The sequence below is a fragment of the Cetorhinus maximus genome, chromosome 20 (assembly GCF_964194155.1).
Source record: "Cetorhinus maximus chromosome 20, sCetMax3.hap1.1, whole genome shotgun sequence".
NCBI lineage: Eukaryota > Metazoa > Chordata > Chondrichthyes > Lamniformes > Cetorhinidae > Cetorhinus > Cetorhinus maximus.
The window spans coordinates 15,305,820-15,449,998 of NC_135898.1; the positions used below are offsets into that span (position 1 = coordinate 15,305,820).

General features: G+C 43.7%; 2 protein-coding genes across 3 annotated transcripts; both read left to right on the forward strand.

The window, feature by feature from the left end:
* Nucleotides 1-17,525: 17,525 nt before the first annotated feature.
* On the forward strand, nucleotides 17,526-108,172 carry tacc1 (transforming, acidic coiled-coil containing protein 1). Of its 2 annotated transcripts, XM_078565619.1 has the most exons (14): nucleotides 17,780-18,070; nucleotides 18,272-18,393; nucleotides 50,378-51,566; nucleotides 55,865-55,900; nucleotides 62,262-62,322; nucleotides 75,210-75,423; nucleotides 83,693-83,748; nucleotides 87,066-87,209; nucleotides 89,162-89,238; nucleotides 95,865-95,908; nucleotides 97,522-97,682; nucleotides 97,826-97,932; nucleotides 105,190-105,310; nucleotides 106,001-108,172. In XM_078565619.1, exons 1-14 carry the CDS (start codon nucleotides 17,946-17,948, stop codon nucleotides 106,067-106,069), a joined length of 2,526 nt encoding a protein of 841 aa, XP_078421745.1. In that variant the 5' UTR covers nucleotides 17,780-17,945; the 3' UTR covers nucleotides 106,070-108,172. The 2 variants fall into 2 exon arrangements, with proteins under 2 accessions (XP_078421746.1, XP_078421745.1); XM_078565620.1 differs by lacking the exon at nucleotides 55,865-55,900 and having other exon boundaries at nucleotides 17,526-18,082.
* A 1,484-nt stretch (nucleotides 108,173-109,656) lies between these two features.
* On the forward strand, nucleotides 109,657-116,319 carry LOC144694749 (uncharacterized). Its single transcript, XM_078565322.1, has 4 exons — nucleotides 109,657-109,705; nucleotides 112,817-112,939; nucleotides 115,179-115,322; nucleotides 116,288-116,319. Exons 1-4 carry the CDS (start codon nucleotides 109,657-109,659, stop codon nucleotides 116,317-116,319), a joined length of 348 nt encoding a protein of 115 aa, XP_078421448.1.
* Nucleotides 116,320-144,179: the final 27,860 nt, after the last annotated feature.

Consider the following 144,179-nt stretch of genomic DNA (forward strand, 5'->3'; position numbering starts at 1 on the left):
AACACTCAGCTCACTGTGATCCCTTTGATCTAGAATGATTCGAATCACTTTTCCCTGTGTCCCTAACGCTGTCTTGTAAAACTTTTACTGGCATTCCTGGAACATTGGAGCTCCTCGAGAAAGTATGTGTGAAGTCTTCATTTATATTGTATAGTATTAGTGTCTTGGCAGTGCTTTCAAACTGTTTCTAATACCTCATGAATCTGAACTCTGTATATGAAAGGGAGGAAACTCTCTCTGCTTCAGAATGATATACCGTTGGGAGAATATATAATTTCATTCTGTTCTGTCTTAACACAAGATCTGTGCTCCAACTGTGCCCCACCAGTGACAGATGCCCCATTGAGGGAGACTAGTGGGAGCCTGTTGGATGTGTTTATAAACCTGCCACAGTGCACTCACTCCCGATGAACGTGTGGCTGAATTTCCATATTAGGGCAAATGGTTCATCATTAAATGGGTGCCAACTGTCAGATCTTAGCCTGTACCCTTTACTGTATATTTGTAAACAGTTCTAAGAGTCAAGAAAGACTTACAGTTAATGTACATATGACTACAAAGACTTCTTCAGACCTATTCAGACTTATTCATCAGAACTGTAACCAACACCCTACAACATAAAGGATTAATGGTTATGTTGACTAGACAATGTTGTTAATGATGATGTAAACATGACATCAGGGTCAGATGATCAAGAGATTCCAAGGGAGCAAGACACAGAACGATGTGTGTCCAGAGAACCATGTACTTACCATGAGGTCTTGGATATAAATAGTTGTAATTAAATAGTTTCAAGAAAAACTAAATACTGACTATCTCCAATTACACACAGAGTTAGTGAAACCTCATTGAGCCACAAGAGCATACAAAAGGCAACAAGCCAAAACATGTTGGTGGCCCAAAACACTGCCCCATATATCTGAGATTATAGGGCTGATTCTGTGACACTGACCCTATCCCTGAGATTATAGGGCTGATTCTGTGACACTGCCCCCTATACCTGAGATTATAGGGCTGATTCTGTGACACTGCCCCCTATACCTGAGATTATAGGGCTGATTCTGTGACACTGACCCTATACCTGAAATTATAGGGCTGATTCTGTGACACTGCCCCCTATACCTGAGATTATAGGGCTGGTTCTGTGACACTGCCCCCTATATCTGAGATTATAAGGCTGGTTCTGTGACATTGCCCCCTGTACCTGAGATTATAGGGCTGGTTCTGTGATACTGACCCTATACCTGAGATTATAGGTCTGCTCCTGTGACACTGACCCTATATCTGAGATTATAGGGCTGGTTCTGTGACATTGCTCCCTACACCTGAGATTATAGGGCTGATTCTGTGACACTGACCCTACACCTGAGATTATAGGGCTGATTCTGTGACACTGCCCCCTACACCTGAGATTATAGGGCTGATTCTGTGACACTGACCCTATACCTGCGATTATAGGGCTGATTCTGTGACACTGCCCCCTATACCTGAGATTATAGGGCTAGTTCTGTGACACTGCCCCCTATACCTGAGATTATAGGGCTAGTTCTGTGATACTGCCCCTATACCTGAGATTATAGGGCTGGTTCTGTGACACTGCCCCCTATAACTGAGATTATAGGGCTGGTTCTGCGATACTGCTCCCTATACCAGTTTATACCACCAATTATGTGACATTATCCCCTATACCAGAGCTTCTCAGACTGATTCTGTGTCCCTTATGTAAGGGTTTCAGATTGGGCTTCTGAACTCACAGTCATATCCGTGATTCTTGTGTGTTGTTTTTGGTAACAATTATCAAAATATTATTTACCTATTGTCAAGGCATGCACATTCTGCATTGTGTGGACACGGTGTATCATCTGAATCCTGGCTCATGGTCTTATTTTCATCAGGATGGCCACCATGGATGCACTGTGCAGCCCTTCAAAATGGACTTGCACTCACTTTGGCAACTTTTGAGGTCTCTGTTGCACTGTGGTTTTGGGGTTGGGGGTGGGGCAGGAGTTAATGGCCGAATAAATATCTTGCTGATCTCAACAGACCAGGGAATTTAGAGAGAGGTGTTCCCCCTGCCTGCTGTGGCACAGCTCCCAGGGGTCCTGACTGACCAGTGCAGCTTTTAACCCCAGTGGGCAGCATTAAGTGCCCATTTTACTGCATCGAAACGCCAGCTAGCTCCTTTGTGAGAGAGGAGGGGGAGAAAATAAATCCTGGTTGGGTGGGTGGGTGGGGGGAGGGTGGGATAGGCGATAAATATGCACAAGCTGGTTTTAGTCCACTTGGTGAAGTAGCCATGTAGTTGGGGTCTCAACAACTGGACGTGTTTTATTGCAGGAGAAGATGATCTCACAGAAAAGCAGGCGATTTACATGAATGGATTGAATAAATAAAAGCAGTGCACACATCCTGGTTCATCGCCACCTTTAAACAAATAAAGCTAACAGATGTACTACACAAAAAAAGATTAGGTCTGATTAGGTTATTGAACCAGTTTTTTCTTGGTATTTGAAAGCGATGAGACCAAAGTGTGCAGGAATATCTAACGTTTATTAATCTTTAGTTTGTCCAAATGAGCAGCTCTTTGAAAGGGGCCATGGGATGATGATCAAGCATTTCTCTGGAAACATTTATGTCCACAAAGAGGAGTTGAGGCAAATAGCAACACTGCTTTGGGGGGAATCTAAATTAAAAAAAACACGAGGGAGAAAAGAATAGAGGACAAGCTGATGGGGTTAGATAAAGTAGGGAGACAGGAAGCTCGTGTGAAGTATTCATATTAGCATAGACCATTTGGGCCAAATGGACTGTTACTGTGCTGTAATTTCTCTGTGTACAAAGCAGGAGGCTTTCCTGACACAATCTGTATGTCACAGGTTGGAACTGAAGCTTTAGGTTTGTTCTTAAAATTGTGATAAAAGTAGACAAAAGTTTGCAAAGTCTGTGCTGTCATGATGAAAGGAAACTGTGACTGAGTTAAAACTACCTAAAACTTCACCAGATAACCACGGACATATTGAACTGTTTAAAGAAGACCTGTTTTTTAAAAAATACAAGAGATCAAAAATGGCTGCCACGAGTCACCTGATGTCTGATATTGTAGGCTGACCACTTCTCTGGAAAGTTTCCTCATGAAATGCATTGCACACCTGTTGCATGGAATTTCACACCTATAGGGTGTCAAGATCCACTTCAAACAGGGACTATCTTGAAAGGAAGGCATTAAAAATGCAACTGTCAAAAGTTGATTAAAGTCCAATGGAAACTGCTAACCAGCAAGATACTCATCAGACATTCAAAACCCCCTATGTAGAACAACATAACCCCATCTCCTGTTATTTTTATCTTGAAATGTGTCAAAGTTTCAGAGATGAAAAGGTCAAAATGGGATTACTTGGTTTGCAACAATGACTGCAAGACATGTTAATCAAATTCCTTTCTGGGAATATACAGACAGGTGTTTTAAAAACTGGTTCTGCCTAGCAGAATCAGAAGGAGGAGGAGAAAGAAACATCACAGTCATCTAAAACGCTGCTGAAAGAGCTTTCTCTCTTGCTCTCTCTCTGAAGCTAAAGGATCGTCTTTAACAAAGTGCAGACCTGAACCAAGCCAGAGTGTCTTCAACTAAGTGAAGAACTGAACCAAGTCAACTCCAGAATTCTACAGGAAACTAAGTAGCTTCAAACGGCTGCAACATTCAACAAACTACACCTCAAAGACAAACAAAGAACAAAGAACAAAGAACAAAGAAAAGTACAGCACAGGAACAGGCCCTTCGGCCCTCCAAGCCTGCGCCGATCATATTGCCCGTCAACTAAAACGTTTTGGACTTCCGGGGACCGTATCCCTCTATTCTCATCCTATTCATGTATTTGTCAAGCTGCCTCTTAAACACCACTATCGTACCTGCTTCCACCACCTTCTCTGGCAGCGAATTTCAGACATTCACTACCCTCTGCGTAAAAAACTTGCCCCGCACATCTCCTGTATAGTTTTCTCCTCTCACCTTAAATCTATGTCCCCTAGTAATTGATTCTTCCACCCTGGGAAAAAGCTTCTGAGTATCTACTCTGTCCATGCCACTCATAATGTAAACTTCTATCAAGTCGCCTCTCAAGCTCCGTCGCTCTAGTGAGAACAATCCGAGTTTCTCCAACCTCTCCTCATAGCTAATAACCTCCAGGCCAGGCAGCATCCTGGTAAACCTCCTCTGCACCCTCTCCAACGCCTCCATATTATTCTGGTAATGTGGCGACCAGAATTGCACGCAATATTCCAAGTGTGGCCTAACCAAGGTTCTATACAGCTGCAGCATGACTTCCCAACTTTTATACTCAGTACCCCTGCTAATGAAGGCAAGCATGCCATATGCCTTCCTGACTACCTTATCCACCTGCATTGCCACTTTCAGTGACCTGTGGACCTGTACACCCAGATCCCTCTGCCTGTCGATGCACTGCAAAGAACATAATCGTATATTCTTTTAACTTTTTATTGGACTCTAACTTTCCTACTTCTGACATCTCTGTGTGTGTGTGTGTGTGTGTGTGTGTGTGTGTGTTGTCATGTCTTTACAATTTTTTTCTTGGGCTTAGCAACTAATAAACTTACCCTTTCTTTGACTCAAGAATTGTTTGATTGGCTCCTTAGCAACAAATAAATATATTTGGATTGGGAAAGACATTTATGGGGTAAAGAAATTTTAAAACCTTTACTGTGACCAACCAAGGGGGCTGAATAGAAGGGGAGCCAGCTCATAACAATGTGGCTGCATCAATTGCAATGCAAATCTTGCCATAGTAACTCTTTGGCAAAGACTTTTGTGGCAGACAGACCTTGGCTGGCACTTGGATTGTCAAATCAGTATGGCGCATTGCCACTTTCAAATCACAGGCATGTGAATTTTTAGCTTCTCAAGAGCTTGAAAGGATATCCCAATTCTACGAAGCTGTGGCTGAATGTATATTATGCAGGAACAATGATCCCAGGGACAGAATATATATCATGGAAGCAGATTTGTATGCAGCAATTTTACTGTACTGCTGGAGCACTTGGATTCCAAAACCATCATAAAAAAGACAAAGGAAACAGTTGAAATAATAATCTTCCTGCCCACGTTTAGTATTCACTCCAGTCCTTGTGGTGCTTTCTGGTCAAGGCCTCGGGCATACCGATGAACATTGCCTTGTTCCTTCCCCAGAACATGTTCCTTCTCCAGGCCACCCAGGCCCAGAGAAGAGCATAGAAGAGAGGTAGCTGGAGTGACCGTCTACAACAACAACCTGCATTCACAAAGCACTTTTAGCAGAGAAGTACACCCCAATAGGCTTCATGGGGTGTAAGGACAGCCTGAGAAAAAAGAGGCTAGGGACTGAGGTGACCAAAATCATTGTTAGAGAAATGGCTTTTAAGAAGGGCCTTAAAGAGGGAGATGGAAATGGAGAGGTGGAGAGGTTTAGGTCAGCTATTCCTGAGACTGGGACATAGCAGCTGAAAGTACGACTGCCAATTGTCACCCAAGAGATGGATCCTCCTTAACCTCGGCATGAACAAAAAGCTGGAGTCAATGGTACAGAGAATTGGGAAGGGGTTGCAGAGCTAGAGGAGGCTATATGGATAGGGTCTGGCAAGGCAATGGAGGATTTAAATTTAAGACATTGATAGCATCTTGGTCAATTAGGTAAAAAGACTTGGCATGGACAGGATTCATTCATACATGTTCATAGTGCCATTTTGATTTCAGCCTTTGGATTTCCTGTTCTACAAGTCCACTGATTATTAAACAAATAACAGGCAGTGTTCTTAACAAACCTCCTGCTTTGATCAGTCTCCTGATTTGACCAGAAAAACATCTCACTCAAATCCAGCCAGGAGTGCAAGAATGAAAATGTGATGAGTGTGTTTGCTGGAGGGATCCAATATGAAATGAATGCTGGACAGTCTTACTGCTATTTCTGGGCCAGAACAAAACACGTCCCCAAATCGGCATGAAATTGGTCATTTCATATGAGAGACACCAGGAAATGCAAATGTAGCAAGAGGAAATAAATTCCATCTCGATGGAGTTGAGGGTGTTCTCCTGGTAGAGAGGAGGAAAGCCACTTCTGCTGAAATTCCCACGTGCTCCATGTTTAGCGGGCTTGTACCAAGCTGCCACATTATAAAAAATGTAACTCAAGAATTTAACCCTTTTGTTTCCATCACCTGAAGGGGCTGCTCCTCAGGCTTTGGCTCCAGTTCAGTTCCACACTCCTGATGCTAAGCCACCTGTTGTAGCGTAGAGGCAGAAAAGACAGGAATTCCTCGAGGGTCTGACCAAGGTGGCTATCTAGAGGACAAGATCAGACGCAGCTCAAGGGAGCTGTCACTCCGGCTACCTCTATTTTATGCTCTGGCCTGGGTGGCCTGGAGAAGGAACAAGGCAATGCCTGAAGCCTTGACCAGAAAGCACCACAAGGACTGGAGTGAATACTGAACGTGAGCAGGAAGATTATTATTTCAACTGTTTCCTTTGCCTTTTTTATGATTTGGGCTTTAGTTATGGTCCTCTAAAAGGGGGGCGCTTTTACGAGATCCTTTGATACTGGGGAACCCTGAAGCTGTACTCTTTAGATGGTGATAGACCTTCTGTGCATTTCTACCATTTCCTGCCTTTATTTCGTTGCACAGAAATTACTGTGGCATTTTTCAGACTGAAGGGGATGGGTGAGGCCAACAGCGGTAGAGCCAGAGCTATAAACATGCCTCTTTTTTTCCCTTAAATAAAAAATGACTTTATTGTACAACTGCCAATTTAGAATCTCAATGATTTCATCAAAGCTCCTGGCCAGTCTGCTCTCAAGCCGGTTAGGTTTGACTGCTGCATTTCGTCATTCCCGTGTATAGGAGCTTCATCAAATCATACTCAGGAAACTCTTGTTTACTTCGATTGTCAGAATTTAACAAAAATGATAAATTTACATCAACAACTTGCAGTTATATAGCACCTTTAATGGAGTAAAGCACCTCAAGGTGCATCACTGAAGCCTTATTGAACATAATTTGACATTGAGCCACATAAGGAGATATTGGGACAGGTGATTAAAAATTTAAAACATACATAAAAATGTTTTAAATTGTGTCTTTAAAGGAGAAGAGCGAGGGAGAGGTTTAGGGAGGGAGTTCCAGAGCTTACAGCCCAGGCAGCTGAAAGCACGGCTGCCACTGGTCAAGCGATTGAAATCAGGGATGCACAAGGGTCCAGAATTGGAGGAGCACTGAGATTTTGGAGGGTGCTGGGAGAGGTTACAGAGATAGAGAGGGGGGGTGGGGGGGTGGGGGGGGGGGGGGGGGGGGGGAGGAGGAGGTGAGGCTATGGAGGGATTTGAAAACAAGGAGAAGAATTTTAACATTATGGCATTGTTTGGCCAGAAATTCGTGCATGCCAGGAAGCAAAGGGGCGATGGGTGCATGGGACTTTGTGCACGTTGGGATGCGAGTAACGGAGTCTTGGATCAGTTCCAGTTTATGCATAAAATCAAAATGATACTTCTCAGTAAAAGAAATAGCAATATTGTTCCCAAGTCGGTCAATCCACACTCCAAAAATGAAATATCACACAGTTTCCTCCAAAAATACACAATAATGTAATTGCACTAACATTTTGTACTACATCTAAAATAAGCAGCAACATTTTGGGTGGAATTTTACTGTCTGTCGGGGCAGGGTGGTAAAATGCGGTGAGCCATTCAAAACTCCACTGACTTCAACGTGACCATAAAATCCCACCGGTGCAAAATTCCACCCTAAGTGTGCGCAATCAGGAAAACTAAAAGTGAATATCTGAAATGCAAACAGAAAATGTTGGCAATAGGTGAAAAGTTGATCAGCATTTAGAAAGAAAACAGAAAATACAAGTGGTGTAGCACAAGTATGTGTTATACGTGGGATTTCTGATATATTATTTGTAAATTGTGTGGCATTGCCTAGTCATTTGATGAATATAATTTATATGCACACACAGAAAATGGCACACCCAGCCCTATTGACCCTACAAAGTGCTCCTTACTTGTGCTAAAATTGGAAGAACTGTCCTACAGACTAATCAAGCAACAGCCTGTCATAGCTATACTCATGGAATGATACCTTACAGACAATGTCCCAAACACCACCAACACCATCCCTGGGTATGTCCTGTCCCACCAGCAAGACAGGACCCAGCAGAGGCAATGGCACAGTGGTATACAGTAGAGGAGGGAGGGAGTTGCCCTGGGAGTCCTCAACATCCACTCTGGGCCCCATGAAGTCTTATGGCTTCAGGCCAAACATGGGCAAGGAAACCTCCTGCTAATTGCCACATACCGTTCACCCACAGCTGATGAATCAGTGCTCCTCCATGTTGAACACCACTTGGAGGAAGCACTGAGGGTGGCTAGGATATAGGGTGGGGGACTTCAATATCCATCACCACGAGTGGCTCAGTAGCACCATCACTGACCCAGCTGACCGAACCCCAAAGGATATAATTGCTGGACTGGGCTTGTGGCAGGTGGCGAGGGAACCAACAAGAGGAAAAAACCTAGTTGACCTCATCCTCAGCAATCTACCTGTCACAGATGCATCTGTCCATAACACTATTGGTAGGAGTGAACACCGCACAGTCCTTGTGGAGACCAAGTCCCAACTTCACACTAAGGATACCTTCCACTGAGTTGTGTGGCACTACCATTGTGCTAAATGGGATAGGTTTCAAACAGATCTAGCAACTCAAAACTGGGAATCCAAAATGTGCTGTGGGCCATCAGCAGCAGCAGAATTGTACTCAACCACAATCTGTAACCTCATGGCCTGGCATATCCCCTACTCAACCATTACCACCAAGCCAAGGAGATCAACCTTGGTTCAATGAAGAGTGTAGGAGGGCATGCCAGGAGCAGCACCGGGCAAACCTAAAAATGCGGTTAAGCAATCCCACAACCAACAGATCAGGACTGCAGTACTGCTTCATCCAGTTGTGAATGGTGGTGGACAATTAAACAGCTAACTGGAGGAGATGGGGACTCCACAAATATCCACAACCTCAATGATAGGGGAGCCCAGCACATAAGTGCAAAAGGTAAGGCTGAAGCATTTGCAGCCATCTTCAACCAGAAGTGCCGAGTGGATGATCCATCTCAGCCTCCCCCTGAGCTCCCCAGCATCACAGATGTCATTATTCAGCCAATTCGGTTCACTCCACATGATATCAAGAAACGGCTGACGGCACTGAATACTGCAAAGGCTATGGGCCCTGACAACATTCCGGCATAGTACTGAAGACTTGTGCTCCAGGACTTACTGCACCCCTAGCCAAGCTATTTCAGTACAGCTACAACATGGCATCTACCCTGCAATGTGGAAAATTGCCCAGGTATGTCCTGTCCATATAAAGCAGGACAAATCCAACCTGGCCAATTACTGCCCCATCAGTCTACTCTCGATCATCAGTAAAGTGATGCAAGGTGTTGTCAACAGTGCTATCAAGCGGCACTTACTCAGCAATAACCTGCTCACTGATGCTCAGTTTGGGTTTCACCAGGGCCACTCAGCTCCTGACCTCATCACAGTCTTGGCCAAAATCTGGGACATCACTGCAGGAGTTCCTCAGGTTAGTGTCCTATTCACCTTTAGCAGCTTCATCTATGACCTTCCTTCCGTCATAAGGTCAGAAGTGGGGATGTTCGCTGATGATTGCACAATGTTCAGCACCTTCCGCGACTCCTCAGATGCTGAAGCAGTCCATGTCCAAATGCAGCAAGACCTTGACAATATTCAGGTTTGGGCTGATAACTGGCAAGTAATATTCACACCACACAAGTGCCAGGCAATGACCATCTCCAACAAGACAGAATCTAACCATCGCCCCTTGATGTTCAATGGCATTACCATCACTGAATCCCCCACTATCAACATCCTGGGGGTTACCATTGACCAGAAACTGAACTGGACTAGCCATGTAAATACTGTGGCTACAAGAGCAGGTCAGAGGCTAGGAATCCTGTGACAAGTAACTCACCTCCTGACTCCCCAAAGCCTGTCCCCCATCTACAAGGCACAAGTCAGGAATGTGATGGAATACTCTCCATTTGCCTGGATGAGTGCACCTCAGCAACACTCAAGAAGCTCGACACCATTCAGGGCAAAGCAGTCAGCTCGATTGACACCCCGCCCACAAATATTCACTCCCTCCACCATCAACGGACAGTGGTAGCAGTGTGTACCTTCTACAAGATGCACTGCAGCAACTCACCGAGGCTCCTTCAACTGCACCTTCCAATCCCACGACCTCTACCATCTGGATGGACGAGAGCAGCAGATGCATGGGAACACCACCACCTGCAAGTTCCCCTCCAAATCACACTTGTGCTCTATCCTGATTTGAAAATATATAGCTGCTCCTTGACAGTTGCTGAGTCAAAATCCTGGAACTCCCTTTCTAACAGCACTATGGGTGTACCTACACCACATGGACTGTGGCTCGAGAAGGCGGCTCACCACCATCTTCTCAAGGGTAATTAGGAATGGCAATAAATGCTGGCCCAGCCAGCAATGTGCACATCCCATGAACGACTATTTAAAAACAAACATATAAAAATAAAATGGTGGCAAAATTGGAGGAGAGATTTCAGAAGCCTGTTCCACAGAGCCACCTAATGGCAAGATTCTGCATCAATAACATGATACTTGACATGGAAAGTAGAATGGGAAATGTTGACATGGCAATTTACAGTGGGAAAAGTTGACGTAAAAATCATGCCAACAGGAAGTAATGTTTTGTGGACAGGAAGTCTCCATGTGTGCATGCTATGAAAGGAAGGAAGTTAACAAATTGGCTAAAGGTGAAGAAGGTGAAAGTGTACACGCTTATTCTGTGTTATTGATGCTATCTGGTGTCATTTTCGGGAGTTTCATGTTATTACATCTGTGTGGACTGACTGTGGATTGTGGACTGACTGTGGATTGTGTCAATATCACATCAGTGTTTGGTAATGATGAATGAATGATAGCCATTTGAGGAATGAGGATGGGTCATGTTTACCTTCCATCATAGTATTGCTTGAGATCTGAAGCGCTGATGAAACACTGTTAGCTGTACTTCGACATTGTGTACTTAATGTTGTTGCCTGACTAGAATTCCACTTAACGTGAGTGAGGCGCACAAATTCCAACCTGATCAAGGTCAGACAAGATGCCAGATGAGAGAAACCAATTCAATGGAGAGGGACAGGACTGAGATCGGGCATAGGTCAGATTGCATTTCCAATTTCCCACAGGGTGAGCCTTCTAATCTCAAATGTGCCTTCTTGGGAGTGTCAACAATGGATTGAGATCATTTGTGCAAAGAGACTTGCATTTATATAGTGCCTTTCATGAACACAGGACATCACATGATGCTTCACAGACAAAGTAGTCTTTTCAAAGTGGAATGTAGGACTCATGGCAGCCAATTTGCACACAATGCAAGCAGTGAGGTAACAAAAAGATATCTGGTTTTAATAATGTTGGCTGAGGGATAAATGTTAACCAGGGGAAAATGCCTCTTGCTCTTCACCAAAATCATGCCAAGGATCTTTTACGTTCAAGGTTTAATGTCTCATCCAAAAGATGGTACCTCCGTCAGTGCAGAACTTCCTCAGAACTGCACTGGAGTATCAGCCTAGAATTCTGTGCTCACCCTCTGGAGTGAGACTTGGAGCCATGCAGGACCTTCTGACTTAGAGACACAAGTGTTATGCTGAGTCACAAAAATAAAAGCAAAGAACTGCAGATGCTGGAAATCCAAAATAAAAACAAAAACAAAAATACCTGGAAAAACTCAGCAGGTCTGGCAGCATCGGTGGAGAGGAGCACAGTTGACATTTTGAGTCCTCATGACCCTTCAACAGAACTAAGTAAAAATAGAAAAGGGGTGAAATATAAGCTGGTTTAAGGGGGGGGGGTTGGGACAAGAAGAGCTAGGTAGAGGGCCAGTGATAGGTGGAGATAACCAAAAGATGTCACAGACAAAAGGACAAAGAGATGTTGAAGGTGGTGATATTATCTAAAGGAATGTGCTAATTAAGGGTAGAAAGCAGGACAAGCAAGGTACAGATAGCCCTAGTGGGGGTGGGATGGGGTGAAGGAATCTAAAAAGGCTAAAAGGTAGAGATAAAACAATGGATGGAAATACATTTAAAAATAATGGAAATAGGTAGGAAAAGAAAAATCTATCTGAGTTATTGGGAAAAACAAAAAGGAGGGGGAAAAATGGAAAGGGGGTGGGGATGGAGGAGAGAGTTCATGATCTAAAATTGTTGAACTCAATATTCAGTCCGGAAGGCTGTAAAGTGCCTAGTCGGAAGATGAGGTGCTGTTCCTCCAGTTTGCGTTGAGCTTCACTGGAACAATGCAGCAAGCCAAGGACAGACATGTGGGCATGAGAGCAGGGTGGAGTGTTGAAATGGCAAGCGACAGGGAGGTCTGCGTAATGCTTGCAGACAGACCGAAGGTGTTCTGCAAAGCGGTCACCCAGTCTGCGTTTGGTGTCTCCAATGTAGAGGAAACCGCATTGGGAGCAACGAATGCAGTAGACTAAGTTGAGGGAAGTGCAAGTGAAATGCTGCTTCACTTGAAAAGAGTGTTTGGGCCCTTGGACGGTGAGGAGAGGGGAAGTGAAGGGGCAGGTGTTGCATCTTCTGCGGTTGCATGGGAATGTGCCGTGGGATGGGGTTGAGGAGTAGGGGGTGATGGAGGAGTGGACCAGGGTGTCACGGAGGGAACGATCCCGATGGAATGCCGCCGGGGGGGGTGAAGGGAAGATGTGTTTGGTGGTGGCATCATGCTGGAGTTGGCGGAAATGGCGGAGGATGATCCTTTGAATGCGGAGGCTGGTGGGGTGATAAGTGAGGACAAGGGGGATCCTATCATGTTTCTGGGAGGGAGAGGAAGGTGTGAGGGTGGATGTGCGGGAGATGGGCCGGACACGGTTGGGGCCCTGTCAACCACCGTGGGTGGAAAACCTCGGTTAAGGAAGAAGGAGGATATGTCAGAGCAACTGTTTTTGAAAGTGGCATCATCAGAACAGATGCAACGGAGGCGAAGGAACTGAGAGAATGGGATGGAGTCCTTACAGGAAGGTCTAGTCGAGGTAGCTGTGGGAGTCGGTAGGCTTGTAATGGATATTGGTGGACAGTCTATCACCAGAAATTGAGACAGAGAGGTCAAGGAAAGGAAGGGAAGTGTCAGAGATGGACCATGTGAAAATGATGGAGGGGTGGAAATTGGAAGCAAAATTAATAAATTTTTCCAGGTCCCGACGAGAGCATGAAGCAGCACCGAAGTAATCATCGATGTACCGGAGAAAGAGTTGTGGGAGGGGGCCGGAGTAGGACTGGAACAAAGAATGTTCCACATACCCCATAAAGAGACAGGCATAGCTGGGGCCCATGCGGGTAAGGCCCAAACACTCCTTTCAAGTGAAGCAGCATTTCACTTGCACTTCCCTCAACTTAGTCTACTGCATTCGTTGCTCCCAATGCGGTTTCCTCTACATTGGAGAGACCAAACACAGACTGGGTGACCGCTTTGCAGAACACCTTCGGTCTGTCCGCAAGCATTACGCAGACCTCCCTGTCGCATGCCATTTCAACACTCCACCCTGCTCTCATGCCCACATGTCCGTCCTTGGCTTGCTGCATTGTTCCAGTGAAGCTCAACGCAAACTGGAGGAACAGCACCTCATCTTCCGATTAGGCACTTTACAGCCTTCCGGACTGAATATTGAGTTCAAAAATTTTAGATCATGAACTCTCTCCTCCATCCCCACCCCCTTTCCGTTTTTCCCCCCTCCTTTTTGTTTTTTCCAATAATTTATATAGACTTTTCTTTTCCTACCTATTTCCATTATTTTTAAATGTATTTCCATCCATTGTTTTATCTCTACCTTTTAGCCTTTTTAGATTCTTTCACCCCACCCCACTCCCACTAGGGCTATCTGTACCTTGCTTGTCCTGCTTTCTACCCTTAATTAGCACATTCCTTAGATAATATCACCACCTTCAACATCTCTTTGTCCTTTTGTCTGTGACATCTTTTGGTTATCTCCACCTATCACTGGCCCTCTACCTAGCTCTTCTTGTCCCAACCCCCCCACCCCCTCCACCTTAAACCAGCTTATATTTCACCCCTTTTCTATTTTTACTTAGTTCTGTTGAAGGGTCATGAGGACTCAAAACGTCAACTGTGCTCCTCTCCACCGATGCTGCCAGACCTGCTGAGTTTTTCCAGGTTTTTTTTTGTTTTTGTGTTGTACACTGAGTCACGACTGGCGCAACTCTGACATTTAAATAATATCAGAAGTAGAAGCAGGAGTTGGCCAAACAACACCTTTGTGTGAAATTCCTCTTGTCTGCCACATCGTGAAGATACTAATGGGTTAAGAAGTCTCCAAGCTTTATATCTTCCTGAATAATTAAGAGTGTGTACCATAGAACCTCAGGGCAATAGATAATAGTGTAAATTCCATTCATTTCTCAAGATCTCAGGTTGCGGATGCTGACAGATCTCGGTGTTCTGAGCTGGGTTTTACGTATCACTGAGGCCAATGGGGTTAAAAACAGCCTACTTCAAGCCCCTGGACCCGTATCCTTCAAACGGGACAATTAATTTATTGACAAATTTGTGACCAAATAGAATTGGAATGCCTGAGTTTCTTGGGACAGACTGGCAGCTTTCAAAGGCTATGATGGCCCAACAATCATACTTAGGTGCACGCTGGGTGAGATAGCAAAGGAACTTCCTGCAAATGTTTCAATGTGCTGCTCAGAAACTATGCATGGGACATTTTCAACTGACAGGTGCCTTGTCTAGGGAGAACAATTAAGATTCTCTCCTGAGCCCCTGGCTCCTGTTATTACTTCAGTGTACAGCGACACTGGCAATGGCCTGGGGACAGATCTCCAGTGAACATAGGACACAGTGGGGCGGGGAGGTGGAGTTTGGCAGGCGGTGGCTGGATGGAGAAAGATTGACAGTAAACCCATAACATTAGGTGCAATGAATTAAGCAGTTGATCGTAACCAGATCTGATTTTTAGAAAAGAAAGGCTTGCATTTATATAATGCTTTTCACAACCACCGAATGTCTCAAAGTGCTTTACAGCCACCTTGCAGTAAGACTGTCATCTGTTTAGACTGAGCTGCATTGATCGCTGGAGGTTTTGGAATAATCTCTAGAATTTTGTGAGGAAAATAGTTCTGGGGCCTGTTAAAGGCTTCTAAATATACTCCTGTCTGTCATTTTTGAATGCAAAATCAGGACTTGGTGAAGCTATTGCCAATCAGAACGTATTAATCCGTGAGTTCGGCTGTATGTCCACTGCAGCTTTGCTGGGGAGCGTAACTCTGGGGAAATGAGATAGAGAATTTCTGGGGAGCCACTACACTGCACTCTGCTGCTTCCCTTACTAATGTATTCAAATCTATGCAAATGACAGAAGGAGCTTATCTGATAGATTTCCTGCTATTTGCACCATAGTGACATTGGATGCAAGTGACATCTGATTGCTCGAGGGGGCCTTTAATGGCTAATTGGCCAAAATATCTGCGCATTCCACCTCAGGGTGGTTAGCTGTGTGTGTCCCCTTACTATCTTTCTCTCCTCCTTTTCAGAGCCAACCTCTTTAACCAGACAGTTGGTCATCTGACCTAATATATCATTATCTGGCTCTGTGTCAAATTTTGTTTGATAAAATTCCAGTGAAGTACCTTGGTAATGTTTTTGCAGTTAAAATGGCAGCCATGAGGCTGCAGCCAGTTTCCACCCACCTCTGGCAGGGGCTGAGGAGATTTTCCGGAGAATTGGTCAGGGTCAGGAGATTGAGGTCAGGGATGCAAGCCCAGTGTGTTGTCCTTTTGCCAGTGCCAATGGTCAAGCTTGAAGACCTAGATCTCAATGTCTCCAATACACAAACGTCAGATACTGAACCACTTGCCATCCCAGAAAGTGTTTGTTGTAGCGTCATTCAAGGAATGAAAGCTGCAGGGGTTTAGGAGCATCTGCTGAAACCAGAGGCAGAGAAATGATTCCTATTGTACCACGCAAACCAGATGGAGGCCCTGACCCGCATTGTGCCCGCAGACCCAGTCTCTACCTTCCTCCAGCCACGAGTCCTACAAGATCTCGGCACTGCTCCAGTTCTCGCATTACCCTATTTTAATTTCTCCTCCATTGGCGGCCCTGCCTTCAGCTGCTTGGGCCCTGAACCTCTCCTTCTCTCTACCTCTCTTTCCTCCTTAAAGACATTCCTTAAAGCCTACTTCTTTGACCAAGCTTTTAGTCATCTGTCCTAATATGTACTTATGTGGCTCAGTGTCAAATTTTCTTTGATAATGTTCCTGCGAAGTGTCCAAATTAGTACCAGGGATGATCTCACAACCTCAGAAGTTAGTGTGCTGAGTTATACTTTCCATCACGCTTCAGAGCATATCTCAACCTGTCGCTAATGCCAGTATACTTTGGAATCTGCAGTCTACGGTTGATTTCATTTGCAAGAGTACTACCTGGCTTTCAGTCTAAACTGTACAACTGGCAATTCAGAGGATCATAATTAGCAGTTAAATATATATGGCCTGATGTGACTGATAGTTAGTTGAGGATCTGTCTGGCTAAAAATAAATACACTGATTTAATCGATTTGATAGAGGTATTAGATTTGACAGAGCATTCAAAATCATGAGGGGCCTGGACAGAATAGATAGGGAGAAACTATTCCCACTGCCTGAGGGATCGCGAACCACAGGGCACAGATTTAAAGTCTTCGGCAAAAGAGGCAATGGCAACATGCGGAGAAACCTGTCCTTGCAGAGAGTGTTTGGGATCTGGAATGCACTGCCTGAAAGTGAGGTGGAAGCATGTTCAACCAAGGCATTCAAAAGGGAATTAGATTATTATCCAAAAAGGAAAAAATGTGCAGGGAGCTGGTGGAGCGGGGCTCAGTAAATTGCTCCTTCAGGGGGCCAGCACAGACACGATAGGCCGAATGGCCTCCTTCTGTGCTGTCACCATTCTATGATTCACGAATCTACTAAATAATTTATAAAGGACATTGATGTCAAGTTTAGAACCTATCCTAGGAGTAATGTGTATGTGTATCATCCTGGGTGTTTGGCTTTAAGTTTTCCTTGCCATCACAGTACAGGACCAGCCGTCTTTGAAGCAGCTTCCTTGCTGTCATGGATGTGAAGTTATTTTTACATTCGGAGCTGCTGTTGAGCTTTAATGAACTCGCTTTGCTGGAAGTCTCAGTAGCAGTGAGTTCTGCAGGTTGGATTTAACCATCATCCTGACAGAAAAAAAAACACAGGGGGGACTGGCTCACAGGATAACAAACACGCTGACAGATCTCTCTCTCTCTCTCTCTCTCACCACCAAACCCCCCCGCCCCCCATCCTCAAATCGGGTTAGTACAATCTGAGGGGCGGATCTTGAGAGAATGCTTCTGCTATCTGCCACCCAGCTGATTCTTGTTTGGCATTTAGATGCTGGCGGAGGGAGAGCGCTGGATGAGAGCGGACTTGTGCGCTATTTTTTTTTTTTCCTTTCCCCCATTCTCTCCCTCCACACCCTCTCTCCCTCCCTCCCTCCCAAGTGGGCCGCAGAATGGGAGCAAAAATAACTCCGGTCTGTTGGAAAGTTGCTGGAACCCAGTGAGAGAAAGTACTGAGACTGTCATGCAATTGCAAGCAAAACGCCAGGCTGCAGGCAGCGGAAGAAACTGACTTGATGTTTCACATGTAACCACATCCGTGATTTTAGCAGAAGCCCACATTCAGTTAGTCACACACACACACACACACACACGCCAGTAATTTTTTTTTTAAGTTTCCCTCCATTTTGTGAGAAGCAGCAGCAGCAGCAGCAGCCCCTCTGAGCAGGCTATTTTGTTTCCAATGGCTTTCAGTCCATGGCAGATCTTGTCTCCCATTCAGTGGGCGAAGTGGACGTGGTCTGTGGTTCGAGCAGGAGCGGGAGCTGAGGACAATGAAGATGAAGATTCAAAACCCGAAGAGAAAAGGTTAAGCTTCAGGCGAGTTGCTGTCTTGATGGAAATAAAAGACTGGGGTGGGAGGTGGGGGTAAAGAGGTTGTTGTGTGAGGGAGGTAGGCACGGTTGAGAAAGGAAGGTGTCGGTGCAATAAGAGAGAATCAATGAAAGTTGATCTCCGAAGGGAAAAATTCTTCATTTTCTCCTTTCTCCTCCTCCTGCTCCCCTACAGTTCTGACTCCGAAGCGAATTTCGAGACACCTGAGGCTGATACACCTGTACAGGGGCCAGCAGAGATTGTTGCCGGTGAGCTGGCTCGGAAACACAGAGGGAAACCAGGCACAGATAATGCAGGTAAGGCCATTAACCACAGTCGCCTGTCCTATTTATGGAGCTAAGGCACCAAAATAAAAAAAGGGGGGAGAAATTGATGTAACTTGACAGGATGCCAGCTGCTTTTCGCTGCAGTGGCCCTTGTGGTTTAACCGTTTTGAGATCAGTGCCGATTAGCATGCCGAATCCAACGTGGATGTTTGAGTAATCGGCCCTCTGCTGCTATTTCTCGCGTGAATGTACAGCAGAAATGACCATATCCCTTTTCGTCCCCAGCTCCGCATTAATGGCACAGTTTCACAGCTGCTTAAGCAGTTATTTTTCCAAATGGAAAGGCCTTTTGATCGCTTCTGTATTGTCATAATCTACCAGCATGGTTTTCCTGGGGATCATTGTTGAATAGACCGAGCTGGAAGTCACTGGAATATTCAAGATTAATGCTGTACACATACTGGGAAAAGTGCAGTCTTTTCAAAATCACCTTCAAAACCCTGTCTGTCTGTCTCTCTCTCCCTCTCTCTTCCCCTCCCTCCCCCTCCCTCCCCCCCCGAAAAAATAGGACATGGATCTTTTCACGCTGCAGACAGTTTATTGGACTGTGATGGTTTAAACATATCAATCAGCACGTTATACGTCTGTCCTTATCACGCTTGTATTAGCCAAAGACAAATGTTACCTTCAGTTGCTGAATAGCATGTTTTCAGCCATGGCAACCCGTTTGAAATATTCAGATCATATTTAAATATTTATATACTACATTCAGTGGTTGGATATATTTGGATTTTCACAAAGCATTTGATAAACTGTCTCGCAAGAGGTAATCACGCAAAGTTAGGGCTGAGATTAGGGTAATAGATTGCCATAGATTGAGGATTGGTTAACCGATCGAAAACAGAATAGGCATAAATGTGTCATTTTCAGGAGAACAGGATGTAACTGATGGGGGGGTGCTTAGGCCTAAGCTGTTAACCATCTATATCAATGATTTAGATGAGCACCTAGTGATATATATTCAAGTTTGTTAATGATACAAACTTAGGTGGGAAAGTAAACAGTGAGTAGGATGCAAAGAGTCTTCAAAGGAATATAAATATATTAAGTCAGTGGGCCAGAATATGGGAGCTGGAATATAATGTGAAGACGTATGATGTTATCCACTTTGGTCGGAAAGGCGGAAAAGCAGAATCCTTTTAAATGATGAGAGACTGGGTATTCAGAGGAACCTTGTACATGGCACGGAAAGTTAACACTCAGCTATTGCAAGCAATTAAGAAGGCAATGGTGTGTTGGCCTTTAGTACGAAGGGATTGGAATACAAGAGTGTAGCAATTGTACAGGACTTTGGTGAGACCACACTTCGAATACTGTGTACAGTTTTGGCCTCTTTACCTAAGGAAGGACACATTTGACTTTGAGGGACTGTAACTAAGGTTGACTAGACTGATTCCTGGTATGAGGAAATTGTCCTATGAGGACAGATAAGTATATTTCCTCCAATTTAGAAGAGTGAGAGTTGATTTCACTGAAATGTATAAATTCTCAAGGGGCCAGACTGACAGGGTAAATACTGGAAAGATGTTTTGCCTGACTAGGAAGTCTAGAACGTGGGACATGGGGTGGGATTTCCTGGACTTGCCCACCACCAGGGTCGCCCAGTCCCGCTGAAAGTCGGTGGGCTTTTGGCTGGGCTGCTGAATTCCCCATGGCGGCTCCCACCACAAAGGGGCTGGAAAATCCTGGCTATAGTCTCAGATGCTGCTGAGGACTGACACGAGGAGAAATTTCTTCACTGAGGCTTGCGAACTTCTGGAATTCTCAACCCCAGAAGGTAGTGGATGCTCCATTTTTGGGCAGATGGATAGATCCGAAGGGTATCGGATGATATGGGAATAGTGCAGCCGAGTAGATGATCAGCCTTGTGTTACTGAATGGTGGAGCAGGCTTGAGGGACCGAATGGCCTACTGCTATTTATGTTCTTATTTTGAAATGAATAATTTCTTTTTGCACTACTCCCAGTGGTTTGGAGGGACATCAGCCAGTGGTGATTTCAATGTCTTGGATGAGTTAAAGCCTTTGGGTTTGATGTTACAATTTGAGAGATTTTATTATCTGAAGGATGGCTGGTGGGTCAGAGCTTGATTAAAACGCTTAAGCCTGTTGCTGTACTGAATCCAAATCCTAACTTCAGCTCAATCACATCCCATGGATTCTTGAGACAGGGCACAGCCCCAATCTGGCTGTCAACAGCCTTGACCTAAGATCCAGAACTGCACTTGAGAGTAGGAAAACCCTGAATTTGAATAGTTGTGATAGTGGAGAGGTGAGCTGCTGATGTATGTTCATGTTCATGGACCACACAAGATCCCAAACCCCTTTCCCATCCCTGACCAATGCATTGGTCCTAGATCATGAGCACAAGGTGCCTTACACTCTTTGCCCCTTTACCCATTTTCTGATTTGAAGGGATGACAGTCATTCTGAAGGCACATCTATCAATAATTCTAGATGTTCTCAATATGACACATTGCTGCACCTCACATTGTATACTTCCAATATAGGCTCAATGGGTAAATTGGTCCTCTTCTGTGCTGCATCATTCTATGATTCCACGTGTTAGAGATCAGGCTGGAAGCTGTTATCTCCAGACTTGTTCCAGCCTGAATTTTGAAAAGGAGACCAGATGGAGGTCAGATATTACTTTGGCAGGTAGAAAGGGCCAATCCAAGTTACAGCTAACTTTCTCAGAGCAGCATTGTCAGGAATTACCCACCTGCTCCCTCATCCTAGGGATGATGCTCAACATAGGGGCATCCAAAATCTGTGTGTTTGCTCTTTGTTTTTGAAAAAAAAAACCTTTCCACTCCACTTTTTCTTCCCACTCCTTCCTCTCTTGAAGGATCTGAAGGATTATGAACTTTTTAATACTAGTTTTTAAGTAACTTTAAAAAGAAACCCTGAAATCTTCAAAGAACAGAATTTGGTGCAGTGTGTCTCTTGGGTACAATTCTACAGGCACTGGTCAGGAATTTGGCTAAGTGGCAATTATTTAATTGAGGAATAATGATTGACCAAGACACTAGAGGGAACTCTCCTGTCCTTTGAATCCTCACATGAGATCCTTTACATCTTTAATATCTTGATATTAAAGGTTTAATATCTTGATCTCTTTAATATCTGTCCGGTGCTGCACAGAAGTGTCAGCTTTAATCATGTGCTGAAGTCTCTGGAGTGGGGCTTGAACAAGGAACATTCTGACTCGGACAGGTATGGCCAATGCAGGTACCAGCTTCTGACCGTAAAGTGACAGTCAGCTCGCAGATCTGACTAATACTCGTGGCTGTGCATTCGTGCTTTTATATAGGTACAGAATGTCACTGAATCGCCAGCTACATTTTCATGTTTGGAGGCAGCAGACAGAACATTTTTTCTTTGCTAATATTTAAAATGAAGTGGCCAACCAATTGGATAGAACCCTTCCATATATAAAATGCCAGTGAGGCACAGGCAGGAGGTTTTGAGTTAGTGCCTTGTCGGGTGGGGAGGGATAGTCTCACAACTCTGTCCGTGTTGATTGGATTGATATCCTCCAATTAAATCACTCATTTCATGGTGTTGCAAGAATTGAAACATGAACTGTGCAGGAAAACAATTCTAATAACATCTCAGTTGTTCCTGAGTAAGATGATCTCATTTGGGGGTCATGGTAACCTGATGAAGGAGTGCAGTCACAATCCTGCTGGGTAATGGGTTCAGACACTATTAGGCACATCCCACCAATGATCTGGTGGATTGCTGACACTCACCAACACTCACTACATAAAGAATGACCATGAGTGGCCATCGACACCCATTTAGCTGGACCTCAGCTTTAAGACCATAATATAATGGAAGCAGGAGTAGGCCATTCAGCTCCTCGAGCTGCTCTGCCTTTCGGTCAGGTCATGATGAATTGCTACCTCAGATACAGACTCCCACACTATCTCCATATCCTCCAAATCCTTTATGTTGATCTCTGACTTGAATGTACTCAATGACTGAACATCCAGAGCTCTTTATAATAAAGAATTTCAAAGATTCACAGCCCTATTGGTCAAGAAATTTCTCAGTTCTAAATGGCTGACCCCTTATTCCAAGATCCCCAAGTCTAGACTCTCCAGCCAGGGAAAACCTACTCCCATCAACCACCCTGTAAGAACTTTGTTTCAATGAGGTCACCTCACGTTTTTCTAAACTCCAGGGAATAAAGACCTTTTCTACTCAATTTCTCCTCATTGGACATCTCAGGAACGATTTTCATGAACCTTTATTGCACTCCCTCTAAGCCAAGTATATCTTTCTTTTGCTAAGGAGACTAATTGTGTACACAGTACACTAGCTATGGTCTTACTAATGCCCTATACAATTGTGGTAAGACTTGTTTATATGGCAATCCCTTTGTAGTAAAGGCTAACATAATATTTGAAACGTAAACAGAAAATGCTGGAAAAACTCAGCAGGTCTGGCAGCATCTGTGGAGAGAGAAAACAGTCAAATGGACTCAATGTTAATTGTTTCTCACCATAGATGCTGCCAGACCTGCTGAACTTTTCCAGCATTTTCTGTTTTCATTTCAGATTTCCAGTGTCGCCAGTATTTTGCTTTCCTTATTAAATTTTCCTCACTTCTAGACGAGTGGAGAACGTAGGGAGAGCTTGGAATCTGAAGTCGTTGGTAACCACTGTAAAGGTTTCAAATATGAGATATTCCAGATACATCCTCTGCTCCTTTGACATCTGAGTACACTCATTTCCCCTATGTTTCTTGTTCCTGTTTTGATGAACACACAGCCAGCTGTTTTTGGTACATTGTTACTCCCCACAGCTCTAGGGCCTATTTTAGATTGTTAACTGACTGATCAGTATAATTAAAGGGGCAGTGTCACCTCTTGCAGAAGCACTTTTTTTTTTAGGGGAAGGCACTATCCCAACAACACTACCGTTCATGATCTGAATTTAATGTAAATTGAGGCCAAAAAGTAAAATGGGAGTGAAAAACTTCAAAATGCTGCTGGCAGTGAAGGTAGTGCAGGGAGAGAGCTTTTGGATCATGTGCCCTGGTTAATACAGGATTTGTGACTGCCCCGGCCCCTCATTTTGCAGTGATAAAAGTTCCTTTGAAGATATTAGAAAATGCAGTGACAGAACGGTACAGTAAATGGAAGATTTAAATTATCCAAACAGGAGCTCACGATCTATGAAATTATGGGTGGGGTCAATGAAAGACAAATTCAGCCTCCAGCGAAAGAGCCTTTCATTGCAGTCTGCACCAGTCTATTCAAGAGAGGAAGGGAATGGCTGGGGGCAGTGGAGGTAGCGTTAGAAGAGGTGGGTTTTTTTTTAATCCTGTGCCAGCTCCTGAGAACTTGCTTGAATACTTCCCCTGTCAACATTGCTGTTTGAGGGAATGTGCACGTGGATGAGGGAAGAATGGGGCCAATTTAAGTCCAAAATATAATCCTTTCAAATTACAAATAGAAAATTCGGATTCCAAAACCGTTAGTATTTTTAAAAAATATGCTCTGGAGCGGATATCCTTAAACTATCAATAACAGGCTTTTGGAGAGCATTTTTGATCTGACTGTGCTTTTTGATGTGTAATTTTTGTTTCCAATTTGAAATATATTTGGATTTTGCAGATGGTTTTAGTTAGTTCAAGCTGAGTCATAGCTGGGCTGTCATGAGATTGCTGGGTTCAGTTGCTGGGCTGTCATGAGATTGCTAACCTTATCAAGGGCAGTAGGAATGGTGGGATCATTGACCTGATGGCTCAAAGGTTCGTTTATGAGCTGGCAGGGAAGGGAAAAACAAATTAACTGGGGTTTCTATTATTGTTGGAAATGTCAGAATGAGGATTGGGACCAGGATTAGCCCATTTTGTACTGAGCTGTGGCCTGCAGGGAGTTGACACCTTCAGGACAGCTACAGTACTAGTAGCAGGAAATGAAGCAGCAAAACTTTTGAGGCGGAATATGATCATTTCACAAGTGATAGCAGTGAAGTGGTTAATCAGCTCTGTGCTCCAAACAAAGGTATTATACAGGATGCAGCATTCTACTGGGATTGTGACAAAGGTCAACTGGGTGGGAGACTGTAAACCACAACACAATGCTATAATTTTCTTGCCATACACCATGTTCAAAATATGGATAAAAATAGTTGATCCAACAACGCACTGTGAACTCCAAAAGGAACAAAATGTTTATTATGGTGCTCTGCATTCCACTTGAAGGGACATAATCTTCATAAAACATTTTGTGTGGCCATTAGTTTTTATGGGGGTGGCAGAAATGTCACGTGTCCTTTTTCTGCTGTTGGCATGGAGTGTTTATTACAAAGTGAAGCATTTCAGTATGATTCACTTAACTGCATCATGGCTTTGTGAACAAATACTTCTCCATTCTCTAACCAGCCTGATTTTGAGAAGTGTACATGAACTGAGAGACCTTGGTGTCCATATACACAAATCCTTAAAGGTGACAGGGCGATTTGGTGAGGTGGTTAAAAATAACATGGGTTTCTTGGGTTTATAAATAGAGGAGTAGGATATAAAAGTAAAGAAATTTATGCTAGAAATTTATCAATCGCTTGTTCAGCCTCAGCTGGAGAATTGTGACAAGTCTGGACATCACATTTCAGTAATGATGTAAAGCCCACAGAAAGGGTGCAGAGGAGGTTTACCAGGATGTTACGAGGCAAGAGGGACTTCATTTGTCTAAAGAAGTTGGAAATATTAGGGTTGTTTTCCTTCAAATAGGGAAAGGAAAAAGATGACCTAATTGAGGTTTTCAAGATAATGAAACATTCCATCTGGCAAGTAGCTCATTAACCAGAGGGCACGGATTCAAAATCAGGGGAAAATGATCGAAGGGGGGGTATAAGAGTATTTTCCATTTAGTTCTTGAGATCTAGAATGGTGTAGCTGAAAAGCTGATTCCATGAAGAATTTTAAGAGGGTTGGGCAGAGAATGAGGAACTTGCAGGGTATGGAACAAAAAATGGGCACGTGGGACTCAGCACGACTACTCCTTCAAAGAGTTATCACAGATATGATGGGCTGAATGGTCTCCTTCACTGTGTAAATTTCTGGGATTCTGTGGAGTGGATTTTTTTTGATGAAAAAAAGAATATATTTTCCTCTCACTTCAGTATTATATTACTCCTGTGTTCTGCAAAGTTGGGTAAGAGAAAAACGCCTGTTTTGGGTGCACCTTAATTTTTTGTTTCCCATATGTGCTTTCCTAAAAAGTGCCCATTGGGTTGTTGGTGTAGCTGGATCTGTGGATTTCTGAGACAGGGATCTAGTTCCTGATCCACCATCTGCTTTTGACTTTCAAGTTTTCGAGTTGTTGTGATCTTCTGGGCTGTGTCCTGATGGGAGAGGAGGTGAAGGCAGTTCGGCAGATGATGAAAAGGCTTTTTGGTGATACATGTGACTTAGTACAGGATGCAAACTCCTATCTATTTTAGAAGCCAATGAGAGTCTTCTAGGATCTCATTCTTCAAATGGGAGCACAAGTCTGTCATTCTGTAATCACTGTGATAAAAGTCACCCAGTGCCAATTGTTTATGTCAGTTTGTTAAGGAGTTAGTTCATCATGTGACTATAGAACATTTGTAGAAATTTTTAATGTGCTATGTTTCAAACTATTTTGACATTTTTATTGCAATGTCAGGATCAGTATTACAAGAGTTCATTCCCCACAGGACACGCGCACTGGTAGATAACCATTGTTTCCTCGAATTCCATTCCACTCGGGACTACACTAAACCTTACAATTTGGAGAGGGCACCTCTCTCATTCACAGCTTGTCCATATAAATCAGGTGCAGCAAAGTCTGTATGGCCTGGTGGCAAGAGTTTACATCCTAAAGAGGAATTGCACCTTTATATGCATCAATGACAGAATGAGATTTATGAAGAACAATACGCCACACTACAAATCGACACATTGCCCTCTGACCCCCTGGCCCAGCCCAGTGTCCCACACTGCCCCGTGTCCCCTGATCCAGCCCATGTCACCCCTCCCAGCTCCAGCCCCCTATTTCTCCCCCTGCCCCCCACCTCCTCAGCTCCAGCCGGATGTCCTGCCAGAGCAGGTCACTGTCCCCCTTCACTATAACACGGTGAACAGTGACACACACTGTCAGATGCCATATTGGTTTACAGCAATAAGTAACACTGTGACGTGTCAAACCACAGAGAGTCGTACCTGCATCAGGAACAAGTAGGTCAAGGCAATGTAGAGGGAAAAAACTGAACACAAGGAATTAATGATTCAGCAGACAAAGTCCCAAGTTCTTTCGTGTAGCCTGACAAGTTGCATTAAACTACACAGAATTTAGTTATAAATTCTTGATTCAGCCTAATTTATTTCCTTATCTTGTCATTATCAAAATTCTGAAAATGATCCTGGGCTTCATATTTTATGGTTTAATTGTGGAAAGATGGATGAAGTCCTCCCTGATCAGATGGTGGTTTTATAACCTGCTGTCTGGAAAGTAGTTGCAGGATTTTAATATTTGTTCATTAATATTCCTGAAACCAAGAACTCTTTATCATAATATCATTATCCTTCACTTACAATTAGTTACAGCTTTGAATTCTGCACTAACATCCAACGAGACCTAAATCACTTTGCATTAATGAATATACTCACGCATAAAACACGAATGTGGCTCCTCACTGGAACTAATCCATCCTTGGCCTTTGAAAGTCAATTCTCGTTCATCTGATACCCATAGCAATCGATCATCCAGTGCATTTGCTCAGTTCAGCCATGAGTATTGGAGGACAGGGCAAACTCAGAAGGTTCACGGAGACGATGCCCTTGTGGAAGGAGCATTGATTCAGTGACATTGAGAGAGGTTGGAAAACAGGTTCCCTTTCTTGATGGGGGGTATGGGGTGCGATTTCTGATGGTATCAGGATGAGGGCAGGGGAAGGACACAAGGAGTGTGGGCAATGGGGGCCCAGGGTGTGTAGGTCGTTGGGGAAAGGGGCACCACATGATGTGTGTGATGAGGAGAGAGATGGCTACAGTGTGTGTGGCTTAATGGGCAGAGAGAGAGGGTCACGGTGTTTAGGTGACGGGGCGGAGGGAGGGGCACAGGGTGTGGCTGAGAGGGTGGCGGGGGGCACAGGGTGTGCTGATGGGGCGGGAGGAGGGGCACAACGTGAGTGGGTGACGGGGCTGAGAGGGGGGCACAGTGTGAGCGGGAGATGGAGCGGAGGGAGGGGCACAACGTGAGTGAGTGATGGGGCGGAGAGAGGGGCACAGTGTGTGTAGGTGACAGGGCGGAGAGAGGGGCACAGTGTGAGTGGGTGACGTGGCGGAGAGAGGGGCACAGTGTGAGTGGGTGATGGGGCTGAGAGAGGGGCACAGTGTGAGTGGGTGACGTGGCGGAGAGAGGGGCACAGTGTGAGTGGGTGACGGGGCTGAGAGAGGGGCACAGCGTGAGTGGGTGACGGGGCTGAGAGGGGCACAGTGTGAGTGGGTGACGGGGCTGAGAGAGGGGCACAGTGTGAGTGGGTGATGGGGCTGAGAGAGGGGCACAGTGTGAGTGGGTGATGGGGCTGAGAGAGGGGCACAGTGTGAGTGGGTGATGGGGCTGAGAGAGGGGCACAGTGTGAGTGGGTGATGGGGCTGAGAGAGGGGCACAGTGTGAGTGGGTGACGGGGCGGAGAGAGGGGCACAGTGTGAGTGGGTGACGGGGCTGAGAGAGGGGCACAGCGTGAGTGGGTGACGGGGCTGAGAGGGGCACAGTGTGAGTGGGTGACGGGGCTGAGAGAGGGGCACAGTGTGAGTGGGTGATGGGGCTGAGAGAGGGGCACAGTGTGAGTGGGTGATGGGGCTGAGAGAGGGGCACAGTGTGAGTGGGTGATGGGGCTGAGAGAGGGGCACAGTGTGAGTGGGTGATGGGGCTGAGAGAGGGGCACAGTGTGAGTGGGTGACGGGGCGGAGAGAGGGGCACAGTGTGAGTGGGTGACGGGGCTGAGAGAGGGGCACAGCGTGAGTGGGTGACGGGGCTGAGAGGGGCACAGTGTGAGTGGGTGACGGGGCTGAGAGAGGGGCACAGTGTGAGTGGGTGATGGGGCTGAGAGAGGGGCACAGTGTGAGTGGGTGATGGGGCTGAGAGAGGGGCACAGTGTGAGTGGGTGATGGGGCTGAGAGAGGGGCACAGTGTGAGTGGGTGATGGGGCTGAGAGAGGGGCACAGTGTGAGTGGGTGACGGGGCTGAGAGAGGGGCACAGTGTGAGTGGGTGACAGGGCTGAGAGAGGGACACAGTGTGAGTGGGTGATGGGGCGGAGAGAGGGGCACAGTGTGAGTGTGTGACGGGGCTGAGAGAGGGGCACAGTGTGTGATGGGGTTGAGAGAGGGGCACAGTGTGAGTGGGTGACGGGGCTGAGAGAGGGGCACAGTGTGAGTGGGTGACGGGGCGGAGAGAGGGGCACAGCGTGAGTGGGTGACGGGGCTGAGAGAGGGGCACAGCGTGTGATGGGGTTGAGAGAGGGGCACAGTGTGAGTGGGTGACGGGGCTGAGAGAGGGACACAGCGTGAGTGGGTGACGGGGCTGAGAGAGGGGCACAGTGTGTGATGGGGTTGGGAGAGGGGCACAGTGTGAGTGGGTGACGGGGCTGAGAGAGGGGCAGAGTGTGAGTGGGTGACGGGGCTGAGAGGGGCATAGTATGAGTGGGTGATGGGGCTGAGGGGCACAGTGTGAGTGGGTGACGGGGCTGAGAGAGGGGCACAGTGTGAGTGGGTGACGGGGCTGAGAGAGGGGCACAGTGTGAGTGGGTGATGGGGCTGAGAGAGGGGCACAGTGTGAGTGGGTGATGGGGCTGAGAGAGGGGCACAGTGTGAGTGGGTGACGGGGCTGAGAGAGGGGCACGGTGTGAGTGGGTGAAGGGGCTGAGAGAGGGGCACAGTGTGGTGGGTGACGGGGCTGAGAGAGGGGCACAGTGTGAGTGGGTGACGGGGCTGAGAGAGGGGCACAGTGTGCGTGGGTGACGGGGCTGAGAGAGGGGCACAGTGTGAGTGGGTGACGGGGCTGAGAGAGGGGCACAGTGTGCAGTCCGTGGGTGAGATGAGGAGAAATTCAGAAAATAACAATGGAAGCTGCAGTTTTTCAAAAAAGAATAATTTGGAAATAAATCCTGGCTATAGCTTGCTGTAGGAACACCTACATTCGCATTTTGCGCTCACTCGTGGCACTGCTTTGAATTGGGGTTCATCCCAGTTTTTCGCTGCAGCAGGATGAGCAGAGGGGAAGATGGGAACTTAAGGAATTGCAGGATTAAAAAGATTTTCTGATTGTACTACCAATATACTATCCTCGATTGCAATATTATTTTCTGCCTCTGTGGTTTAATAGCTTTGGCAAGGGGAAAGATGTATTGCCAGTTTTATTTATGGAAGAGTTTATCGACAATTACGGGACCCTCTGAGTCACATTTGTCTGTAATGAGCAATATGATGAAGAATTGAGTAGTAAGATTGATTTATGTCTGTTCTGCAATGACTGTGTTTCAGACCCTTTTTCCACAAGGTTGAATCTGGGAGAAACCTTCACTCCAAAATAGTGCTTTTACTGGGGCTTGGCGCCTGCAGCTATCATTTATTGCTGTCTCCAATGCGAGAATCTGATGACGAGAATCAATTAGGCTACTCAAACATGAGATTAAATTGAAATTCCCTGAACCGGTTTTACCCTTTGAATGTGTTTACAGTCACAGCAAAATGGAGGGATGCACTGAGTGCAGCACATAGCATTCGTGTGCAGACAGTGATTAATAACGAATGCACCATTGTTAGGGAGCAGGAGAATAGCAACTGGAGCAGGCCTTTGCCAGGGGGAGAGATTATCCCTTCTTGTTCTAACTGGCTTGCTCTTAATACTGTTGGTTATCTCATTTAATAATTAGGTAGATAACCATAAAACAGAGGCAATTTAATGTATATTCAAATGAAATATTCTGACACTTTGATTAATTTACACGCTTTCTTGCCTCCTGTAGTAAGGAGATAGTGTTTTAGCTTCAAGGTAAAAGGTTGCAGCATTTTGCACATTTAATTGTTCTCCGCTAAAGCAGGGCTGCATTCATTGCAGAGTGAGTGGTGCTGAGTCCTCTTAGTGAATGCCTGTATGACTGAGTGGTTTGCTAGCCCATTTCAATGGGCATAGTTTGATTCGAGTCCCAGGTGGGCCAGACTGGCGAGGACTCGAGGGGTTCCTTACCGACAAGACAGGAGTAGACCATTAACTTTTCACAACTTGGTTGGTTTTGTATCGAGCCTTACACAGCCTCATGACATCTCAAAGTGCTTTGCAACCAATGCAGTACTTTTGAAAAGTCATCACTGTTGTTGAATTGTAGGAAACATGGCAGCTAATTCGTGCAGTGCAAGTTCCCACAAACAACAATGTGATCATTGTCGTCTAAGAGTCTGGCATAGAAAGGTTTAATGTGGGACTGGGTACAGTACTGCCCACACTACGATATAAAGGAACACGTGACCTGAGGCTTGAGGACAGTCTTTTACTGGACAGAGACATGTGTACAGGCAAGCATGGAGATAGCTCTTAGCTTTGTACAAATAAACAGTATAAGGTCTTAGCTATGAGTAGCTGATAAACACTTAACTGTTAAACTATACAAGACTCAGAACCTCTTTGTGAGACCTACACACAACACCTTACAATAACAATGACTGAATAATCTATTTTAGCGATGCTGATTATTTTAGCGATGCTGATTGAGGGATAAGTGTTGTCCAGGACACAGGGGAAACCTCAATCTAGTGCCATGGGATCCTTTACATCTACCTTTTGTAGGCGGACGGGGCTTTGATTTAACATCTCATCTGAAAAACGGCACCTCCGACAATGCACTACTCCTTCAGTACAGTAAGTAAAATGAATGCAGATGTAACTATTTTTTAAAAAAAAAACCCACTTGGGGGAGGAAAATAGCAAGCAATGAAGTTTTCACTGAGCTGTGTTCCATGGTGAACTAATCCAAAATTACCTTTGCAGCCTTTCACTGAATCTCCAGAGCTTTCAAACATCACTTTTCCAAGTTGCAAAGTGTGTTTATTTACTCACGGATTTTAAATGTGATTCCATCCAAAATGCTGAGCTGTCTCGTGTAATATGCCTTGTTCAAGTTGAAGAGTAGCACGGCAGAGTGTGAATGTGAGTCGATGCAAATTGATAACAGCGCTGCCCAGTACAACGTGCTTTAATTACTAGATGCACAGATCTAATAGGTCAAAAGCAGGCTCCAGCTTACAGCTCCCTGGCATAATGTGATGTAGTATCACCATTTATTTTGCCTACCATTTTACATTTGGAACAGACCTCAAACATGGATGCATGTTACAGGCAAGCACAGAGTAAATTTGTAGAGATAAGCCTGTTTTATATGCGACTTGGCATTACATAGAGTCCAAATGAAAATTACTCGCAGTCCGCACCACCCTACCCGCACCCCCCCCGCCACACCCCACCCCACCCCAACCTTCGCTCCAATTATTTGAGTGTTGTAGCTGCTTATTCACATTATTTACCCTGCCTGGAAAAGTTTTAGCAGACAATTCGGCTTTAAATTATCCGGAACAGATTGTCTCCTGCGCTCTTCCTGTTCCTTTGTCAACGTTCAGCCTGATGGCCAGACGATATGTGGCTGGCTGGGTAGCAGGTGCTATTGTAACTGTGATGTACCAACTCAGGCTGCATTTGCCACGACGGACCACGTGTGAAACACAAGAGGTGGGACAGGGCGAACTCAAACGGAGCGAGCATCAAAACAACCTCCAAGCACAACCTTGCTCAAGGTTTTAAAATTTCACAAAGTCAGGTGTGCAGCTTTCCGATTTTGCCTGTAATGTGTGTGCTTGAAGGATGGATGAATATGTAAACAGGAAGTGTTGAGAAGGGTATTTTCAGTTAAGTACTCTCTAGTTCAGCAGCTGGCTTTTTCAGTAGACTTAAGAAGCACCTGGTGGAAAGTACAGCTCACCAACTGGTTCTAACCAGACGTTAGAAAGCTTTAATACCTGGATAGAGGGAGGTTAGGGAGGAACATCTGCTGTTCCTGCCATGTATTTTTACTTGACTTCAATGCAGCTGTGACGGTTTGGACTTCCCAGGTGTTTTGGTGACAGTCTGAGCTTTGCACCTGGCTGCTGGGTTTGGCTGGCCCCTCCCCCTCGCTACCTGGCTGCTGGGTTTGGCTGGCCCCTCCCCCTCGCTTCCTGGCTGCTGGGTTTGGCTGGCCCCTCCCCCTCGCTTCCTGGCTGCTGGGTTTGGCTGGCCCCTCCCCCTCGCTTCCTGGCTGCTGGGTTTGGCTGGCCCCTCCCCCTCGCTTCCTGGCTGCTGGGTTTGGCTGGCCCCTCCTCCTCGCTTCCTGGCTGCTGGGTTTGGCTGGCCCCTCCCCCTCGCTTCCTGGCTGCTGGGTCACTGTCTTGTCCTCTGTTAAAACAGCTAAAAGGGACAAAGATGTTACAACTGTGAGTGAAGGAAACCAGCAGGTGTGGGGGAAAATGTGGCCGTCAGCAAAAAGCCCAGATGAAAATTGACATCATCATGTTGGAAACATTTCTCCCCATCTCGTGTACACAAAATCTTAGCATTGTGGAGTATGGTGGTAATGGAAGCTGGAAATGAAACAGCCAAGGGTGAACAGTAAACTCATCAATAATAAGCATTGTTTCATATTAAGAAGGTAACGTGAGGAAATTCAATGCTAAAAGTGCATTAATGGGCGAGATAATAGACAACTCCAAAGCTTTGACCAAGTTTATGACATGATTGCCACTTCCAACAGTGCCTTATATCTTTGCATCTTTTGTCCTCTCAGTATTGTGGAAGTGTTGCTATGGTTAACACCTGGCGTGCCTGAATTTATTACCTGAAGGATTTTGCAGGGTGTTTCAGCAAACAGTTCCAACCTGTCAGCTACATGTTACATACTAAGGGTCGTCTTGTATCATCACCAACTGACATCTGGTGGTCAGGAAATCCTGTGCAGCGATTGCCTGATTTTCCAAAATGACTTCAAAATGGGATCAGTCTCCTTTCTGACTTGTTAACACTGGCAGTGTGGTCACTGCTATTTTAAAGAAAGGTGCCTCTGTCCCTGATGCTTGGGACAGTACACCTGATGGTCAAAAATCAAGCTTATTGTCCCATTTTTCACCTGGCATTTGCAACCACAGAATGGAGCCGTGACCTTCACACTCCATTAAAACTGGCAATGAAACTGCAGCCAATTTGAAAGGGACCTAGTTTGGGGTGTCAGAAGCACCTGCCTATGCCAGGCGATAGGACCTTGATTTCCATATTAAAAAGTATGGCACAAACCGGACCCCAGCTTGTCATTTTAGGTAGTAGCTGGTTAGGGCCTGCACACTGCAGTTTCTCTCACTCTCGCTCGGTAAGAAAGACCTCCAGCACTAGCTACAGGGATGACCAAATCTAGCTTTCCCTGCTGGGGTGGCCTGCTTAGCACTTTCCAGCTCTCCTGGTGAATGCAAGTGAGTCCGAAGCACGGTGGTGGCGGACCCCCGCCATGGGAATAGTGACCAGTGTGAGCCACCGACCAGACCCCGAAAGCCAAAAATAGACCCCAGAATGCATAAGTTGGAAAATTAGTCTTCCAAGTTGAGTAAAATGCTTGTATGTACTGAGGAAGGTTAGTCGTGTAATCTGTTCAAAGTACCTGCAACAGCAGTAGAAGGTGCTCAGGGTGGAGAGCTGAGAAGCAAAAAAAAAAAGGATCCAAGGAAGGTGAAAATTTGAAATAAAATCAGCAAGTGTTGCCAACAGCCAGCAGGTCAGCCCCTCCCATTTGTGAAGAGAGAAATGGAGTTCATGTTTCAAGTCTGTGACCTTTTGCCAGATGTTGGAGCATCCATTTGTTCCTGCCTTCAAGGCCATCATTCAACATGTGGCAGAAGGCCGCAGATCTGTTTCTCCCTCCATTCACAGTGCTTGAGAATTTCCACCAGTTTCTACATATAAATAGGCTCGGGTGCTCATTTTAATGTTGAAGCATCATTGAACACTGGCCTCTGAGAGGACCAAAGGGACAGAGTAGTTGAATCACTTTGGTTGTATTGAAATTCTCTCGCTCCCCCTGACACTCTTGCCAAGGGGAGGCAGTACAAGATTGACCAGGCTTCCTGCTCCCGAGCACCAGTCACCCCTTGGAAAGTGGATGTGTTAGGACAGGATTAAGGCCTCCTTTTGCTCCCAGGGTTAAATTGGCAGCTGGTAGTCATTGCCCAAGTTGCTATGGAAAGAATGGCCAGCACTGAAGGAACCAAAGTGATGATATCTTCAGGAAAGGGATGGAAGAACATTGAAGGGCAATTGAAGAGTTAGTGTAGTCATTCCCACTGAATGCAAAATGCCATGTTGAACAATGCAACTTGGGCTGTTTAAAACAAGTGGTGACCTCCACAATGAACCTGCAGCAGAAACAGCTGAAGTTAATCTAGGGTAAGGATTTTGTGTGAAATGAAATAAAATATAAGACTCTGCATCAGGCAAATGTCAAATGATTGGAAATCTTCTGGGCTTACAAACTATTTTGTTTTATGATTCCTGCTCTGACCCCCATGAGTGTTGGATCCTTGTAACACTTTCAGATTTTATGTTTGCTGAACAGAAAGTGCTGGAAATAGTAGGCCTGGCTTCATCTGCCGAGAGACTAACCGAGTTGTCGTTTCAGTTAGATGACCTTGCTTCAGAACTTTTGAGGGTTCATTTGCAAAATGACCCATCTATTGCCCTCGATCAAATTAAATATTTCAACTTCTGAGCTACCTCCCAATAGGGGAGGTCAAACCATGGCTCATAGGCCCCTAATGGCTGGCAAATTCTATCCTATTTGTGATTATGTTTCTCTACTTCCTGCTCTCTCTCATAGACAAAGGCTGTGCTATTTCTATTTAAAATGCTGCAAAATAGAAGTTGTTTCATCTCCATTCAACTCGTGGTGCCATAATATGAAACCCATGATAATGTTACGGATGCTTAAAATGTAGCAGACAAAGAATATCCTGGCAATTGAGCTTCAGTTCTATTTGGGTTAATATCAGAAAGCTTCCTGCGCGAAGTTTCATTATATCTAGAACAAACTTGTATCTGTCTGTCATGACCTCAGGATATCCCAAAGCACTTATGTTCTTTGTGGCTCTCTTCCTGGCAAGGCACTGAAGGTGAGCATCAGTGTGTGTTGGCATGCCAACTGACTTCTCAGCTCATTAAGTCTCTCCCTCTCTCTGAAGTGAAGGCAGTATTTCCACAGGCTCATTCTATAAATGGACCAAAAAAAGCTGGTCATGGCTTCAATCCATTCAAGACACATCTGTTCACCCTGCGAGATGCACATTTCACTGTAAATATGTTGAGAAGTGTCTTGAGTAGTGATGATGGAAAGAGGTGGCTGACAGTGTCTCTGTCTGGCTGCTGGTTAGTTCACTAGCCTGTTTGATGATGCTTTCATAGGTTAAAAGGTTTTATTTATAAAAGAAAAATCCTTTAATCTGCCAAAGCTGTGAGGAAGGATCCAAACTGGTTCCAGAGGGTGAGGATGAGTGTGATCATATTGCAGATCCTGCTGTGTGATGGTGGGAGCTGAGTATCTTTTTTTTCTCCCTGCCTTTCCGTAACTGAGATATGATAACAGTACACGTACACACACACACACCTCTCTACCTCTTCTACCTTCTAGCTTCAAGAGTGAATGGCAGGTATTCAGAAATGTGATGTGGCAGCTAATTGAAAAATAGTCCTTAAAACGTAATCTGGGTGCCTGGGCATTCGTTATCTCCGAGGGGGAGCCTAAACTCATTCCTTTCGCTGCGCTCTATTCACTGGAGTAGCATATATCAGGATCAAGAAGGGAGTTTTGGACCCTCAGCAACATACCAATGAACAAATAATCTGCACAATATCATAGGCCTATACTTGGAATTGCTCTTCACAAGTATGTTCAATCGTTCCAAACCTAGTGCCTACCCACTGCAATAACACGTGTATTAGGATGTATAAATGCCTTGATGTAGTCAATGCATTATTTATGCTTAATAAGTGACATTTCAGTTTGATTAATAAATATACATTTCTCCATGCTTGTAGTCATTAACCAAATTCACTTTCCATCCCAATGCAGTTTACATGGCAGTCAAGATGAGAGATGATGACACTCACTTGTACAGAATATTACATTCAGTCAGAAACAGAGGGCGATCTATTCATTTCTACCTTTCCCAGAATTTGGAGGCCATTTTTGTTTAGTAATTCCCAACATGACTGTCTTTGAGTTGTTAACACTTTTCATAAAATGGAGGAATAGGAAGGAATGGGGAAATGGTGAGAATGGGATGTCATTATCCAAAAGGTGAGAATATCAATACAGACCAGTTAAATCAGTGGGAGAATTGAGTCACTGGCAATGAATTCCCGGGTATAAATCTAATCATTAGCAGGAAATATGTAGGCCTGGTGGCTGGCAGATGTGTTTATATGGGGAGGGACATCCAACATATCCCATTTGTGAAGATAATATAAACCTGACATAGTGTAGTATTAAATGCAAGCTATTGGTGAGGCAAATGACTACTTTAGAATGAAAAGAATGTGGATGACTGGATTATCTATTGACAGGTGTAAGCTTTCTCTAAGTCCCACTAGTGGTGTTAGATCCAACTGCAGTGGGGACAGCTGTTAGCACTACAGTTCATTAAACACTCTCTGTACATATTACTCCAAAGATGTTGGATGTAGTGGTCAAGGGGTCAAATAAGCACAGCTTTACAGAGTTGGCCTCCAGAATCATGGAAGCAACTCACTAGAACGCAACCAAATATTAGCTCAATACCAGATCCTCAGCAATGTGTATATACAACCTCCTGTCTTTGGAGATTAAAAAGGTCACATACAGTCAAAAAGTATGTATTACACAGCAACACATCTGTCAGATTGATAACAGAGCCCTTAAGTCATTCTAGGACTTGAAATCTAAACCCATCCCTGTGTGTACTCCTGCTAATGGTAAAAGCACAATGATGGTCTTCCAGAGAGCTAGTATGGACACAGTGGGCTGAATGCCCTCCTTTGGTGCTGTACCATTCTAAAGAGTAGGTTAAATGTGTTCCACCCAGATAATTTTGCAGTTGTCCACACCTTTCAGCCCAGAGTGAAAAGACAAAAACTTGCTTCTGAGTGTACTTCAGTCATGTAACAAATACGAATCTAATAAATATGTTTAGAGGTTGCTTACTTATCCAACATACTTTCACTGGCAAAAAATTAGGTGGACCTCTGAAGGATCTTTTTGCATTTGGCCTTTTTAACCTATCATTGGCCCTTAGTCAGTCAGTTCTTTCAGCCAGGCTAGCTCCCTGGAGAGGACACCCTCCCATCTGCCTTTGTCAACTAATGACACTGGATATACAATTAGAAATAATCAGCAATCTAATTGTTATCTAAATTGATCCACTATAACTCCATGCCATATTTCATAACTCTATTGTACCTTCAAGAAGGTACCTTAAGACCAGGGCTTACAAGATGTTGAGACAGTCATGATAGCACTTGCAGAATATTTCATTCGGGAAGGTGATTGAAGTTATGCAGTGCATCGTCCAGGTTACGAAGATCCTATGTTTGTTCCCTTGAACTAGCTGATTCTGAAGCAAGGGGGAGGTGCTGATTGAATTGTCTTTAGTACCCATGCTCACTGAGGATCTTCAAGGGCAAAGTTGACCTTGTGCCTTTTCTCTACTTACTTCCTTAGATCCTTCTCCTCTGCCTCCGCCACTCTTGCTTCAATAAGTGCAAAGAGCTCAACAACTACTTTGAGTTTAAAATTGAGACCATCTAGTGACCTGCCTCTGCTGCATCCCACCCTTCCACTTGCCCACCAAGGTCCCCTCTGCCCTGGCCCTGAACCCGCATCTTTCCCAATTTCAATCTCCCCTCGTCCTCCCTCCAAGATAATGTAGTACATGAGATCCTGCTCGTTTGACCCCAGTCTCAACATACTGTTGACCACCCAGCATGGTTCCTGATCCCATACCCGTGTCCTGTTGAGGGAATAAAAAATCCCAAGTTTTCTCATAGTGGGAGTTCACAAGCATTTTCTTGGCTGTTTTCGAGTGGAAAATCTTGGCTGTTTTCGAGTGGAAAAGGGTTAACCCAACACCATCCAAATGTTGCAGTAACTGCTATTATTTGAGTGGGAATTCTCAACTGTTTATTGGCCTCTTTGAAGGAGAAATGCTTCTTGAACTTGCAGTTTACCAACAAAATAGCTCAAATGCTAAGTGTCCCATGAAGTATGTGCAAGTTTCTTAATGGTGGGATCCCAGAAGAAACATAGGCATCTACTTGCAACTAAGAAGAAAGCAGTTGATCCTAACTTGTCCACACTAGACTGTACCCTTTTTGGATCAAGTGTCTTCACAGACATTAACATTCATTGACTTGTGACATAAAATAAGACCAGGATCAAAAGTCTCAAACTCCCATACAGTTGCACAAAACGTTCGCTTTTCTAAAGACTCCAACAAATTCAATCTACACTCTTCCCTAGATAATTGTAACTTGGAGATTCTTGCATCTCCATGTCTAATCTTCAGTTGTCTGCAATCATGCTAGTCCTGAACAATGGGTAGCTAACAATTATAATCTATTCGAGAACCATCTTGCTCTTCAATTAAAGTTGTTTACTTCAAATTGTCTAAGAATTCAGTTTTGCTGGCGCTAAATGTTTGTGCTTTTGACATTGATTAACTCAAGTTAATGGATAATTCATAAGAAAAATGAGCACCAAAGCAAGACAATTATCAGGATGAGACTATATCAGCTGGTTTGGGCTGTCCTTTTAGCTGTAGTCATTGTGTTTTATGGTTTTATTGGTTTTCTCTGCTATGTTTTTTTGTGATACATAACCATACTATGGCGGAGAGAGGATGCTGGCAGACGACCTGCTCCCTGAGTTTTGTCAGTGATGTTTGCAATTGGTCATACAGAAGTAGCTGACAGTTTTTCTGGGGAGACTATTCTTTAGGAGAGAGAGAGGGATGCAGAGTCACCATGTAGTCACAATTATAGACCCTTCTGTCAGTATGGGCTGTCTTCTCAGTGAGAGAAGTTAATGGAGCCTTTACAAAGTTAGAGCAGAGATGGTTCCTGAATTAAAAGGCTTGTCTGTTTTTCCACTTACAACGTTTTTTTAGATGAGATTCTATGCTGAAAGGGTAACAGTAATTCCCTCCTCCTCTCTGTCCCACAAACAACAGGGACAGCTTACAGACCACAGGGCATCACTTTTCCTCATGTCCAGGTAAGTGAGTATGAATAATGGAAGCATCTCTTTCATGTGTCAGAGAGGGTGACATTGAACACTGCTCTTTTTGTTGATGCTGAGTCAGACAATCAGCCTTGCCGGTTGCATGTTATGATAATGCACCAAGTTGTACGGCCCTGTTCATTTTGTCTCCTAAATTGTTTTGTCTGTAAGTGGGTGGCAGGGTGGGAGGGGAGGAAGAATCTATCCTGAATAAGTTTTCAAATTTAACAGGTGGATTCCAAAGAAATAAGAGTTCAGAACAATTGCTATCCACTGAACACTAAACTCTTACTTTACCACTTTCTGTTTCCACTTGATGTGATTCCTCCAGTGTAATTATCCAAATGTCAATGTCTTTCACAAATTATGATCCAGTTCTGCAATCACCAGTCTAATACATTTCGCTATTTATAGCTTTTGGATTCAGAACATCCTTGATGTTCAGCCAATACAATCTAGTTCATAACAAGGCCATACTTGTGTGCTTGAGCCCTTGGAGTGTAAGCAGGCTGTCTGTAGGCAGATTATCAAAAACTCTAACTTCAAAGTTCAGGGACAGCATTTGAGAATTTCTGAGGGAAAATAAACCTTTTCCAAGCTAGGCAAGTTAGGGTTATCTCATGAAAGAGGAAATGAAATAAGCCAAGCACTATCAACAACTTTTATATAACATCTTTTGCAGCCTTGGGATATCACGAAGTGCTTTCCAGCCAATGAAGTACTTTTGAAGCCTAGTTGTAGGAAATGCAACAGCCAATTTGCACACAGCAAGCTCCAACAGTCATGTGTAATGAACAGATAATTTGTTTGTCATGTTAACTTTTTGGCCATGACACCAGCGATAACTCCCCAGTTCTTCTTCAAAATAGTGCCATAGGATGTCCACCTGAGACATAGGTGCCATTTTTTTTGATGAGACCTTCGGCAGTGCAGTACACCCTCATTACTGCAATGGAGTAAGCCTAGGTTTTTGTGCTCTATTCTCTGGATTGGGACTTGAACTCTCATCTTTGCCTCTGAGTCAAAAGCTTATGAACCACAGCTGACACTTTTTTGTGCGTGTGAGATTTTACAATTTTGAACTGAGCATTCACCCTAGATATGGTTGGATCACGGGAGCTTATTGCTTCAAGTTGGGCATGACACCAGTTGGAGTGTTTCACACAAAAATGATGAACTGGAAGAGATCAGCTGGTCCATCAAATTTTCCCTCCACCCAGGATGACTGATGCATTATGACCAGGCATTCCCTACTCTTCCACAAGCATGTAGTCTCCGGGGAGAGGTGAGAAAGCAGAGAAACCCAGGACTTGTAAAAGATTATTCTGGAAAATTTCTCTCCAGCCCCCTCAGGCAATTGAATCTACTCCAGAAGATTATATGGACCAAGTATTATCGGTTAATCCATTTTAGTAGTGTTCATATATTGGCCTAGTTTCACTGTGCTTATGCAATGTCATCTGAGGCACTGCTGGGCTGCATGTTCAAACTAGCTTATCTGATACAAAAACAAAAATACTTGGAAAAACTCAGCAGGTCTGGCAGCATCTGTGGAGAGGAACACAGTTAACGTTTCGAGTCCGCATGACCCTTCAACAGAACTAAGTAAAAATAGAAAGAGAGGTGAAAAATAAGCTGGTTTAAGGTGGGGGGGGTGGGGGTGGGACAAGTAGAGTTGGATAGAGGGCCAGTGATAGGTGGAGATAACCAAAAGATGTCACAGACAAAAGGACAAAGAGGTGTTGAAGGTGGTGATGTTATCTAAAGGAATGTGCTAATTAAGGGAAGAAAGCAGGACAAGCAAGGTACAGATAGCCCTAGTGGGGGTGGGGTGGGGTGAAGGAATCTAAAAAGGCTAAAAGGTAGAGATAAAACAATGGATGGAAATACATTTAAAAATAATGGAAATAGGTGGGAAAAGAAAAATCTATATACATTATTGGAAAAAAACAAAAAGGAGGGGGAAAAATCGGAAAGGGGGTGGGGATGGAGGAGAGAGTTCATGATCTAAAATTGTTGAACTCAATATTCAGTCCGGAAGGCTGTAAAATGCCTAGTTGGAAGATGAGGTGCTGTTCCTCCAGTTTGCGTTGAGCTTCACTGGAACAATGCAGCAAGCCAAGGACGGACATGTGGGCATGAGAGCAGGGTGGAGTGTTGAAATGGCAAGCGACAGGGAGGTCTGGGTAATGCTTGCGGACAGACCGAAGGTGTTCTGCAAAGAGGTCACCCAGTCTGCGTTTGGTCTCTCCAATGTAGAGGAAACCGCACTGGGAGCAACGAATGCAGTAGACTAAGTTGAGGGAAGTGCAAGTGAAATGCTGCTTCACTTGAAAAGAGTGTTTGGGCCCTTGGACGGTGAGGAGAGAGGAAGTGAAGGGGCAGGTGTTGCATCTTCTGCGGTTGCATGGGAAGGTGCCGTGGGAGGGGGTTGAGGTGTAGGGGGTGATGGAGGAGTGGACCAGGGTGTCACGGAGGGAACGATCCCTATGGAATGCCGCCGGGGGGGGGGTGAAGGGAAGATGTGTTTGGTGGTGGCATCATGCTGGAGTTGGCGGAAATGGCGGAGGATGATCCTTTGAATGCGGGTGATAAGTGAGGACAAGGGGGACCCTATCATGTTTCTGGGAGGGAGAAGAAGGTGTGAGGGCGGATGCGCGGGAGATGGGCTGGACACGGTTGAGGGCCCTGTCAACCACTGTGGGTGGAAAACCTCGGTTAAGGAAGAAGGAGAACATGTCAGAGGAACTGTTTTTGAAAATGGCATCATCAGAACAGATGCGACGGAGGCGAAGGAACTAAGAGACTGCTTATCTGATAGTTAATGCACAGATAGTCCGGCTGATGCATCACTCCGAACACAAAATCATTTTTACTTTCTTGTGAGTCCTGATTTTTATTCAAATTGAATGTTTTCCAATTGCTTTTTGATTTGGACAGATTCCAAAGGGCTTTCTCTGGTCTCTTGATTGTAGGCAAACCAAGTCCTGAGATTCTCGTGAATCAGTCACACAAGCGAGGTGCAATCTTGTGCAATTAAGCAATGGAGAATGTTGGATGTGGGATTTATGAGCACAGAGAGAGCTTTGCAAAAAAAAAGTAGAGTTTTGCTTACTTTAAGAGGGGCATAAATCAAGAAAGATTACATTTTAAATTAAGATTATATGGTGCACTCAAAGGAGGACACCCAAGCGAAGGTATATTACACCCTTGTATTATCAAGGTGTGCATGTAATATATGATACAGATTATTAGATGATGTGCTGTATCTGACTTTTAAAATCTTTACAGTGACCATTCTAGTCCATCACTGAATTACAGAATAAACAGAATCACAGGATTGTTACAGAACAGAAGGACGCCATTCAGCCCATCATGTCTCTACTCGCTCTCCGAATAAACGATTCACCTTGTGCTATTCCCTGTCTTCTCCAATAACAGTGCACAGTCTTCTTTTTCACAACCACAACAAGGGCAATTCCCTTGAGTCTGTCAACTGTTTTCCTCGCTGGTTCACTGCTTAACCCAATGGTCCTAAAATTCCAATGGACCCACCATGCTGGCAGCAATGTGGGGGAGTGGGCCCCCAATTACACACAGGATACTTAGTTACTGGTAAGGAATGTGGGCATGATAAATAGGTCAACAGCAAGAGCATAATATTGTAGCAAAGTGGATAGATTTATTAAGCATAAAATATGACAAACTAGGCAGTAATGAACTCAGCTTAACAGGTTATATTTCCTGCTTTGACTACAGATGATAGGGTGTGCAACAATCAGGACTGGATTCATCGTGTGGACTTATCAGACTTCTGTAGTTTCTTTAGCCTTCTGTAATCTGCTTGTAATTTATGTAGTATTCTGATCCAGGGTAGGGCCAATCCTTTCCTTTTGGCTTGTTCTTCTGTCCACTGCAAAGAACATCATTTCAACCTTCTTTCTTACGCGCTAAACAGTTAGTTCGTCCCTGCCTTTACAAACCACTTGAGCCAATTGACCAGTTACCAGGGCAGGTAATCGATTTTTGATTGGTCCCAGCCATCTGGTGTTAGCTTCTAATCTATAACATTCCTAAGTAAGAGAATTCTTGCCCATCCGGACACCTCATCAGTTATGCACTGAATTTGACTGGTTTAGTACATTTGCAATAAAATATGCAAGCTATCATTACAAAAGCTCACTTAGAGTCGAAACTATGGTACTTGAGGTTATACAGGCATTTGTTAAAGCTGCACAATTTAATCCATAGTTTAATTCCCTTATAGAGCATGATTTTAAAGCAGAATTTTCTCTCACAGAGGACACTTACTTAATCTCCGAAGACTTGAGTATTATTTGTGTCAGCACTCGGCCAGTGAGAGTTCCATTTGGGTCATAGAAGGAAGGACTGCTTTGAATCCCTGCAATGCAGACAGCTTCACCAATATCCTTCCTTGATATGGGTGGGCTGGGCAGATGGAACGTCAATTCTGCACTAGAATCTTCCGGGTAAGATACACGAGGCAGGATCTAGATAGAAGCAGTCTCTTCCCTAAATTCTAGCCCTGTGGTGGGTAACATCTCCGTTCCCCACTCCACATTTCAGTGGAAGATCCCAATGACAGCTCTTCACGAACGCCATCATAACCCTGTTAAAATAAAATTGGTCGCGAAGCGTAAACAATTCGCAAGTTTAAAAAAAACATTAACCTTTTATAAACTTGGCTCCCGAGACTCCTTTGTCTTTGCTCAGACAAGCAACTTGACACATGCTAACAGCTGCCTGAACATCTTGGGACTTAATCATACCCTCTCTCCAGCTAGCTGGACCCTTTTTCCCCTGCCAAACAACTGGCCACAATTTGAACTGCAAAACATGACTCACATTTCCAGGAGCCATTACAGCCCTTGATCCAAGCAGGTGTAGGAGTCATTCTGCGGGACTTAGTTCATCTACATCTTGCTCTATTGCCCAGGATTAAAATTGCTAGAAGGCTTCAGTGAGGCTATTAATTCCCACTCCTTGCTGCTGTTTAACTTTTTTTTATTCATAGCCTATTCCCCTCTCCCCATGACCCACCACATCCTCCCGCTCATCCTGTCAAAATGTAGCCTTCACCCCAGCAAAAGATACGGCAGATGCTTAAAATACGTCCTTGATTCCAGTGAAAAGGCAATTGGCAGGAGCAGCTATTGACAAAAACCCCAATTGAGCTCTCCTGAACAATCGGTGGCTATTGTGGAATAGTGGAAAACATTCACTCAGAGACTCATGTCTGTGAAATAATAAGAAGTGGAGTTTAGTGGTGGGAACTGAAGTTCAGAGGACTGTTTTTTGGACCAAATACAAGTTTCTTAGAGCCTGGAACTTCACTTGAAAGCAGTAAAAGAAAGTTATTGGATTTGCTTAAATGCAATTTACTACTCGTCCAAGATTTGCACGGCTTCATTGCAAGACTCTTAGTTACACAATAGCAGTCCTTCCGTTGTAAGGCAAGAGGATTTTGGCTCCAGACTTGTGGACAGCAAAAAAGATTTGCCATGTGTTGTAGAAAATCTCTTGCATTTTGATGGGCATTTATCTAGCTTTTGAAGAGTCCGGAGGAGGTGCACATGCAGAGACTCTGCCTGTTCACAGCAAATGAGGGGAAGAGTTACCCTTTGCCCACTGTGTGTCCAATGAAACAATACCCTCACCACTGATGGACAGCCCTTTCCTTTTTAGCTCCTTTAGCTGCATACACACACAAACTTTACAAAGTCTTGACAATACAAAAGCTCAGGAGCCAAAGCCTTCAGTTTCATAAAAGAGAATTTAGTGAAGAAACCGAAGGGGTGGTTTGCTCTTTCGCTTTGCGCAGCATCACTTACGATTTCACGAGTCACACCAACCAGAGTGTGTTTTCATGTGTGCGTTTAGAACATCATTAAACAAACCAAAGCAGTTGGTCCCGAGGAGTCTGATAAAGGTGGTGTGCAATCCTTAGACAAATGAATATGGCTGTGGCACAGCGGATGGTAAATGCCGAGTTTCTCAAATCCCAGAGGGGAAACTTGAAACAGCGGCCACAGCTGTTTGTAATTTGTATTTTACTTCGAGATCTGTGCCTTGAATTCAGTAATAATAAGTCCACCGAGACTTGAGATTTAAAAAAAAACTAAATTAAACATTTATCAATAAAAGATTTTAAGCACATGCATAGGTCCACAAATTACTACTATAATAACTCCTAACTCGCCTAATTAACCTGACTCCCAGTTATACCTTCGTTAAGGCAACAGGAAATCAAAATAGATTTCAACTCACCCAGGCAAAGCACACAATACCCTGGTCAGTGATATTCAAAGTGCGTTTACTTAGCTTCGGTTCCTACAGACAGCAACCTGATGCACAGAGGCTGGAGGCCTTTCACACTTGTGTTCGATCCTAGAATGCCTTCTCCCTTACACATAACCTCATCTCCTTTATACATGTTTCTTCCTTTTTAATGTAAATTCCATTGTTCCTAAAATGTCTTTGCAACTTTACTTTTCTCATAATATGAGTACTTTGAAAGATTTATATTATCAGCAATATTTGGGGAAAAATAAACACACTGTTTGGCTTAGCTTCTTTTAGCTAGGTGTAACATCCTACCATCCCTGAAATTCAAACTACTCTAATTTATCTAAAAATGCAAATTTTCCTCACCCCTCGCATTCCAAAACTTCAGCCGTGTTTACGTATTTAGCATTTCGAACCTAGCTTCCCCTTTGATAACTCAAAAGCTCCAGACCAGCTGTCTCCAATTCAATTAAATCTCCTCCACACACACACATCCACACAGAGAAACTAATCCAAACCCCACTATTAACCTACCTTTACAATAAATCACAAATTTTATAAAAATTATTATATTTTCATGACAATATGTGCCTTGTTGAGTTTCCAAGAATCAGATGTTTTGAGGAGGCAAATTCTCTCTCTCTCTCTGGGCATGTCCTCCGTCTTTTTTAACACAGTATTCCAATGATTATTTTTGTCTTTTGCTTTGTGTTATTGTACCAGCTCTGACTGTATTACGTGGTGATTTAGCATCCTGTGGAGTATAAGCTGGAACAAAACTAAAGTCTTCTGCTTTAAAGCTTTATCCTCGAAGGCAATTTAAATTGAACACTCTGTGCATCGCCGTGAATCAGAGTGGAAGAAAATAGAGGTTGATATTTGCAATTGCAATGAGGATAAAGAATAGAGATCTGAACTAGGGGATTCAGATTGGAACCAGAATGATCAATTCACCTTGCAGCTGCAAGGCTTCATTAGGACCACTTGATATACAATCGGAAGTATACTCCCAATATCAGCCATGTCATGATGATAAAAGGGCCAAGCAAAGGTCAGGAACTTCCCAACTAGGCGGCAGATAAAAACTGGGAGGGAAGTCATCCCAAGCTCAACTCTGAGCAGCAGAAACCTGGGATCAAGTCGCATGACTCTCCACTAAGATGAACAAAAAATGACTTCTGAAGTATGTGCCCAGTGCTCCTGATCAACTATTGATATTCTGGTTACTAAAGATTTGTGCATTACATTGTTACATTAGACTGATACAAGAATGAACGTGGTAACAGAATGGATATTTGTCCAGTGCTGAGAGCTTTTGTAAGACCAGGAGCAGAAATAAAACAGTCGGTTTTATTTCTCTGTAAGGAACATTCTTGTGTACTCGATGTAAAAGTGTCAGTCAGACTTGGGAGCAGTCTGGGCACCACACTTTAGAAAGGAGACTATTAGCCTTGGAGGGCGTGGATACCTGGACTCCAAGGCTTAAATTACAAGGAGACATTATGCAAACTAGAATAAAAACAGAAAATGCTGGAAAAACTCAGCAGGTCTGACAGCATCTGTGGGGAGAGAAAAACAGAGTTAACGTTTCGAGTCCTTAAGACTCACCTTCAGCTCTGTTTCTCTCCCCTGCTGAGTTTTTCCAGCGTTTTCTGGTTTGATTTCGGGTTGCCAGCATCCGCTGTATTTTGCTTTTGTCATTATGCAAACTAGGCTTGTATTCCCTGAAACTTGGAAGGTTTTAAGGGTGATTTGAGTGAACGTCTCAAGATAATAAGGGGAACAGATCAGGTAGATAGAGAGAAACTGGTTGGAGAGACTAGGACCTGGGGGGGCATAGTGTAAACATCAAAGCCAGGTCTTTCAGGAATGAAATGAGGAAACCACTTCAATGCGCAGAGGTGGGAAAAGTTTGAAATTCTCTTCTGAAAACAGCAATTGATGCCAGGTCAATTATAAATTTTAAAGCTGAGATTGATGAGCTTTTATTTTCCAAAGGTGTTCAGGGATATGGGGCCAAGGTGCAGATATGGAATTTGGTCAAAGTTCAGCCATGATTTAATTGTGTGGCGGAGCAGTCTCAAGGGGCTAAATGGCCTCTTCGTGTGTTGCTATGTACCCGATTGTGGGTTTGTCTGGGTCATTCTTTTACTGTTTACCTTTTCCCTTTTTAAACAAGCTGAGAATAGGACTGAAAAACCACTCTCCTTAGAATGTTTCTAACTAATTCAGTTATAGTTGAGTTTGGAGAAATATTACATTTTTACTGGTGTGTAACTTTATAGCATTAGAACATAGACCTGTGAACAAGCAGGAACATTCAGTGCAGATCATCATATTCTTTGACTGCAGAGGCAATGGCTGACATTTAGGATTGAGCACAGATCTTTAGTGCATTCAAGCGACTCTTCTCAGATTCAGGAATGTTCATTTCTGGAGTGCAATTAATAATTTTCAGCATTAAAAACACATGTAGCAGGATGCAAATTGCATGTCATGATATTTACCAATCTATTTTTCCTCTAGTGTAAGCGGGTGCTTTTTTTCTGTTCATTTCTATGGAAGCCCGTTCTAGACGCACATCAGATTTGGGGGCTGGGGTGCTGGGTGGCGTCACTCCTTTTAAAGGAACTTATTGCCTTATTTGGTGATTGAACTATTTGGTTTTCATCTCTTTGTGTCTGTATCTGGCACTACAGCTAACCCTGAGGGAGACAGGACTGGCTGGTCAGAAGTGGCTGTCAATTATCTTTAAGAAAATTATTGTGAAAATACAACAAAGGCATTGCACTTTTTTTTGTTTAATGAAATATAAGCGAGTTGAAGTCCACATCCTGGTTGTGAACGCTTTTACTTAATAAAATTCAAACTGCCTGTTATATTCGCTCTTGAACCATTCCTAAACACGCCACTATAATTATCCAACACCACATTTCCAAATGGACCCTCATCCAATACCTCTGAAGTATCTATTAACATAAAGTGGCAAATCAGTTCTGTAGGATTCTTAACAGGGCTACTCTGCACCAGCCCTTGATCAACTGTGACAAATGCTATATGACTGCATTGTTCTGGAGGCAGTGTGTGGACTCTGAAAGTAGTGCTGTAAAACGCACATAATTCCCTTTGCTTTTGCTTATAAAGCTCTTGTTAGAATTGTCCTTTTGACCACACTGCTTTAATTTCCTGCCAGCTCAGAAATGTAAACTTTAATTTGCCATTAAGCAAATCGTCTTTGCTACGTCTTTGTTTGTCTTTGGTTTTGGCATATGTTGTTGGCAAGGGTGGTGATAGCATCCTTTTACCTGTTGAAGCACCTTTTGGATACCATGCTCCATGCCTCTCATTTAAAGTGGACATTGTGAGACTTAATTTTTAAAATATTTGGCTATTATATCATACCAGAAATTGCTGTTTAAACCATAGAAGAGTACACCTTCCATGTTGTGTTTACTATTGTACCATCCTGTTGTGTTTGTCACATCATTTTAGAAGGTCATGAAGCCCCTGTATCATTGAGTTTTCTGGCGACTTTAAAACTGCATTACTGTCCTGTGGTTCCTACAGGCCCTTCATCCTCTGTAGAAAGAATTCCTAAGCACTGTTTCTGTGTCTCACAGTTCTGCAAGATTCTTATTTTTATTTAATGGCTTTATATTGCCTCTTCTTTCACATTGTTTCCAAGCCTCTAGGCTCGTTGGCCAAGCAGAAATGTAGGCAACTTGGCACCAGACCTCTGCCATTGCTCTGTAGCTGACCGCTGTGGAACAATGGCTGTCTGGTGAGAGGGAGCAACGTGTTTGTGGCTTCATCCCTATTTTGAGGTTTTCCACCTTTGTGGGGAAGTGCTTGGCCTCTCCTTTGTAAATCCCCTGGTGGAATGAATGAGATCGAAGGGAATAATCAGAGACATGACTGACTACCTTGCAGCATGACAACATTGGATTTCCAATATAGTGCACACAGTTCCAATATAGGGAACACAGTCTGAACGAGATTGCAAATAGTGCCTCTGCTTTTATACTTATTTCTTAATGTGTCTGATTCTTTTTATGAAGCAGTATCCAATAGACTCTTACACTGGAATGGTTGGGTGTATCAGCGTGCAGTGAGTGCTATATTTGATGGAAACCTCAACATGTTAAAGGGTTGCTGTTCTTTGGCCATGCAGCTTGATGAAACTACAAAACCCAGGAAAATTGGATTAGCTGTTTCTGCTGAGATATCTGTTGCTGTATCACAGTCTCTCATTTTTCTGTTCTCTGTTTCCATTGACCACACTGCCTTTGTCTGCAGCGGACTTGAAACCAGAAGACAGACAGTTGTTTGCAGAATCTCCACTGCCTTTGAAGAGTCTAGCTGAGAGAGAGTCATTGTTGGAGCCAGCCCAGTGTGATGCTTCACAAGGCTTCAAGCCACATGACCAAGTAGGAACTGACACTACTGGCAGCACAGCTTTTGAGAACGTCATTGATGCCAATAGCTCCTCCACAGTGCAAAGCTCTCTGAAAATTGAGGAAATTGCATATGAAGTAAGAACAGGCAGAGATTCTCCACCAATTGCTTCAGCAAGTCACTTACTGCTGCCTGATACCACATCAAAAATCCAAGTGACTGGTGTCCAAGAAAGAGATATGACTGTTTCTGAGGAAGAAGCACCAGCAATGGGCCAAAAGGCACAGGCCTTGGATGTACCGCCTCCACCTGGCATCACCAAACAAAAAAAGGGAAAACCTCCCACCTCGGAGAAGGTGGCTGTTGAGACACTCGAACCCAGGACAGCGGTGGAAGATGATGCTGTGATGGGACGGACATCAGCCTATAATTTTGACCCCAGTAATTTTGATGAGGGTAAGAACCCTTTTAACACAGGAGCATCCAGACTTCAACACTCGCCCCCGGTAAACAGACAGCCCTCGGTGTCTTTAGACACAGCAGAAACAGAAGTGGATGAGGTGGGGCCACAATCGGATCCCAAAGGCTCAGCACTTAAGCTGGAATTTGACTTCTCAGATGACAAAGAAAATGCAGAGAATCGGATGCTAATGCCAAAGAAATTGGGCAAAAAACCTGGCAGCAAGACAAGTGGGAAGAAACAGCGAGCGGCTGTGGTTAAGGCCACTGCTCCTGTGGAAAAGGACAATGGGTGCCCCACCACGAACTTTGATGACATTCCCATTACTAAAAAGTCCCACAATTTGGATTCTTCGGAGTGGGATGATCCCAACTTCAACCCATTTGGCAGCTCCTCTGGTTTGCAGAACTCTCCAACGCGGCCAAAGGCCCCGTATAAATTTGACCCTGATAATTTTGATGATTCAGTTGACCCTTTCAAGCCATCAAAAACCTTAGCCAACACATCGGAGCCCCTTGCTCCCTTTGAGCTGGTGACCGACAGGACTGAACACACCAATCTGGAGGTAGCTCCTGACGAGGAGAAAACAGTGAAAGCGTCGCCCAAGAAGACAAAGCCTCGAGTGATAACGTGAGTTTTGCCAAATTAACATCTTTACCTTATGTTAAATGTCACTTTGTATTTTGTAAATGCTGCAGCACATTGAGAAGTAATCTTTGTAAATCTTAAAGTTTGCTGTAATTCAAACCATGCATTTTTTTCCTGGAGGTCAGTAAGATAGATTATTTAAATAGGAAAGACTTTTTTTTATTTGTAATGCTTTGCTGTTTACTTGTACCATTTACTTACATCAGAGACCAAAATTTTTCAGCCCCAAGCCTCAATCTCCAGATTATTTTGTGCATTTGTGGCACAGTGATACAGCACAGAAGGAGGCCATTCAGCCCACAGTGCCTGTGTCTGCAAAATACACTCTTGTATGTGTGTCTCACATCATTTTAAATTAATGTTGGAGCATTTCAATCTTGAGGATTTTTTTTTAAAGAGTTTTATTTTAAATTATTTAAGCACCCTTTTGATAGCGGATATTAATGCAAAAACCATTCTGTGTTTCAAATGAGGGAAAGAGGTACAGTCATCACTTCAGAAAGTATTTAACAATCTGTTAGGATACAGCATAGGGATGAGTTGCTTCAGACAATGTGAGGACAGGAGAAATGAGCAGTCACAACTGTTTTCTCTGCAATATTTTGATTTGTTTACTCCAGTTTTTCTTATACATTTACAAAGATTCCACTCAATGCATGGTATGTTAAATTCCCCAATCCCTCTGTCAGACCAGAGTTGATGGGTGAATTGGTGCCTCAGTGCCATCTCTGACCCATATTCCCTTTGACTGTAGCTCTCCACTGGGAGCTTTTGTCACAATCTATGAAGTCCCACTTTCTGAAGACTCAGTACATCTTTGTTTTCTGGCTAGCGTGAATACTTCAACAATACATCTCCCTGCACTGCACAGCAATGGAATAACTTAAATGTCCTTAAGGTGCAGCATTAGTTCTGATGACCCACACCCTGTATTTTTGAGAGGTGTCATAAAATACTCTCCCCGCATCTTTCTTACAATGGTTAAAAACTTACTTTATACACTGACAAATTTTTAAAAAATCACCCTTTCACAATTCCTGTGGTGCAGAGGGGGAGTGTAAGAGAGACAGAGTTTGGGCTGTTGACATCTCGATTTTGCTGTCATTGCCTTTTCAGCTACTGGAAGCTGGAAGCTGCATGGGTCTCACTCGTGCTTGCTTCCTATCCCTGGGACAGAGTACTTCACTTCCCTAAGTCCTTTCACAACATGATGCTGGTCCAAATCCAGTCTAAAGCTTACTAGTCTGAAGTATCAACGTTTTGAACACCAGTCTTGGATGAACTGGAGCCCTCGGCATTCTGCACTGTCATATTTAGCAGTTGGCAACCCAAGCTGTTCTCCAGATGTTACACACTGCAGACATTCGGAAAGTATTCGGAAGGATTCAGGATGAGCCAAGGAGGTTTCAAGGGTAGGACGGAGAAGTTCAGACAGACTTAGAATTAGAAAGACTCACTTTTTCCCAAAGCGGAGGATTGCAGAAGCACTTTGTGTTATGCACTACACTGGGGAGCACTTCACAAAACTGTAGCCAATCGTCACCGAGATTAGTGATCAGTTTTTACTGACATTTTCTCATTCAAAATCACATGGCAGAGCAATAGATGCTGAGTAAGCCTGCAACCTCCCTCTTACTCCCACCCCTATAACCTCATCCCAGTCCATTGTCCTTTTGGTGTGCTGCTCATCCTCTCTCACATGTTCCTAAGAAATCAGCTTCCACCCATTCATATTCTCATCGAAGCCGCTTTCGTGTGCATTGTTACCGGATATCATGAAACCCAAACCAACACCCACCCTCTGATACCATTCAAGGGAAAAGGTGGGGAGGGTGGTCCTGTGAAACTCCCAGCACCAAGACTCAAGAATGCAGAAAGGAAAGATTGCAGACAGTGAAATCTTTGTTAACTGCTTGATGACGTATCCTTGAAATAAATAGATACAGAAAAGGTGGCAGCCACTAATGTACACAAATTACGCTATCCCCTATATTTGGATCTTAAACATGCACATATGTTCAATGCTGGTTTATAATATAAGAAGTATAACATTTCTTTGATACATTTATTGAAGTAACAGCTGTCAGGTGTGCAGCATCGGTCTTGTGGCTGCAGCATTACACTGAAACAACTGCTCAATCTAATTGTCCCTTTCTGTGAAAGGTGTATATTGTAACAGTATGGGATAATGCAGAGACACTCCTGGCAGCTCTAGGTAAGACTTACAGACCCTTCAAGCTTCAGGGTTATATGTGTGACTTCATCTGAACCACTTGACATGTTCTGGCCTCTGATTATATTCTAAGATTGCCGTAGCTATTCACTCTTCCCCAACTGCACAATAGTCCTTTGCAAGCAATCTTAACCAGCAAATCATTTCACTTACAATGGCAGTCCTCGATCCAATATAATGAACAACAGGTTTTGTTTTAGAATTTATTCACTGTTGCATCTTTTTAAATTGAAAATGTGCAGGCTAAGGTGTGGTCCTGTGTGGCACACAACTGAGTTCTACATGCCATCACATGATGGCAGAAGAGCAGACCTCGGAGGAGAATGACAAAGATGGGCTCAGGAACCTATGCACTGTGAAAACAGACATATTCTCACAGGTCCAAGGCTGTCTTCCTTTGTTGTTAAAATCCTCTGGTATGGTACAGCAGAGAGACACAAATGCAGTGGAAGCTGCCATGTATACCGAGGTACCTAAAGAACTGCTGCTTTTGCTGGACAACAAATGGCTATGGATCTGGGGTTAGAACAGAATTGCCTGGTTATTTTTGGCTTGGTCCGTTGGAAAGGACTTGCAAAGGCAGTGTTTGCTGGTAATCTCTTGTTTCCTTGAGGGCATTATGAATGATTCTCACAGTGTAGGATTAGTGTCACATATAGAACAGACTGGGTCCAGGTGGCAGGCCCCTTTCTGAAGGACATTAATGAACCATTTGGGGGTTTTTGAATACTGAATGATGGCCATTTTCTTCCTGCAGTCCAACCTTTAAATGGGCATTCTTATATTGAGATCAGTTTGACAGCTTGCGAGTCTCTCAGTACCTTAACCACGAGGCTGTTGTCTTCTGAAGGGATGAGTGTTGTTCATTAACACAGGATATACAGACTCTAGGAAGAGAACCTATATACGGGGTACTAGAGAGCTCACACCACCAGTGGGACTATCTTCCTGAGGGAGTCAAAACATTTGAGAAAGGAGGAAACAAACTACTGAGACCAAAGGTCTGATCCTTTGATCTGCTTTTACAAGAAAAGCCTCTCTTTAGCCAAATGAAGTGGACAGCCAGAAAATAACTACTTAGCTTTGTCACTCAGTTCTATGGGAATTGCCACAGAGAATCAGGCTGATCTTTAAAACCCAAAGCTTTTTTGGATTTTTTTTCCTACAGCTAGGAAGGGTAGAGGGAGGGGACAACTTCCCTTGTGATGGGTGAATGGTCCACAAAGAGGTGTTATTAGATAAGTGGCAAGAAAGTACAACTTAGATTGGAACAACACAGTGGGGTCTCTTTTGGATTTTGCCCTTGAGCTAGGTTATCACAATGTTTTGAAGAAGGAGGATGGAAAGTTTCAACATGTACAGTCTCTTAAAACCCCAGCTGCCCATGGAGACCCTGATGAGTTCAAAATTACCATGAAGGTCTCTCAGTATCATCTCCTTATATTACGGCCTGACAACATTGTTCAGATTGCGATTTTTTTCTTTGAGCCCTGCTTGTCTAATTTGCAGCTGGATGAGATAATGCATTGCGAGCTGCCACCTACTGCAGGTAAGTGAGGATGTTTTCAAGACTGTCCATTATTCATTCCAGTCACGTTTGCAGGTCAGAATGACTCTTGTGGATGCACCAATTTTTCAATCCCCTACAGTTAAAAGCCACACCGCTGTGTGTGCAATCTTAACAGCACCAAAGATTTTTTTATCCATCAAAATAATGGGCAGAAACATTATTAAATATCAGCTTTGTTAACTGTTTTGCAAACCTGCAATGGCAAACCTGTCAAAACATCAGGGAGATGGGTCCTGTCAAGTTATGACAAAGAGCGACTCCCATCTCTTTATCCCAAATCAATATAAAAATAATTCATCACAATGCATTACTGAAGCTTCCTTTGACTAATAATTGTGTTGCACTTACCAGTTTTTTGTCTGTGACCTTTATTTTCCCCCTTTGTCTTTGTGAACCCTTTGATTCTCCATCTGTATGTGTGTCTTCCTGTCTCTCTCTCTCTCTCTCTCTCGTGTTCTCTGTTTGCGTGTGCACCAGGACTATTGAACAAGTGAAGTTTCTCTGTTTTCTGATGTAAGTACTCGGAACTGCTTTGCACGATCAGAGTCTGCTCCTTTATCTGTGCTAATTCATTGTATGCATTGTACAGTTCCTTAGTTACCATTTGTTCAATAGCGATGACCATAAAACTGCAATGCCCCATAATGTTAACAAATATTACTCAGATTAATGAAACTCAGGAAGTGTGGCTGCTGGGTACATGTTCAGTTGTCTCCTTCAGTTCCCCTATTTCAGCCAGATCCGGAGTTAATGTTTATGTGAATTAGCAGGGAGTTAGTATCCAAATCAGTAGAGATTCAAGGCAAAGCACGAGACAGAAGATAATATCTTTACAAATTGCTTCTTGAGCTGGAAGAAACCCAACGAACAAATTGATCTCAGTGTCATTGCAGCCACCAAGATTTCCTTTTATAGGAGGTCTTGCTTGGTATCTTGACCACTGGTCACCACCCATCAGCAAACAAAAGCACAATGGTCAGGTCTGCCAAATATAAGTTTGGTCAGACTCAGGCTGAGAGGACAGTCCACCTCTAAAGGCTAGCAGCCTGCTTTCAACATTGCTAGAATTTGCAGGCCATCTGCTAACAGCAGCAATCCCTAGCCAGACTGGTAAGGACACTAACAGGGCTTGAAATCTGACACACATGCTGGTTATCTTTCTTTGACAAATCCTTTCTCGTAGTGCAAACAGGGTAGAGGGATTTGCAAAGAAACTAGTTTTCTAGACCAGGGCTACTATCAATGGAAATAGTCTTGTCATATAAACAGAATTTAAGTGACCTTGTGAAGTGCTGAGCAGAGGCTGTGCATTGTTGGGCAAGCCCCGGGTGCCAGTAACTCACCAGCATTGTCTGTTTGGTATAGAAACAAAATGCTGGAAAAACTCAGCAGGTCTGGCAGCATCTGTGGAGAGAGAAAGAGTTAACGTTTCGGGTCCATATGACCCTCCTTCAGAGCTGTTTGGTACCCTGGGACACTGCAGTGAGAGTACAAGCCACGTCCTCAGCAATCCAGGGAAATCACCCCTTATCATTCAGCATGATGAAGGCATAAAATAGCAGCTGGCAAGAGAGTGCCACCATTGGCATTTAAAAAGAAGAATGGGTAAATAAACCCAGAGTAGAAGTTCACTGAGAATCACTGTACAAAAGTTTTTGGAGTAGTTTAATGAGATAAGCACTTGAAAAAATTTTTCAAATTTCTCTGGGGCACTGCAGCTTTACCTTCTATTGAATTCTACAATGTATTCTGTGTAGCACATCGCTGATTTTGAAGTCTTATTCACACAAGGTATAAAATAGAACCCAAAGCACAATTTTGAGGAAATATGCAGTTGATACCGGCAATAAATTGCCAAAATTTCTCACCCTGGAAGGAATGAAGTGTTCCCTTTCGGGAGGGGCTTTGTTAATTATTTTATGCCTTACAAACATTTTTCTTTCTGCCATTGAATGTTGTCCTTTTTTTTAGTAAATAAGAGTTTCTTAATACAATACAAGAGTGCTGCTGTGACGTGAGCTAAAACAGTAAACCTTGCCAAAGAGACGATCACTCTTTTTGCTGACTGATTTAAACTGGATTGAAGTACAAAAACAAATCCCATTCACAAAACTTGCTTTGAAATACTTATTCTGCCAGAGTTAATCACAAGACAATAAATAATATATGGTTGAATTATCATTAATATAATATATGTAAGGTGAATTCTAAACCTTGTCTAAATATGGGACAGCTAAATGCAGGATGTGGATGCAATAGGCCTGACATTTGTTGCACAATGACTATTTTTCTTTGTGTGGGGCCAGCTAAGAACTTGATTAACTCCTTCTTTTGAAAAAAGAGGTTTTGCTCTTTTCCTATCCCTGTTTTCAGTAGGAAGGCCAGTTTCAAGAAAGTAACTTTTGTGCGTCTATGTCTTTGCAATGCCCCTCCTCTCTTCTCTGATCCCAAATCTTCATCTTGATTCCTGATAACGAAGGAAAGTGTGAATAGTAGAGGCTGGGCCATTAGGTCATTCATGTCAGGGCATTGGTAAAGATTAGTGGCTTTTCAAGCAACAATATAAAAATGCTTCCCTGAGCTCTCCTGAGCATTTTGTGAGAAAATCAACCTACGGCGGGTATTTAGAATATGATTTCCTCCTTTGGCCTGCTCCTCGACCTCTGTGCAAATGCAGCTTGGCAGTTGGTAAGTAGGGCTTTATGTCCTGAGCCAGCTAGCTGTCTGAGCTATGAATGGCAATGCTCATTGTCTTCTGCTATTCATAACAACCCAGTAAATGTACAGAAAATGAGGGATGTTGGGTGATAGTAACCAAAGAATGCTAAGTTTAGCATGGTCTAGGATTCCCAATGATCTCAGACAAGGAGTTTTGTACATAACTTTAAAAGATCAATAAAATGGAATAACAACTGAAAGTAAATAAATTGGGGTGAAATTTCTGAGCAAAACTTCAGGAGGAGGTACATGGAAAACCTTTCAAAGGTATGGTGCTGAGTATATACAGGATAAACATATTTCCAGAAATATCAACTAAGCTGAAGCAAACATGACTCATAATAATAATAATAATAATCTCAATGAACTATTTAGGTTTAATTTAAAAAAAACAAAACCGAGGCAAAGAGGAAATGGCCTGTGCAAATCTTGCAGAGTAAACTGATAAAGAAAGGAGTGTAAGAAATACATTGGAAGGTGATCAGAAGAGTGACAAGAGACCTAAAAAGATACTGTAGGTGGAGCTAAACATTTTGATTACCATAACAGCAATAGGGCAGTCAGATGTAAATAGGCTTCAAATGAGGATGAGCACAAAATAGTAAATATTGTTCATGACTTCTTCCTCTGTGAATTCATAGAGAAAATACAAGTGATACATACTCTTCAAACAAAGATATAGCAGGTAAAATGATTGACTTCAGCATAAATGAGATGGAAGCCCAATACAGGCTAATTGGACTTGAAGCAAATACAGTAGATCCCAAAGGACAGATTTATTTATCCCGTAATGTTGAAAGGCTTTTGTGAAACATTACGATCATCATGAAGAAATTATTGGACGTTGGAGAGAAAGCAGTAAACAATAAATAGGTTAATATGATGACTACAACCACAGTCTCTATTATAATCCATGGAGAATAATTGGACTGGTTATCGGAAGGAAACAATTCCTCCTGCTTCTCGGCCCCCGAGATCTCTGTACCCTTTTGAGTCTGACCTCTTACACATTTGTTGTTTTTGATCACACCACCAGTGGTCATTCCTTCCACTGCGGAGGCCCTAAGCTCTGGAATTCCCTCCCAAAACCTCGCTGCCTCTTTACCTCTCTTCTTAAAACCTATCCTTTTGACCAAGCTTTAGTTCACCCATACTAATATCTTTTTCTGTAGCTCAGTGTGAAGTTTTGTCTGATCCTACTCCTGTAAAGCACCTTGGGATGTTTAATGATGCTAAGGCACTATGTAAATGAAAGTTGTTGTTGTGCCAAGGCAAGTGGACCGGTAAAGTTTAAGAGGTGGTGTTTTTTGACAACATTTACACCAAGGCTTTTTTTTTTTGAATTGAGCTGAAAACTTTGAGGATCTAGAGTATAACTTGGGAATGGAAGTTGCTTGATGGGTAGGCATTAGCAAGTAGCTGTTAGTTTCATTATTTGAAAGTTGGGGCTAAACACTGAATCTGGTGCCTTGGACTGCTACTGTTTCTAATTAAATAATTGACCTCAATTCAGAAGCATGCTGTAAAGTGATCAATTTTGCAGAAAAATATCTAATTAAATGGGGCAGTGGAGGCAGCTTAGAAATGACAGAATGACCTGGACAAAATATGTAAATGTTGAACAACAGCAAATGACATTTACAGCAGAGAGATGTCAAGTTAAGAGTGATGCTAAATCTATTCAGCTAATGTGCTGAGCATGCAATCAACAAAGTCAATAGGATGTTCAACTACATCACGAGAACAGTAGAATATCAATTAGAAGAGGTCATGGTCAAATTGTACAGTGCTCCCTAATGCTAGCTTAAATGCTGCATCCAATTCTGGTCGCCAAGATACAAGAGAGACATTGAAGCACTGGAGGCAGAGCAGAGAAAAGCCATGAGCAGGATTTGCAGTGTCGGGAGAGACCTGAGAACCTTGGGTTGTTCAGCCAGTAAAGAGGTGATGAATGAACTAGAGAGAGAAAATAACTAAGAGTATAGAAACAGTTAGCTTGGAAGTATACCTCAAATGAAGTTGCACAATTAAATTAAAGTAAGTGACCCAGTAAACACATAATTTTTGGCACAGATGTCAGGAAGTTCTTTACCCAAAGAATGATCAACATGTGGAACAAAGTCCCAGAGAGAGCAGTGGAGGCAAAAACTCTGGAATCCATTAGGAAACAATTGGATGTTAAAATGGGAATGTTTGGGTCTCTCTGGATGGATAATTTAAGATGAACTGCAGAGTCTTTTGATCTTTTCCCTTCTCCTACCATGTTGGGTCACCTGCTGGGGATAACATTTCAGCAGAGTTATTCTATAACCTCTGCAGGTCCCTCTTGTGTTGCTCTGTGCAATTAGGGCACCAGAGTGCTATTGTTACCGAGTGAACAAATAATTCCTCTCCATGCATACCACAACCACTGCCTTATTGAGAGGGTCAGCAGGCAGGAATTCCAAGCTCTACAGATCCAGGCCATGACTATGTACCACAACAGACGAGTTACCAAAACTCTGTGTCATCATCGCCAGACCAGTATGTCAGACAGTAGACTTTCGGAGAAGTCTGTAGTTGTTGGAAGTCATTTACAATCTTGAATTTGTGTATTTGTGCATCTCCCTTCATAAACCAGATGTCACTTACAAACATTACAGCCTGCAAAAAAAAAATGCTGGATGGGTGAGATTAAGTCCAACACAATTCACTAGCTGTATGGTAGGAAAAAGGTTCTTAGAATTTCTTAGATACGCATGTCCTCATTTGAGTTATCATAGGGATGCGCTGTGGAGGTGAATATTCTGTCATGGTTAACCTTAGTGGGAAAAATACAAGAATACCTTGTCATGCAAATGCACTATTTTTTTACTATTTAGAAACTGAATTTCCACTTTAGGAATTTCAGCCTAATTATCAGGTGAGGCACTGTCTGTCAGAACAACTGGAGGGACAGTCACATGGAGCAGGAGAATTAACTAGGATAGGTAATCTACAAAGTGGCATTGGTGGTGGAAGCTTGGGACAAGTCTACTATTGGGGCATTTGGCCTGGATATAGCCTTGCATTGTAATGCGCAGGATTTGCAGCACAGAAGTAGGTCATTTGGTCCAACAGTAGTACTATGCCAGTGTTTATGCTCCATAGGAGCCTCCCCTGGTTCCACTTCATCTGAAATATTCTCCTATTCCTTTCTAATGCAAATAAGGATCAGAGAATCTAGAGCGCTGAAGGAGGTTATTTGGCCCATTGAAAGAGATGTCCAATTGCCCTTCGAAAGTTCCCATGGAGCCAGTTTCAGGTTCAGATCTTAACCCTTCATGTGAAGAGGTTTCTCCTCTCTTTGTGCCTCCTCTAGTTATTTTACCCATTTGTTCTAAATCTTTGACCTCTGGTTCCTGACCTCTTTGCCTTCATACAGATTCAGCAGCCTTTATTTTCCCCAATGCAGCATCCTCCGTAAGACTAAATATTTCACGTCATGCAGATCTTTACAAAATCAACGTAATGCAGGAGTAGATGGAGAGATTTTGGGATATTGGCGAAGGTCTGGTAGCACTGTTTGTGACATGAAATGGTGCCATTGTGATTAAGGATTTAATGAAATCTCTGAACAGCATCAACTTTTGTCTAGGTCGGGAAATGCATCTGGTTTACCGAGGAAACCTCTGAAGGTTGAGTTTTAAGGTTCAGGAGATTGACTTTCTTCTCCACCCCACCCACCAAGAATTAAAAAAAAAAAAGTCCAGAAGCATAAGGGCACAACCAAAATTTTCAATGGCCATTGTCCTGCCTTCAACTCAGTCAGCATGAAGGGATAGTTTCTCTATTGGGCGGAAGGCGGTTGTCTGCGAATTGTATTCACAGAATCGACCTCTCTGTGTAACATGAATTTACATCGGATGGGAGGCTGGAACTGTGCTGGCATGCAATGAAATTCAAGTGCCCTTTTTATCAGTGTCTTTCATTTCATGCTAATTCTATTTCTTGCTCCCTTTTTTGTCCTTTTAAGAGCCCACTGCTAGCATGTGTATTAACTCCTTGAGTTTATTAAATCAAGGTCAGATAAAATCTTGTGTTTGATATGAAACGATATGATTTGACTGTTCTCCTGTATTTTTCCCCCCTCTTTCTCTCTCTCTCTCTCTCTCTCTCTCTCTTTCTCTCCGTGAAGGAATGCTTGCCGAGTGAAGAAATACGAAAACCAATCTCTGGTGTTGGATGTTTGCCAACAGGTAAATTTTCTGCGTTGTTTAGTTGAAGGGGAAAGTCCACCCTCGCCTCTAGCATGGTGTGCCCTTTTGACAGATTTCATCACTGAATCCTCATGTAGCTAGGGTCAGCAATGGCGACAAGCTCCTCCAGACTGTACCCGGGCCTTGTGGGTTGGGGGGCCGGAATATATCAACATTGCTTGTAAAGCTCCATGTGTGCCTCTTGTGAGCGTTTTATTATGACTGTGAATTGCTGCAAAAGAATGGCTGCACTGTTTCAAGGGAGCGGCCACCAAACTGATTAGCAATCCCAAAGGAGCAGGAGGTAGACCATGTTCAGGTGGTTTCTTTGAGGATATGAAGGATCGGCGGGGCCAGGCAATTGACAGCAGCAGGATTAAGAAGCTTTGTTGTTGGAGATTGATTGCCAGGTAGCTCATGAGGTCAGTTTGCAGTAACGACCTGGGATGGGCTAGGATAAGGAGGAGAGGACGAAGATATCCACCTGACCCTGCTAGTGTACACGTAAGTACTTATCACTGCTCTTACAACCTTGATAACATTATTTTGGCTATTCCTTAGATGAGCAGTGTCTGAGAACTTTACTGGGTTTACAAACTTGCTTTGATATCACGCCCTGAACAACCTCAGGAGGAAATGGCAAATATATTATAGTCACTGTTGTAATGATGGGAACTTTATGAGAAAATTTATTCCACAAACAGCAATTTTGTTGTTTTAGTGATAGCCTGAGAGTGGTGAGGAATCTTTTACTCATCTTTGACATGGTGCCACAGGATCTTTTACATCCACTGAGATGAGGACAGGCAGAGCATCAGTTTTACATCTTCTCTGAAAGACGGAACCTCTGACAGTGCAGTGCTCCTGCAGACCAGACTATGTGCACAAGTCTCTGGAATGGGGGTCAAACCTTTGACCTACTGACTCAGAGGTGCGAGTGCTGGATCAGAGCCAAGACTACCACTCGTATTTACCTTGCTGTGTTTGTCCAATGCAGATATTGTGATACTCATAATCAGAGTTATAATTCCAAAAGTAGACACTTTTGGAATTATATATTATGTTTTGGCTTCATGGTCAGGCCTGAAGCAAAATAGGTTAAAGCAGGTTACTGTTTCTCTTCTGAAGGTCTTTTTTACTCCTGTCCAATGTTGACGTGAACTGCTCTGTCAGGGACTATATCGCTACGGTCCAGTGTGTTTACTGATGCACTGAACACAACACGGACACAGCCAGTGACAATATGATAGCATTTTGCTTGCAGTCACATCTACAGCTTTGTAAGCTCATCTATAACCCCAGAAGAACTGTGTAAAAAAAAAAAAAACAATTCTATTAGTTGCAGCATCATGGCAACACTATATCAGAGTTTTTAACCAGGTTAATTGAGGATTGAGTGATCACAAAAACTCCGAAATGCAGCAACCAATCCTTCCTTAACTTCACAGTCACTGCTCCCCTGGCACCTGATCCAGGCATTCTTTGCTGGCTCCCTGCTCCTTTGCTGTATTATCATTCTCCAACTGGGCAGGACAGCCGGCAACCTGCTCTCATCACGATCTCTAACAGCTGGGCACATGAGGTTTTCTTTTCTTGACCTAGCTAGGCTAGAGTTGAACCCGTGATAGTCAGTGGCAGAAAATGCCGCCTCCTAGGCATTAACGGCTGAGGTATTTATGATTATGATGTGGAGCAGTGGTGAATTATTCAGCTGCTGGTTAAGGTGTTGCAGTAACCTGCAGGTTCTGGGGGCTTTGCTGTCCATTTGAGAGGGTTATATCATCTGTGGCAGAATACAACTATTTCATGCCCCATTTTGGGATATTTCTCTGTTGATAACCAGCTTGGTCTGGTTCTAATATTTTCATATTTTCTTAATTTGATCATTGAATCACTTTGGCTTCTTGCAATGTTATGGCTTTGGTGCTCAGCCACTGGTGTCAGTGAGGGTTTCTGTGAATATCCACAGGGTTTGTGGAGACGGTGTCTTTTTTGGCAGTTTTACTGTGTTGGCTAAGCATTGTGACACAGTTCATGTCCTAGCGGCTCTCACTGAAGTACAGAAGCATTGACGACGACAACTTGGATTTATATAATGCTTTAGTGTAACAAAAATGTCTCACAAGCATTATCAGATAAAATGTGACCCTGAATCATATAAGAAGATATTAGGAGAGGTGACCAAATACTTGCTAAAAGGAGAGAGAAATAGAGAGATCTAGGAAGGGAACTCCAGTATTTAGAGTCTAGGGGTCTGTAGGTACAGCCACCAATGGTGGAGCAATTGAAATCGCAAGTCGCTAGTATTTGAGGAGTGCAGTGATCTCGGAGGGTTAAAAGGAGATCAGGGTGGATATGGAGGTGTTTTAACATAAAGAAGAGAATTTTAAAATCGAGGCATTGCTAGAGTGTACAAGAAGCAGTGAGAAAGAGAGATGAGTAGGGAGAGAGAGACACCAACAATTGTTACTCAGGATTTCTTTATACAGACAATTGTTTTAGTAAAATGGCGTTGGTGCACTTCGTGGATAGCAAGTGCTCCCTCCTCAGAAACCCTATGACTTCCTGGTTGTGAGAGTAAATTCAACAATCCTACACTCTCGGATTAGGTTAGAACTGAAACACCAATTCTCTGACCCACATTCCTGCTGGGAATACGGGATGGGTATTTACACCTTGGGGAAGCTGTATTAAGGTTTATTGTTTGTGATTTGTTTCTATGATGTGGAGGATCCTTTTCTTTTTTCAAGCTAACTTTTAATTTAAATTTTCTGCATCAGCATAGTTGCTGCACATTAAACAAGTCCAAGTTTCTGTCAACCAATATCAGTGAAATGGTTTACCAAGCATGGCCTTTGAAGTACAATAGGACCCAGTGAAAGTGTTAAAAAAAATGGACTTTAATCTGGAGATTAAAACTTCAATCAGACCGAATGCAGGAAATTGAGAAGGAAAAGAGCATGATTGTGTGGCATTGTAGTGCAGCGGAGCCCAACTAAAAATCCTTGTTAGTGCAAACGTTTGAATGATAAAACTAGCCAGAAAGTCAAGTACAAGTTGTATTTTTCTGCAACTGCACTGACATGCCAAGAATACAAAGAAGGTGTAATGGCTGGGAGAAAGTTACCAAGTTATGATCATAAACTGTAAAGGTTTACACATCCTTGAGTGACCGGAGAGGCAGCTGCAGCCTTCACTTTTTTTTAGTCATTTTTAGTGAATTGCAATGGTTTATTTTTTCACGAAACCTTTCAGCAACTGCTCCGCTGCTATTTTATTGGATGGTGGTGTTACTATAAGGGAGATTTTCCATACAGCTTCTGAACAGTCACTGCTAGGAAGATTTCCAGACCACTTTTCCACTATGCTCGGTGGAGGTGAGCCCACAGCAGAGTCCAGTTGATGTGAGATACCGTGAAGTTGTTGTATTTAATTCTTGGTTAATTTAAAACAGAAGATTGAAGCAGTGATCGAGTAGTGATACTTGGTTTTGTACGTCAAAAGAAAATAAGTGGGGATTCTTTGCAACATGGACTAGATCTAGTTTGTAAGTGGCCTGCTCACAGGAAGCAAGTGATTGATTAAGGAGCAAAAACACCAGAGTATGGATTATATAGTGCCCTCTGTGCTATGTAGATAGAACACTCCTTTCCCTTTTGTCTAATACTTCAGTTACAAAACTTCCTGCAAATAATTACATAGCTTGCACATCTTCTGTAGTAATGTAAATTGGAGTGGACAAATTATTTTTACACAGATGGTGTTACACCTTGCAATGCAAAACATACTCTTCATTAATGTTAAACACCTCTCAAATAATATCAGAATCTCGTCTGTGCTAATAAAATGGCAGCTTTAGTTTTTCACGACTTTCTTCACAATCTGTATTTCCTTGAACTGAGAGAATCTGTGCCGTACTCTCTCTCATGCCTCTACAGGTTTCCTGAAGCCCAAAACTGCACACCATATTCCACCTGTGGCCCTGGGAAGATTTTATTTCGACTCCTCACCATTAGATTTCAGCTTTCATGTTCTGCATCTCTTGCCACAAGACTAAGGCTTTACCTTCTTGAGGTGCTCCTTTTATTATCTTGAAAAGCTGAATCCCACCCCACAAACCCTCCACTCTTGCACATGGCCCAGACTTTCCCTGTACAAAATAGTGTGTCAAATGAAATGTACCAGCTGACATTGCATTCCATCTGCCACTTTTTTAGCCTATTCCTCCCTCTGATCAATATACCTGTACCCTTTTGACCTCTGAATTATTTGCTAATACTATCTACAAATTTGGCTAACACTGTCTAGCACAGTCATTAATGTACATGGCGAAGAGGTGGCAGCAGAACAGAACCCTATGGGACACAGCTACCATTTACAATCATTCTCCGTTAGTCTCCATGTGTAGTACATTGTCAAAGGCATCTGATAGATTTTCCCCATCCATGATAACTGTCAGCTTCTGGAGAGCTATCATCTTTAAGCATGATTTTCCTTTCTGAAATCCACACTGGCTACTGCTGGTTATTTTCTCTTTATCTAAGTATTCATTAATTCCATCTTTAATCAACCAGGTTAGCTCTTTCTGTCCGGTTGAAAATGGACACAATGTTAACTACTCTCAATCCTCTGGTACATGTCAATTGTCAATAGAAACCCAAAATGTAATTTCTAGGGCCTCAGAGATTTCTTTTCCAGTTCTTCCTCTTCCCCTGCACTCCCCCGCCACCCCCTCCCCACCCCATAACCCTCTTGAGTGAAGAAATTTCTCCTCGTCTAAGTCATTAGACTCTGATCCATAGTTCTTGACTCTCCAGCCAGCAGAAACATCCTCCCAGCAGCTACCCTCAACCCCTGAAGAATCATTCCTTGAGTCTGGTCAGGTCTCAGAATTTTATCTTTTTAGATAAATTGACGTCTTTAGTCATTCCTTTATTTGCTGTATCGCTTGTTGTTTGTTGACTAGCTCAGGACTTGCCTCCTCGCCACCATGCTTCTCTTTTGTGAACACTTCGTCAGTTAGAATTATCTTGTCTAGTTTTTAAACTTGACTTCAGATGCACAATATTAAAAGAGCAATAACTCGAGGCAGCATTTCATGGGCTGTTGTGATGGGTGGTCAGAGAGGTGAATGTCGCTGACCTCTTACAACTAGTTGATCTCCAGACACAGAGCAAGATGCTCAGACTCTATGAGAATGGCCTAGGGAGGGGTAAGAGCGGCTGATGTCGGGAGCTCCCATCCCATTCCCCACGGGATGAGAGGTCGATGTCAGGAGCTTCCATCCAGGCCCCTAAGAGAGATTAACTAGATTTTTTTGTTAATCAAGTCCACACACACATTAGGGTAAATAATGGAGTGTTCAGAAAGGGACTGGGTCGGATTGTAATTGAGGCATAAGTGAATTGGGCTGTTGCTGATTGGCAATTTATTTCACTTGGCCATAAAACATGTGATGCAAATCTATATTCTCTATCTGCAGTGAATTTGTCAGAGATAGATCTTGAGACTATACAATCCTCAACATACAATGTTAGAAAAACCTTGGGGAAGAAAAATAAGCTGCAGCTGCATCCCTTAATGATATTCAGTTCCATCTGCATTATCCACCAGTTACGGAAATTCCCCAGCAACTTCCTCCGCTTTGTTTTACTGGGTTTCCTTTTCTCGAGGGAAGGATTTGAACTGGGGCCTCAGTGCTGCTTACCGATCAGCTTTCTGTGCATCAGATGCAATCTGGTTTGGTGCTGCCCTCTGCTGACCTGCCAAGTCGATTGAAATATGGATGTTTGCCTGATCACTGCCTCCTGTGGTCGAGACACCACTGATGCAAAAAACATAGCTTCTGGATTATATGATTGTTTGGTTTAGAATGGATTTCCATTTTATATTATAACAATTTTCACACCGCATTATACATGTTACCTCTAAAGCTGACTATTCAATGCTCTTTTCACTGGTGGTCTCCCATCTTCCAACTACATAAACTTGAGCTCGTCCAAAAGTCTACTGCCCGTATCCTAACACTCTCAAATCCCATTCAGCCCTGTGTTCGCTGACATACATTGGCTCCTGATCTGGCAATACCTCAATTTTAAAATACTCATCTTTGTTTTCAAATCCCTCCATGGCCTTGCCCACCCCCCCACCCCCTCCCCCACTGTCTCTGTCATCTCCTTCAGCCCTATACAACCCTCCCATATATCTACACTCTTCCAATTCTGGCCTCTTAAGCACTCCAGTACTCATTGCACCATTGGTGACTGACTCTTCAGCTGCCTGGGCCATAAGCTGTGGAATTACCTCCCTAAACCCCTTAGCCTCTCCATCTTTCACTCCACTTAAGATTGTCCTTTTAACACCTCACCTGTCCTAAAATCTCCTGACATGGCCCAGTGTTGCTGGATAACACTCCTGCTAAGTGCCTTGGGACCTAATTGCTATGTTAAAGGCACCATGCAAATGTAAATTGTTCTTGATGAAGGTGTTATACAAAGGCAAGTTCGAGAAATTGTAAAATCAAGTTTTATGAAGATTTAAAGTATCAAAACAGAAATAGATGAAACAGGACGAAGTCTTGGTTATATTTTGTGGAATGATTGTTGATGAGAGATTGTTCTGGAAAGTGATCTGAATGAAATGAGGAATTACATGTACACAATGCCAGCTAACATCTCCCAGAACACCTCAAAACCTTTCAGATGTAATATATTACTGTGAAGTGTGGTTGGTGATGGCTGTGCTAACAAATGTGGGTTATTTAGTCGAGCTGATATGTGAACATTGGTGACGCCTCCTGCATTGATGATGCCACAACAGGCTAGCAACTCTCTAACTCCTCCTCCATAACACCCCCAGTCAAACTGTAACATCAGTGCAGTTGATGCAACACTGATTGCATTTCTTGTTTACGAAAAATGTTGTTTGCTTCCTTCCAGGACAAAAGAACAGTATGACTCCAACACAGTCTTAAGGCACAATTTCAAGCTTGCCAACATTTTAAATACCACAGTGGGGGAAATTGATGGTCAGGCTGTAATTAGATGGGAAGGGCATGTCACGTTATATGTGTGTCTCTGTCTCTCTCTCTCTCTCTCTCACACACACAGACACACACATAGACACTCTCTCTCACACTCACAGACGCTCTCTGACACGCAGACACACACACAGACACTCTCAGTCACACTCACTCACTCTCTTAGCACTTCCAGTGCCATGCCTGCTTTCCTTTTTAAAGTTTGTGGTTGTGTGAAACTAAAAATCAGCATTGCCCATACCGAGGGCTGGGTTGTATGGTCAACGAAGGCCATTGTTCCCTAAGATTTAAGGAGGGTTCACTGACCTGCTGGAGTTACAGCAGATACCTAGTACAACTCTTGTGGAACTGCTATCTCTTTGAGTGTTGTCAAGGAACTGGCTTAAACTTATAGTGGCAACTAGAGGCTTTGTTGTGCTTCCTGCTGTGAAGGGCAAGCCCCCGATAAGATCAAATTGGTGAACTCGGAAGTAAATGTGGTTTAAAGCAACAAGCTGTCTTTGTTTTGCTTTCCACAAACAAGAGGAGATGGTGCTTTCATGGAAGCCACAGCCTGAGTGGGCTTAACTTGGTAAGTCTATCACAAGAAATTGCTCATTTAAAGCAGGGCTCCCAGCAGAGAGAGATTGCTTTCAATGGACAAACCATCTTTAATTGTGCGACCAAGCCATTCCTGCTTTGCCACAATGTGGTGTGTAGTTAGGGGTATTGTTCCAAGGAGATGCACAAAATTGACCACCCAGTACCTGGTGGTGTGCCAATCGTACACAGTGTCTGCACTCAACAAAAAAAAGCAATCACTACATTTTGTGTAGTTGAGACCTGAAGGGACTGAGTTGTTAAGGCTAGGAAAGAAAAAATAAAAGTAGCAGTCAAATTTCCCTTGGCATTGTCAATAGAGAAGTTGAGAGTAAAGTAATCTTCTGATAAAATGACAGAGGAGAAGACATTGTTGGACCAGGTATGCAAGGCAGAATTCCATCCCCATTCTAAAATCATATATTCTCTCTTTTAATTTTATGTAGTATTTGGTTTTTTTTATCACTAAACATAGCTGACATAGCTGCTAGACTGGGTCTGCGGCAGGTGGTGAGGGAACCAACAAGAGGGAAAAGCATAGTTGACCTCATCCTCACCAACCTGCCTGTAGCAGGTGCATCTGTCCATGACAGTAGTGGTAGGAGTGACAACTGCACAATCATTATGGAGATGAAGTCTCACCTTCACATTGAGGATACCCTCCATCGTGTAGTGTGGCACTACCACCATGCTAAATGGGATAGATTTCGAGCAGATCTAACAACTCAAGACTGGGCATCCATGAGGCACTGTGGGCCATCAGCAGCAGCAGAATTGTATACAACCACAATCATTAACCTCATGACCTGGCATATCCCGTACTCTACCATTACCATCAAACCAGGGGATGAACCCTGGTTCAATGAAGAGTGCAGGAGGGCTGCCAGGAGCAGCACAAGGCACACCTAAAAATGAGGTGTCAACCTGGTGAAGCTATAACAGGACTACTTGCATGCCAAACAGCATAAGCATCAAGTGTTAGACAGAGCTAAGCGATCCCACAATCAACGCATCAGATCTAAGCTCTGCAGTCCTGCCACATCCAGTCGTGAATGGTGGTGGACAATTAAAATGACTCACTGGAGGAGGAGGCTCCACAAATATCCCCATCCTCAATGATGGAGGAGCCCAGCACATCAGTGAAAAAGATAAGGCTGAAGCATTTGCTACAATCTTCAGCCGGAAGTGCCAAGTGGATGATCCATCTCAGCCTCCTCCGGAGGTCCCCAGCATCACAGATGCCAGTCTTCAGCCAATTCAATTCACTCCACGTGATATCAAGAAACAGCTGAAGGCACTGGATACTGCCAAGACTATGGGCCCTGACAATATTCCAGTAATAGTACAGAAGACTTGTGCTCCAGAACTTGCCACACCCCTAGCCAAGTTGTTCCAGTACAGCTACAACACTGGCATCTTATCTGGCTATGTGGAAAATTGCCTGGGTATGTCCTGTACACAAAAAGCAGGACAAATCCAACCCGGCTAATTACCGCCCCATCAGTCTACTCTTGATCATCAGTAAATTAATGGAAGGGGTCATCAACAGTGCTATCAAGCAGCACCTGCTCAGAAATAAGCTACTCATTGACGCTCAGTTTGAATTCCACCAGGATCACTCAGCTCCTGACCTCATTACAGCCTTGGTTCAAACATGGACAAAAGAGCTGAACTCCCGAGGTGAGGTGAGAGTGACTGCCCTTGACATCAAGGCAGCATTTGACCAAGTGTGGCATCAAGGAGCCCTAGGGGTCAATGGGAATCAGGGGGAAAACTCTCAATTGGTTGGGGTCATACCTAGCACAAAGGAAGATGGTTGTGATTGTTGGAGGTCAATCATTTCAGCTCCAGGACATCACTGCAGGAGTTACTCAGGGTAGTGTCCTTGGCCCAACCATCTTCAGCTGCTTCATCAATGACCTTCCTTCCATCATAAGGTCAGAAGTGGGGATGTTCACTGATGATTGCACAATGTTCAGCACCATTCACGACTCCTCGGATTCCGAAGCAGTCCATGTCCAAATGCAGCAAGACCTGGACAATATCCAAGCTTGGGCTGACACTTTGGTGGCAAATAACATTCGTGCCACACAAGTGTCAGGTAATGAGCATCGCCAACAAAAGAAAATCCAACCATCGCCCCTTGATGTTCAATGGCATTACCATCACTGAATTCCCCACTATCAACATCCTGGGGGTTACCATTGACCAGAAACTGAGCTAGACTAGCCATATAAATTCTGTGGCTGCAAGAGCAGGTCAGAGGCTAGGAATCGTGCAATGAATAACCCGCCTCCTGACTCCATAAAGCCTGTCCACCATCTACAAGGCACAAGTCAGGAGTGTGATGGGATGCTCCCCACTTGCCTGGGATGAGTGCAGCTCCAACAACACTCAAGTTTGACACTGTCCAAGACAAAGCAGCCCGCTTGATTGGCACCCCATCCACAAACATTCACTCCCTCCACCACCGACTCACAGTAGTAGCAGTGTGTGTACCATCTACAAGATACTTGCAGGAATTCACCAAGGCTCCTTCGACAACACCTTCCAAACCCAGCAGATAGATGGGAACACCACCACCTGGAAGTTCCCCTCCAAGTCACCCACCATCTTGACTTGGAAATATATCGCCGTTCCTTCACTGTCACTGAGTCAAAATCCTGGAACTCCCTTCCTACCACCACTGTGGGCGTACCTACACCATGAGAGGAATTTTCCTGTCGGCGAGTGGGGGCGTCCCCGCGCATCATTTAGATTTTCAGCCGGCTGCGCGCCTGCCGAACTGTCAACGGCCTATTAAGGCCATTTAAAGCCTAATTAATTCCTTTTAATGAGCTGCCCATCCGACCTTAAGGTTGCTGGGCAGGTGAAGAGCCCAGGCAGCCTTCGTGTTTTTAATGAAACCTCATCCATGGTCGGGATTAGGTTTCATGAGGTGTTTTAAAATCTATTAAAAAATTTATACGTTTATTCTTTGACATGTCCCAGCTCATGTGATAGTGTCACATGAAGGGACATGTTTTAAAAGTGTAAAAAACCTTTATTTAAAACTTTAGCACTGAAACAAATCTCCCTGAGGCACCTCCATGCCTCGGGGAGATCTCTGCGTTCTTTAGCGTGCATGCCCGAAAGAGCAGATGGAACCTCTCAGGGAATCCATCCCACCCCCGCCCGCACAGGGAGAGCTCAACGCTTCCAGGTGAGCGTCACGCTGGGCGGGTCTTAATTGGCCTGCCCACATAAAATGGCGGCGCGGCCCCGATCGGGGGTGCCAATTGAGTTTTCGCCCGCCCCCGCACAACCACCTCGACGGGGGGGAAATTTCTGGCCCATATAGACTGCAGCAGTTCAAGAAGGCAGCTCACTACCACTTTCTCAAGGGCAACTAGGGATGGGCAATAAACGCTGGCCCAGCCAGCGAAGCCTACATCCCATGAATGAATTTTTTAAAAAAATAGCTAAACCTAAAGTAATTTGGAAACATCTGGTTGGTGCATTGTTTCTCTGCAGTGAAGAACAAGAGATGGTGAAGCAGAGCGCCACTGTTGGTAGGAGGGTGTCATTACAGTGTGACGAGTTTCTATGTAAAATGTGGACAATTTATAATGGAAAGGTTGGCCCACAAGTGTGACAGAAATATGACAACAGGAATTCATTTTAGTCATAGGGAAATGTATACAGATGCAACATGTTAAATATATGCCAAACTTCTAAAACAATTTAGGATGATGAAATTACAGGGCTGCAGACAAAAAAAGCATGTGGGAGCAACCACAACTGCTCTTTCAAAGAGCTGGCACAGGCATGATGGGATGAATGGCCTTCCCTGCTGAGGGTTTCTATGATTCTATGAAAGCCTTTCCCCAAGTTAACCATGCTTTCTGGGGTTACTGAAGATGATATGTTTTAATGGCTCAAAAATTAATGGAACTGTTGCGTTAACAAGATGAAACAGCGAAGCAGGGGATATCACTGCATAATGATTTTCCAAACCAGAGACGACCGTGAGAGTGATTCGCTTCCAGTTTGCTTGCTGGAGTATTTAACTGGAACCATTTTGACATCTTTTATCAGTAGAACAACCAGGAATAATTAGTGGTTTTATGATGTCTTATTGTTGTCTCCTGTTCAGGCTGCGTTCTGGATAGGTTGAAAGTTCAACGCTTCTCATTGAAATTGGCTACTGGCAACACTGCTTCATTCTTTAAAATTAAAGAACAGTCACCCATAGCTGTGTCATTGCCAACCTAGCTTCCTGCATTTGCACTGGCGAAACCTGCACCCTTAAAATTGGCACCCATTGCAGGGATTATAATACTGCTGCTGCTCCTCCCAGGGTACTTATCCTGACAATGAGAGATCCACCACCAATACATCTCCCATTGACTGCCCTCTAGCCTCTCAAAAAAGGAGATGGAGAATTATTTTAAGTTGAATGGGTTGGTGCAGCAAATCATAAAAAAAATACCAGAGTTAGTGTGAAACAGGGCAGATCTTGTGATTGGAAACAGTTGAGGCCCTAAACCTGTACCGACTTTTGATCTAAAACTATCAATAGGAGGAATTTTATATTTCCCTCAGCGTGTTTTTCCCCCTCAGTTTTAATCCACGTTGAAGTTATTGACATGCATTTGGTTTTATGAATTAAACCCTACTTTGCTGTAGCCAGCTCTGTTATTTAAGAATGCTGTGTAACTTAGTAGGCAATAGCTAGTTCACCTTAATTAACATTTTGTGTTTGACAAAAGTGAAAAGCAGCTTTTGTTGCTCGGAGGGTACAAACTCTTCGCTTGCTCCCCTTAGCTTACTTTGCACCCATTCATGATTCCTCAAACAAATTAGATCAGATTCAGGCCCAATCAGCTGAGTCACTGTCATAGGCTCCCATCACCCAACACAAAGACCACTTCCTGACTATTCATTTGGCTAAAAGACTGCTTGAGCTTTTATTTCCAGCACAAAATAGGCAGGCAGAAGCTTCAAGAAAACTGCGGTCACACTGATATCACGTGGAAACTCGAAGAAGCTTTCAAGTTAGTCAAAAATGGTTCAAATTATTTTTGATGGCTAAAGCTCCTCACAATCTCATTTCAGAATGGTTCAAGCCCTTCAAGGGTGTGTAGTGTTGATCAGACTTAACAAAAGACATCTGAACGTGGGTCACAAACAGAAAACAATGGGCAGTGCACGGTATTCTCAGGTGATGATTGTAAATATGGGTTTGCTTTTTTTTTAAACAAAACAAAGCCTGTTGTCTACATTTCAGGATGCAGAGCCACTTGAAAGATGTGATGTCCCTGACATTGCCCATAGAGAGAGACATGCCACTGATGAGGAGAAACTGGCTTCCACCACATCGGTCAATCAAAAACATGGTTGCAAAGAGGTGAAAGCTGAGGTGGAGGAGGACACAGAGTACTTTGAATGTTCCAACCACTCGGTGACTGATGTTAAACCAGAATTTTCAGCCCCTTCGGAAGGTAAGAAGACTGTTTGAAGGGCTTTTGTGCTTTGAGCCAAATTGTCTGCAGTCTATTGTTGAACCATCTCTTTCTTGGAGGTTTGGTGGGTTAATGGTGCTTGAGATCTCTTTTGGTCAGCCAGCATTTTACACAAACAGCCTCACTTTGCAGTCGTTTATTCACATCTCATGTCAAGGGACAAGTGAATAACACTGTTCATGGCAATAAAGAAATAAGCAGAAAGCTAAGGTTGAAAACTTAAGTGCTTCTAACAATAACAGACAAATATTTCACTGCTCCCAGTGAGTAGGGAATGTTAATTGCATATTTTATGCATATCTGAAGAGGTTTGCTGTGCTCCATTGTAACTACCCTGGTACAGATCCCTTACTGCAGAAGAAGACTATGCGGGCTTAAACTCTGAGCTGCCACAGGGACTGAATGCTAGAATGTATATGAACATCTTCATCTCTGAGGAACCAGCAGTGAATTCTCAAGTGGGACTCACAGGCATTAACTGGTCCACCAACCATCAGAACAAACTGCTTTTCCAAATATTTGCTACTCAGGCTCTGCAGAGACTGGTCCCAGGGACAGTGAGAATAAGTGTCTGAGCACTAATGAAGCATTTGCTCTAAACTAGGCTGCACAGATGCTAGGGTTCTGTCACTCATGTGCTGACTTACTGTGAAGATAAAACAACCTTAAATAAAAGCTTTTATCTTGTGTGCATTTTCACTGTTTCATTTGTTCTTCATCCTCTGACGGCACTCAGTCTTCTTTGTTAAATTATCTCCTTTTCAACATCAATGGTGTTTCTTCATCCATTTCTTCATGTGTCAATTTGTCTGTGTAATGTGTATCTTTGAGTCAATGTGTCGCACCAGAAGCATTCTGCAGAAGCTGTGTGGTTGGTGAGCAGGTGAACAAGCTATGTTCTTACACTGAGAATTTGGAAATCTGTGAATATTTTTCTTGTCCCTCGCAGTTGGAAAACTATTAGAAGTTCTAGTTGAGTGCAATTACTGGTCTTCAGAAGAATCAGCTGTCTCTTACACTACCTGGTATTCAAATCCATGTTTTTAAATCCATGCTTTTAAATCATTCCGCAGCTTGACCCCTCCCAATCTCTGCAGCGTCCTCCAACCCTACATCCCTTCGAGATCACTGCGCTCCTCCAATTCTAGCCTCTTGTGCATTCCTGAATTTAATCACTCTACCATTGGTAGCTGTGCTTTCAGCTACCTGGGCCCAAAGTTCTGGAATAACCTCCCTCAACCTCTTTGCCTCTCTCCCTTATATTCCTTCTTTAAGATGCTCCTTAAAACTTAGCCCTTTTACCAAGATTTTTTTTTTTGTCTACTGGCATCATAGCTCCTTATGTGGCTTGGTGTTAAAGTTGTACAAAGCCTCTGAAACACATTGGGTTGTTTTGCTGTGTTAAAGATGCTATAGAAGTGCAAGTTATTGTTGTCACTGAGTTTGGGTGGAATGTGCGCCATTATTGTGCATTATTGCAAGGGACACAAGGCTACTTAATATATTGCCAATCTCTCCAATGGTTTGTACTGCAGCCCATGAGAGTTTGAAGCTAAATGCCATTGGCTGTGAATGAAGGCTGGCTCACCATCCGTGATGCCCTAAATAATTTTACAAGGGAATTGGATGGGTAGCTGCAGATGAGAAACATGAAACATCCTGCACGTGGATTCGAATCTCAGGACCAGAGTTTTGTCAACATCTGGCAATAACTTGGTGACTTCAGAGGGCAAGGGGGAAGAACTTGGGTTGGGGACGGTAATTAACATTTCTATTTGAAGGCAGAGTTTACTTTAACATCAGATAAGTCAAGTTGTAGCGTATGTTGCTGTACCAAATTGCAAAGTGAAGACGCAAAGGATGTTATGAGATGCGAGTGTGATTATCTGACACATCAATGTAATTTGCTGACCGTTGCTGTTTATTTAATTTTAATTTGATGCAGTTTTGTGTTGCTTCAGTACACTGTCCTCTCCATGCTACTGTATGTGAGATGTGTAATTGAGCAGGGTGACAGCTGAGCACCCCTTCAAATGGCTCACCCTGAGCTCGACTCGGGCTGCTACATTTAATTTTAACCTGGCATAATGTGGAACCCATTTTAATCCAGTCAAGCCCGCACTATCCGGAATGTGTATTGCTCTTTTAGACTTAGGCTTGGGATGGGTTCAGCAGCTACTCAACTGGCAATAGTTGGTTTTGCTAACATACAATCACAAAAACAAGAAGAGTCTGTCAAGGAGTTGCCTTAATAGTCTCTCTCCGACACCGGATATAATCACCTCCAAATATCTCTTTGGAAGCTTGTGGTTGTATATTTGTAGCTTCAATTCCTTTACACATTTTGCAACCAAAGTTATTTAAAATCTAATGATCTTTGAGATGATGAGGATATGAAATATTTCTTGCCTGGATAGCAAAACAGTCATAATCTGGTCACAAGAACAAATGCCAAAGGCCTGCCATCTGTCTGAGAAAACAATCTGTCACAATGTAAGGATCAGTATTTGGCTTTGCCACCTGCCAAACAGTCACCAGTGTGGTAAACCCTGTTTGCTGTTACGGGGTTGCATTCATCATCGCTGCCTAATATATTTTGTTGGATTTTTGGTATGGTAGACAACTAATCATGTACGACATTAACTTACCTCCTCTCTGGAAGGTACAGACTCATTTTGGGGTACAGTTCCCTTCCCAGAGGTGCCATCTCATGATGGGGTACAGACCCCCTCTAGGATGTGCTGACTTGTGGGGTCACAGTTACCCTATCCTCCCAGGGTGATGACATGATGAGCTGGGCTCCTGTGCGTTAATTCTCCTCCGGAAAGATTATCTCTCACTTTGCTCTATATAAATGGTTGATATTACCACTGAGGCTCAGTACCATGGCATTGTTTGCATACATACAAAGTCATGCTTAGACAACGCCTTGAGTACTGTGTTCATTTCTGGACCTTCGGATATATTGAAGGGAGTGCAGTGTACATTTATGAGAACAATACCTATATCTGAGGTTAATGAATTACAAGGAGAGTTTACAAAACTAGGGTTGAATTCCCTGGAATTTTGAAGGTGAAGGCATGATTTGATACAAGTTTTCAGGATATTAAGGGAACTGAGGGTAAAGTCCTTTAGGGAAGGAAATCTGCCATCCTTATCGGGTCTGGTCTACATGTGACTTGCGATCTACAGCAATGTGGTTGACTTTTAGATGCCCTCTGAAGTTGCCAGCAAGCCACTCAGTTGTATCAAACTGCTGCCAAAAAGGAATGAAACCGAACGGACCACCCGCATCGCCCTAGGCACCGGAAACAACAGCAGCACACCCAGCCCTGTCGACCCTGCAAAGTCCTCCTTAGTAACATCTGGGGGCTTGTGCCAAAATTGGGAGTGCTGTCTCACAGACTAGTCAAGCAACAGCCTGACATAGTCTTACTCATGGAATCATACCTTACAGGCAATGTCCCAGTCACCACCATCACCATCCCTGGGTATGTCCTGTCCCGCTGGCAGGACAGACCCACCAGAGGTGGTGGCACAGTGGTATACAGAGGGAAGGTGTTGCCCTGGGAAACCTAAACATCAGCTCTGGACCCCATGAAGTCTTGTGGCATCAGGTCAACCACAGGCAAGGAGACCACCTGCTTGTTACCACCTATCATGCGTCCCTCCCCCCCTCAGTTAATGAATCACTGCTCCTTCATGTTGAACACCACCTGGAAGAAGCACTCTGGGTTCCAAGGGTACAGAATGTACTCCAGGTGGAGGACTTCAAAGTCCATCACCAAGAGTGGCTCAGTAGCACCACTACTGACCAAGTTGGCTGAGTCCTGAAGGACATAGCTGCTAGACTGAGTCTGTGGCTGGTGGTGAGGAAACTAACAAGAGGGAAAAACCTTCTTGACCCCGTCCTCACCAAATGACCTGTCCGCCGCGCAGTCCTTGTGGAGACAAAATCCCGTCTTCGCATTGAGGATATCCTCCGTCATGTTGTGTGACACCACCACTGTGCAAGATTATGAACAGATCTAGCAATCAACCAAAACTGGACATCCATGAGGTAATGTGGGCCATCAGCAGCAGCAGAATTGTACTCAACCACAATCTGTAACCTCATGACTCAGCATATCCCCACTCCACCATTACCATCAATTCTGGTTCAATGAAGAGTGCAGGAGGACATGCCAGGATCAGCACCAGGCATACCTAAAAATGAGGTGTCAACCTGGTGAAGCTGCAACACAGGACTACTTGCGTGCCAAATAGCATAAGCAGCAAGTGATAGACAGACCTAAGCTATCCCCCAACCAACAGATCAGATCTAAGTTCTGCAGTCCGGCCACATCTAGACGTGAATGCTGGTGGACAGTTAAACAACTAACAGGAAGAGGAGGCTCCACAAATATCCCCATTCTCAATGGTGGGAGAGTCCAGCACATCAGTGTAAAAGACAAGGCTGAAGCATTTTCAACCATTTTTAGCCAGAAGTGGATGATCCATTTCAACTTCCTCCTGAGGTCCCCAGCATCACAGATGCCAGTTTCAAGCCAATTTGATTCACTCCACATGATATCAAGAAATGGCTGAAGGCACTGGATAGTGCAAAGGCTATGGGCCCTAACAATATTCCGGCAATAGAACTGAAGACCTGCGCTCCAGAACGAGCCACACCCCTAGCCAGGCTGTTCCAGTACAGCCACAACACTGGCATCTACCCGGCATTGTGGAAAAATGCCCAGCTATAACCTGTACACAAAAAGCAGGACAAATCCAACCCAGCCAATTACCGCCCCGTCACTTTCCCCTCGATCATCAGCCAAGTGATGGTAGATGTTGTCAACGCTGCTATCAAGTGGCACTTGCTCAGCCTGTTCACTGACACTCAGTTTGGGTTTTGCTAGGGCCACTCAGCTCCTGAGCACATTACAGTCTTGGTCCAAACATGGACAAAAGAGCTGAACTTCCAGAGATGAGGTGAGAGTAACTGGCCTTGACATCAAGGCAGCATTTGACCGAGTGTGGCAATAAGGAGCCCTAACAAAACTGGAGTCAACGGGAATTGGGGAAAACTCTCGGCTGGTTGGAGTCATACCTAGCACGAAAGAAAATGGTTGTGGTTGTTGGAGGTCAATCGTCTCAGTCCCAGTACATCACTGCAGGAGTTCCTCAGGGCAGTGTTCTAGGCTTAATCATCTTCAGCTGCTTCAATGACCTTCCTTCCATCAGAAGGTCAGAAATGTGGATGTTCGCTGATGATTGCATGATGTTCAGCACCATTCGCAACTCCTCAGATACTGAAGTAGCTTGTGGCCATATGCAGCAAGACCTGGACAATACTGAGGTTTGGGCTGATAAGTGACAAGTAACATTGCTTGGCACTTGTGTGATGCCCATCTCCAACTAGGGAGAATCCAACCATCTCCCCTTGACATTCAATGGCATTACCATTGTTGAATCCCCCAATATCAACATTCTGCGGGTTACCATTGAACAGAGCTTGAACTAAACCAGCCATCTAAATACTGTGGCTACAACAGCAGGTCAGAGGCTAGGAATCCTGTGACGAGTAACCCACCTCCTGACTCCCTAAAGCCTGTCCGCCATCTACAAGGCACAAGTCAGGAGTGTGACGGAATACTCTCCACTTGTCTGGATGAGTGCAGCTCAAACAACATTCAAGACGCTGGACACCATCCAGTACAAAACAGCCTGCTCGATTGACACCCCATCCTCTCCTTCCACTACTGACGCACAGTGGCAGCAGTGTGTGCCATCTACAAGATGCACTGCAGCAACTCACCTTCGACAGAGCCTTCCAAACCCGCGACCTCTACCATCAAGAAGGACAAGGCCAGCAGATTTATGGGAATGCCACCATCTGGAAGTTCTCCTCCAAGTCACCCACCATCCTGACTTGGAAATATATCACGGTTCCTTCACTGTCGCTGGGTCAAAATCCTCGAACTCCCTTCCTAACAGCACTGTGGGTGTACCTACACCACATGGATTGCAGCGGCTCAAGAAGGTGGCTCATCACCACCTTTCTGCAGGCAATTAGGGATGGGCAATAAATGCTGGCCTAGCCAGCGCTGCCCACATCCTGTGAAAGAACGACAAAATAAGTTAGAGAGAAAGCATTTCTGCGGTTGGGGAGTCTAAGACTAGAAGGCATAGTCTAAAAACGCCTTTCAGGAGTCAAGTGAGGACATGTTCCTATACAGAAAGGGTGGTCACAGTTTGGAACGCTCTTCCACAAATGACAACTAATGCTAAATCAATTCTGAACGTTAAACCTGAGGCTGATAGATTTTTGTTAGTCATACATACTGACCGATAGGGGGCAAAGGAAGGTATAAGAGTTAGGCTGTAGATCAGCCATGATCTCATTGAATGGTGGAACAGGCTCGAGGGAATCAATGACCTTCTCCTGTTGCTATGTTCCTATGTATTCCATATGGTGCTTGTGCTGTTAGTGATCTGCTTCGGAGGGTATTCCAGATAGAGGCATGATGAGCCTCGATGAAATGACTGTTGTAATAACAAAAGGTCCTTTGAAGCTGGAAGCAACAAATGGCACAGATGTGATTGGTGTTAGCTTAACAAATGCTTTACTGCAGTTAAATGGTCAGATTTCTACTGACATGTCTTTGGTCAGCTGGGGGGGCAGTGCCTGCAGTATTTTCATGCAGTGGTCGAGGCTCTTGATGACCCATAGCCTGAGAAGGAGTGAGTTCGTAAAGCTTGTCTTCCAGAAATAGAGAACTGTTCAGAAGTGTGGTGCATTAACAGTAGGAGGAAAATTAGGTTTTATATATATGCGACTGGGTTGTTGTCCGCACCTTGTAGTTGTGCCTTTTTTAGTCAGAAACTAAATGTCTACTGAAAAAATTCACGGCAAATGGGTACCGGGGTGGGATGGGAGGTGTGCTGTTTGAGAAACCCAGCGAGTTATAGTCCTGGAACTGGATGCCCATGAGGGTGGCGTAAGTGGGAACAATCAATGATTGCAAAAGGAAATTGAATGGGCACCTGAAGGAATTAAACATGCAGGGCTATTGGGATCAAGCACAAGAATGGGACTGACTGAATTTCTCTGCTGGAAGCCAGTATGGACTCAATTGGCCAAATGGCCTCCTTCTGTGCCATAAATGATTTTATGGTCAGATTGCCTGAGTTGGTTTTGTGGCTCCAGTTTCATTCTTCATTGAAAATAGGCTGTTTGCAACATCGAACCCCCTTCTGAAGTTGCAGAATGGAGTTGGGGATGTGCAGAATAACGATGATGTCTCTAACTGGCGTGTACGACTCTGGGCTGAACTAGAAAACAGATGAGGCTACATGATATTTCCTACAAGTGAATGAGTTAATATATTTGAAAATGGTGTTGTTACAATGCCAGTGCCTGTGTGTAAACAAGCTTGTGTGATGTGGCTTCTTGGGTTCTTATAATCATATTGAGAACAGCTCTGCTGCAAAAACAACTGCGGGGCTGGAGAATTCTGTCAGCTGAAGAGGACTAAACAGAGGGCCCCACCCTATGTTTACAGTGCCCGCAGTCATTGGGAAACTGCAGTTCTATGGGCCATAGTGTCATGCTGAAATATGAATCCATCAGGCTGCTTACAGAACTTTCATTGCTGCATCAAGTGGCTATTGTGGTGTTAGTTTTTCATCACTGGGTGAAGTTCTTTGCCACTTACTGAGCCACAAACCTGCACATATATAGAACTACAGTTAATGAGAATGACAGGCAATGCACAATACTTAAAGGACATGTGCTAGGTATACTGGGCAAAATTTTAAGCAGCTTTATTGTACTTGTAGAATTGGGCTGTCAGCATATTGTCCCTTCATTACGTTGATGCAGCATTACCCAATTAAAGGGCATCCAGGTAGCTACTCGGAGAATATCCATTCCCCTCTTTTACAAGTCAATCAGAGGTAGAAAAGAGCTTGCGTCTTTCCCCATTTTACCATCTTTCATCCGAGGGCAAGCTGTGAGTTCAGGTGAGATACTGACTCTTGGAAACTCACCTAATGAGGAATTATTCGTAGCGACTAACTCTCTCCCTATCTCTGATGCACCATGCTTCCCTCTGAGCTGAAGAACATTCTGAGGGACCACTTTCTGTTTTCCCAGTAATTTAAAGTGGATAAGCTCCACAAGACTGTCACAGGAGGTGCCATACTGCAACATTATAATCCTTCACATGTCAACATAACATGTGTCTCTTTGTTTCACTTACAGGTTTGGGTAAATCAAAAGAATTAGAATCCCAGGAACAACATGTACCCTTGTCTCCTGTAAGTATCTGAAGATCTGCAACTGTACATGAGGAGAATCTTAGTCTTCATCAGGAAGGCTTTGGAAGAGACACTCTTGTTCTTTCCTATTTCTGAGTAACTTGTTAAAGAGGCTTTTACAGTTGAACTTAATCATCACAAAATTATAGGGACCTAACAAAAAATATATGAATTCTAATCAGGGTTTCGGATTTTGAGGATTTAAATCTTGTTCCGTAACAATCTTTGCCAATCCCACAGTATGTTTTCTCAAGGAGGTAACTCATTTCACAGAGATACAAAAGGCTTCCAGGACTCATCCCTGTTGATAGAATTGAAGCCAGTTAGTGAAGTCCAAACCAAGACACAGAGCTTTTCTTCACTGAGAGTTTATCGACTTTGTTCACTCTCATAGCTCTCCTCTCACACCCAGTGTCCCAGCTGCCCCTATTTATATGTGTTCATCATATTTAATTAAACAATACCCTTCACCTGTGTATCTTAACAATATAACTAACATACTATTAACAGTACCAACTCTAGTTCATTATTCTAGATTCATATGACAGCTGAAATATTTTTGCCAGTCAGATGCTAGATGTAGGGCACCCAGGAAAGCTAATTAAAACAAAATAAGTAGCTATTACATGGCACAAGAAGTTACCATTTTCTTATTAACATCTTATACTGTGTCTTCCTACTTAAAACCAACCCAAATCTAACGGTTTGCACGGAAACTTGAAACTAGTTAAAACCAGTATTAAGACCTTTCATCACAATGCAGCAGGAAGTGGTTAGAGCACATTTAAGGGAATCCTCATCTTTGCTGCTTGTTGGTTAACTCATAAGTAAAATTAGTGCAGATGATGTTGAGGGGGCATGCAAGATTTGTGTTTAAGCTGAGCCAGTAATCAAAAGAAAGGAAAGGGATAATGCTAAACAATGGTAATCAAAGCCCTATCCAAGTCTCCAAACTCAGAAATTTTTATTTGGACTGCTAGACTTCTGTATCCCCACATGGGCCTGTGACTTCAGGATTTGTGATGAATTCCAGTGGGAATTTCACGGTTATCGCCTTGGTTGAGGACTTGCCTCCGATTTCCTACAGCCTGGCTTTCCATCTTTTTGTGGGATTGAAAGAGTTTGAGTCAAAGTCAGAAATGACAGCTCATTTCAGTGAACTGACCTGGTTTTTGTGGTTGGCTTCCGCAGATACCTAGCATTGTGATAGGATATCCAGCCTGTGGAACTCTAGGGATTGACATCCTTTTGTTTTGTTGTTTTGCTTTCCTCATTCAAAGAACGAGTCCTGATGAAACCATTGGGAGCTTTGGTTTGGAGTAATGACTCAACCCGATTAGCAAGATACACACGTTCATAGTGGAAGAGCTACTGTCATAAAATTCAGGCAGTGCAACCCCAACGGGGCATGTAAATTCAGCTTCCACACAATACTCACTTTAGTAAACCGTCCCAAACCTCATTGAAGTGGACAACACACAAGGCTGTTAACGTGAATTATAATTGTTTGCAGCGGGTTGATTTTAAAGGGGTCCTGATAGTGAGAACCATTGGTCAGCTTAAATGTCAAATGAAATAAAGCTTGTAATAGTTGTTGGAAATTCAAACCAAAGTTCATTGCAGCCACATTGAACGAAAGACTATTGGAACTATTCCCTAGGCACAGTTAAGTGGTTTTTTTTGATACTGGGTTTAAGGCACATTGTTGGAGTGCAGCATCTTGCTTCTGCTGAACCTCACTTGCATGAAATTCATGTTAAAACTGCGAAGAGGCTTGTGAAATTATTCCAATTTTCTACCTGCCAGCTTGACTGATGTACAAATTCAGCAGAAGTATAAAACTTGGTGTCTTCCACGGGAGTAAGATCAGAAACCCGCTGCTTGGCATTTTGTGTGGCACTGGATCTGAAATGCCAAATTTGAGCACATTTTTAATTAAGAATTGAGCTACAGCTTGGGCAGTGAGAATTCCACTTGGCAGCTGACTTTTCTTTTTGACTGGAGTTTGCAGGTGATTTCCCAAGCTTCAGCTCAAATAAGTGCCGGCAAAAGAAATTGCAAAAGGCTGAAGAAGATCATTACAAGAGAGTGGTAAACAATCAGAGGGTAGGGGCTCAATATTTTACGGGACTGGGCACATTTAATTCCTTGTTAGCTTCCGAAACATCTTGCATGACTGCATGGCCTCCTCCAGTGCTCTGCTGTCCTATACTATTCTGTGATAAACAGGGTTGATGCAAGGAATTCTTTGACCCAGACTCTGGTACGAAGTCCGAGTAAAAGCCATGTTCGTGACCCAAGACCATGTATCTTTCCACCAGAAGTTTTAGTTCAAATACTTGTAACATGAAATTCAGATTATAAATGATGCACCCTGTTCTCCTACCTATTTATATTTTAATCACTGTTAAAATACATGCTTCAGAGCAGATACAATCATTTGTTAAGCAGCTATAAGTGCACAGGTTGCAAACCTTGCTTGAACAGTTGGCTGGCTCAAGCACAGAGTGTGACAGATGAGCACTGGACTACTTTTGAGCAGAATGAGATTACACAGGTTGTGCAGAAAACTGTTTTAATACAGACCAAGGGCAACTAGAGAACAAACCTCTGACTAATGGTACCTTCTGGTTCAGACTAGAAATTTGCATTTCATTTTCGCAAGCTTATTTCCCCTTTTCCTTTGTGAAACGCGTTTCAATAATAATGAAGGTTATGTTCAAGGCTTATCTAAATTGAGCAAGAAGGCCAGAAAGATTTGCAAGAAATGACCAGCACCATTGTTAATTTGTAACTGCCAGTCTACACCCTTGAATTCTGTTCCAATATATTTCATTGTCTGCCAAAATATTAAATACAGAATTATTTTAGTTAGATGTATGCTTCTTACAAAATAGGGATTCCAATTGGGGTTGAATGTATTCTTTGAGGCTTCATCACATGACCCCCATGCTCCTGCCATTGGTTGTACAACATGTCTACCCTCACAGCCACCAATTAGAAAATGAAAAGGCTCTTCACTGGCTGATTCCTGACTATCAAAACCAACAACCTTTTACCAGCTCAGATATTTTTAATGAATAATTTTAAAAATATGTTCAAAAATACACACAATTGTTTCAAAATCCCAACGTAATTTTTCTCCCTGAATCCTCGCAGCAGAATCTGGATATTCATCTTCCAGTCTTGGAGCGTTGGCAACTCTAGCAATTGACCAATTGTTTTCTCTTCAAAACATACAATGTTAGCCAAGAGGTACATTGATGTTGACCAAAGAAAGGGTGCACAAGTAATGACTTGCTTTTTTCTTCTTTCAGCAAATCCCAGTACCTGGGGTGTGCACCACTGAAAGCATACTCTCATTTAAAGCACTTCTGAGTGAGATGGAAGGTTCGGTGGGCGATGAACTCAACAACATCCAGGCAGACAAGACAGCCGTGCTGAGTTTAATCAGGGAAGAGGTAATGCCCCTGATTTCTTTAGCCCCAATAATAACATAATTGGTATTGACTGTTCTCATGTTGTGGTCCATGAATGGTGAGTGGTCAAAAACAAAAAGCAAACATTTTATTTTCTTCCACATGAAATTTTAAGAATTGCTAACTGCAGATGTGGATTTTCAGGGGAATTTGATCCTCCTGAAGCTTGACCACATTCTGACTCAAGTGGGCGGTCACTTTGATCTCCACTGCCAACCCAACATTTATAAACCACCATTAAAGCTGCCCCTCCATTTCATTCCTGGAGGCGTTCTATGATTAAACCAATTCATTGTTTCTGAGATCCTAGACACAAAAACAATTGAATTTCAGTTCAATCCTATTGATTTTAGATCAGGTGTTATAATTATCACTGAGGTCTACTGTCAGAGGAATGGAACGACCAGGCAAGCTCCTTGCTCCTGATTGGTATCCTGTAGTTGCTGCAAAGTGAAAGTGGTGTTTCATCTGGTTTGGCTGGAATATTTTTGAGCAGCAGTATTAAATACATCTCATGTGTCGCTGAAATTGTCATTCATGCCTTTGGAATAGAAGAAGCCAATGTAACAATGCTGTCCTGGCTGGCCTCACATCTTTCATCTTCCATGAGTTTAAGCCTGTCCAAAGCTCTGTTTCCTGTGTCCTGACTCGCACTGCGTTCTGTTCATCTATTGCCCCCGGGGCTTGTCTACGTTGGCTCCCTGTCTGGCAATACTAATTAAAATTCTCATCCTTGTTTTCAAATTCTTCCAGAGGTTTCCCCCTCTGTAACCTGCCTCCAATCTTCAAATCGTCTGAGACCTCAGTGCTTCTTCAATTCAGGTCTCTTGAACATCCCCGATTTTAATCATTTAAACATTAGTGACATGCCTTCAGCTACTAAAGCCCTAAACCTCTCAACTTCTCTCCTCTTTTAAGATGCTCCTTAAAACTTTGCCCAATCCTTTGGTCACCTGAACTAATACCTCTTTGTGGCTCAGTGGTCAAATTTCATTTGGAGCTTCTGTGAAGTGCCTTGGAACATCTTACTATGTTAAAAGATGTGGTATAAATGTTAGTTGTTGCATTATTGCAAATTGTAAATATGCTTAAGAAAAAAGACACTGGACAATCCAATTTGTAATCCAGTCATCCTTAATAAACTGCTACCTTTGTTCTCACCAGGGCTGGAATTTTCCGGCCCCCTGTCGCACTCCCCACTCTCCCCCCCGCCACCTCCCCCACCTCCTCCACTGTGGCAGAAGCAACGAGCCATTCAAATCTCCATTGGCTTCAGCAATACCAGAAGATCCCAACCACGTGAGGGGCTGGAAAATGCCACCCAGGTTGCAGGTTTCAGCTTTTTAACTCTGAAGTTTCTCTTTGCCTTACGGGTGCTTTCTTAGTCTTTCCATTCTGTACCTTCTCCACATGAAACAGGGTGGTTGTTAATGGTTTGTTCATTAGGTTGTTAAGGATATACAGAAGATGGGCATTGATTAAGTCCTGGGATCACATGTCAAGAGAGTCGGGTGCCCCACCAGGGACTGTTTACCCCCTCTCATTTATTGGTTTTGTTTTTACAAAAGAGTCTATAAAGAGAGTCAGCTGGGACACTGGGTTTAGTTAGGAGGCAGAGATCTAAAATGCTGCATGCTGTGAATAGACCTACTATCAAGCCAAAGAAATGTCTCGTTTTGTACTTGACCATCTGGTTTTGATCCATTTGACTGGTCTATCCAATTTTCCAGGGGTTGGCTGCAGGGTGGAATGCGGAGGCAGGAGGTTAATGCTCGACACATTCCATTGATGGTCAAACTGGGATCAGGAACTGAGGGGCATTGGGAATTGCTGTTGTGATGCTGCATCCTGTGGCTTGGTAGAACCATACTAGATCACCGTGTCATCTGTAATATGTTAGGTACTACCAATGACACATTCTCTTTTTATTACAGATTGTGGCTAAGGAAGTAGAAGTAAATGAGTGGAAGCAAAAATATGAAGACAGTCGACAAGAAGTCATCGAAATGAGGTAAAACAGCAAAATTGTTCAATAATACCCATCTTATACCACTTTAACATGAAAATATAATTGACTTTAAGTTACTTTCTTTATCAACTGAGATGCAATGCGTTCTTCAATATAGTATGCTTTGGGTTCTTAGTTCCTGAGAACTTGATGCTTAAGTTATGAGTTATGGAGACAGAAAGGTTGCTTTTATTTTCAGGGACACATTTCACTCTGACCTTCTGTGGCTTGTGTCCCTAATAGGCTGATTCAGAAGTTGAATGGTCTGTCTGGGCCAGGAAACAAGGGCACCAAAGGACACAGGGACACTAGAAAACTGTTTTAGGCCCAAGGCCCGTGATCTGTGGATCTGGGTTAGTGCAAATTAAACAGTGGCAAGAATCCCGAAGCTTTTGGGACCCTGAAGTTTCAATCAAATAGCTTGTGTTTTGACTGATTTGGGACAAATCCTTGGCAAAATGAGAGAGCAATACAATGTTCGTTTGCAATCCTGTGAATGGAAGCAACCCCAAAAATTGTCAGTTGCCTTGTGAGCCTATAAATTGAGAGAGGGGAATGTACAATGAGACCTGGGTGTCCTCGTACACCAGTCACTGAAGGTAAGCATGCTGGTGCAGAAGGCGGTAAAGAAGGCAAATGCTATGGTATGCCTTCATAGCGAGAAGATTCGAGTACGTGAGCAGGGATGCTTTGCTGCAATTATACAGGCCCTTGGTGAGACCACACTTTGAATATTGTGTTAAGTTTTGGTCTCCTTATCTGAGGATGGATGTTCTTGCTATAGAGGGATTGCAGCGAAGGTTTACCAGACTGATTCCTGGGATGGTGGGGCTGACATATGAGGAGAAATTGAGTCGGTTAGGATTATATTCGCTGGAGTTCAGAAGAATGAGGGGGGGATCTCATAGAAACCTTTAAAATTCTAACAGGACTAGACAGTGTAGATGCAGGAAGGATGTTTCCGATGGTGGGGGAGTCCAGAACCAGGGGTCACAGTCTGAGGATACGAGGTAGACCATTTGGGACTGAGATGAGGAGAAATTTCTTCACCCAGAGAGTGGTGAGCCTGTGGAATTCACTACCACAGAAAGTAGTTGAGGCCAAAACATTGTATGTTTTCAAGAAGGAGTTAGATATAGCTCTTGGGGCGAAAGGGATCAAAAGGTATGGGGAGAAAGCAGGAGCAGGCTATTGAGTTGGATGATCAGCCATGATCATAATGAATGGCGGAGCAGGCTCGAAGGGCTGAATGGCCTACTCCTGCTCCTAGTTTCTATGTTTCACCCAATTCAAATAGAAACACAATTCTTTAGGCCTATTTTTGAAGCATTGACATCTTGGGGATTTAGTTAGAAAGTCTGAATCCCTATTTGGTTAAGTGTTTTGATGCACAATTAAACAAGTTGATCTCTTTTTGTTGTTGTAAGTAGTCCAGACAAAATGAATTTAACCTTAAAAATAAATGTAAGCCAAAAGCTTAGGCGGCAGCGATTGCCAAGAATTTCACTTGGAGGCGAAAGATCACAAATGAAATAGTGCAAAGACACAAAATTCAGAGATTTAAAATCTTCAATTGGTCATGACCAAGCTTCTTCAAAAGGTTGAAGGCCATTTGGAGTTTGCAAATCAGTTTTCCCAGGTGTGCATATGCTGGGGCTATGTTAGGATAAGAGATTTTTTTAGTGACTGGATCACCTTGTGCATTTGCTGTGATAAATTGGAAATTTTTGCTTTGAAATTCCAAGTGCTTTTATTTTGGGTAAGATTAAGCTGCAACCAAAGAATTACCAAGGCAGGGAGAACTGTTCTCAAACATGGGCTCTGAGCACAGCCTGTCACAGGAGTTGAACTGTCGGATAGTGGCAGGTGTAACAAAGAACAAAGAAAAGTACAGCACAGGAACAGGCCCTTCGGCCCTCCAAGCCTGCGCCGATCATATTGCCTGTCAAACTAAAACATTTTGCACTTCCGGGGTCCATATCCCTCTATTCCCATCCTATTCATGTATTTGTCAAGCTGCCTCTTAAACACCACTATCGTACCTGCTTCCACCACCTCCTCTGGCAGCGAATTCCAGACACTCACTACCCTCTGCATAAAAAAACTTGCCCCGCACATCTCCTCTAAACTTTTCTCCTCTCACCCTAAATCTATGTCCCCTAGTAATTGACTCTTGCACCCTGGGAAAAAGCTTCTGACTATCTACTCTGTCCATGCCACTCATAATTTTGTAAACTTCTATCAAGTCGCCCCTCAATCTCCGTCGCTCTAGTGAGAACAATCCGAGTTTCTCCAACCTCTCCTCATAGCTAATAACCTCCAGACCAGGCAGCATCCTGGTAAACCTCCTCTGCACCCTCCATATCCTTCTGGTAATGTGGCGACCAGAATTGCACGTAATATTCCAAGTGTAGCCTAACCAAGGTTCTATACAGCTGCAGCATGACTTCCCAGCTTTTATACTCAATACCCCTGCCGATGAAGGCAAGCATGCCATATGCCTTCCTGACTACCTTATCCACCTGCATTGCCACTTTCAGTGACCTGTGGACCTGTACACCCAGATCCCTCTGCCTGTCGATGCACTTAAGGGTTCTGCCATTTACTGTATAATTCCTACCTGTATTAGACCTTTCAAAAAGCATTACCTCGCATTTGTCCAGATTAAACTCCATCTGTCATTTCTCCGCCCAAGTCTCCAACCGATCTATATCCCGTTGTATCCTTTGACAATACTCTTCACTATCTGTAACTCCTCCAACCTTAGTGTCGCCTGCAAACTTACTAATTAGCCCAGTTACATTTTCCTCCAAATCATTTATGTATACTACAATCAGTAAAGGTCCCAGCAGTGATCCCTGCGGAACTCCACTAGTCACAGCTCTCCATTCAGAAAAGCACCCTTCTACTGCTACCCACTGTCTTCTATGACCAAGCCAATTCTGTATCCATCTTGTCAGCTCACCTCTGATCCCGTGCGACTTTACCTTCTGTACCAGTCTGCCATGAGGGACCTTGTCAAAGGCCTTACTGAAATCCATGTAGTTAACATCCAGTACCCTTCCATCGTCGATCATCTTTGTCACTTCCTCAAAAAACTCGATCAAGTTAGTGAGACACGACCTCCCCTTCACAAAACCATGCTGCCTCTCACTAATATGCCCATTTGCTTCCAAATAGTAGTAAATCCTGTCACGAAGAATCTTCTCCAATAATTTCCCTACCACTGACGTAAGGTTCACCAGCCTGTAATTTCCTGGATTATCCCTGCTACCCTTCTTAAACAATGGAACAACACTGGCCATTCTCCAGTCCTCTGGGACCTCACCCATAGCCAGTGAGGATACAAAGATTTCTGTCAAGGCCCCAGCAATCTCCTCGCTTGCCTCCCTCAGTACTCTGGGGTAGATCCCATCTGGTCCTGGGGACTTATCCACCTTAATATTCTTCAAGATGCCTAACATCTCCCCTTTTTTGATCTCAACATGATCCAGGCTATCTACACACTCTTCCCTAGACAAATCGACCGCTAAGTCCTTCTCTCTGGTGAATGCTGATGAGAAGTACTCATTTCATATCTCTCCCATTTCTTCTGGCTCCACACATAGATTCCTACCTCTGTCCCTGAGCGGGCCTACCCTTTCCCTGGCTACCCTCTTGCTTTTTACATATGTATAAAAGGCCTTGGGATTTTCCAATCCTGGTTGCCAATGACTTTTCATGACCCCTTTTAGCCCTCCTGACTCCTTGCTTAAGTTTCTTCCTACTTTCTTTATATTCCCCATGGGGCTTCATCTGTTCCCAGCCTTCTAGCCCTTACGAATGCTTCCCTTTTCTTTTTGACTAATCTCACAATATCCTTCGTTATCCAAGGTTCCTGAAAGTTGCCATCCTTATCCTTCATCCTAGCAGGAACATGCCGGTCCTTAATTCTTATCAACTGACGTTTGAAAGCCCCCCACATGTCAGTTGTTGATTTGCCCTCAAACATCCGCCTCCATTCTAGATTCCTCAGTTCCTGCCTAATATTGTTATAATTAGCCTTCCCCCAATTAAGCACCTTAACCCGAGGACTCCTGTTATCCTTATCCACCAGTACCTTGAAACTTACTGAATTATGGTCACTTTTCCCGAAATGCTCCCCTACTGAAACTTTGACCACCTGGCTGGGTTCATTTCCTAATACCAGGCCCAGTATTGCCACTTCCCTAGTTGGGCTATCTACATATTGTCTCAGGAAGCCCTCCTGGACGCACCTTACAAATTCTGCACCATCCAAACCCCTAACACTAAGTGATTCCCAGTCAATATAGGGAAAGTTAAAATCACCCACCACTACAACCCTATTGCTTTTACATCTTTCCAAAATCTGCCTACATAACTGTTCCTCAATCTCCCGCCGGCAATTGGGAGGCCTATAGTAAACCCCAAACGTTGTGACTGCACCCTTCCTATTCAGGAGCTCTACCCATATTGCCTCGTTGCGTGAGCCCACCGAGGTGTCCTCCTGTTGTACAGCTGTGATATTCTCCTCCTCTTCTACATCCCTCTCTATCCTGCCTGAAACATCTAAATCCTGGAACGTTTATCTGCCAATCCTGTCCATCCTTCAACCAAGTCTCTGTAATAGCAATAACATCATAGTCCCAAGTACTAATCCAAGCTCTAAGCTCATCTGCCTTGCCTGTTATACTTCTCGCATTGAAACAAATGCATTTCAAACCCCCAGTCCCACTGTGTTCAGTAATTTCTCCCTGCCTGCTCTTCCTCTTAGTCCTACTGGTCATATTCACTAGTTCCCAATCATTTATTTCACCTGCTGACCTATTGCTCTGGTTCCCACCCGCCTACCCTACTAGTTTAAACCCTCCCGAGTGACACTAGCAAACCTTGCAGCTAGGATATTGGTGCCCCTCCAGTTTAGATGCAACAGGTCTCTGATGGGGTTAATTTCTCATTCCGGGCTTCCAGCATTGGGAAGCGTGTTTGCGTCGGGTCAGTGGCACGGAGATGAAATCCAACTTCCCAAATTCAATCTCACTGAGTGTGAGCTTAGCCCTAGTATGTTCAAGAGATCTCGATATTAAACCTCCCCACCCTCCCAGAGACAGCTTCATGTCTGTCATGTGAGAATATTATTGAATGAAAGCTTTGTTACACACTTCAAGGTTAAATTTATAGATATGAATAACCTGAGAATGGGGAAGGGCTGAGGCCTGATTAACTCTCCTCCTGTGACTGACTTCTGTGAGAAATATAAATTACTCAGGTTGGCAATGAGAGCACAGGATAGAAGGATGTACCAGAGCAAGTTAGACAATAATGCAACACTGCATTTCTATAAGCACAGTTTGCAGTTCCTATAGGCTCTTCCCTTCAGATACAGCACGATCTGCACTACAACATCAATGCTGGTTATACGTGTTCCTGGAATGTTGTCTGCCTTGCTCTCTTCTGCCCCAGTCAAATCTAAAATCGGAGTTATGGTAAAATAGTTTTATCTTACTGAGCGAGTAATACAGGGGCTTGGATTAATGATTCATAGATGTGAGTTCAAATCTGATTATGACAGCTGGGGAAGTTAAACTCTGTTAAATAAATAAAACTGGAGAGATAAGTTGGTATAAGCAATGGTGACCACGAAGCTACTGGCATGCTGTAAAAAGCCATTCGGTTTACCAGTGCGCTATCCTTATCCAGTCTGGGCTATATGTGGCTCCAGACCCACAGCAATGTGATAATTGCCCTCTAAATTGGTCTAGCTAACCATTACAGGTGTATTCAAGAAGGCAACTCTCACCACCACCTTCTTTAGGGTAATTAAAAATGCTGGCTTTGTCAGCAAATCTCATTCCATGAATGAATAAAAAGAAAGTTGAATCAAATTTGATTTTGTGTCTTTGTGCAAAGGTGTCTCAATCTATCGATTCCTTTCTTTGCTCCTCGTCATAGACTTTGCTCTCTGCTCCCCTCACCCAACCAGCGCTGAGAAGATCAGGAACTTGCCATTTTGATCCTTTGATTTTCCACAGACTGAGCAGATCAAAGAAAAACTGAGCGTCAGCCAAACCACTAAGAGATACAGCTGTGAAATAAATTGGACAGCTGTTTGATTTCATATAGACGAAGTAGTTTCTGAAACCTCCTGCTTTTAATGTTTTTTATGTAGTATGGTGATTTTTTTTGAAAAAGATGAGCACCTTACTTTTGTGAAAAACTATTTTTGATCTTCCTAAGTGTCGCCAACATAATTTTCTTTAGTATTTCCTGCTTACATTAATGCTCACTCTCACTGAAGAGCTTCTCATTCTAGGAAGCGCTTTGAGTCTCTTTATTGTGACAAGGTGCCATAAAAATCTAAATTTTCCTATTACTGATTCGGTTATTGCTTTCATGTGTGAAATATATCGGGAGAGAAAAATAACGAGTGAGAATTATTCCCTCCCTGTTGCCTACCATTAAGTTACCCAACAAATCATGAAAATCACAAGGGTAGCTACTCACTCCGAAAACACCACCAGGCAATAACACACGTCAACAGAAATGTTTAAGGACACTCATGATCAATACTGCAAGTGGTGCTTTCTAATTATGAAATCAATTAACTGATCATTTGTTCCTTTTTGCAGAAAAATTGTCGCAGAGTATGAAAAAACAATTGCACAGATGATTGGTATGTCTTCCATTTCTTCGTCTGATTCTATTAGAAGAATGTTGAGCTGCTCCGACTACCCACCCTCCACATTAATGCTTCAGCAATGAAAGGAGTGCAGCAACACTGCATTCATCCAGTCTTAATGGGAAGGAGCAAACGCCACTTACTGCCTGTACTGAAAATGCCATGTCCCCCTCTGGCAATTTGGCTGATAAAATATGTACTGGTCCCCAAGTAGTTCCTTGGATCGCTGGTTGGGGTTGGGAGGGAAGGAGGAGCGCTTTTGTGATCATTTCAATTTGTGATTTGTCACAAGGTTTAAGGGTGAGATTTAGAACATACATTGTCATTTTGATTCTCTGTGTAAGGGTCACCACTGATGCCTTCTAGATGCAAAATTCAGACTCATTTCTTGGTGATTCCAAAGAAATCCTTGCTGCCTTTTAAATACTTGTTTGATCAGAGTAAGACCCTTCCTTCCAGATATGTATGGTTTTACTGGTGATCTACAATCTGGAATCTGTTTGTGCTTCTGAAATGCTTATTGTCTTTATTCGATTTACAAACGGAAATGGTTGCCTTGAATCGATTTGGTTACAAATTGTTACCAGTGCTTAAACTAAGCACAAGAGTCTCCTGTCCCATCACTCATGTTGTACATCATGGACCTTTTTCTAGCAGTTCAAGCTTTGTGTTTCAGTGGCCAGATGTTAGACTGAGACATTCGGCATCAGACATCAAGTGCAGGTGATCAAAAAAATTGCATTTTGTGTCACCTACAAGCATTCCTACCAGTTTTTGAATGAACTTCCAAATAAATTACAAGTTACAATGACTATTTTTGAAGCTTTTTTTGTTTCAAAGTTCACCAAAAAGCATACACTGTTGACATTTAATCAATCAGACCGATAGCACACAGAACCTCTGGCAACTTGTACAAGAGATGAGCCCATTGTGGTATACAACGCTGGTGCCCATTTAAGGTGGAAGACAAATATATAGTCATTTCTTCTACCCCAAGTTAGCAAGTTGACTGATCAGTTCTATTGTGGACACAGGGGACCTGTTCAGTGCAAACAAAACAAATATGTTCAAGCTTTGCCCTTTTTGAATTACCCATGAGCTTGGGGAGCCTAGAGTTGCCTGTCGATTTCCCTATGGCAACACCTCAGCCAACCAGAGTTGACACCAACTAATCAGCACCCTTTTCTCCTGTAGTATAAATTGTTGTAATTGTTTAAAATTTGGCATTCTTGCATTTGTCCTGAGAATGCAAAATGAAAGCCTTTGGCAACATGTTTCTTTCTTCATCAATATTCCGCCCAGTTTGTTGGACACAGGAATAAATAGGAATACTAAACTAAATGTCAGTTAATTTTAAGGGTTAGAAATTTGTTTTGACCTGTTGTGCAGAACAGCTAATATTGCAGCGGTCACCTGTTCAATGCAGTGCCTGATCATTTAATTTGTTGACTGCAATGAAACAGAATATCAGTTGCCGTGCATAATGGCTAGCTGATCAGATACCATCCATTTTGCGCCACCAGACAAGTCAAATTTCCATCCCCAAGTCCTTACCCAGTGTATGAGTTGATCATAGTTTGACCATTCATCTGTTCTTGCTCCAACAGAAGATGAGCAGAAGAACAAAATGGCTTCTCAGACATCCATCCAACAGCTGATCACAGAGAAGGACCAGGCTTTGGCAGATCTTAATTCAGTGGAGAGGTCCTTATCAGATCTCTTCAGGAGATATGAGAACATGAAAGGCGTACTAGAAGGATTCAAAAAGGTGCATGTCACTTTTGTCTGTCTTAAGTCACGAGTTAAAAATGTTGAGGAAACTCCCAATGGGAATATTACAAATCACACTTCCCTTGTGCCCCCCTTGCATGAAAAAAATAATGACATTTGTTTTCTGTCTTGTGCTTGAAGAATGAAGAAGTATTGAAGAAATGTGCCCAAGATTATTTGGCTAGGGTCAAACAAGAGGAGCAAAGATACCAAGCGCTCAAACTTCACGCTGAAGAAAAACTAGACAAGTGAGTATATGATATAATGTGAAAATTGCTATTGCTGCCGAGTACACAATGATCTAAGATCTCCGTGATCAACACTATGTTGGCTTGTAGGGCTGGCTGAGCAGTGCTTTGAAACAGCAACTTATATTTATATAGCACCTTTGGAGAGAAATTCCCAAGTGCTTCACAAAAGCATAATCAAAAAAAAAAGACTCGGAGCCACAGAAAGATAGAAAGGGACAAATCAAAGTTTGGTCAAAGAAATTAGGCGCAAGAAGGGCCTTAAAAGAGGGGAGAGGTGTGGAGAGCCAGAATCCCAGAGTATGGGGCATAGACATCCAAAGGCACAGCCATCAATAGTAAGTTAAAAGGAGGGGCAACACTCAAGAACCCAGAGTGCATTTGGACGGTTGGATAGGCTGATCGGGACTTAGTGTGGGATAGGATGGGCTGCCAAGTTTCCCACCAGTCGAACCCTATGGAAGCTGGAGTATGGCAGGATGGCCAGGAGTGGAATAATGTGGAGATGACAAAGACATGGATATATGGCAGATCAGTTGAGGCAGGAGCAGAGTTGGGCAGCTTTTTCCCGTATATGCTGACAACACCCAAGTCTGCCTCACCTCTCTAAATCCCCAGACTGCTTGTCCAGCATCCAGTTAGAAATGAACAGAAATTTCCTCCAACTAATTATTGGTTAAACGATCCCTGGCACAAACTCTGTTCCCTATTTACCAACTCCCTGGTAAATGTCTGAGGCTGAACCAGACTGTCTGAAACCTGAGGTGATTTTCTGACCAAAGATCTGCATCAGCACCAAAAACACCTATTTCAAATTCTATAACATTATCTGACCGATACTGCCTAAACTCATGATCTGCTGAAGCCCTGTTTGTTACCTCTAGACTTGATTATTCCAATGCGCCGTTGGCTGGTCTCCCGTCCTCTACCCTCCATAAGGTCATCCAAGATTCTGCTGCCTGTGTCAGAACTCCATCAAGGCCCATTCACCATCACCCCTGTGCTCGCTGCCCTACACTGCCTCCGTCAAGCAATGCCTGATTTTAAAATTCTCCACGTTTTCAGATCCCTCCGTGGCCTTGCCCCTCTTAATCTCTGTAATCTCCTTCATTCCTAAGACTCTCAGATCTCAGCGCTACTCCAATTCTGGCCTCTTGTGTACCCCCAATTTGAATCATTGCACTATTGGTGGCGATGCCTTCAGCTGCTGAGACCCTGAGCTCTGGAGTTCCTTTCTGAAACCTCTCCATCTCTCTATTTTCCTCTCCTCCTCTTAGGCACTCCTGAAAACCATTTGACCAAGCTCTTGGTCATCACCTATAGTGATGTGGTTCAGTATCATAGTTTGTTTGATCGCACTCTTGTGAAGCATCTTGGGGCATTTTGCTGTGTTCAGGGCACTATAAAAAGGTAAGTTGTTGCTGCTGTTGTTGTTCCAAGACAATTGATATTGGCTGAGGAGATTGAGGCCTATTGGAACTGAGGCCTCTTGGAACTTGATAAAGTCCAACCGTTACTGCTGATGGATATTTAAACTCACCCTGTGCTCGATATGTTGAGATATGTGCTCCAGATTTGAAGGAGTAAATGTGAGGTACCGGGGGATGACCGAGTTGAAAGACAGCAAAGCTTGTTCTGAGAGCATCAGGAATGGAAATAAGAAAGTCATCGAGCAAATCAATGTTCGGAGTAATATTGTGGGAAATAAAAGGGCCTAGGAAGGCTCGGCAGGTGAGAGTTTGAAGGTGCAGTTTTTCCCAGTCAGATGCAGAAATAAGTGGAACTAGAACAATGAAAAACATGCTTTTATACAGCATCCTGAATGTAAGACATCCCAAGGCACTTCACAGGAGCATTATCAAACAAAATTTGGCACTGAGCCACATAGAGATGCTTGCACAGGCGACCAAAATCTTGGTCATAGGGTTTAAGGGCCACCTTTAGGAAGGAAAGAGAGGCAGAGGGGTTTAGGGAAAGAATTCCAGAGCTTGGGCCCCAGGCAGCTGAAGGCGCAGCTGTCAATGGGGATGCCAGATTTAATGGAACACATATTTCAGTGTTGTGGGACTGGAGGAGGTTAGGCATGAGGAGGGGCAAGGCCGTGGAAGGGCGAGAATTCCAAAATTGAGGCACTGCTTAATGGGGAGCCGGTGTGCGTTAGTGAACAAAGGTGATGGGTGAATGGGACTTAATATAACCTAGAATACAGTCAGCAGAGCTTTGTATGACTTCACCTTTTCAGGCAGACCCAGCACAGTGGTATACAGTCAGGAGGGGGTTGCACTGGGAACCCTCATGAAATCTCATGGCATCAGGTTAAACATGGGCAAGGAAACCTCCTGCTGATTACCACGTACAGTACCCCTTCGGCTGATGAATCTGTACTCCTCATGTTGAACAGCACTTGGAGGAAGCACTGAGGGGGCCAACGGCGCAGAATGTGCTCCGGGTGGGGGACTTCAATGTCCATTGCTAAGATTGGCTCAGAAGCAACACTATTGACAGAGCTGGCCGAGTCCTAAAGGACATAGCTGCTAGACTGGGTCTGCGCCAGATGGCGAGGGAACCAATGAGAGGGAAAATCATACTTGACCTCATCCTCACCAACCTGACTACTATAGATGCATCTGTCCATGACAGTATCGGTAGGAGTGACCACCGCACAGTCCTTGTGGAGATGATGTCTGTCTTCTCATTAAGGACACCCTCCATCATGTGTGGCACTACCACCACGTTGTGGGCACAGCAGCAGAATTGTACTCAACCACAATCTATAACCTCATGGCCCTGCATATTCCCCATTCTATGATTAACATCAAGTCAAGGGATCAACCCTGGTTCAACGAAATGTGCAGGAGGGCATGCCAGGAGCAATATCAGGGATACCTGAAAACGAGGTGTCAACCTGGTGAAGCTACGACACAGGGCTACTTGCGTGCCAAACATCATAAGCAGCAAGTAACAGAGCTACACGCTTCCACAACCAACAGGTCAGATCTAAGCTCTGTAGTCCAGTGACATCCACTCGTGAATGGTGGTGGACAATTAAACAACTCACTGGAGGAGGAGGTTATATCCCCATACTGAATGATGGGAGAGCCCAGCACATCAGTGCAAAAGATAAGGCTGAAGCACTTGCTATGTTCTTCAGCCAGAAGTAGAGTGGATGATCCATCTCTGCCTTCTCTGGTGGGCCCCAGCATTGCAGATGCCAGTCTTCAGCCAATTCAGTTCACTCCACGTGGTACCAAGAAACTGCTGAAAGCACTAGATACAGCAAAGGCTATGGGCCCTGGCTATACTTCGGCACTAGTACTGAAGACTTGTGCTCCAGAACTTGCCAAGCATCTACATGGCAATGTGGAAAGTTGTCCAGGTATGTCCTGTAAGGCAAAAGTAGGACAAATCCAACCCGGCCAATTACCGTCCCATCAGTCTACTTTTGATCACCAGTAGAGTGAAGCAAGGGGTCTTTAACAGTCCTATCAAGCAGCACTTGCTTAGCAATACCTGCTCACTGACACCCAGTTTGGGTTCTGCCAGGGTTGCTCAGCTCCTGACCTCATTACAGCCTTGGTTCAAACATGGACAAAAGAGCTGAACTCCCAAGGTGAGGTGAGAGTTACTGTCCTTGAAATCAAGGCAGCATTTGACTGAGTGTGGCATCAAGGAGCCCTAGCAAAATTGGGGTCAACGGGAATCAGGGGGAAACTCTCCACTGGTTGGAGTCATACCTAGCACAAAGGAAGATGGTTGTGGTTGTTGGAAGTCAGTCATCTCAACTCCAGGACATCACCGCGGGAGTTCCTCAGGGTCATGTCCTAAGCCCAACCATCTTCAGCTGCTTCATCAATGACCTTCCTTCCATCATAAGGTCAGATGTGGGGATGTTCGTTGGTGATGATTGCACAATGTTCAGGATTCGCAACTCCTCAGTTACTGAAGTAGTCCATGTCCGCACACAGCAAGACCTGGACACTCTCCAGGCTTGGGTTGATAAGTGGCAAGTAACATTCGCGCCAGGCAATGACCGTCTCCAATAAGAGCGAATCTGACCATCACCCCTTGACATTCAATGGCATTGCCATCACTTAATTCCCCCATTGTCAAGATCCTGGGGGTTACCATTGACCAGAAACTGAACTGGACTAGCCATATAAATACTGTGGCTGCAAGAGCAGGTCAGAGGTTAGGAATCGTGTGATGAGTAACTCACCTCCTGACTCCCCGAAGCCTGTCTACCATCTACAAGGCACAAGTCAGAAGTGTGATGGAATACTCCCCACTTGCCTGGATGAGTGCAGCTCCAACAACACTCAAGAAGCTTGACACCATCCAGGACAAAACAATCCACTTGATTGGCACCCCATCCAAAAACATTCACACCCCCCAGCACCGATGCAAAGTGGCAACAGTATGCATCATCTACAAGCTGCACCGTAGACCTCACCTAGGCTCCTTAGACAGCACCTTCCCATCTCATGACCACTACTGGAAGGACAAGGGCAGCAGACACATGGGAACACCACTGCCTGGAGTTTCCCCTCCAAGTCACTCACCATCCTGACTTGGAAATGTGTCGTCATTCCTTCACTGTTGCTGGGTCAAATTGATGGAACTCCCTTCCTAGCAGCACTGTGGGTGTGCCTACACCACAGGGACTGTGGCAGTTCAAGAAGGCAGCTCACCACTACCACCTGATGGGCAAAAAATGCTGGCATAGCCAATCATGCCCACATCCCATGTATGAATATAAAGTGGCCTTGACAATGATTGAGACCACAGGAATAGCGTGGGCACAGAAGATGGTGTGGTTGTGGGTTTGGTTGTAAACATTGGTAGGAGAGTTTATGTGGAGGGAGAGGTTCACTAAGAACAGAGTGGTGAATTCAGAGGGAGCGGGGGCCAAAAAAGCTGAGATTTGGCTTGAAATCACTGATGACAAAGAGTTACTCAGGTCAGAGGCTGAAGCAGGTATGTCAAGGAGAAGCATTCCTTTAATTTGTGTGATTCAGAAATGAATCTACAGGAGCAGGCAGATGAGTTGAAAGTCTTCTCTCTCTGCTGGGTGCAAAGGTCCAAGAGAAATTACTCGGTCTCAACCCAGCTGCTAATATGTTTAAGCCCACAACACAAAAACGCCCTCAACTTTGCATCAAATTAGCAGTTACACTGAAGAGACCAAAATGGTTACAACACTGCTCCACCCAGTCTAAATAACTAGCTAGTGAATTTTGGTTTTCTTCTGTTGCCTGTGTGCTTTCTTTCTCACTGATACCCTTGAATCTTTAATTCTCTTGCTTGCCTTTCTCACCAAACTTTGATTTCACTGCTGGCCAGATGCATGCAGAGCTCCACACATATCGGAATAGAATTTGAGCCAAATCAATTGACCTGTATTTACTAGGGGTAAAGCTGTTTGTAAGGGTATGATGTTTGAAAGATATTTTTCAATGGTCAGCATGATTTGGGGGCTCCAAAGTCTGAAGTGTATGGTTTCCTAATTTGCTGCTCACGTCTGTACAAAGCGACTTTACTCCAATGGTATTTGAATTTTGAATCACAATAGCAATTGAATTAGAAAATGAAAATAAGAATCTCATTCTGCTCCATGTTGTTTTGTCCATTCTTCCTAAGTGGCAAATCCTTAAGAAAGGCAAGTGAACGTGTTGGGTCTTGTTTTCCAATCCTCCTCCTATTACAGGGCTTTATCTGGTAAATGTATGTAAGGACTGGGAATTAACAGGCAACCACATTTATTCCCAATGTTGTTATTATTTACACGAATCCTTTCCTGAGCCCCAAGACGATCTTCATCTGGGAAACTCTGACCTAAAAGGATGACATGAGGAGGTACAGAGCAGGCATTCTCAAACTTTCTGCTTCTGAGACCCCCACTCAAGTTATCAAAATTCCACAGACCCCAGCAAGTATTTTTTCTGCATGAATCTTAGTTTCATTATTAAATATACATATCTATAATTTATTATTTCTGTTTTACTTACTTCATGTGAAACTTCTTGTTGTTGCTGTGCAGCAGTTCTGTTATTTCCTTGTTTCACATGCGAGTGTAGGGAGTAAATTAGAAACTGGTAATTATCATGATCTTGTGGAAAGGCCCTAGGTCCCTATTTTGTTGGCGCTAAATCAGTTTTAGTTATGCTTATAAATGTGTCTACTCAGGACTTGACAAGTCTCTAAAGATGTTACTGAATACTCTTTTCCAGACCATGATGTTAAGTAGTCAAATTCCCGAAGTGTAGTTTTAATCGCTGGAAAATTTGCAACCAACAGTCAAATGGGATCATGGAGGTGGCCCAAATGCAATAAGAGAAGATAAGGCAGCCAGCTTTGTAGGAGCAAAATTAACATAACTTCTACTGAGATTATTTTGGAAGTAATATTTTGGCATTTATTCAGCCTGCTTTCTAAAATAGTTATTAATTTGAAATCCAGCTTTAAAAGTAACAGAAGCTGAAGATGATGCAATAGCAGAGATGTAGCTTATGTTAAGATCTCCCTAACCGTGGTTTTCTCTACTACTATCAGTGTTCATAATTTCCAGAAGCTGGATTAACCCCCACATGTGCCTTTAGGTACTTTACATACAGATTAAGTCTCACTTTTTCTTTAACTCTTGTTGCCCACTCCAGGCTCTGTGAGGGTTCCTGTATGTGCAATTCTCAGCAGCAGTCAGGACCTCAGTCGGGGTCAGCATTTTGCTCAGTACCTCAGTGTCTGCATTGTCATATTTGATGCAGAGAAACTGCACCGTTTTTCTTGTCCACCTCGATCAGGGGGAAGGGTTTCCAACCGCTTGTGCAAGTTTAAGTTGCAGTTGCTCTGCCAACAATCTGCACTGGCTGGGCCTTGAGGTACACTGTTGCAGCTTAAGGTACTCTGATAGGGCCTGCACTCTTCGTCCTCAATTGTCATTGGTTGGACTGAGCAGTTTTCCCAGAGCTTTGTCTGTCCCACTATAAATAAGTGCACAAAGGGCATTGCTGCCAGTCAGTGATAAGTGGTTTTGGCAGAGGGCAGTGCCAGCTCGGATCTTGTTTTTGGTAGACCTGTTGAAACCTTCTCTCAGAGCCCTGGCTGATGGGAATTAATAGCCTGTCTGCTTGAGTCCATAATAGTGAGGACTGACTAGAGATCTTCCTTTCATCCAGTCTTTCATCGTTCAATGCTATTGTGTAACCAAGGCCATGCACCAGTAAAAGAAGTCCATGCAGTAACTCTCATGACCAATTGCAGGGCCAACGAGGAAATTGCTCAAGTGCGCGCAAAGGCAAACGCAGAAGGAGCAGCCCTGCAAGCCAGTTTACGGAAGGAACAAATGAAAGTGGATTCCATGGAAAGGACAATTCAACAGAAGGTAAAGCAAAGGATGTTTGGAGGTCAGAGTGCCAATGCAATATAGAATAGAGTGGGAGGGGAGCATCTGTATCCCTATCTCTGCCTAAGCATTATGTGAACATCGAGAGGTCTCAAGGAATGGAAATGAAATCAGAGAGTGGGTCCCACTGGGCTGTCCTCTCTGACCATGCTCACAGCTGTAATGTGTGTGGTGCAGGGAAATTTCAAGGGAAGGATAAAGTTCCTGATTGTTTTTTTTTTCCCCCATTCTACTCCTCTCCTGAAAGCTGTCAATCATTTTCGGCTTGTGTAGAGTGACAATTTTCTGGTTCCTTGCTGAATTGGCACGGAATAATGAAGGTTTCTGGGCTGTTCACTCCAGGGTGTCATAACAGCTAATTCTGTTCTCATCCAACTTCCAGCTGGGATTGAAGCCAGGATTGCAAAGTGTTTCTCCCTTTCAGGAGTGACAAAGCCGTTTATAGTGCTCTCTCCACTCATTGGTTCATCACATGGACCCAGTTTGGGACAGGAAATTCCCTGGAGCACCTGACTTTGTGCCACTCCACAAGGACAGGTTACCCAAATAGTTTCATTTTCCAATTGGGCATCAATGGTGAAATTTCCCCTTGAAATACAAACCCAAAAGTATCAACACTGAATCTAGTTTCAAACCTGTTGCCAACTTAATTCCTTTCTTAACTCACAGAACCAGGAGATTGAAGAGCTGACCAAGATTTGTGACGAGCTGATTGCCAAACTAGGGAAAACCGAGTGAAGCCTGCAACCCCAACATTGGACACTGCACGACACAGCTTTCTGCAGACCTTCGTTCCTAAAGCACGCTGCCTTACTTAGAAATAATATCCAACTACAACGCATCTGGCCCCTTTAAGTGGCAACACCCAGTAGTCTGCAAAGTACATGTGGACCTGTCTTTATGCACTGTTTACTGCACAAACAGAAGAGGTTGCCAAAACATTCCCAAGGCTGTAGACGCCCAGTTTCTCGGACATGTAATTTGCTTCGCCAACACATCATTCTCATCTTTTTGTCACCCAATCATATTTCCATCTTCAACTAAATATACAATGCTTATAGGTGCCATCCAGCACTTGATGTGTAATTATGACACCAGCCTTTTATCGGCAGTTATGTTTTGTGCAGCTTGCTTCAATTGATGATAAATCCAGAGAAGAGTGAGTTCTGACCACCTTCAATATGATGTATTTGGTGTTTTGGTGCCTCAATTCTCAAGGGTCACTGCTTTGACGTGAATGCTTACACGGCAGTGAATCCTTATACAGCCACGCTGTGCTTTTGTTTGGGTTCTTGGCTGTGGCCAAGTCTCTTCAGGTCAGTTTGAACGGGACCACCAAATCCAGTGAGTTACTTGTGTCTTCTGACCCAATTGTTGCCATGGCTTTTGGACAATCCACTGGCTTTCCATTTAAAATGGAGGCACTAAAGCGTGCCATTGAACATGCCAATATTCTTTTCCCTTTGAGGCAGGATTGATAATACATTTTGTGAAAATAATATTTAAATTGTACTGGCAGTAAACATTACTTCTCTTACTCAACATACTGAGGGTGTATGCACATTCAGTGATGGAATCCAGGAGAGCATTGATCCCAAGACCGCTTGGGTTTGGAGGCCCATTCACTCAAACACTGCCAAAACTCCAGAGCTTGTGGGTGATGTGTTTGGCTGTGATGTAAATTTATCCTCAGATTGAATTCAACTGAGTGGAAATCCTTGCAAGTTTCTCCTCTCTGGCCCTGCTGACAGTTGTCCGCTTGCGACCCAAGTTGTAGCAGATCAGGGTTCTGAGCTGTGCATTTTGGGGCTTGAAACCAGCAGGTGTTGAGCCACTGGTAGAAAGTCATATCCACAGATCAAGTATGGATCATACATTGTCCTTAGTGTAGCTGTGAAGTTGGGATAGTGATGCTGAAGGTGGTGTGCAGGTGCACCCTAAAGTATCTCATTTCATAGTTCGAGTGAAGGAGCTCATTTTTCTCAGGATACTCTCACCATTTTGATACTCAGGGGTTTTGCGAGCCTGGGTTTGAGGTTTGAGATGTTAGCTCACAGTGGTGTTACACACTGACCCTTGAATAGCGTCTTTCAAGCAAGGAGATTTCCCCTCATCACACAACATAATACATAAATGTATTCACATTTTGACAGGTGCCATACTGTTAATAGTATAATGGGATTTTGAACGCACAGAAATCTCTGTACACTGTACAATATATGTTTAATATTAATTAAAGAATGTTATAAGCCCTGAAACTGACTGATAAAAGTGCATATACTCAAATTCTTGGTCTAGAGTCTTGTGTTTCCCCCCACCCCCCTGACCGCCCCACCACCATCACCCCTGTCTCTTCCAACAACAATATAAGTCACTACAGCTAGATATTGACTATAGACTTCAGAATCGTCCCTTGACATTGAACTCCGCAATTCAGTGAAAGATTGTATTCAAGTTTTGCTCTGCCTGCATCAATAACTTTCTGATATTGTGGTAGTGCCAGTGGAAATAGGGTATTGGTGATTCAAGTACAAGTCCTTTTACTGTGTCGTTTCCACTTGTGACTTGTCTGAATGACTTGAACCAGCTCTGATGTTCCTTTGTAATTTGTCTTTGTTTTTGCCTTGCCCATGTTTAGCTGCTTTTCACTTTGGAGAAACCCTTCACCTGCATAATTTTTATATACAGATATATTTGTCTTTTTATATGTTATGGTTCAATAAAGATTTTTAAAGTTGTAACTACAAAAAAAGTGAAAAGATATTATAAAATTTTAATTCCATGTACTAATATATTTTTTCCATTGTCATTGCCTGAATAAAAATGATGGTGAGTTTCACATGCATAAGCTCCATGTTCTCCATTTATTTTTTTCCCACTATAAAGCAAAGTTAAAGGAGGAATGAGATGCTTCAGGTGCCTGATGATGCAAATTCTTATCCCTGAAGTGGTCACACATGTCGTCTTGATGTCATTTGTTGTCATACAAGTGATGAAGGGTTAGGAACTCACTTCTCCTTTGCCATTTCGGAAGTACATTTGCACCAATGGGTTTGTTTCTTTTGTCGGAGACCAGTACAATAATAAGAGTCACTGTGTGGCAGCAGTCATGAGATCAGGTGAAAAATTCCAAAATGGGAGGAGGCTGAAAATGAAAATAGGAAGTGTTGAAACTGAACAGCAACTCCATCATGAAGATTCAGGTTGCCAATAGAGTCTTCCTGTAAGCCAGCATGGTTTAGTTAAGCATAAGAGCAGCAGAACATGCTAGTAATGGAGAAGGACTTTTTTGCAAATTGTGAAAAGATTACACGCAAGGTAAATTTGGTTTTAGCTGACTGGGGCAAAATGTGTTTGATGGATTGTAAAACAAGCGATACTGTAATGTCTTGAGTCTCCCATCAGCACTCGTTATAGACCAGACACGAGGACTGAATTCAGGCAAGAGAGGTGACCAAGTTTCATTGATAAAATCCTGTACATCACTGAAGAATAAGGCAAAACCTCAAGACACGTCGCATCATTTTCGATGATTACTACACATCATGACACTCTTTTAATATAATATCAGCAACACATTGGAACAACCCATCCCAACTGCTGCACTTGAGAAACAGTTGAAGAAATGAAAAAGAATTAGGGCTGCAGGGAGAGGTAAGGAAGGTGTGTTTAAGATTTTTACCCATGTGTTTAAATTCTCTAATGGTATTGCTGCTCCCTATCTACATGACCTGCTCCAAGCTTGAAACAATCCAACCTCCCCTCATCCCCTGACTCTGGCCTTGTGTTCCCCCTCCTTTCAGCCCACCAGGCCAGCCACCTAGGTCCCACACCCTAGAATTTCCTCCCTAACCCTTCCACTTCTTGTTCACGCTCTCTTTCTCTCACTTTAATCCCACCATTTTGATCATGCTTTTAGACTCTTATAATAATGCTTTTTGTTTTGGCTTGGCACCCAGTTTATAAAGTCTTGTGGCATTTTTCAGCATTAAAGGTGTGGTATAAATGTATATTGCAGGATCTTTAATGTCATACCCTACTGTTTAACTTGAAATTAAGTATGTTCCTTAAGCATATTATCATCAGACGATTGACCCTCTGCCAAACTAGATTAACAATAAGCTCTTAATAAACAGTGACTGCCTCTCATGTCATTGCCAGAAATCCAACTGTGCTAGAAACAAAAAGACAATAATGAAGACCATCCTGTTTACAGGAGTGATGATACTGCATGTAAGTACCAATGCTTTTTTTTCTCCTTAAGCATTCTCATTTTCAACTTGCTGCAGCATTGCATTTCCATTGTAATGGTTTTGGCTATCGGAATGCTGCAGTGGGGCACAGTGTACATGGACTCAACTGAAGAACAAAATGGTAAAGGAAAAGCCTCTGCTCTGTGAAACTGAAATAATCAATATTTTAATGTGAGCTGTGTATAACTACTCTTTTTTTTATGTATGTACATAGCTTATATGGCACAGAAACAGGCCATTCAGCCCAACCAGTTCATGTTGGTACGTATACTCCACTTGAACCTCCTCCTATCTCCTCTCCTCTAAATCTGCCATCGTAACCATCTATTCCCTTCTCCTTCAAATGTTTGTCTGACTTCCCCTTAAATGAAACTATACTATTTGCTTCAACCACTCCGTGGTAACGAGTTCCACATTCTCACCACTCTCTGGGTGAGGAAGTTTCTTCTGAATTCCCTATTGGATTCCTTGGTGACTATCTTATACTGATGGCCTCTAGTTCCCCTCTTCCCCACATTAGGGGCATCCTTCAGTCGCCTTTTCTCAAGAGAAAAGAAACCCAGCCTGTCTATCCTTTCCTGACAATACCCACTGGTATCCTCCTTGTAAATCTTCTCTGCACCTCTCCAGTACTTTTGTATCCTTTTTGTGATATGACGATCAGAAATGCAAGGAGCACTCTAAATGTATTCACTGAATATATTGGGCCTGATTTTTAACTCTACATTGGTGGGTTTTGAATTGAGTTAAATCTTGCTCATTGTGTCTGAAAGTCTTCATCCAATCCTTGCAAAATGACATTCCTACCATCATACAGCTGCCTGCTGCCCTGTCAACCTAAAGCTTTTGTCTATTATATCAGGACCTCCAAGATAGATAGTGTATTGTTCGGTAAGGATATCATGAGATTTAGAGCAAAGGTAGATAAATAAGGTTGAGGTTCAGATCAGCCATGATCTAACTGAATGGAACAGGCTCAAAGGGCTGAATGGCCTACTTATCTTCCTTTGTCAGGCCATGAACATGTGTACATTCTGTCAGAGGCAAATGCCAGCAATCTGCAGTTTGATCTCTGGCGTCAGTCTTCACCTAATTCCTGCGAATGCAACTCAGCTCTTCCCTGCCATAGCAATCCATATGTCCCTGCTGCCACAGCAACCATCAGGTGTCTTGTACCATGGCAACCTTGAGTGATCACAGACTTTGAGATGATGCCATGTTCAGTGCTTGATTCCATGTCAGACATTGAGTGAAAACCATGTTTATTCAAATTGGGTACTGGACCACTGAAGGGTGTTAGAATTGAACCCAGAGGTGGGTTATGTGGCTTTAGTTTTGGTCAGGTTGGTCTTCAGGTGTCTTTTTAACAAAGTAATAACAGAAACTCTGTACAAGCCCTCAGTGACCCCATTGTGGCAGCTCTTATTGATCCCAGCCTTGTGCCTCATTCACAGCCTTTGGTTGCATTTAACAATGAATGAGTCAGTCATTCCTAATATGGAGAGCAGGGCCTTTTTTTGGTCGAAGTGTTACTTTCTAGAATTTATGAATGACATGAACCTATCACTTAATGTCAAGTTCAGAAGTACACTGAGTTGCTGCTGACTCATCAGTTGTAACTTTCAGTGGAGTGTGTGGGTTCTTGGATTTTATTGAGCTCTGCCAAGATCAGTGAAGGCTCTCAAAGTCTGTGATCGCTCAGGGTTGCCATGGTACAAGACACCTGATGGTTGCTGTGGCAGCAGGGACATATGGATTGCTATGGCAGGGAAGAGCTGAGTTGCGTTCACAGGAATTAGGTGAAGACTGACACCAGAGATCAAACTGCAGATTGCTGGCATTTGCCTCTGACAGAATATGCACATGTTCATGGGGAGGTGATTCCAACTTCCTGTTAGCGTTGTTATTTCCTTCGCTTTAGGGTGTGTTTAAACAGCTGGATTCACAAAAATTCCCACTTCACAAGTGGTTAAAGAGTTCATTAGCAGCTTCAAACTGATTATTAGTGTTCAGATGTACACAGATTGGTCAGTTTCTGCCAGGTGAGGTTACTGTAGTTACAGAGATCAAAGGCATCAGCAGGAAACCAAGATGAAGCCTTTATTTTGCCTCGCAGATGATATTCACAGCTAGAAATAGTGCACTTTAATAATTATTTATCATGGATGAAAATATACAGCATTGTTATTTTACACACAAGTTGCTACTTCCTCCATTCAAACTATAAACACCAATCAGCTAAGCAACCTAAACAGTATTATGACTCAGCTGGCAATGATTTCCCTTCAGCACGCACAGCTATTTATCCATCAGGAGACTTGGAGAGTGAGTGAGGCTATTTGTTGGGGTGGCTGGGTGGGAAAGACAGCCAGAATCAAATTAGTAATATGTTAATTTCAAATTGATGTTCAGAACAACTCCACACATTAACGCATAGGCTAGACTTCCACTTCGACCAGTGGAAGCTAAAGTCCTGGAATCTTTTCTGAAACAATTGGACACTGAAAGGAGAGGACTTCAGAATCTCTCTGGGTGAATGAACCAAGATTGGACAATTGGCCTTCTTCATCCATAACTCGCAGTTCATGTCTTCTCACTCAACTTCTACCACGCACCTTTTAACAGCAATCAAATGTCATAAGTTTGGGGTCGCTCACTGAAGGCCCTGTCTCTGGTCTAGAGGCGTAAAAGTTAATTGAAGTGCCCCCTTTACTGCCAGTCTAGTGCCTGAGATCACAAATCAATTGCAGGCCAAAAACTGAAAATCTCCATAGACCAGTTACACATTGGCTCAACCAGAATAGTCATTGAAGCAACTTCTTACTAAAGAGTTTTCAATACGAGAAAGGGTAGTTGATTTGGACTTTGCAAAAGGGAATCAAGTTCCCGCTGAATGTTTCCAGCAAGCGCAATAAAAACATCGGGGCGGGTGAATGGTTAGGATAGAATCCTCAGTGACACTAGCATTCATACTGTGTGGTTTGGCCATTCTTCCCCATTAAGTTCTGTCCTTCTGCTTAATGTATTTCATATAGCTGCAACTTTCTCAACTTTTCCTGCAGAAAACTGCAGCGGTGCATTTGAAAATGATCCGCAAATTTGAGATAACTAGCACTGTAGAGAAATATTCCATATTTAAGAACAACAGTTCAGAATTTGGTTCCATACAGTGAAGAATTCGAGCTAAGTTATTCCACAGGCTTAGCTGCTTTCTTTGATTTGTTTTGTGCAGGTGAAACGTTGAAATGCTACGCCTGTGCTACATCAAATGAGGAGGATTGTCGCAAACACAGATCATCGACCTGCCCACAGTTTGCAGACAGCTGTTCCATAATCCCAGGATCAAATGAGTACAGTATGACCAAGAGAAAAACTGCCCATGACTATTTCTCAAAATAGCTTCTCTTCTCTTTGAGTGGAAATGAAACCGGGAAACCCCTGATTCTTGTACACCCATGTGCTTATTAAAATCCTTGGGGAATGAATTATGAAGCAGCCATTCTGAGATCAATTTGCCAGAAAAAGAAATAATTGCCTTTATTCATCCAGTAAACCTCATTAGCCTCTGTGCGACTATTCAATTAAAATAATCATGTGCCTCAATGAGCAAAAGAGACAGGAGGAAAGTGGTAATAACCTTTTAGCTGGTTTTGATATTTTCTCCTACTCCCACCCTAAAACATGTTGATGAAAATAGGCAAAAAGATATCGTTCTGGTCATGAAGCTAAACCAATCAGGAAAGTGGACACTTCTTGGAACATAGTTGCTGTCGTTGGCACTAGTCTTGCAAAGCATTGCATTAGCCATGCAGACTGCAATCCATGCACACAGGACCCTGAGACACACAAACCAATGGCATTTCTTCTGCCCTACGAGACCATATTGTTTATTCACAGACATGCATTTCCCCATGCCAGATTATCATCAAAGGGAAGTACAACACTTCTAATTATGCACTGGACTCTAGATTTATAACTGCAGAATTCCAGCACTGAAGCCACATGCTGGAAAGCAGTATTTCAACTGTTTGAAATTTTACCAGGCTAAATAGGCTCAATATAATTGGCCACACAGCTCGCCTCAGCTACATATTGATTAAAAGGCAAATATAACAAAAAGCTCCTGCTTTAACACCCTCCCAAGAAACTTACTTAATTTCTCTATCAACATTACTAGTTTTTCATCAACTCCAGTCCTTTGTGAAAGGCAAATGTTATGACAACAGCATAAAATTGGGAATCTAAATAAACCCTGCACTACAATTAAGCTGGAGTAGGAAAGCCCAGGAGTATGTTTGGTTTAAGCTGCTCGTTGTAGATGGGGCTTCATTGTGACAAGGGAACCAATGTATCTAAAGTATGTTAGAAATTAATTAGAAACAAGTATACAGTAAATGGGCCACTGTAGCTGACACATGTCATCAGTCAGACTTGACAGAAACCAGGCACCTATATATTATGTGAGATCCCTGAAGATAAAGTACATTATTTTAGATGAACGTGCTTTCACAGCGCATAAGTTTAAAGGTTAATGTGGCTCATGACTTTTATCAAAATGCAACCAATAAATGGAAAGGAGGCTGGCAAATATACAAGTGCAATTTATAGCCCATAATTTACTGGATGTACCGTCTTTTGCAAATGAACTACTTTAAGAAAGGGATTGATGCGTGTTAAATGGACCTTAACTTCACAATTCAAGATCAATTGCTATGGAACTGGAATATCATAGAGAGCAATGGTAAGCAAATGCAACTTAAAACAGCAATTCAGAAAGGTAAAAACAGAAAACTACTGCGGATGCTGGAAATCCAAAACAAAAACAGAATTACCTTGAAAAACTCAGCAGGTCTGGCAGCATCGGCGGAGAAGAAAAGAGTTGACGTTTCGAGTCCTCATGACCCTTCAACAGAACTGAGTAATATTAGGAGAAGGGTGAAATATAAGCTGGTTTAAGGTGTGGGGGGGGGGAAGAGAAGTTGGGTGGGGGCTTGTAGGGACAAGCAAGCAGTGATAGGAGCAGATAATCAAAAGATGTCAGACAAAGGAACAAAGAGGTGTTGAAGGTGGTGATATTATCTAAGAGAATATGCTAATTAAGAATGGATGGCAGGACACTCAAGGTACAGCTCTAGTGGGGGTGGGGTGGAAAGACTGACAGGGCATTACAGGTATAGATTTAAAAATAATAGAAATAGGTGGGAAAAGAAAAATCTATATAAATTATTGGAAAAAACAAAAGGGAGGGGGAAAAAACGGAAAGGGGGTGGGGATGGAGGAGGGAGTTCAAGATCTAAAGTTATTGAATTCAATATTCAGTCCGGAAGGCTGTAAAGTGCCTAGTCGGAAGATATTTCACCCTTCTCCTGATATTGCTCAGTTCTGTTGAAGGGTCATGAGGACTCGAAACGTCAACCCTTCTCCGCCGATGCTGCCAGACCTGCTGAGTTTTTCCAGGTAATTCTGTTTTTGAATTCAGAAAGGTAGGTGCGTGAAGAAAGCAAGGCTGAGGCTCGGTGTGCCACTTTAACTTTGAGGGACAACTTGCATATATTCTTGAAGATTATTCACACTTGCACATCCTTCTGTTCCAGGCAGTGTGAATAAGTCATGTTCATATAAGGCTTTCTGTGGCCAATCCCAATTTGCCTCTGGTGGAGTAAATATTGACTGCTGTTTCACTGATGACTGCAATGGGCTGACCAAGTGCAAGAGTGCAAGCACTAGTAGTAACAGCGGTACTTAAGCCTCTACAACCCAACATTGATTCTAAGTGCTTTCTTTGCATGATGGTTATTTTGTAGACTTTAAAACCAGTTTTCTTATTTTTCTGCCAATTCATGGTTGTAGCAATTTAAGATTTTTATGCAACATTTATTACTTCATGAAAACATGCATTGGTGCAACCAACACAAAGTGTTTCAAAAGACTTGAGCATAATTTTTATAGCTCCTTGAAAACCAAATTACACCATATTTACTGCAACCTTTATGCAGACATTGAATGGAGCTTCAATGAACGTACATTTGAACGAATATTTAGATGTAGTGTTCATTGCAAACATATTGCATGAACGCAAGATGCTGCGAAAATGTAAAATGTGCAACAGCCTTTTGCCTTATAATGTCACTGAACATTACGCAGATTTACACTCTGGTAATTTCGAAATTAAATTGGTGCCATCAAGTTACCAGCAGCAGTTCATTCCGTGTTTGTTTTGAATCTGCTTGAAAGCACATTTGGACATATTGTAAAATAAAATCTGGTATTATGTGGAAAATTGTTTGGACCTCCAGGTACCTCCATTTCCTCCACCATCTACATTCATTTCTGACAGAAAAACAGTTTTGCGCCACCTGGGAGAAAGTGTGATTGAGCTTTCTGTAACAAAAGTGAAGAAAGGCAGCGGTTTCCCGAATACAGTAGTTTTGTACCTTTCTGGAGCTGAAGAAATGACAATGTTTTACTCAAAAATTGAACAATGCTTTTCACTTACAGGCAAATCAATTAAGCAAATTTTCCCCCCAAATCTGTTGCTCGTAACTATGAAATTTACCTTCAAAATGTACCACCTTTTATTGCTCAGAATAAATCGTATCCTGTGAAACGATTGAAAGCTGACTTTATTGAAAGTTTGATACAAATTAAATGGAGCATTAGTTTGCTGCTTATTTCTCTGACTTTATCTTTTTCCCAAATGCAGCTTCCTTCAGCTCCACAAGTTCTCAGAGCTGAAGAGCTGCACTGAACAATTTGATTGGGGTAATGGCTTGTGTTATGGACAGGAGAGAGGGGCAAAGCTCAAGTTCTTTATTCTTTCGTCACCTGTCCACAAGCAGAGGTGGTTTTTGTTTTAAAATAGGCTGTGACGCTGATTCCAAAAATCCTTGGTTTCCGAAGTCAATTTTTAAAGGAACTGGCTAGAAACTCTCTTAGGAAGTTTAGTTTATTCAAATGTTCAAACCTGGGGATGATCACAACTTCTCTCACACGCAAGTATACAGTAAGGGGATAGAAAAAGGGTGCTTTACAGCTATGAATAACTTAACAATTAAAAAAACCACAGAAATAGATATCAGTTTACATGATTCCCAGAGTCCTCACTTTAAAAAAAAATTCATTCATGGGATGAAGGTGTCGCTGGCTAGGCCAGCATTTATTGCCCATCCCTAGTTGCCCTTGAGAAGGTGGTGGCGAGCTGCCGCCTTGAACTGCTGCATTCCATGTGGTGTAGGTACACCCACAGTGCTGTTTGGGAAGAAACTCCAGGAATTTGACCCAGCGACAATGAAGGAATGGCGATATATTTCCAAGTCAGGAGGGTGAGGAGCTTGGAGGAGAACTTCCTGGTGATGTTCCCATGAATCTGCTGCCTTTGTCCTTCGAGATGGTAGTGGTCATGAGTTTGGAAGGTGCTGTCCAAGGAGCCTTGGTGTGTTTCTGCAGTGCCTCTTGTAGATGGTACACACTGCTGCTACTGTGCGTCGGTGGTGGATGGAGTGAACGTTTGTGGATGGGGTGCCAATCAAGCAGACTACTTTGTCCTGGATGGTATTTTGTGTTGTTGGAGCTGCACTCATCTGAGTAAGTGGAGAATATTCCATCACGCTCCTGACTTGTACTTTGTAGATGGTGGAAAAGCTTTGGGGAGTCAGGAGATGAGTTACTCACAAGAGGATTACTAGCCTCTGACCTCTTGTAGCTGAATTATTTATGTAGCTAGTCCAGTTCGGTCTCTGGTCAATGATAACCCCCAGGATGTTGATAGTGGGGGGTTTCAGCGATGGTAATGCCTTTGAATGTCAAAAGGTGATGGTCAGTTTCTCTCTTCTTGGAGATGGTCATTGCCAGGCACTTGTGTGGCATGAATGTTACTTGCCACTTGTCAGCCCAAGCCTGGATATTATCCAGGTCTTGCTGCATTTGGACATGGACTGCTTCAGTATCTGAGGAGTCGTGAATGGTGCTGAACATTGTGCAACCATCAGCGAACATCCCCACTTCTGACCTTATGATGGAAGGAAGATCATTGATGAAGCAGCTGAAGATAGTTGGATCGAGGACTCTACCCTGAGGAACTCCTGCGGTGATGTCCTGGGGCTGAGGTGATTGACCTCCAACAATCACAACCATCTTCCTTTGTGTTAGGTATGACTCCAACCAGCTGAGAGTTTTCCCCCTGGTTCCCATTGACCCCTAGGGCTCCTGGATGCCACACTTGCTCAATGCTGCCTTGATGTCAAGGGCAGTCATTCTCACCTCACCTTTGGAGTTCAGCTCTTTTTTCCATGTTTGAACCAAGGCTGTAATGAGGTCAAGAGCTGAGTGGTCCTGGTGGAATCCATACTGAGTGTCAGTGAGCAGGTTATTTCTGAGCGGGTGCCACTTGATAGCACTGTTGATGACCCCTTCCATCACTTTACTGATGGTCGACAAGAGACTGATGGGACGCTAATTGGCCGGGTTAGATTTGTCCTGCTTTTTGTGCACTGGACATACCTGGGCAATTTTCCACATTGCTGGGTAGATGCCAGTGTTGTAACTATACTGGAACAGCTTGGCTAGCGGCGCGGCAGGTTTTGAGCACAAGTCTTCAGTACTATTGCTGGAATATTGTCAGGGCCTATAGTCTTTGCAGTATCCAGTGCTGTCAGCCATTTCTTGATATCGCATAGAGTGAATCGAATTGGCTGAAGACTGGCATCTATGATGCTGGGGATTTCCGGAGGAGGCAAAGGTGGATCATCTACTCAGCACTTCTGGCTGAAGATTGTAGCAAATGCTTCAGCCTTGTCTTTTGCACTGATGTGCTGGGCTCCCCCGTCATTGAGGATTGGTACATTTGTGGAACTTCCTCCTCCAGTGAGTTGTTTAATTGTCCACCACCATTCACAACTGGATGTGGCAGGACTGCAGAGCTTCAGTCTGATCTGTTGGTTGTGGAATTGCTGAGCTCTGTCTATCGCATGCATGGTGTTTGGCATGCAAGTAGTCCTGTGTTGTAGCTTCACCAGGTTGACACCTCATTTTTAGGTATGTCTGTTGCTGTTCCTGGCATGCCCTCCTGCACTCTTCATTGAACCAGGGTTGATCCTCTGGCTTGGTGGTAATGGTGATATGCCGGGCCATGAGGTTACAGATTGTGGGCGAGTACAATTCTGCTGCTGCTCATGGCCCACAGCGCCTCATGGATGCACAATTTTGAATTGCTAGATCTGTTCAAAATCTATCCCACTTAGCATGATGGAGGGTATTCCCAATGTGAAGATGGGACTTTGTCTCCACAAGAACTGTGTGGTGGCCATTCCTACCAATACTGTCACGGACTGGTGCATCTATGGCTGGAAGATCGGTGAGGATGAGGTCAAGCATGATTTTCCCTCTTGTTGTTTACCCCATCACCTGCTGTAGACCCAGTCTAGCAGCCATGTCCTTTAGGGCTTGGCCAACTTGGTCAATAGTGGTGCTACCGAGCCACTCTTGGTGATGTTGAAGTCCCTCACCCAGAGTACGATCTGCACCCTTTCCAGCCTCAGTGCTTCCTCTAAGTGATGGTCAATATGTAGGAGCACTGATTCATCTGCTGAGGGGGGATGGTATGTGGTAATTAGCAGGTGGTTTCCTTGCCCATGTTTGACCTGATGCTATGAAACTTCATGGGGTCCAGAGTCGATGTTCAGGAATCCCTGGCCAACTCCCTCCCGACTGTATACCACTGTGCCACCACCTCGGTTGGGTCTGTCCTACCTGTAATACAGGATGCACCCAGGGATGCTGATGCTGGTGTCTGGGACATTATCCCTAAGATACGATTCCGTAAGTATGATTATGTCAGGCTGTTGCTTGACTTGTCTGTGGGACAGCTCTCCCACTTTTGGCAAAGCCCCCAGATGTTAGTACAGTGGACTTTGCAGGGTCGACAGGGCTGAGTTCACCATTGTCATTTTTGGTGCCTAAGTTGATGCCCAGTGGTCCTCCTGTTTCATTCCTTATAGACTTCATAGTGGTTTGATACACCCGAGTGGCTTGTTAGGCCATTTCAGAGGGCATTTAAGAGTCAACCACAGAAAGTCAAAATCCATCCTTTGTTCATGGCTGAAGGCAGAAGTGCAGAGTTCCATTAAAAAATGGTGACACAGAGAGATGTGGTTGATAGTCAGAGACTTTGTCTGCTTGGCAGGCAGTGGCCAGTGGCTTCAAGAGTAACCAGGTTTCAAGGAGGGCTTGTTGCAGGCTGCTTTGCCAGCCTGGAATCCTACTGTCGGATGTTGGCAGGTTGGAGATAAATCAGCAGACTGGCCTACTTCTGAGTTCTCAACTGTATAAAGAGATTTCAAATGATCACTTTAATCATGTGACCTTCCTTCACAATGATTTCCTAAAGGGATGTTTATCTGGTGTTTGGGCCTGGCTTTTGTTTTAGGCTTATAATGTCCCAGCCGTTAGCCTCTGAAAATGTTTATGCATATTAAAGAGCTTGTTCCAGGCATCTATTGTCTTAGTAGACCCTTGGACTCCACTAGAGGGTAAGCTTATAAAGATGCGAATTACGACCATTTCCTTGCAATGGTTCCTTTTTGAAATGGACCTTGACAGCCTCTGGTGTGAGATTCCATGAGCAACATGTCAGGTATGTCTCCAGTGCAATCCATATAATGCCTTACAATTCCAGACATCAGGTAACTTGTGGCAGCCATCTTTTGGTTCAGCAAAGTTCATTTTTTAAATAAGCAAAAAAAAATGAAGTTTGATTTACATAGTTTATGACTTCTTTCATGTCTTACTGGCCCAACAGCTTGGCCTTGGGAAAGTGTGAAACAGAGCAACTTTGAGACATGCAGATCCCTTTGTCCATCTCAAAAATTTCCCACTTTCCTCTTGGTAATCAAGGAACAGTTATTGGGAAGTTAAAAAGTCAATCTTGTGCTAAATGTTAAAACTTCTCAGAAAAAAGACCAAGCAATAATCAAGCACTTCCAAGTCCTCGGGATGTCCCAAAGCATATTGTGGCCAATGATTAAAGTGTCTGCTGCTGTCATTCTACTTCCTTTAGTATTTTAAACCATTGTTAGTGTGACTCATCAGATTAAATATGGTTGGGGCCTTGGGCACCAACAACATTCAGAAACCCTCCGCACAACCCCTTCTAAAATACAAACAGGCTTTAAAATACATGCAGGAATAGGCCTGTAGAACATTGACACACTGTTTAATAATATAGCAAATCATATCACAATCGGCTATGCTTGTGCATCAGCATAGGCCATTTTTGGACAACACATATTGGTACAAGCCCCATGTATTACCACCTCTTGTTCATCATCGCCATTTAAACGTGACATGAAGATGCTTGGATTATTGGGGGACACTTGAACTCATCCAATCAAATTCTTATGGACAAACCATGTGCATTGTTGGTGGAATAGGCAAGTGGCAACTACTTTGGTCAGTGACTAGCATAGTTTGAAACTTTATATGCTTCTCTCATGAAGAAGGAAAAAGGTCAATTATTGCAGATCACTCTCACAGATCCTAACTAATGAGTGTAGACCTTCACAACATGTTGTAAATGTTATAAATTCCCAATACATGCACAATTTTCTGACCTTCAGTCAGAATTAAAGAAATAAATAAGCTGCACTTTGGCTTATGTTGTGAAAAGTCATCCAGATTGTGGGCCTTTGATATCATGAATCGAAACTATCTGGGGCCTGATTTTAACTCTCTTTGCTTGAGTGCAACAGCTCTCACAACATGAGATGGGATGTTAATATTTAAGCATACCATCTTTCTTCTAACATTTTTCTTGATGGTTCAGCTATGGTATCAATTTAATTTGTCTATTGAATCGTGATGTTGTTTTATCTAATTCACAAGGCCTTGAATTCCATGATTGAAAGTTGACAACAGCAGACCATATTAACTAATGTTATTTTGAAAACTGCCTGAAATGAAGCTGTATTTCCCATTTGTCACATGGTGAAAACTTGCTTTCTTCACATCTCTAAACACACATTTCACTTCAGTTCCCTCAAATGTACATCATCAAAGGCCAAGGGATTGAGTTCACTGTGGATCCGTGCCAGAATGTGCGGCCTAGGGTTGCCAACAGTGATTAAATCAGATTAAATTAGATTTTTCTTTTCCCACCTATTTCCATTAATTTTAAATGTATTTCCATCCATTGTTTTATCTCTACCTTTTAGCCTTTTTAGTATTCCTTCACCCCACCCCATCCCCACTAGGGCTATCTGTACCTTGTTTGTCCTGCTTTCTACCCTTAATTAGCACATTCCTTTAGATAATATCACCACCTTCAACACCTCTTTGCCCTTTTGTCTGTGACATCTTTAGGTTATCTCCACCTATCACTGGCCCTCTACCTAGCTCTTCTTGTCCCAATAACCACACCCCACCCCCCCAACTTAAACCAGCTTATATTTCACCCCTTTCCTATTTTTACTTAGTTCTGTTGAAGGGTCAAGAGGACTCGAAACGTCAACTGTGCTCCTCTCCACTGATGCTGCCAGACCTACCGAGTTTTTCCAGGTATTTCTGTTTTCGTTTTTGTTTAGTGATTAAATCTGTTCCTGGAGGCTTCATCACATGACTTGCCTCCATGCTCCAGCCATTAGCCGGCCAATACACCAATCCTTGTAACAACTACCTTCCAACACCAATTGGAGAGCATAACTCACTACCCAATTGGACGATGCTTGACTGTAAGTCAAACAGCCTTCCTCTTCCCCTTTTCAATATTTTTATATCTGGTAAGGAGAAATAGTCAAAGAAAATGACCAAAAACCACCTTTTTTTTGCCGTAATGTATTTTCTCCAGGGCTGCACATAGTATGTGTCCTAGAAATTGATCTTCAATTTCCTGGAGACTCCAGGCCAATCCTGAAGAGTTGGCAACCCTCGGCCCACCCAATGACAGCAAGCTGCAAATGTTTGCCAGGTATTCACAGTAAGCTTGACAGCAGAAAACCACTTGAATTTCAGACCTGTACCTCCTGGCTCCACATTCAGGCAAGTATTTATTTTATAACTTACCTTTTTGGCGGCTGCTTGTACCACCAGTTCCTGGTCAGGCTGCATGTGGTTTTCCTGAAGTGCTCAGCTATATTCAGCAAAACACAGTTTGGTAAATGTGCCAGCAAACAGGCCCCTGACTTGCAACTGCAAAGGGTCAAGCGCCTCTTCCAGGCATGGGCCCTGGACGCTGCTTCTGATTCCTATACCAATATGGCAGGCTTCCAGTTCAGAGTGTGCCACCTCTCAGATTGGACAATTTCACCCCTGCTTTTCATCTGTAAAACAGGTGCAGCATCATGGGATTTCTAGGCCAGAAAATCTTATCTGAGATTCATGCCAACTTGTATGAAAATGTCAAATAGTCTGCTTGAAAAATTGTTATGAGTTAGAACCACAATTTGGATTACTTGTCATGAACTACATATGAAACAAAATATAAATACAAGTTAATTACTGAACTATTTCTTCAATTCATTTCCCATTTGGTCTTTAAGTTGCTATGAATAGCTTGGGTTCAGAGATACTGAGGCTTTATCTGACTTGGATGGCCTTGAAGTCTGGCATGTTGATATTGTTGTAAGATGTGTGAAGTTCAGTAGGTCTCATGGAGAGGTTTTGAGTCTTGTATAGTTTAACAGTAAGTGTTTATTAACTTCTTGTAACTATGTACAGGATAAGGTCTAAGCTGGGAGCTGTCTCCACGCTTGAATACATCTTTTTTGTCCAGTACAAGACTGCCCTCTCAAACTGGGTCTTGTGTCCCTTTACAGCACAGAATGGGCAGTGCTGTACCCAGTCTCACATTAACCCTTTCTATGCCAGATCCTTATACTATAGATATTTGGTAAAAACAGAGAGCTTCCATTTTAACTGAAGCTATTTTGCCTTCCTACACCAATTGGAAAGCAAGACTCACTATCCAATTGGATGGTGCTTGACTGTCAACCAAAAAACCTTCCCTTTCCCTTATTTACCAGGGTGAAAATTTTGTTTTCACCACATCCCCAAACAGACATAACCCTTCAGTTCCCTCAGACTTGCATCACCAGTCAGAGAAAATTCTGCTCTGTACTCGTGACAACCAGTGCTAAAATTATCGACAGGATGACTTTTAGCCCCACTTCCCTAGGTCTGAAAGGGAGTAAAATACTCACTCAGTTTTTGTTTTGACTCTCCAACTGTCAAATTCTGCTCAAGTTTGTCATTAGTGGTCCTAAAAAGCAGAAGTCAGTATTTTTGTAGAATTTTTAACTCATTCTTTGGAGGAGGAGTGGATATATGTAAGACACTGTTGAACACAGATTGTCCATGAATTCTTTTTTCCTGATGTTACACAGTTTCAGCCACATAATTTTTTTTTTGTGTTGCTATGGCCCAGTATGTCACTTGGACTGAAGTAAAGCTGTGTTTGAATCTATGCTTTATCTCAGAGCCATGTTAGTAAAATCTTCAGCAATATGATAGGAAGCCATATAGACCAGGGGGGGTCCCATTTTAAACTCTTTCTCTTTACTGAGCCAGCCAAGGTGCAAGTGGCAACAGCATTCATTAGCTCAGCAGTCTGGGTGGTTGCTTTCCAGTAATTGCTGTTGGAACAGGTCTTTGACTGGATTTCCAATTGGGACATCATCAGGCTTGTTAGTGGATTCCGCCCCTTGATCCCCACTCGTTATGAGGAATGCTCGGCTTTTATCATTCGGGGAAACTGAATGCGCGTGACAATGTACTACATTCATATTGTGTCTTAAGTGGCAGCTGTGGCTTACTTGGGAGCAGTCCCACCTCTTAAGGTTGTTGATTCGAAAGCCCAGAGACTTGAGCACATAATACTAGGCTGACAATACAGTGCAGTGCTGTGTGCTGAACTATTCTAAGCGTAATGTTTCAGATGAGACATTAACCAAGGCGCTATCTGCCCTCTCGGATGGACATAAAAGATCTCACGGCCTCATTTTGAAGAAGAGCAGTGGAAATAAACCAAGAGAGTGTGTAATGGTGCACTTTAAGACTGAATTAAATTTTTAAATACAATTAATACAGGCAATCCCCTGGGCTGTTATTCACTACAATGAGCAAAAACAAATAAATTAGCAACATAAGGAAAGATAATTCTGCTATCCAACATCACTCAATACTTCGAATCACCAGTGAATAGAGCTTGGCCTGATGATGAGGACATATTGTCTGCCCACAAATCTGTGGTTTGTCTGGACTAACTGGAGGCCTGTATCGATGGACTGTACAGTAAGGAAATGGTTTACTTCAGCAACAGTTAACTTTTGTTCAAATGGGGAAATTCCAATTTACTTCAATAAGTGAAAGGCCAAAGGGAGATCAGCCCAGAAGCAATGATTAGTTGATGCTCAGCCTGGGGTTCATAGGCCGAAAGGCCATGAAAGGAAAGACATACTTAGGGATGCAAGGAATTTACAGTTTTGAGGAAAGAAAGGAGATTGTGATATGTCCTGATTGTTACTGAAACAAATAAAAGAATGCAGAATTCTAAATTCAGCTGAATTATCAGGAGGGGAAACATTGATGATGCACAGATTTAGCACAGGCCTTTGCTTCTATCAGTCCAGCAAGATCGATAGATCTGTCTACTAGCTGTAAAGATCCCATGTGATCCCATATTCAAATGGATATGGGCCTACAGCAGAAACTGCCTCAATGAGTGTTCTGTACTCGAACATTAATTTCCCGCATTTTGAAGAACCTGAATTTCATCAAACAAAGGACAGAATCATCCAGTCCCATTGGCAGCGGTCATCATGGTGGGCGGGGGTGGGGGACGACTCGGTGTGAGGGGCAGAAATCGGTTTCATGCCGGCGTGAAAGCACAGCAGGATCATCCAATGGTGTCCGCCCTGGCGGAACGCCAATCCCGCTGGAGGCTGGCGTGAACCCGATTTGCATCCCGGCAATAGGATGCAAAGTGAGGCCCGACCGGAATCGTTCCTCCACGCCCCGTTTACCGTTACGTTGGCAGGAAAACACGCTGGCCCAGAACACATCTGGACAAGTGAGACGTGCAGAAGCTGGGGCTCGACTTTAGGGCATTGCTCAGATCATGGACACCCAAGGAGAAGATGCTGGAGCCCCACAGCTACCAGACCCAGGAAGACCAGACCCATGCTGGGTGTATCCTCATAGACATGGATCCGCCATGAAGTAACTCACAGAAGGTGGGAGGTCACCATTGATGCTTCAGGTCTGCTTCAGAACATCACGGTCTTGGCCATAGGCTGCTATGGATGATTGGTGTGGCGGGGGAGGGGTCGAGAGGAAGGTGTACCAGAGTGTGGGGGGATGGAGAGGAAGGTTTTGGTGTGAATGAGAGAGGAAGAACTGGGGTGGGTGAGGTTGGGAGTCGGGGGAAGAAGGTGTCAGGGGGAGTAAGGTTGGGAGGCAGGGATGAAGGTATCGAGGAGGTGAGGTTGGGAGTGGGGGACGAAGGTATAAGGTGGGGTGAAGTTGTGGTGGTGGAAAAAGATGTCAGTGGGGTGGTGAGGTTGGAATTGGGGGGGGACAAAGGTGTCGGTGGGGTGAGGTTAGGAGGAGGGGATGAAGGTGTCGTCGGAGGGTGAGGGGTGAGGTTAGGAGAATGGGATGAAGGTGTCGGGGGGTGAGTTTGTGGGGGGACAAAGGTGTTGGGGGGAGTGAGGGTGGGAAGGGGTGATGAAGGCGCAGGGGGAGTGAGATTGGAGGGGACGAAGGTGTCGGGGGTGTGAGGTTTGGAGAAAGGAGTATGGGGGCGAGGAGGGTGTAATGGTGGAGAATGCAGCAAGTGGGGAGGTAGGTGTGAGGGGTGAGGAAGGTGTAAGGGAGGGATTTTGGAAGGGGGAAGGTGTCCAGAGAAGGAGGGAGTTCGGAGGAGGGAAGTGGTCTGGTGGGAGCAAGGGTGGAGAAGGGAGTAAGTTGGGGGATGTCCAGGTGAACATGCAAGGGAGAGTCCTCCTGCTGCGGACACATGTCTGTGCAGTGAACACTAGAATGTGAACCCAAGCTTGCTCGAGATCTGGGTCCTACTGAGGTGTCTCTGCGCTGGTGGAGGGTGTCAATAAGCACTGTGATGGGTCTTCCAGGCTGCTTATTTCCAGCTCCTCAATGAAGGAGAAGCCCTCTTGGCTGGAGGTGAGGATGTGAATGGAGCAGAGGGACTGGCTGGCTGAGGGTGTCGCTCACTTGGCAGAGCTCCCTGGGAACTAAAGAAGAGATAATTAGTGCATGGCAGCAGAGTCAAAAACAGGAGAGAGAGCACTCACAGTTGCATTGAGAGAGGGATGATGTGGTGCAGAATCCTCATGTGGGTGGTTGCCACTGACCTCACTGTCGCTGCAGGCATGGTCCACATCCTCACCAGTCAGTGCAATGGCAAGCTGCTCAAAGTGAGTGAGGGGCCTAATGCGGGCCATTCCACCCTAGGTCTGGGACTCTTCCTGCTGTTGTGAGCCAACTTCTCCTGCATGAAAACAGGTAGAGAGTGTGAGCAGGATGCATAGCACTGCGTGGAATATTTGTGTGGTGGATGGAGCCATGGGTGGGATGAAGACACAAGCTCCAGAGAATATGCGCCTGATATGGAGATGTGAGGGTGTATGAGAGTTAGTGGTGTTGTCTCTTGAGGTGTGAGATCTTGCGGATGTATGATGGGTTTGTGAGTGTGTGAGTTGAGAGTGATGAGGTGGTTGACTTACCCTGGGGGAATGGATGGGAGCATTCATCCTCTTCCTGCACTGGATAACTGACCTCCTCTGTGCTCCGGTGGGGCTGACGGCCACTGCCAGCACATCCCATACCGGACTGGTGACTCCGCTGGACTTCCTGTGGCCAGAGCGGGATTGGAGGACATCATGGTGGCCTCGCACTGCGTCCAGCAGCCACCCCAGAGAGACATCACCAAATTTGGAGGCTGTCATCTTCTTTACTTTCGGGGCCATCTGTCGCCTGGAGCAGTCCTGGTCTGTAGACATGAAGTAGGCTGCGCTTTAAATATGGCATCCGGAGCGAACAAGTGCCAGCCAAATCTGAGCCAGCCCGCCAACAATATAGCGTGTTTCCTGTGAATGCATTATTAATGAGGCTGGAAGGGGACAATATGGCGCGAAAACCTGCCATTGCAGCCAGCAGGTAAAACAACTTCTTTCCCGCCCACTAACACACTTATTGCAAATCTGGGACAATTCCAGCAAAAGCCATTAAAATACGCTAACTAATAATTAACTATTCTACAGGCAGGAAGAATCTACAATACACAATCCGTTGTACAAGCTTAAAGTCAGGAAGTTAAGAAGAGAAGTTGCAGGTCATAAATTAACAAAATATACACAGCCATATGGAAGAAAAATACAATGCATCCATCTATATGGATATTATCTTTGTAATAATAGAACAAATATTTCCTGGTCGGTAACTGATATTTGAAACAGGTATCATATTACAAATGCTTGTATCATTCTACACCTACGCAGTTATGTATTACAGTCCTATCACATACTGCATGCATTCAATTGAAATAGAAAATCAGAGACTAGCAGGAGACAAATAGCGGATGTGATTGTAAAATTACCTCTTGTAAATGTACTAGTAAGAAGCAAAATTGACTTCAGATTTAGATAACTGCACTGACCTGTGCACAATAATTAAAGCCCATCTCTCAGAGTGTTTCAGGGGCAATGGGATTGGAGACTGGAATGATTGATTGAGGGTTTGGGAATATCATCTGGTTCCCATTTTGAAGTCATATATTTTTGCTTGGGGGGAGTGGGAGGAGCTGGTATGCCCCCCATTTATTGTCCATCCCTCATTGCCCTTTAGAAAGTGATGGTGTGAGCTGCCTTCTTGAATATAACTGAGTGCTTTGCTCAGTCATCTTAGGAAGCAGTTCAGCACCAACCTCACTGCTGTGAGTATGGAGTCACTGATAGGCTATTCCAGATAAGGACAGTAGATTTCCTTCCCTAAAGGACATGAGTCAACCAGATGGGTTTTTATGACGATCTGCTTGTTTCACAATTTTATTTCAGATATTAATTGAATTTAAATTCCCTAGCTGCCATGATGGCATTTGAATTCATGTCTCTAGATCACTAGTCCGAGCCTCAGGGTTACTCGTCCAGTAACTTAAGAACGATACTAAGAACCAGACCCCTATAATTACTCAGGCAGGTTCCATTATAAATACTGATAAAGGAATATATCATCAAAAAAGTTGGCAGGAAGTGCACACAGATTTTTTAACAAATGACTTGTCCATCTCTTGTGATGTTGCACAGCATAAAATTACAAATAATTACTTCCAGGATAGAAAAAGGCCATTTGGTCCAATGAAGTTTATGCTCCACACGATCCAGCCTCCTCTTACCTGTTTGCTGCTTCTCTATCTCTCATTTTGCTTCTGAATTCTCTTTTTCTTCCCTAATGTCTTCTAGTTGTTTTGTTTCTTCTTTCCTCTGGGCGAGAGGTGCTGTGGTAGAGGATGAGAAGGGGGTTCAAATGGTGCGACAAGGCAGAGAAAGGAGCCATTAATTGCTACATTTAGGTTGCTTGCAAAATATGGCTCTGAGTGATTTCCTTCCCCTCCATCATGACTCATCATTGCCCCTCTCCCCTCACTCCCACTTCTTTTCATAGTCCCCTCCTTCCTACCTCAATGCCAACTCTCCCCTGCCTCTTCTCCTTTGAATTACCCACCGAAGCCCTTTATCCTTTCCTCACTCTTACTCCTCCTCGCTTCCTCGAGGCCCTCTCGCAGTGATCTCTTTTGCCCTCCTCTTCCCTCCAGGATCGTTTGTTTCCTTGTTTTTTTAGCAAGGTGAAATTGGGAAGAGGAGAAGTTGTATCTGTCTCCCTCAGCCATCAGCACAGGTGCAAGGAGCAGCTGGCTCCACACCTCAACTAATTCTTTCTAGAAAGTTGCAATGAAGCAAGACGGAGCTGCTGACTCTGACCCCAGACTCTCTCTGGCATCAGTCTAATTAGCCCTCTCTAATTCATTCACTTCACACTGGATTCTTCCTTGTCCTTTTCCATAGCTAACTTAAACCTGATGATACAATGGTCACTGTCACCTAAATGTTCCCCCACTGACCCTTGATTCACTTGACCCACCTCAATCCCCAGAATCGGATCCAGCAATACCTTTTCCTTGTTGGACTGGAAACATACTGATATGGTAAATTCTCCTGAACACACTGCAGGAACTCTTACCCCTCTCTGCTCTTTACACTATTACTATCTCAGTCTGGATTACGAGAATTGAAGTCCCCCATTATAACTACTCTATCATTCTTGCACTTCTCTGTCATTTCATTGAAAATGTTTTCCTCTATATCTTTCCCACTCATTGGTGGTCTGTAGAATACACCCAGAAGTATAATGGTATCTTTATTGTTTCAGTGCTGTAACCAAATAGATTGTGCCCTGAACCGATCTAGGACGCCCTCTCTCTCCAACACTGTGATATTCTCCTTAATCAATACTGTCATCCTTCCTCCTTTATATTCTTCCATTTTTACTGAACACCTTTTAATCCAGGAAAAATTATCACCCAGGCCTGCCTTTTTTTGAGCCAGGTCCCCATTATCACCACAACATCATATTGTCACATGGCTATCTGCACCTGCAGGTTTTACCACACTGTACCTTCACATACATGCACTGTTCACCTAATTTAGACCTTGTTACATTTCCTCTTACTCTAAACCCACTTGATATCCTGTATTATTTTCCATTCTAGAGCTTTCTGTCTCTCTCAATTCTCTGAACCTTGTTTTTTTCTCTCTAATATTACCTAATGGTTCCCAACACCTGCCAAGTTGGTTGAAACCTTTCCCAATAGCACGAGTAAACTGCTCTTCCAAGACATCAGTCACGGCTCTGTTCCAGCGCAAACTGTCCAGCCTGTACATCCTATCTCTTCCAGAATTGGTCCCAATTTCCCAAGAATCTAAAGCCTTCCCTCCCGCACCTTCTCTCCAGCCACACATTCATCTCTATCCTCCTATTTCTGGACTCACCAGCACATGGCACCAGGAGTAATCTGAAGATCCTGCTTCCTTGTTTCTTTCCTAAATTCTGCCTGCAGAACCACATCCCTCTTTCTACCAACATCGTTGATACCAATATGGACCACAACCACTGGTTGTTCACCCTTCCCCTTCAGAGTGCTCTGCAGCTGTTCAGTGATTCTTGACTCTGGCAACAGGAAAGCAACATACCATCCTGGATTCACGTCTGCAGCCGCAGAAACACCTGTATGTTCCCCACACTAGTGAACCCACGATCATCATTGCTTTCCCAATGTTCCTCCTGTCCCCTGTATTTTTGACATCCATGCCACCACACCAGGACAAAGAACAAGGAACTCAGAACCAATCTGAATTGTGTTTCTGTGTAAAGCAGCAGATTACGAGCAGTAATCGTATATTCCAGGCTATAATGCAAGATAAGTTCAACAAATAAGAGACTGGTATATTTCACAGTGGACAACAGGCCATGTCACAACAAAGGAAGGAAATGGCAGCAGATTTGTCATGACACGAATGTCCTGGATAAAAGTCTGATTACAACAAGCAGATGGTGTGACTGCATTGGCTGATGATTACAGCCTGGCTTTATATTTCTCCCGCCACTTATTCAAACCCACTCTCATTCTTTGTCAATGGATTCATCTGTAAATGCTTCAGTGCAGGGATCCCTTTCTCCACACTTGCTTGAGTTTTCAGTGAGTGCTGAGGAAATTTGTTTGCTAAATTGATTTGTTTCTCTTTTGCTTGGACCTAATTGGTTCTGGGATGGCGAAGTCCCCTGTTTTCTCCTTTTTTTCCCAAATGGGCCAATCCCGGAAAGATTCATCTCAGGACGATAATGTTTTCCATTTTATAATCAAGGGCCTGATTGTGCTTACACTCACTCAGGTTTCCTGAACTACAGCCCGTTCTCTACATCTCTGCAGATTCTTGAAGAGTTATTACCTTGGTACCCAGTCCAACCTATGTCATTCTTCAAAATATGTGCAAACTCATCAATAATTAAATCACGCTTTCTTGCTAGGGACTGTTAACAAACAGGGAATAAAGCATTATTAATAGCTTTGTGCTTCAATATCTTGGTTCCTGGCTTGTTGTTGAATCTTAATACTATAGCTCCAACTTAGTGATGTAGCCGTGATCTTCTTCACAAGAATTTGCATTCACTTTGCCTTTGCATATATTTACTGTCCTTTAGCCAGGGAATTATTCATATGCAAAGTGACTAAAAGAATTGGTATAATAATGATGTGTGCTGTCAGATTGTTAGTTATGGGACATTGTTGTGTTGTTCTCTTCAACAATATAATCCACAGGTTGTAAAGTGATTTGGGACATCCTGAAGACATGAAAGAGCTCTCTGTAAATGCAATCTGTTTGCTATATTCAGCAAAGGTTGCACTCTGTCTACAATCAACACTTTGGAGATCACTTATAAACTGTCGATCTTAACATCCTGCAATGCTCTCATCTAAACCTCTTGAAGAGTTTTTACCTTGATACACAGTCCAACCTATGTCATTTTTCAAAATATGTGCCAACACACCCAGAATTAAATCAAGTTTTCTTGCTAGGGACTGTTAACAAGCAGGGAATAAAGCATTATCAATATTTTGTTGCTTCAATTTCTTGTCAAACAGGTGTCCACATTCCAAAATATGTTCCTCTGATTTTCCAAGTTTTAGGTTTGAAGTGCCTTTAAAGAACAAAGAAGCTCACTGGTTTCATTTATAAAACCTGTGCTCAGCAGATTCCACAGACTTCCTTAAATTATGAAATGTCTCTCCTACTATCAACTTAACTGCAACATGTCAATGGCATTTTTCACTCACGAATTTTCTAAATAAACTTTGAAGACGGTGTTTCAAACCAAGAGAAAATACAATGTTTGGCAGAATCTTCAAGGTTGCAACATACTTCGTGGAATCTACAAAATGCCATGAACAATCATCTTAAAACTTGAACATATACACAGCCAGCTAAATCACAAGAGTGTCCTAGCTGCACAGTTGAACCCACTCCAAACATTGCAAACAGGGCTCAAGAGAAGGTAGATTCCAAAAAGACAGATGACAGGAGATGGAATTTGCAACACTCCTTGAAACCAGAACAGGGTTAGAATAGGGTCAAACTTTGCCAGGAAAAGGGGATTTCTTGACAAAGTTGACCCAATTCAGTAGACACCATGGCATTACCATTTCTCTTCATTCCTGGCTGTAAGAATGAAGTGAATAAATCTGCAAAGCCCTGAAAGCAGAAAAATGTCATTGAACTAATAGAGTTGTCAACCGTGATTAAATTAAATTAAAAGCCTGGAGGCTTGATCACTTGACTTGCCCCCACATTCCATCCATTTGTCGGCCAACACATCCATCCTTGTGTTGCACTGCCTTCCTACGCCAATTGGAAAGCAAAACGACTCGTTATCCAAGTGGATGAGACTTGACTGTCAGCCAAACAGCCATTTTCACATCCACCACCACCATTTTCAATATTTTTATGTCTGATAGAGAAATGATCGAAAAAAATGACAAAACAAAATAATCTTTTTCATTGTCCCTATGATTTTTCTCTCAGATTGCATGCAGCAGTGCCCTGGAGATTGATCTTCAAGTTCTGAAGGCTACATGCCAGTCCTGGAGGGTTGGCAACCCTATACTCTCACCAAGCTGAATTTCAGGATTTGAATGAACGTTGGGGCAGAACATATCTACAGAATCAGAAGAGGTCACCCTGGTTGAGAAAACATACAGCAGTCACATGTTCTTGTTTTATTGTTGATCTCGGAAAATGGAAAGGCTGATTTTCCTCTTCAGCCTCCATGGCAAAAGATTTTCAACAGGATGGGTGGGACTTCCATCAGTCCCCCATCTTGCTTGCACCCCTTGGGTGTCAGGGCAAGACACCTTTGTAGGGCGGTTGACAGGATCACGGCCCCTCGGTCACCAGGAAGCTAAAGTGCCGTAGCACCTGAAGATGGAAAAAACATTGTTAAAACTTCAAACTATTAGAAACTGTCTCTTTAAACTGAAACCCCTCGCCTATATTTTGTGTGCACTTGTGATACAGTCAATGTTTTTCCTGGTTCAAAATTACAGACTGGCTTTCCTGCCTGATATTCCCTCCCATCCCGGGTTACAAGACTAAAGAATGAGCAGATCTGGCACTAAGTGATTGAGGAATTTCATCCATGACTAATTTTGGAAAGAGGCACTAAAATGAACATCGTGCAACAAGTAGGTCACAAGTAGGTCACAATTAATTCAACTCCAACATGGAACATGAAAACATATTCACTCTCTCATGATTTTGTGCCACAGGCTCACATCATTAGGCTGCACATTTACAGACGCTTTGCACAAACAGTTTGCTGCTGTTTGGGTACTCCAACGTCCTTCAGTGAGCTCTGCCATGCCATGCATTCACACTGCACTAAATTATTCAGCATTTCCACACTGAAATAGAATCTGCAATTCATTAAAGCACGAGACAAGAGGTATCTGCAACAATTATTTTTAGTTGGACATTTTGGACTGCTTTATTTCCACTGATATTTAAGAATATTTGAGTTCGGTTTAGGATTGTATATTTTTGTACTACTTACCATTGACAGTCAGGAAATTTGGTATTTATATTTAGACTGCTATTTTCAGTCACTCTGAATGCATTATCTTTTCAGTGGATCACATACAAGTCCTGGAGGAAAGCCGAATAGTCTGTATTACCTTTCAGTAATGCAGTGAAGAGATATGCTCACAATATTGGGAAAGAGCAGCCAGCAGCCATAATCCAGGATCCTATCAAATAGACTGGGAAACTCGAAGGTATGACTATCATTTCACAAATGTATTATGTGTGGAGTAAAAAACAATTGTGTGAGATTGTGGGAGTGTATTTTCTGCCAGTGTCATATCAAGGTGGAAAACAAATGTCATATGAGCCTGGCATACTTTAAGCAACGTTATCCCACACATTAACAAAGGTGACAAATTCAAGAGGGCAGTTTTAATGCAATACAGGGAGATTGCCCTTTTTTTAAGGAAATGAAGGAGTCATAGAATCAATACGGCACAGAAGAAGGCTATTTGGCCCATTGAGTCCATGCTGGATGTTAGGCTGGTGTTTTTGAAGGTGGGAAGTAGTATGACAAGACAGGGAGATGTAAGAAAGAACTTCCAGAGTGTAGGCCATTGGTGATGAAGCAGGGGAATGGAGGTGTCAAGACTCAGACCACTGGAGGTAGCAAGTTTGCATAAAAGGTTGAAGTAGGTTGCAGAGATAGAGTAGAGCTAGATCATCACTGAAGAATAGAGAGACAGAGAAAAAAGGGAACTGTAGACCAGTTAGCCTGACATCTGTATTTAAGGGATGTGGGAACAGAACTTAGAAAATCATTTCATTTTTGGGCAGAGTCAACACAGATTTTATGAAAGGATAATCGTGTTTGCCATTCTTTTAGAGTTGCTTTGAGATTGTAACTAGCAAGGTAGATAAGAAGAACCAATGGATTTTCAAAAACTATTTAATATGGTGCTACACAAGAGGCTATTCCACAAAATTAAGGCTCATGTGATTGAGGGTAATTTATTAACATAGATTGAGGAACTGGTATTCTCCCAAGAATCTATCCTTATCCCCTTCCTATTTCTCATCTATATGCTGCTCCTTGGCAACATCATCCAAAAATACAACTTTGATTTCCACATGTACACTGATGACATTCAGCTCTATTTTGTCATTACCTTTCCTGCCCCCTCCACTGTTTCTAAATTGTCAGGGTGCTTGTCCTACATTCAGTACTTGATGAGCAGAAATTTCCTCCAACTAAATACTGGGCAGACCAAAGCCATTGTCTTTCTGCCCAGACAAACTCCATTCGCAGCCACCGACTCCTTTCCTCTTTTTGCCAACTGTCTGATGCTGAACCAGACTCTTTGCAACCTTGGTGTTGCGTTTGACCCCAAGATGCACCCACATATCCACATTAACACGAAGATTGCCCATTCCATCTTCATAACATTGCCTAATTCTGCCCCTGCCTCAGCTCAATTGCTACTGAAATCCTCAGCCATGTCTTTGCTACCTCAAGGCTTTACTATTCCAAAGCACTTTAGGCCCATACTCTACTCTTCGTAAAGTTGAGGTTATCCAAAACTCTGCCACCCATGTCTTTACTCATGCCAAATCTCACACACTTATCATCCCTCTGTTCGTAGACCTACTTTGGCTCCCACTTAAACAATTCTTCCATTTTAGAATTTGCATCTTTGTTTTCAAATCCCACCATTGCTTCGCTCCTCCATATTTCTCTAACCTCCTTCACTTCTATGACCCTCTACTAATTGAGTTAGCTAGGCCTATATTCCCTTTAGGAGTTTAGAAGCATGAGAAATGATCCCATTAAAACATAAAACATTCTTAAGGGATTTGATGGGCTAAATGCTAGGAGAATGTTTCCCCTGGCTTGGGAACCGAGAACAGGGGGTCACAGTCTCAGAATAAGGGGTCAGCTACTTAGGTTGAGATGAGGAGAAATGCCTTCACTCAAAGGGTTGTGAATCTTTGGAATTCCTTACCCCAGAGATTTGTGGATGCTCAGATGTAGACTATTTTCAAGACAGTTATTTTTGAATCTTAGGAAATGGAGGTAGTGCAGGAAGCTGAACTCCGTTAATTGATCTACTCCTGTACTTATGTTCTCCAGATGGGTTTTAAAAATAAAGATGATGATTTTGAAATCCAAATGCAGCAACTTGGGAAGACAGTGGAGGTCGGTGAGGACTGAAGTGATGGATGAGCAGAACTAGGTTGGAGCTAAGATTCAGGCAACAAGGTCCTGGAGGAGTTTAAGTTTAGGCAACCTGGAGATCAATAAACTCATTAGGAAGTCAAGCCAAGGGCATTAAGGTCCCCTCACATGATTGACTATGAGAGCCCTCTGCTAAGCACATCCATAGAATTGAACAACCCAGTATCAAACTAAAATAAAGCTGTTCCATAGCCTTGTGTGAGTCCAGTGTGAGTCAGAATGCACTGACAGTAAATTAGTTCCAAGATAGTCATGCGGTCCCTCTAGTTAGCTTCTATTCACCACAGTGCGCCTCAGCCAGATATTCCTATTGCTATAATATCCAGCAAAGCTTTACAATGCATATTGTCTATAATTTAGTCCCATGTTTGAAGTAGTAAGATTAGCAAATTACTCGCAAAGTAGTTGTTTCTGTAAAAGTAGAAGATTCCAGACCACGGTGGACAGATGTGGCAGCAGTACGGGTTTTGCCTAACTGGGTAAGAGAGCTTCTTCCACCAGCTTTGACATTCCATTGTCTCTATCTGATGAGTTGCACAATTCCAGAAGATTAATTAATCATGGGGTTTGAGGCTACAGCTTTGACACTTTGCACAAGGATAGCGGGTGACGAATTACTCATGTAGTGAAATATAAATGATGAATAGAATGGATTCCTTTCTAAGCACTTTTAACCTACAGCAATTTAAATGTAAATAACATTTAAACAACGAAAAAGAAACTTGTGCAGTTGGTTGGTGTACAACGATTTCACAGTTCTGATTTTCCAGGCATGGACTTTCTGATATGAGGAGGGTTGCTGGGTCGGAGTGACAGTGGGGGAGGTGGTGGAGGTAGAGGCCAAGTGGTTTTATAGAGAGCAACCATGGAGTTAGCTGTGGTCTGGAATGTCCTGACTGGAGTTATAAAAATGAGCCAAATGTAAATGCGAGTGAGAAATTTAGTAGAAATTTGCAGCCAAGTCCCCTTCTTTGTACCTTGTTGTACAGGGAAATTAGTCGTTGCCTGGGAGCAAACCATCTGTTGATGCACTTGGCCAGGGATTGATGGTTGTCATGGGGAGACCAGGAGGTGTGAGGAAGAAATACAGTCTCAAGGCTGCAACACATTTCAGAATTTAAATTGTAATTGTACCACTCTTAAAGTTCACAAATCATTGTTCTTGACATATTCTAAACTTCTTAATTTGTTACAGGCAAAGTAACGTCAAACCATTCATACATTATTACTACGCATATCCAGTTTTCCTAAGGGAAGCAGTGGGCATTGTTAATGAACTCAGTAATATCTATTATCCTTGACCTGTCATGATTACTGTTGGACTTGGGATGATTTATTACAATGAGGAAAGATTATGCTAGGTTTAAACAAGGTTTTCAATGTTCAGCTGTACTGAAGCAGCTGCTAATGTTATTCATAGGATGGAGTGTGATGTTTTAACCCAGCAACCTAATCATTGTATGGCGTGGCAACTGTTCACAAGCCAATTGAAAAATCATATTGAAATTTGGCTTTTTGGAGGCAAGGAGATGATGTTTGCTCTAAGCTCTTTGAAAATGATATTAGCGTTGTTTTGGAGTCCGTCTGAACAAATTGATCAGAGCAAAGAAATCAGCTCCAATCCATTAACAATCATCCATACGCATTCTCAGGATCAGTCTGCAGTATATAAATACAATTTTCTTCAAAGTAGTACACAAGGGTGGCTGGCAGAATTCACCTTTGTGAGCTTTTCCCAGTATCCCGCATCAGTAAAGATGAGTGTACGATCATAGTCTTATTTTTCTACCTCATACCAAGTCCGACAGTAGGGGTGGGGGCCTGTGGGCAGGTCATCTTTTCTAAACTCTATGGTGGGAAGGCTGGGTGGGCTGGTGCAAGACGTCATCTGAAAAAAACAAAGTGTGCTCAGCGGGGCAGGGCTGGGGGGGTGTGGGTGGGTGTCGAAGAGGAGTGAGCTAACCTCAGGAGGGGTTGGCAGTAGGGACACCACAATTGGCTTCACTGTTCTTGGATTGAAATGAAGGAAATCGGCTGGAGTTCCTGTTCCTGGTCATCACTGAGTGATCCTGGTTGGAAATACTTATCGGTGGATGCTGGGAAAGAGTAGCAATGGGATGGGTTGCCGTGACCACTGTGCTGAAATAGCATAACCTATGTTGACGGTCAAGGCTCACACTTTAGGGGTCAGGTGCCAGAGATGCCATGGAACAATAAAATAGCAAGAGGTCAGCATCTTCACCTGACAAAAGAAAGGGGAGCAGAGATTATATACATGACACAACTGAAATAACTGGAACCCGGATATTACAATAATGAAAGGCATAGACCGGAATCGTCCCAGATTTGTACTAAGTGCGGGTGTGAAAAAAGACGTTTTCCCCATCAGCAGCAATGGTGGGTTTTAATGCTGTATTATTATGCAGTTGCGGGAATGATGCTGGTGACAGCCCTCCGATTGGCCCGCCACGCCATTACTTCGCCACTTCCTCACGCCGGGTGCCATATTTAAAATGCAGCCGCGTGCACATTTCTCAGTGCTCGCAGTCCAGGACTGCTTTGCTGAAGACATGGCCCCAAAAGCCAAGAAGCATGGAGCTCCCTGATTCAGTAGCACATCCCTGGGGCGCCCTATGGAGCTGTGGAGGCCCGTCGCAATGTCTTCTACTCCCGCTCTGGCCGCAGGAGGCCCATCAGTCTCACCACCCCAGCTTGGGAGGCGGTGGCAGAGGTGGCCAATGCCAATGCTGCACACAAGAGGTCAGCCATCCAGTGCAGAAAACGGATGAATGATCTCATCCATGCCGCCTGGGTAAGTCAATAACACACATACATACATCTCCATCTGGCCTCATCTCCTCCGGAGATCACCTCCTCATCCATCTATGGCTACACTCAGCACACACGCCTGCCATCCTTCTCATTTGGCTTGGCATGTGTCTTGCTCACACTCTCTCCATCTGTCTTTATGCAGAACAAGATCGTGCACAATCACTGGGAAAGGTCCCAGATCGGGGTGGAGTGCCGGACATCAAGGTCCTTGCTCCATTTGAGAATTGAGTGTTGGAGCTGGCCGGATAGAATATCGACCGTTCCTGTGGCGACGGTGAGGTCAGCGGCGAACATCCACATGAGGATCCCGCACCACATGATCCCTCTCTCAACGCTATTCTGAGTCCAGTGTTCTGTGTTCAACATGGCTGCCAAGCACTAATAATCTCCGCTTTCTGTCCTAGGCACATCTGACACATTGCCCCCAGGCAAATGTGACCCAGTGCCGAGAGCACCTCAGATGAGGACCCCAAGGGCAGCATCAGTGAAGACCTGTTACAGTGCTCACCCACACCTTCCACCAGAGCACAAACCTCGGTGGGACCTAGGTGTAGAGTAGCCACAATCTGGTGAGCACACCACACAATCTGTTCCACAGCAGGGGTAGGCTGGGACATCCTTGGCACTCGGAGGACTGCTGGAGGCAAGGAATCTGCTGGGTCCAAGTCAGATGATGAGCCTCTGAACTGGGTCCTCAGACAGTTGGTGGAGCTGACAAGACAATCATGGGAACATCAGGAATGGATGGCCGCTACACTCCTCAGATTGCAAGGGACGATGGAGGAGTCAGTCCCCCTTCAGTCTGAGGTGATAGCGCCAGCATACCAACACATCGAGGTCAACACTGGCAGGATGGTGGCCACCATGGAAACCTTAGTCCAGGACATGGGTCCTGTACTGCTGCACAGGCTGAGCTCCATCACTGATACCATAGTTGGCCTCCAAACAGTGTCAAAACGAGAGGCATGCATGGTAGCTCAATCTCACTCGAGCTTCCCCTTCTTCTAAAGGAGTCAGCTAGGGGCTGTTGGGCACCCATAGGGAGGAGGACCAGCAGCTGGACACCTCGGCGCCATCCACCCAGGTGACTCTGGGAATATCCAGCCAATCCAATCCCCTCTTTCTGTGACCCCCGCAGCTCCAGCTCCACATGTCCTGCACTCGACCCAGATCTGGGACCTTTCCCAGTGATTGTGCACAATCTTGTTCTGCATAACAACAGATGGAGAGAGTGTGAGCAAGAGGAGGGTGCAGCTGGTCCACAGCAGGACACCCAAAGCAGATCGGGGTGATGTAGTTGCACAGCTTTGGCACGGGTGTTAATAACATGTACATAATGTTCACTATTGTAAATAAACTCCCAAGAACGTCTCCTTGCCTATGGCTCCTTGTTACAATGAGCAGTGTTTATGTCACTCAGATGTGAAACCTTTGTTCCTGCACAAGATAAAGGCAGGTGTCTCATGTCCTGGGCCTCTTCCCCATGCAGTGTGTAACTTCAGACCAAAGTGATTGCCTGGATTCACACTCATTGGCACATGCCTGCACCTCGATGGTGCTTGTCATTGTTGCCAGAATGTCGTGGGCAGGCATCACAGATTTCCATCATCCTCCCTTTGTTCTCAGCAGCTTTGAGGTGGGGCTGGCCCCCATCTCTTCAGCATCTGTGACCGGTGACGCTGTGCTCCTGAAGGGGACAGGTGCTGAAGGCTGACAAAGGATCAAGTGAATTTAAAGTTTCACCACTCTGTCTCCAAGATATGACCCTGATCGCAGAGCGCAAACGAACTGCCCTCAGCCAGACAGGAGTCAGACATTCACAGAGGCAATGTGAAGATCTATGGCGTGTCCTCACTGCATGTTGTTATCATTCTCCTGGAGTATTAGGGCCTCCGATGCATCTCCATGACATGAGCCTGAGCACTAAGGGTATGTGTGCTGCCATCAGCCAAGCGTTCACAGAGGCAAGGTGAGATGTTAGGACTGTCTTCACTGCATCTCGCCATCATCCTCCACAAATCTTGTAGCTATGAGGGCCTCCCAAGCGCGCCTGCTTTGCCTGGCCATTGCCATGGACTCATCACCTGCGCCTTCACCTTCAAGGACCCCATCACCATCATCCCCTTTGACATCCTCCTCATCGGATGATACGTGCAGCTCTTCCATCTCCTCCTCAGCAGGTCCTCTCCCCGTTGCAGTGCCAGGTTGTGTAGCACACAGCAGGTGATGATGATGTGCGACACCCTCGGTGGACTCGATTGCAGTGTTCCACCGGACCTGTCAAGGCACTGGAACCTCATTTTCAAGGTGCCTATCGTTTGCTCCACCAAGGTCCAGGTCGGGGTATGAGCCTCGTTATATTGTTGCTCTGATGCAGTCTGAGGCCACAGCACAGGTGTCATCAGCCACGGCCTCTGTGGGTAGCCCTTGTCCCCGAGGAGCTAACCCTGCAGCTTCTCTGGACCCTGGAAGATGTCAGGGATCTGAGACCTGCTAAGGGTGCAGGAGTTGTGGACGTTCCCTGGGAATCATGCGCAGACCTGCAGGATGTGTTTGTGATGGTCACACACCAGCTGAACATTCAGCGAGTGGAAGCCCTTGCAGTTGATGTAATTGACTGCTTGTTGCCATGGAGATCTAAATATCACGTGAGTGCAGTCGATGGCACCCTGCACTTGTGGAAAACCAGAGATCTGCGCATATCCCAGCACTCTTGCTTCCTGGCTTTCCTGATCCTGGGTGAAATTCACAAAGTTCTGTGCCTTCATGAATATGGCGTCTGTGACCTCCTGGATACGCTTGTGCGTGGAGGCTTGTGAGATCCCACACAGGTCACCTGTGGAGCCCTGGAAGGAACCACTGGCATAAAAATTGAGCGCCGCAGTCGCTTACACAGCCACTGGCAGTGGATGCCCTCCATGTCCCCGTGGCAACAAATCCTGACGTGGGGAGACAATTCCGCCGAGCGGGGCTTATAATGAGATGCTGAGGTATCGAAATTAGGTTCCCGATGTGTGGGAAATGTGACCCACCATTGACGGGTGGTGTGGACGTTCGCAAACCGGTTTCACAACGTCTAGAAATCGATTTTTGGCCCTCTCGTCATATTGTCCGCTCATGCCCACCATGAAGCCCGCTGGCCATAGGCACTGTACAAAATGATTTACTTTCAACTGTTCCGTGGAAGTAGAGGATAGAAGAACAAAACCAACAAGCCTCCACTATGAAAAATGTTTTTCTCCCAGCAACACTGCAGTCCCAGCCAGTGCAGTTGCTGCTCTGTTAGGGAAAACGACTTGTTAAGAAAGTCAGAAGAGCCACCTGATTACAAACAGGCTTGGGGGCTATGACAACACAGTCATTTTCAGCAAATGCAACGTCAGGACAGAATCATGGAATTCAACCAGTCAGGATCGAATCACATAGGTGGACTAAGTTCCTAACGTTCCATAAGGTCACCTTGAGGTCAAAAGAGCACTGAAGGCAGTGTTATTTGTGATAAATCAATGTGTTAGGTGAAGTCCAGAGTGAAACAAACCTCATGCATGGAGGCTGTGGGAAGAATGGGCCTGATAGGTTTAATCATCTATTCTCGTCTCACCGATTCTCATACACTTTTCAGGAAATCCTTAACTGACATCCCATCACTCTGACTGAAGAAAAAGCAGGAACAGACTGCTTAGAAAATAAATCAGGATAAATAAGATTGGTTGAGAGGGAAGCCTCCGAGGCATTATCGAAGAAATTGAAAGAGCAGAGAGAGATCGACACTGGGCCACACTCTGAACTAAACAAGAAAGAAGGGCCAGGGATGTTTTCTTTAAATTTTTTTTTTTACACAGAGTTTTCCTTTTATGACTTTTTTCCACAATCGATTCACTCACTAGAGATTGGAGTTTGGTCTCGTTCTTCAACCTGGTTCTTCTAGCTGGAGCTTGGGACAGTGCCCAGTCAAAGTTATTTTCATTACAGCAAGCCTGCATTGATATGTTTGTCGAAAAAGCGAATCCTATTGTTGAAAACTGCTAGGAGTGAGCATTGCAAAGCTTCTGTTTCAGTTGCCTTGGCTGGAGCAGAGGTGAAATAATTTTAATTCCCTTTTGCTGATTTCTTATTTGGCACTGGTCTCTCTGACTATCTTTCCAAGACGTTTTCACAAGATTTCAATAACTAGCTTAGCGCCTTAAAAAAAAAGACATTTTAAAATGTGGGTGCATTCCCCCTTTCCTCAGCTTCAAGCTGGTGATTCCTCACCGCCTGATTTGCTGCAGGTGATTTATTTAGAGCAGTCTGGTTCGCAATGTTGTCAGTACTTATTCCTTTCCCATTCTTCTCCCCTTACTCCGGTGTCTGGTTCTCTGTTGTGGCCCTGTCACCTCTCCAGCCCAAACCAAGCACCCAATCTGGAACTGATTGCATTTTATGAAATTGTTGCAGAACAGTTGAGTTATTCTCTGGAATGTGGATCCTCACTTGGTTGAACGGTGATTAAAAGCCAAACCCTTCTGAAGCAGCAACCTATATTTACAGCCAAGGTGAGTAAATAGAGTTAGGATGCAGAGCAGCAAAGATCTCATTGAATGGCAGAATAGGCTCCTGGGGCTGAATGGCCTACAACAGTTCCTATGAAGTGTTGTTTGAGAATATTATTACAATGGGTCAGGTTTCCAGCTGGTCTAGCACAGCATACTCTGTGTGGGCTGACTGAGATTTCTAATTACTACCATAGTGAATCAGAAGTCTGATTAAAAAAGACACTTCATGCAGGAACAAGATATTTGAGGGTACATGAGTCTTTGAAAATGGCAGGCCAAGCTGAAAAGGCTGTTAAAAAGGTCTGCGAGATGCTTGACTTAATAAGTAGAGTCATAGAGTATAAAGCAAATAAG

Excerpts from the sequence above, each read along its gene's own strand:
- tacc1 (XM_078565619.1), top strand. The coding sequence starts at position 17,946 with ATGGCTTTCAGTCCATGGCAGATCTTGTCTCCCATTCAGTGGGCGAAG. Across the intron at positions 18,071-18,271 it reads TCAAAACCCGAAGAGAAAAG|TTCTGACTCCGAAGCGAATT; the intron begins GTTAAGCTTCAG and ends GCTCCCCTACAG. Across the intron at positions 97,683-97,825 it reads TACTAGAAGGATTCAAAAAG|AATGAAGAAGTATTGAAGAA; the intron begins GTGCATGTCACT and ends TTGTGCTTGAAG.
- LOC144694749 (XM_078565322.1), top strand. The coding sequence starts at position 109,657 with ATGCTGCAGTGGGGCACAGTGTACATGGACTCAACTGAAGAACAAAAT. Across the intron at positions 112,940-115,178 it reads CCCAGGATCAAATGAGTACA|GCAGTGTGAATAAGTCATGT; the intron begins GTATGACCAAGA and ends CTTCTGTTCCAG. Across the intron at positions 115,323-116,287 it reads AAGCACTAGTAGTAACAGCG|CTTCCTTCAGCTCCACAAGT; the intron begins GTACTTAAGCCT and ends TCCCAAATGCAG.